This window comes from Oncorhynchus masou, chromosome 31 (assembly GCF_036934945.1).
Source record: "Oncorhynchus masou masou isolate Uvic2021 chromosome 31, UVic_Omas_1.1, whole genome shotgun sequence".
In the NCBI taxonomy this organism is placed as follows: Eukaryota; Metazoa; Chordata; class Actinopteri; order Salmoniformes; family Salmonidae; genus Oncorhynchus; species Oncorhynchus masou.
Window position 1 is genome coordinate 39,314,182 of NC_088242.1, and position 121,896 is coordinate 39,436,077.

General features: G+C 40.7%; 1 protein-coding gene across 2 annotated transcripts; it reads right to left on the reverse strand.

Moving 5' to 3' along the window:
* Window positions 1-6,874: 6,874 nt before the first annotated feature.
* On the reverse strand, window positions 6,875-112,114 carry ccdc186 (coiled-coil domain-containing protein 186). Of its 2 annotated transcripts, XM_064950949.1 has the most exons (16): window positions 111,781-112,112; window positions 99,795-100,704; window positions 98,956-99,082; window positions 96,435-96,563; window positions 79,637-79,849; window positions 79,106-79,225; window positions 68,528-68,632; window positions 65,533-65,631; window positions 64,640-64,726; window positions 63,628-63,770; window positions 62,626-62,881; window positions 57,523-57,712; window positions 46,668-46,748; window positions 18,962-19,181; window positions 16,740-16,959; window positions 6,875-9,677 (listed from the first exon to the last, which is right to left on the reverse strand). In XM_064950949.1, exons 2-16 carry the CDS (start codon window positions 100,682-100,684, stop codon window positions 9,621-9,623), a joined length of 2,937 nt encoding a protein of 978 aa, XP_064807021.1. In that variant the 5' UTR covers window positions 100,685-100,704; window positions 111,781-112,112; the 3' UTR covers window positions 6,875-9,620. The 2 variants fall into 2 exon arrangements, with proteins under 2 accessions (XP_064807021.1, XP_064807022.1); XM_064950950.1 differs by lacking the exons at window positions 6,875-9,677; window positions 16,740-16,959 and adding an exon at window positions 29,417-29,525 and having other exon boundaries at window positions 19,099-19,181; window positions 111,781-112,114.
* Window positions 112,115-121,896: the final 9,782 nt, after the last annotated feature.

Consider the following 121,896-nt stretch of genomic DNA (forward strand, 5'->3'; position numbering starts at 1 on the left):
AATTCGATCCATGACGGAGTTTATACAGTCATGCTCCCTCGCTTGTTCCTGAACGCGTTCCTCCAGCTCCATGGGCATAGTGTCCTCTCCTGCTGACTTCATATTATTGGTCTGAGATTCTGTCAGGCATAGGTGTATAGGTGGCAGGGAAGTCAGGCGCAGGAGAGTCAAACGGAGTGTAAAATGGAGTCTTTTAATAAAGTCCACGTAACATGCTCCATAACACTAAAAGGTACATACATAAACAAACATGGGTATGAGGACCCGACGCGCACCTATACAACATAAAACTACACTGACAATAAAACAATCTCTGACAAAGACATGAGGGGAAAACAGAGGGTTAAATACACAACATGTAATGAATGGGATTGAAAACAGGTGTGTGGGAAGACAAGACAAAACCAATAGAAAATGAAAAATGGATCAATGATGGCTAGAAGACCGGTGACGTCGAACGCCGAGCACACCTGTACTCTCTCGTTGGCTGGCCCTCGCTTCATACTCGTCGCCAAACCCAATGGCTCCAGTTCATCTACAAGTCTCTGCTAGGTAAAGCCCCGCCTTATCTCAGCTCACTGGTCACCATAGCAGCACCCACCTGTAGCACGCGCTCCAGCAGGTATATCTCTCCGGTCACCCCAAAAAACAATTCTTCCTTTGGCCGCCTCTCCTTCCAGTTCTCTGCTGCCAATAACTGGAACGAACGACAAAAATCTTTGAAACCGGCAACACTTATCTCCCTCACTAGCTTTAAGCACCAGCTGTCAGAGCAGCTCACAGATTACTGCACCTGTACATAGCCCATCTATAATTTATCCCAAACAACTACCTCTTTCCCTACTTTATTTATTTATTTTGCTCCATTGCACCCCATTTTTTCTATTTCTACCTTGCACATTCTTCCACTGCAAATCTACCATTCCAGTGTTTTACTTTCTATATTGTATTTATTTAGCTCCTTTGCACCCCATTATTTCTACTTTGCACATTCTTCCACTGCAAATCTACCATTCCAGTGTTTTACTTTCTATATTGTATTTATTTATTTATTTAGCTCCTTTGCACCCCATTATTTCTACTTTGCACATTCTTCCACTGCAAATCTACCATTCCAGTGTTTTACTTTCTATATTGTATTTATTTAGCTCCTTTGCACCCCATTATTTCTACTTTGCACATTCTTCCACTGCAAATATACCATTCCAGTGTTTTACTTTCTATATTGTATTTATATATTTATTTAGCTCCTTTGCACCCCATTATTTCTACTTTGCACATTCTTCCACTGCAAATCTACCATTCCAGTGTATTACTTTCTATATTGTATTGATTTATTTATTTAGCTCCTTTGTACCCCATTATTTCTACTTTGCACATTCTTCCACTGCAAATCTACCATTACAGTGTTTTACTTTCTATATTGTATTTATTTAGCTCCTTTGTACCCCATTATTTCTACTTTGCAAATTCTTCCACTGCAAATATACCACTCCAGTGTTTTACTTTCTATATTGTATTTATTTATGTAGCTCCTTTGCACCCCATTATTTCTACTTTGCACATTCTTCCACTGCAAATCTACCATTCCAGTGTTTTACTTTCTATATTGTATTTATTTATTTATTCAGCTCCTTTGTACCCCAGTATTTCTACTTTGCACATTCTTCCACTGCAAATCTACCATTACAGTGTTTTACTTTCTATATTGTATTTATTTAGCTCCTTTGCACCTCATTATTTCTACTTTGCACATTCTTCCACTGCAAATCTACCATTCCAGTGTTTTACTTTCTATATTGTATTTATTTAGCTCCTTTGCACCCCATTATTTCTACTTTGCACATTCTTCCACTGCAAATATACCATTCCAGTGTTTTACTTGCTATTTTGTATTTACTTTGCCACCATGGCCTTTTTTTGCCTTTACCTCCCTTATCTCACCTCATTTGCTCACATTGCATATAGACTTACTTTTCTACTGTTTTATTGACTGTATGTTTGTTTTACTCCATGTGTAACTGTGTTGTTGTACGTGTCGAAATGCTTGAAATTGGCCAGGTCGCAATTGTAAATGAGAACTTGTTCTCAACTTGCCTACCTGGTTAAATAAAGGTGAAATAAAATAAATCAATAAAAAATAGGTGGTAACACAGGATTTCTACCCATCCAAGCAGTCCTTATCGATTCACTTACTCAACACGAGAAGTGGTATTACAGGATTTCCATTTCTATTATTTGACCATGCAGATGGACGGTTGCCACTCCAAACTGGATCAAACAGAACAATCAACAGGGCAGACAGACAACCTGAATGAGACTGAACACACCCACCCCAGATGAGCATCTGAGCGAGCTGAATGAATTGAATGGCCCACTGACACGGACTGATTGAATAAGATGAATGGGTTGCGTTTTGTGCACAAACTCAGACAGGTCTAAACAAATAAGTCCAGCCAAACTGAATCAGACAACACAGTCACAACCCAAACAGACTGAACAAATAAGTCCAGCCAAACTGAATCAGACAACACAGTCACAACTCAAACAGACTGAACAAACTGGTCAGATGAACCGTCTGAACAAATGAGTGAATAACCCCACTAAACTGAGCCAGTCAAGACAGATGAAGCTCTCCCTCTGCAGTGGTCACACACCCATTACTATACATTATTCACATTTTCAACCCTCAAAGTTTCTTATTATACCCCCAATATTTTGCATGCATTTCATTTGAACTGAAAAGCTCCCAATATTTCTTTGGTTCGTCAATTTGGAGACCAACTTGGTGATCTACCGCTGAGACACGTTCCTGAAGCGAACCACTTAAACTCTATACTATAGGCAAGAACTTTACCTTTGTTTTCAAGTGGCTGTTTGTGCTGTTCGTCCAAGAGGCCCATTCACAGCTGTAGATTTTCACCGTCTCTGGTCCCTTTTTGCCACTCCTGGCAAGCTCGTCATTTATCTTGTGGAAATATTCAGTCAATAATATTTCTGAAATACCGGAGCCTGTGAGTTCAAATAGACTTTATTACAAAGTAATATAAGCCAAGCTGGTTCATGAAGTAACTCCCTTTCCAGCCTTGTCACACACTTTTTATACAGGTTTCATCCTTACGACACACACATAGTAACTCCTCTTTATGTTAATGATTCATCCCCTCTGGCATTTAGCCACCATTATCTTTTTGCCTTGCACTCATTTTAGCTTGGTTTCACATTTGGGCATAGAAACATTATGCCATAGCAATGGTACAAAAATAAACAGGCATGCCCACTCCCCAGACAGGTGCATGTCTAATGGTGTCTAATGACCCAGACACACATACAGAGTGCACTTATCCTGTTGACTCCTCTGAAATACTATCATTTACTATCAATACTATCATTTGTTTTCCAATAGGACAATGACCCAACACACCTCCAGGCTGGCCTCCACAATCACCAATTGACCAATCAACCAATTGAGATGGTTTGGGATGAGTTGGACCGCAGACTGAAGGAAAAGCAGCCAACAAGTGTTCAGCATATGTGGGAGCTCCTTCAACACAGTTGGAAAAGCATTCAAGATGAAGCTGGTTGAGAGAATGCCAAGAGTGTGCAAAGCTGTCATCTAGACAAAGGCTGGCTATTTGAAGAATCTGAAATATAAAATATTTGTATTTGTTTAACTTTTTTTTAGTTCCAATTGTCATTACGTTGCCCTCTTTGGGTACAGCAAGCCACATCCCCCTCTCTCTGCCTCCTTCAACTAGGCTAGAGAGAGAGAGAGAGAGAGAGAGAGGAAAAATATAAAGGGAACACTAAAATAACACATCCTATATCTGAATGAATGAACTATTCTTATTAAATATTTTTTTCTTTACATAGTTGAATGTGCTGACAACAAAATCACACAAAAATGATCAATGAAAATCAAATTTATCAACCCATGGAGGTCTGGATTTGGAGTCACACTCAAAATTAAAGTGGAAACCCCACTACTGGCTGATTCAACTTTGATGTAATGTCCATAAAACAAGTCAAAATGAAGCTCCGTAGTGTGTGTGGCCTCCACGTGCCTGTATGACCTCCCTACAATGCCTGGGCATGCTCCTTATGAAGTGGCGGATGGTCTCCTGAGGGATCTCCTCCCAGACCTGGACTAAAGCATCCGCCAACTCCTGGACAGTCTGTGGTGGATGGAGCGAGACATGATGTCCCAGATGTGCTCAATTGGATTCAGGTCTGGGGAACGGGCAGGCCAGTCCATAGCATCAATGCCTTACTCTTGCAGGAACTGCTGACACACTCCAGCCACATGAGGTCTAGCATTGTCTTGCATTAGGAGGAACCCAGGGCCAACCGCACCAGCATATGGTCTCACAAGGCTGAGGATCTCATCTCGGTACCTAATGGCAGTCAGGCTACCTCTGGCGAGCACATGGAGGGCTGTGCGGCCCCCCAAAGAAATGCCACCCCACACCATGACTGACCCACCGCCAAACCGGTCATGGGGATGTTGCAGGCAGCAGAACGTTCTCCACGGCGTCTCCAGACTCTGTCACATGTGCTCAGTGTGAACCTGCTTTCATCTGTGAAGAGCACAGGGCACCAGTGGCGAATTTGCCAATCTTGGTGTTCTCTGGCAAATGCCAAACGTCCTTGCACGGTGTTGGGCTGTAAGCACAACCCCTACCTGTGGACGTCGGGCCCTCATACCACCCTCCTGGAGTCTGTTTCTGACCATTTGAGCAGACACATGCACTTTTGTGGCCTGCTGGAGGTCATTTTGCAGGGCTCTGGCAGTGCTGCTCCTGCTCCTCTTTGCACAAAGGCCTGATACGGCAACTGCTCCGCCCTCAACCGTAAGGCTCTCCAGAGGGTAGTGAGGTCTGCACAACGCATCACCGGGGGCAAACTACCTGCCCTCCAGGACACCTACACCACCCGATGTTACAGGAAGGCCATAAAGTTCATCAAGGACATCAACCACCCGAGCCACTGCCTGTTCACCCCGCTATCATCCAGAAGGCGAGGTCAGTACAGGTGCATCAAATTGATGGGAAATGATGTAAATATATCACTAGCCACTTTAAACAATGCTACCTTATATAATGTTACTTACCCTACATTATTCATCTCATATGCATACGTATATACTGTACTCTATATCATCGACTGCATCCTTATGTAATACATGTATCACTAGCCACTTTAACTATGCCACTTTGTTTACATACTCATCTCATATGTATATACTGTACTCGATACCATCTACTGTATCTTGCCTATGCTGCTCTGTACCATCACTCATTCATATATCCTTATGTACATATTCTTTATCCCCTTACACTGTGTATAAGACAGTAGTTTAGGAATTGTTAGTTAGATTACTTGTAGGTTATTACTGCATTGTCGGAACTAGAAGCACAAGCATTTCGCTACACTCGCATTAACATCTGCTAACCATGTGTATGTGACAAATAAAATTTGATTTGAGGTAGCGGTCCTGCTGCTGGGTTGTTGCCCTCCTACGGCCTCCTCCACATCTCCTGATGTACTGACCTGTCTCCTGGTAGCGCCTCCATGCTCTGGACACTACGCTGACAGAAACAGCAAACCTTCTTGCCACAGCTCGCATTGATGTGCCATCCTGGATGAGGTGCACTACCTGAGCCACTTGTGTGGGTTGTAGACTCCGTCTCATGCTACCACTAGAGTGAAAGCACCGCCAGCATTCAAAAGTGACCAAAACATCAGCCAGAAAGCATAGGAACTGGTCTGTGGTCACCACCTGAAGAACCACTCCTTTATTGGGGGTGTCTTGCTAAGTGCCTATAATTTCCACCGGTTGTCTATTCCATTTGCACAACAGCATGCGAAATTTATTGTCAATCAGTGTTGCTTCCTAAGTGGACAGTTTGATTTCACAGAAGTGTGATTGACTTGGAGTTACATTGTGTTGTTTAAGTGTTCCCTTTATTTTTTTGAGCAGTGTATATTGATTGCAATTGTTCCCGAATGAGTGAGCGTTCATGTGCAAAGGATTAGCATTTCAATTGTTATAATTATCAACTTTGTAGTGTCTCATCTCAGTTGACCCCCACTTCCCCTTTTGTCCACCAAGCAGTGATTCCGGTTTATCCCACTAGGGAAACTCCATTATCATTTCCTTTTAACTATCTGTTTATGCATTTCTGTGAATTACTTAGTAAATAAATGATTTAAGACAATTGATGTATGGATGCCTTATAGTGAAGACTGAGTTCGTGCAGATAACCAACAATTTACGACGTTTGAAATGAGACTAACGTGAGGTAAATTAAATAATTAATTAATTCGAAGACTAATTGATCAGATATAAAATTTCTGAAAGGTTATATTAGGAAATTATAACTTTGTAATCTGAATATTTTCCTTGGTGCCCTGACTTCCTAGTTAATTACAGTTACATGATTAATCAGTTTGATCGCGTAATACTAATTACAGAGAATTTTTCATAAAAATGAAGTCTTCAATTTAATGATAGTAAAGACACAACACGTGTGTTATTTCATAGTTTATGTCTCCACTATTTTTCTACAATGTAGAAAATAGTCAAATAAAGAAAAACCCTGAAAAGTTGAAACTCATTGAACTACATTACCCTAGCAGTAGGCAAGCTGCTTATGCTGAAAAGCCTTGTTAGTGCATAGGGTAAATTAGCTTTTGGATTTCCTGTTTTTTGGGGGGGATTCTGACGAAAGCTAATATTTCACTTAACTTTCTTTGTATTAATATGTTGTTACAGGTTTCTAGTGATGCTTACAAAGACAATTTCCTCTGGGCTGTACATTAATTCACTTTCTTTTTGCTTTCTGTGTAAGGGACAATACAAACAAGACAATAATGAAGAGAAACAGAGATTCATCTCTTTTATTCCCTGTAAACACCATATATACATATTGGATCTGGAATATTAAAAACATTTGACCATTTTACAGAAGATCATATCTACAAATGTATAATAATCACAGTTTGAATATTCAATCAAACAGAGCACATTGAACAACACCAAGACAATCAACAGAAAATACCAACATCTCGCTATAGTCAGTCATAATTTTACACTCACAACATCTGTCCATATTGCTAATTTCACTGTTACGGGAGACAAATTTGCCACTCTCTCTCTTTGTGGACTGGTCTCCCAGGCAAATAACATATTCATTTAACATTGCTCCAATGTTTTCATGTTGTGAGAATGTAGGCCTAGGTTGGACCACACATGGGAGTGCTTGACCCTTTTCACAATTCAAATGGTACTTTTAAAGTTAAGGTTCCAGCAACTATGGTGGATGCGGAACCAGGCCAGTGCATGGCTTAGTAGTGTGAAACGGGTACTAGAGTTATGCTTCCAATGGTTTTGTTGTCATGGAGGACACATTTCTTTAACCATAAGAGTACCACATTATCCACAGTCACTACATTTGTCTTACCAAGATATATAGTATGTTGTTCATTTGACAATCAAATTAAACAGTAATGAAACGATTCAGGCAAATTATTTCGTGTCAAATGAACAATAATTGTTGCCTTTGTAACATAAGTTACAAAAATCATTGATTGGTGAAAGTCTTCATTGGTTGAAGATACTCTACAACGTTAATCTTTAAGCCATATCAACAGTTTGCTGATCAATGATAAACTGTAGTGTACCCATAGTGTATATAGCTCTGCTTCTGGGGTATTTGGGTAACTCAGTGCATAATAACGAGATGTCCGCCAGCCATTTCATTATGTTAATGTATTTATTCAGATGAATTCCTTCTTGAATATTCTCTCAAGCTGCTCCTGAAAAATCGATTGACTAATTTGCCCACGCTGCATGTTCTCTACGCACTGTTGCGGAGTAGAGAGCCAGGCTGGGAATCCTGTGTTTTAGGTTTGCCAAGTTGAAAGGGTGCAAAAAGAACAGTAGTGTTTCCCCTAGATTTTTATCCCCTAGGCGGGAAGCCCTCAAACCAGCAAGCCGTAAACATCACATTACACAAATCGATCCTGTGATTGTTCAATAGCGGGGGGCCAAGTAGACTTGTTTGGGGGAGAAGGCATCCCACCTAAACAATGGTGGGAGAAACACTAAAATCCCAGAGGAGTCAAGAGGGGCCTCCTTTACACTATAGTCGAAATAGTTACACATAGGTGACAAAAAAACAAATGGGGGAAAATAACTACAACCAAAGACTGCAGCTTAGGAGCTAGTCTACATCAGAATTCTCCATTACTTCTGTGTGTGTGTGGTGTGTTGGTTGTAGCATAGGCAGCCGTGGCTGAGGAAAAGTCACTCTTTATCATGTCCTTGCCAGAAGACAGTGTGTTGCAGGTGCATGTCAGCTCCTCTGCGAGTGGTCGGGCTACCTTTAAAATGTAAGTGTTGTTTACAACCATCCCTGGGACCATACACCTCTAGCTCGGCCAGGTGACCCTCACTATGACAGCTGAAGAACATACTGGTGAAGAAGCAAATGGGGGGGCGGGGGCTACAATGCTTTGTCCTACAAATTAATGACAGTAAAAACAAGGGAGTGTGTGAGAAAGGATGGAAACAAACAATTGAATATAAAATAATATAATAAAAGATTTCCTTCAGTGAATGGACAAAATGAAGAACAAAAAGGAGAGAGCAATGGACTTGATTTTAAACTTAAGAAAAGTAAAGAAAACATTAAATGCCAATCAAAACCGACAGAAATAAATAAATCACATTAAATTAACAACTAAAGACCAGCCCTAGATTATCCAGCTGAACTCATTATTATTTATACAACTTCATAGTAGGACATTTGGGGTCAAGCCAGGAGTTCTTCTTTGATATTGGTGTTTGCAGAATGTAGGCCAACTAGCGAATCGTGACTCCAGATACTTTGTCATAAATCGAACATTTGATGTCAATGGGAGATATTCATACAAATACAAGTTATGAATGATCATCTCAAGTATCATTTTTGCCTTAAGTGCTTTGTTGGGCTACGGTGAGAAAGGAAAGTGGAGCCTGGTGGACAAATGTCTGAAGGGTTGTGGGTTGAGTGCATTAGTAGTCTTTAGTTACTGGTTCACAGTGAGAGTACTATTGTATGCGTTAGGGGTCACAGCGGCAATTCAAAAATATATTCAGCAAATTGGCACAAACACTTTTTTGGGAGAGTAATAAGGATTGGCATGCACACAGACCTGCATTAGCAACTGGCTTCAGAAAATGCTAACCAACATAATCCTTTCAATTCATTCATAAATAAAGCTATCCTTGGCATCCCTGGAAAGAGTATTAGATTATGCGGGCGGGGGGGGAATAGTAGGGCAATCCATTGGTCAGAGGATCTGAGTATCCCATTGGAGAGAAGAGTTGAGAACATGGGGGTTATCAAAAAGAACAGGTGACTGGTGTTCAACATTCAAATTTCTCCTTTACACTGCGTGTGTGCATGTGTGTGCGTGTGTGTGTTCGCATGTGTGTGTCTCAGTTAAATTCTTGATGTGGCACAAGATAGTTAGTTGGTGGGGTCTTCAACATTCCCTCTTCACTTGGTCCTCTATAATTTCCTTCAGATACTGTCGTCTAGCATGCGAAACTTCCTCTGAGCAATGTCCTCCAGCTATCGTTGCTGTTTGATAAGTCGCTCAATCTCCGCCCCTAACGTCTGAAGATTTTCCTACAGATGGAGATAGAGAGACACAGAGAGATATATTGCATATTGAGTTTAACCATAATATTTGTTGTCAGGCAACCCATTCAACAGTGAAATATTCTGAGCTGGACTACATCGTTTCCCATTTGGAGTCCTTCGCCTTGCACATTTCTAGGTCATCAAAGTTAGAAGACTGGAGAAATGGAAGATGAGAATGAGGACAGAGAGAGATAGTACAAGACAGAGAGAGGGAACAAGATGGTGAAAAAGATGCACAGAAGAAAGAACTAGAGAGGAGAGAGAAAAACAGTGAAAAAGAGTAAGATGCTTGCAGCAGGGATGGATGTGTATCGTCTTGGTGCTTTCCTCAGAGACTGATTGCCTGATCACCCCAGTAGACTAATCCTTCTACCATGGGCAATGCTCTGCTGGTCAAATAATTGGGAATTTGTTCTGGGAGCTAACATGGGATTTTGGGTTTCAGTCAAGTTAACTCATAATGCGATTTTAGTTCACCAAACCAGCGCTGTTACACAGTTACTGTTTCTTACTTGTATTTATTTATTTAACTAGGCAAGTCAGTTTAAGAACACATTCTTATTTACAATGACGGCTTACCCCGGCAAAACCCTCCCCTAATCCGGAAGACGCTGGGCCAATTGTACGCCGCCCTATGGGACTCCAGATCACGGCCGGTTGTGATATCTGTGAAGCCAGCTGCCATAATTAGTGGCTTTCCATAGCAATATCCCAGTGAGCAATGACCAACGCAGGACATTCATGGACGTTAATAGTGGTTGAAATTTGGTTTGTCTGCTCTGGCCTTGAATTCAACGTCGACAGACGTAGATTTTTGGTCAGGTCCGAACTGGCCTTGATTTAACCCAAACATAGACATCAATACTGTTTTACTGTGCTCTACTGAACTCTACTGTACATTTTGTGAAACAGATGTCTATGATTGGTTCAGATTTGGTCCGGTTTATTTAATTGTCAGCCATTGTTGCCATTAATGCTAATTATTGCTAGTTTGACCACCATAGGGCATCTTTAAGAAGCATTTGATAGTCTTCAATATTGGCTGTACTAGAGAATTTAAAACCCTTTTTTATAAGAACATAGTATATGGGATTGATTTGAAGAAATGTGGCCTAATTAATTGATTAACATTATAGTGTTTTTATTCCAAGAAAAACGAAAAGCGAAACCCTTGGTTTCCATTAGGAAAATATGGTCCTGTACAACGTGACGGTCAGGAGTAGGTTACATACTAAGAGCATAACATTTCCACACCCTAATTATAGTCAAACCAAATCCCAAACAGAGATTAAGTGAAAATAAATATCTCATTGATTTACTAAAACCAGTCCCCCCATGCTTGTCTCAGAGCAGTGCAAAACAATGCTGAAACAGTTGACCACACGCAGGTAGGCTATTGCTTCAAATCCTATTGCTTCTAACTTCAATATGCTTTTAAAATAAATAAGACATACACCACTTTTAACAGCACATTACTCAACACTAGAGAGACTCATGTTGCCTACGGTAGGCCTACAGCATATCTACAATTATTTTTTTCCATGACGTGACTCTCTGCCAATAATTACATTTAGAGGATTGGAGGATTCTAAATTAATATCTAAAGGGGCATTTTTCGTTAGGGCAAATCTGATGTGTGAGAATATCTAAGGGACTTTTATATAATTCTAAATGAAATAATAATAATTGCTTTGTTTAAAAAATAGCTATATTTTGGAGATTATTTCATTTTCAAATAACCAAAAGTGAGCATTTGTAATCTGCATAAAGGCCAAAATTATATTTCTCTCTATTTTTAGAGGGAGAGAAACCAAAAGCCCGCCATGTCTATAAGGACATCCCGGCCGGCCAAACCCTCCCCTAACCCAAATGATGCTGGGCCAATTGTGTGCAGCCCTATGGGACTCCCTATCGTTGTCGGATGTGATACAGCCTGGATTCGAACCAGGGACTGGTGATGCTAGTGATGCCTCATGCACTGAGATGCAGTGCCTTAGACCACTGCACACAATATAACCAATATATATTTTCCTACTAATAGCCCTTCCTAGAAACGTTGTTTGCAGAATTCCCTGCCTGCTATGCTTGTTAAAAACAAGGTTAATAATACTTTCTCACTTGTTAAAGGTTTCAATTGATTAAAAAAAGTAAACAATTTGCATATTGAGTTTAACCATAATATTTGTTGTATTATTTGTTCTGTCTATTCTGGTGGATTAAACTGAAATTGCAACCAACTTTCTATGGTTTATTTAAAAAAATAATGATATTTTTGGTTTCAAATAACCGAAAGTGAGCGAAAAAAAGGCGATTCTTGAACACGAGGTGAGACAAATTTGTAAATAAAGCCAGTTTGTTATTTAGAATGGGACTTGACTTTAAGAAAGCTGAATTAATTTGAATAATATTATGGAGTTTCCATTCCATGAAAAACAAAACCCTCAGAGTTTCCGTTAGGAAAATATGGCGCTGTACAACGTGACCTTTATTTAACTAGGCAAGTCAGTTAAGAACAAATTCTTATTTACAATGGCGGCCTACATCGGTCAAACCTGGACGGCGCTGGGCCTATTGTGATACAGCAAACCTAACTAAAGAATACATTTGACGATAGAATTCTCCCCCTACCCTCCTCCTTTGCAAGAGTCTATTGTCCTGCTCACATCCCATAATGGCACTGTACAACATGACCGGTAGGGAGTAGGCTACAGTACTACACTAAGAGAAAAATAACCCAAACATTTCCACACCCTAATTGTAGTCTAACCAATACCCAAACGGAGATTCAGTGAAAATAAAAATCTAATTGATTTATCAAGACCAGTCCCCATGCTTGTTTTAGAGCAGCGATGTCTTGACCTCTGAATGCTGTCTTTTCCCCCTTCCACTTGCCTCTTCCATAAATTTTGAAAGAGTATTTTCCAGTAAGCAACAATTTGTTCCCCTTCATTAGCCTATTTTGTTCCAATATTTCTGTCATTCAGTTATATTTATTCCCATATTCATTCCTTATGGATCACGAGAGATGGTGGAAATATGTTTCCTTTTACAGACTATAATACATGGTGTCCAGGTCAGGATAACCAACACATTTATTTATTAAAGAATATCAGAAAGAATGTTGGTACTTATTTATTTTGACCAAAAGCCATGAATGAGTGAGTCACTCAGCTTTATGTAGGTGCCGAGGCTATATGACTGCACCATCAGCTTTTTAGCAGACATCACTTGCTTATATTCTCTTAGACTAAAAACCTTAGTGTAACAACCCTTTTAGTAAGCAATACTGACATGTAGTAACAAAAAAAAATGTATTATTCCGGGTGCGCGTGCAGGACAGAGGAATAGCAATTCTTACACTATTGTTCAGGAGGAACGGAAAATTGCATGTCAATTCATAAACCATGTGCCATCGAACATCAAAATTCTCTTCCCAACTATTTTGCAATCTATATGGCTCGCAACCAACAAATACATTTAGAGGAATTGGAGGATTCTAAATTGTTTGTTTAAAAAAATAAAATGATATTTTGGAGAAGATTTCGTTTTCAAAGACCTCCCCTAAACCGGATGACACTGGGCCAAATGTACGTCGCCACATTGGTCTCCCGGTTTTAGTTTTTAATGCTAATCAATTGCCTTGCACAAAGTATCAAAATACAGAGAGGTGTTGGTAAGAGTCTATTGTCCTGCTAATAGCCCATAATGGCGCTGTACAACGAGACTGGTCGGAAGGTCAATATAATTAAAAAGTTTATTTCTCTTAGAATAAAAACCTTACTGTAACAACAGTTTTAGTAAGTAATACTGGCGAGTAATAACACAAAAATAGGTGTATTTTTCTGGGTGTGCGTGCTGTACAGGGGAATAGCAATTCTTACACAATTGTTCTAAATTCAATCACCTTCTTTATCCTCATCATTCAGGTCATTGAAATTCAATTTTGAAGTTGTGCACAATTATTAGTTTCTATTTGGTTTATGTTGCCCATTCATTGTCAGTTAGTGACACATTAGCGCCTTGGGACCCAAAAGCATAATTAGTGCTCTAACTACCCCCTGCACTGGCCTGGAGCAATGAAGCAGTGACACAGGGTACTGTACTAAAATACAAATTCCATATTAAATTAATTATTAAGTCTCAACACTTTTAGTTGAGCAACCACTGTAAAAAATGTTTCTGTAACCCTTACTGAGAATGTCATTGTAGTTGAAAGGTTCTGTTGGTTTGTGTTAGGAAACTTTGAATATGGTCACTGCCAGTTTCAAAGCTCTTGGTTAACACAATGGGAGTAATAATACATATTCCATACTGTAATCTTCATTTTGATCCATTATCCTTTATTCTATGTAACAACTTTTAATTGTGACAATATTTGTTGACATATAGATAGAAAAGTGAAATGATGTACGGTTGAAATTTGCCAATAGAAACAATGACCCTAAAAAAACATTCTCAACAATCGTGAAAGACCTATTTTCAATGTCCGTAAAATACGCATGTTCAACATCCGTGAAATACGCATGTTCAACATCCGTAAAATACGCATGTTCAACATCCGTAAAATACGCATGTTCAACATCCGTAAAATACGCATGTTCAACATCCGTAAAATACGCATGTTCAACATCCGTAAAATACGCATGTTCAACATCCGTAAAATACGCATGTTCAACATCCTTAAAATACGCATGTTCAACATCCGTAAAATACGCATGTTCAACATCCGTAAAATACGCATGTTCAACATCCGTAAAATACGCATGTTCAACATCCGTAAAATACGCATGTTCAACATCCGTAAAATACGCATGTTCAACATCCGTAAAATACGCATGTTCAACATCCGTGAAAGACCTATTTTCAATGTCCGTAAAATAAGTATTTTCCACATCCGTAAAATATGTATTTTCAACATCCGTAAAACACTTATTTTAATCTTCCACTTAGAACCAAAAGTGAATGTGACATCAATGTCCATAAAATATGTATTTTCAACGTAATTTTGCTCACAAGAATGTCATTGTCCTCACTCTGTACCTTGGCCAATGCCATACTAAACAATGAGTCCCCAGTCCGTCATTGAAAACCATATAATAAAAAAAGATTTAAGAGGAAGAAGTAAATCATTGAAAACTTTCTAATGGCTATCTTGGCCTTATTCGCCAGATCCTTGGAAATGTCAAGATCATATTGCTAGATTCAACATATCAGAGCAGTCTCCTAAAAACCATTGCTACATTACAGCCTGTGTTTCCACTTGAATTCCCCATTTTTGCATTACAGCTATGATAAAAAGGTTTTCAGTGTAAACTTAAACATCTAAAACCAGACAAAGTATGTAGAAAGGAGCAATATATTTTTTAATAAGTAATCTTTGAGTACTATCACCAAAATAAAAATTCCAAACGTCATTGATTTTGTTATAATGTTCATGACAGCCATGACAAAATGTGTACTATTGCAGGAAATTTGCTAAAAACTGCACCGTTGGTCATGCCAACTAACTAGAATAATCCCAGTGAGCAAAACATTACATTGAAATATTTTATTTTCCAGACGTTGAAGTTCATTTCAATTTAGGCTCTGAATGAAAGTTGAAAAGACGTATTTTCCAGACATTGAAAATATTTTTTTTTCCAGACGTTGACCAAAAACCGGACATGTAAACCAACGCCGATCTGGACTGCACCAAAAAAAAAGACGTCCAAAAGATGTCAGCGTCGGCCTGTGCTGACAGAGGTATAGCCTACAGTGTGGCCTGAAGTTACATTTTAGGAATGCCCATTTATGAGTTAGGCCTACCGTTTGTAAAAAAAAAAAAATTTTTTTAAAAGACAGCTGGTCTGGACAGGACCAGAAAAAGACATCCAAAAGGCGTTGGCGTTGGTCCATGCTTACTGGGGTATTGCCTACCATGTCGGCCCGCTATGACATTTTATGAACGCCCATATGTGTGGTAGGCCCACTGTTTGTAAAACAGTCGGGTTGCATTGGCTTTATTAGTCCTGATTCCTATGACTACTCAATTTGGGTATTTAAGATCTGAATATCAGCTACACAACTTTATCAGGAGGAGTTATCATGAGCCTATTTGCAATGCGTTTACATAGCGGGAAATGCAGAAATATTATATTTTATTCACTATGATCAGCACCTAAAAAATTGACGGATACAAACTTGAAACAATTTAGTCCACAGGATGACATTTCTGGACAGCAGTTGTGAGCAGCCTGATTGTCCATTCCATATTGTCCATTTTACCTTGACATGTCCTGTTTTTAGGATACAGTGTTTGTTAACATGTAAGCAAATTTTTTATTTAGATTAGGCTATTTGATCGGAGAAACCTGCAAGATCTAAAAGGTTTCAGCCTCATTACATTGTCATACATTTTATCTCCAGCCTGGAGGCTACAGAAAAGGCCACATACTCTTTCTACCATCTGCTAAATAATTTTTGCGGACAAAATGTTGGAGCCCGCAGCGATGTGGCTCTCCAACAGCACCCTGGAGAGGCGCGCTGGGAACGTACAAAATAAATATTTTGCGTCCCTGCCTTTTACAAGGTGGTCACATGGCGACATCAGCGCTCAGCTAAAAAGCCAATATGCCAGTGGTTGAGAGAAATTGTAGGTTGTTTTTAGACATAATTATGTGAGGTTTTATGTGTTGGAGTTGCGTCTTGGTCAGTTAAGCTCAGAAAATGCCACCCTCGTCAATCTGCCACCATTGGTGGCCACCCAATCTGCTTAATGAGCGGGCCGGCCTTGTGTGTGCATAAAAGTGTTTCCACTGCAATTTGTTGCTTCATCTTTATTCCAGACAAAAAAAATGTAATGTACATTTTTCTAGTTTGCATCATGCCTGTTCTTTTATGTGTCAGTTAATTCATCTGCATAAAATGGTTGGATAGAAACATGGTTACTGACTGATAGTGCAGGGGTATGTAGTGTGAGCAGAAGTTAATTGTATAGCTTAATAAACTAAACTCTGGGGCTTTTATTCCCAGCAACACAAGGTGAGACAGTGTGTTTGGGGGACCCACCTTGAGTGTGATGTTCTTGAGCAGCGTGTCCTCCAGCACGGCCTGCAGCTTCCTGTTGATCTCCAGCGAGAGGTCAAGGGTCAGGCCGCTGTCAGCCGGGTGGGAGGTGTATAGGGAGGCCATAATGCCCCCCCGCCTGCCAAATTGGGCTTTGTTAAAGTCTGAGGCCTCTGAAGAGAGGGCGCCCGACTCCTCTCTCAGCACATAGCTCTGGATGATCCTGTAGGGGACAGAGAAACAATAGTCCAGTCAGTTGCGCACATTAGACTACCATTTCAGGTGACTGCCATCCACACTCAATACCCACAGGGCTGCCATTTTAAACTGTTGGGCACATTCAATCAGAGCCCTAATGGCAGTAGTTGTGCACATAAGAGTTAATTAAGCAGGTCACCACAGGAGAGAGGGTTGCCAAGACCCTATTAATCAAAATCACCCATCTAATCAGTATGTGTGTGTGTGCGTGCGTGCGTGTGTGCGTGTGTAGGCTATAATGCTTCAATGTTTCACTTCTTCATTTTCTTAGCATCAGCTCCAAAACACCTGTCTCCAGATTACATCTTCAAACTAAGGGCAACTATGGCATGGCATTCGTGACAGGGAGACGCGTCCATCATGCATATGAGGATGTATACGGTTAAGATAGACTAGCGTTAGCTAGCTACCTTTCAGATATTACACATTTCTAATTTTGACAGAAAATGGTTTCATTTCAAGCTAAAGTGTACTGTTAGCTAACTAGCTAACATTAGCTGGCTGGCTCCCTAGCTGACACTATTATTTATATCCCAGAGCTGTTTGCTTTGCTAGTTAGAGCTTAATGTTAGCTCCCAGCAGATTCATGCAGGGTAGGGGATGACATGATTTGGCACTATGTTCATTGTTGTTTAATTACCTAACGTTAGCTGGCCTGCTCATTAGCTAACGTTACGTGACATGTGTGATCTTACAAGTTGTTTACATAGCTAGGTTCATTGTTTCCCTAGCTAGCTAGCTACACATCTATCTAGCTAGCTACAAGTGTTACAACACCCGGTGAATATGGCCGGTGTCAGTAAACGTTGGCAAAAAAGCGCAATGAAATTGTTACCAGCAGAGCTGGTTAGGATGTTTTCATGTTATACAGAGGTAAACAAATCATTGGCCAGAGTGTGCGCTCTGAACGCTCCGAGAGCGAAACAAGATGGGCGGGGCTAAAGCTTAAGAAGGTGTAAATGATGCTGAATGGGTGTAGACAAATTAGAGCTCTTCACTAGATACTAAAACAGTTGGTCAACAGCAAAATTGACAGAAAATTGTGTCCCTAAAAAAATGATTGCATAACCCTAACTCTTTTCTCCAGCTATCACTCAATAGTCTGGCTGCTGATAAAGTGTTTAATGTGATTAAACATGGTAAGGAGTAGCGTGTCCCCCTAGCTTGTGATGTGTTCCATACTGTCTGTTTGGCTTTGGAGGTGGGCATGAATATGGATTTGCCATCGTTAGTGATCGACACTCACGCACCATGGACCGAGCAGCTATAAATATCCGATAGTCTTGTCTGTCAGAAGAGGGGATGGACAAGTGTATGTGTGTTTGTGAGAGAGAGAGAGAGAACGAGTGAAATGCTTACTGGCTGACAAAACATTGATAAAAGATGACGTGCCAATCCCCTGCCAAAAATCACTCAAATACAGCCTTCAAGAATCCACCAAGCACTCTAAAAAGGAAGTTTGTAAGAGCAGAGTGAGTTAGCAGAGGCTAAAGCCAGGTTAAGGCTAAATGAAAGTTATTAGCTCCCATGGTAGAGACTCTGCTCGTCATTAGCATACACTTTGGTTAGACCTCTGCTAACCCTTACATTAGCATTAGTTTGCTGAATTTTCGAACCATTAGCATCATGTTTTGCTATGTTTCTGCTTGCCATTAGCTTCCTATTTGACCAAGTCTTCATGTTTTTCTAGGCTGCTTTTATTACCTGTTATAGCCATACTTTCCCAAGCATCTAGTGTGGCAAAACACAAACCATACCAACAGCGCAAGTAGACTAAACAGTTTTGTAGAACAAAAAAACTCAAATCCAATGGCAAGCCAACACCTGCCAGTAAAACAAATCCTTATCCGTCTCCAACATCTCTTTTGCTGCAAGGAAAAAAAGTCTAAATAAGGGATTGAACCCACAACCATCGGAGTTGTACATGTGTGCTTTCTGCTGGGAGTTTTAACACTTCTCTCACTCACTTTGTCTTCTTGCGGATCTCCTCCACCAGCTGCTTGATGTGGTCCTCCATGAACTCGATCTTCTCCTGCTTGCGGGCGTGGGACTTCTGCAGACGCACAATACGCTCCACAAGCACGGCCTTGTCCACCTCGGGGTAGCTGTCCACCACCGTCGGGCCCGACTGGCTCTCCAGTGAGCGCTCCTCCATGCTGCTGCCGCCGTGCCGCGCATTCAGGGAGCCTGGAGAACATAACATACAACTTCATTGTCTATCGAAAGGTTTTCCTATCTTAAATTCCCAACCCATGCACACACACACACGAGACGCTGGAACAGCACAGGCTCAGCCACAGAGGAGCGTCCGTGCAGCAGGTTAGTTGTTAAGTGCCTCAAGGGCACAAACATAGACATCTAATTATTTTTCAGTAGGTGGCACCAGAGATTCTGATGCCAGCTACACTCTGGTTGCCGGCTCATTCCCCCAGATGTACCAAATTAGTCCTGGGATTTGAACGAGAAGGATGTGGGAGAGCATAGGACTTCTGTAGATTCCGTCTGCAGCAGTGTACCAACCCTGGTTTGTTCCAGCCTAGCACTAACACACCTGATTCAACTCATCCTGGTCTGCATTGAGTATTGTTTGAATCAAGTGTGTTAGTGAAGGGCTGGAACAAAAGCACATACTGCAGTTCTTCAGGTCTGGAGTTATTAGTACTAGCCCTACTCCTCACGTCCTCATCTCCTTCTTAAAACCCATTGGATGAGAAAGCCAGAGGTCCTTCCCCTCTGACCTTTCCCTCCAATGGGCTGTGAGAAAGCAATGAGGAAAGAGGACGTGAGGAGAATGCAATTGAGATCTTCCCTAGCACACGCTAGCTAGCTGTTCATTATAACAATGTTTTCTTATTTATACCTTATGTGCATTACACTATGATATTTATATGCAATACAAAATGTATTGGCTATATACAGTGAGGAATAAACAATGATACAACGACTATAAGGTTAAAGTGAAGACTGAGGGCATTTCCATCCATATCACATGAAGCGTTTAGAAATTACAGCACTTTTTGATTATTTACCAATGAATGGTAAATGTATTGTGTCATTACTAACAATTCATTCAGGATTATCTGTAGTCATAGAAACATATGATATTGCAATTTACAATAACAGTGACTCCAAAATGACAAAATGAAGCAATTAGGCACCTCAGGGATTTGTGGTATATGGCAAATATACCACGGCTAAGGGCTGTTCTTATACACGACGCAATGTGGAGTGCCTGGATACAGCCCCTAGCTGTGGTATATTGGCAATATAGGGGCGGCAGGTAGCCTAATGGTTAGAGCGTTGGGCGAGTAACCGAAAGATGGCTGGATCGAATCCAAAACGCTGACAAAGTAAAAAATCTGTTGTTCTGTCTCTGAACAAGGCACTGTTCCCTGGTAGGCTGTCATTGTAAATAAGAATTTGTTCTTAACTGACTTGCCTAGTTATATAAAAGTTAAATAAAATAAATATACCACAAACCCCCCGAGGTGCCTTATTAACTGGTTACCAACGTAATTAGAGCAGTAAAAATGCATGTTTTGCCATACCCATGGTATACAGTCTGATATACCACCGCTGTTTGCCAAATCATAATTCAGGCTTCGAACCACCCAGTTTATAATACATTATTTACTATAAATTTCGATTGGACACAAAATAATCTGAAACAACCAAAACAAACAGCAAATGCATCAAACAAGTTAGTTGCAAATGCAAGGAATATGGGACCAAAATAGAAAACTTCCTACTTTAATCCTACTTTAATACACATAAGTGAATTTTCCCAAATTCTTTTGGTGCCATAAATATGTACAAAAATTGCTCTGATTTCTAAACAGTTCACCCGATATGCATGAAAATACACGATAAAACTGACAGTCTGCAGTTAGATCTGTTATGGTGACCAAATTAAACGCCACACCGGTGGTCACGAGTCATGAAGGTCGTAAAAATTCCATGTGACCGTCTAGTCCCGGTAATTAGGCTTCTTCAAGCTCTGATGCGGCTGATAGCCTTCCAAACTTGCTAACTGCCTGGTACTCAGCACTCGATTGTCACTCTAATCACACTGACATCAATAAAAATGTAATCTAACATCTAATCTAACACTTCTACAGGCTATGGAATTGCGTGAGAAAACAGTGATGGCCTCTATTACAGTAAAAAGAGGAGGATCCCATCAGCTACAGTGGGGAGAACAAGTATTTGATACACTGCCGATTTTGCAGATTTTCCTACCCACAAAGCATGTAGAGGTCTGTAATTTTTATCATTGGTACACTTCAACTGTGAGAGACGTAATCTAAAACAAAAATCCAGAAAATCACATTGTATGACTATTAAGTAATTCATTTGCATTTATTGCATGACATAAGTATTTGATATATCAGAAAAGCAGAACTTAATATTTGGTACAGAAACCTTTGTTTGCAATTACAGAGATCATACGTTTCCTGTAGTTTGTGACCAGGTTTGCACACACTGCATTAGGGATTTGGCCAACTCCTCCATTCAGACCTTCTCCAGATCCTTCAGGTTTCGGGGCTGTCGCTGGGCAATACGGACTTTCAGCTCCCTCCAAAGATTTTCTATAGGGTTCAGGTCTGGAGACTGGCTAGGCCACTCCAGGACCTTGAGATGCTTCTTACGGAGCCACTCCTTAGTTGCCCTGGCTGTGTGTTTCGGGTCGTTGTCATGCTGGAAGACCCAGCCATGACTCATCTTCAAGGCGCTTACTGAGGGAAGGAGGTTGTTGATAAAGATCTTGCGCTACATGGCCCCATCCATCCTCCCCTCAATATGGTGCAGTCGTCCTGTCCCCTTTGCAGAAAAGCATCCCCAAAGAATGATGTTTCCATCTCCTGCTTCACGGTTGGGATGTTGTTCTTGGGGTGGTACTCATCCTTCTTCTTCCTCCAAACACAGCGAGTGGAGTTTAGACCGAAAAGCTCTATTTTTGTCTCATCAGACCCCATGACCTTCTCACATTCCTCCTCTGGATCATCCAGATGGTCATTGGAAAACTTCAGATGGGCCTGGACATGCGCTGGCTTGAGCAGGGGGACCTTGCGTGCGCTGCAGGATTTTAATCCATGACGGCGTAGTGTGTTACTAATGGTTTTATTTGAGACTGTGGTCCCAGCTCTCTTCAGGTCATTGACCAGGTCCTGCCGTGTAGTTCTGGGCTGATCCCTCACCTTCCTCACAATCATTCATGCCCCACGAGGTGAGATCTTGCATGGAGTCCCAGACCGAGGGTGATTGACCGTCATCTTGAACTTCTTCCATTTTCTAATAATTGCGCCAACAGTTGTTGCCTTCTCACCAAGCTGCTTGCCTATTGTCCTGTGGCCCATCCCAGCCTTGTGCAGGTCTACAATTTTCTCCCTGATGTCCTTAAACAGCTCCCTGATCTTGGCCATTGTGGAGAGGTTGGAGTCTGTTTGATTGAGTGTGTGGACAGGTTTCTTTTATACAGGTAACGAGTTCAAACAGGTGCAGTTAATACAGGTAATGAGTGGAGAACAGGAACTTCTTAAAGAAAAACTAACAGGTCTGTGAGAGCCAGAATTCTTACTGGTTGGTAGGTGATCAAATACTTATGTCATGCAATAAAACGCAAATTAATTACTTAAAAATCATACCATGTGATTTTCTGGATTTTTGTTTTAGATTCCGTCTCTCACAGTTGAAGTGGACCTATGATAAAAATTAGACCTCTACATGCTTTGTAAGTAGGAAAACCTGCAAAATCGGCAGTGTATCAAATACTTGTTCTCCCCCCTGTATCTATAGGCTAGGTCTACTTTATTGATCTCTCAACGTTCCTAATATTAAGCACATCGCTTATATTTACAACAGGAGTATATAGCCTACCTGACTGGCATGAAAATGACACGGGGAAAAGCGTCCTCCATTCGCTATTTAAGTGTATAGATGAAATGTATTTTTTCCCCCCGCTGCCTGTTTAGATACATGTGCATGATAATGGTCCATTCAAAATCAAAACAAATTTCACACATATTATTTAGTATATGTAAAGACAAGATTAAATCAAGAAAAGTTTGATGAGTGACAATATTAGTCCATCACTTATTAATTATATATTATCACTTGTGAATGATGCCCAGCACTCTTTCTAATCATAGTCGCACACATCATGTAGCCTAGCCCATAGTGGCCAAATAATTTATTAAAATTAAGCCTCATTAATCCGCATTACATGGGGTGTAGAGCCTAACTGGCATACATAAGCAGCGTGTGACATTCAGGTTTGGGGAAGATGATTGTCACCATAAAAATGCACATTTATAATAAACGCATTACATGCATAATCACATTTGTGGTCACTTTTGATAATGGTGTTTTCCGCTAATGGAACATTAAGATGCTAGTGCTTGAATTAATTTGGGATCTACCACATCCCACAACTGTCCCAAACTATATTTGGAATATTTATTTTAATTGTATTTATTCGCACAGAATAGGTAAACTTTTGTACTATGGGGGATAGTATATTGACATAGTGCTTTTGCTGTTTGTTAGGCTTAGTCATCTTGTTGGCTGCCGAAAAGTAAATGTGGACTTCTCCAAATATCTTCAATATGCACCTCGGAATTGGATAAGGACGTGCACAGTTGCGTCCTTGATGTATCTGTCTTGTGAGTAAGAGGTGCAGCACTCAGGAAGAAGGGAATTATAATTATTATATTTAGCCCAAGGGCACAAAGACCACTGACCCCAAAAGCCATGGATTTTTTTAGGGGCATTAGGGCCACACAAAGAGGATGCCAACAGAACATTTGAGGCATTATCAAATTATGAATGAGAGACTGATGAAGTGTTGTGTGGAAGCCAGGAGAGGATAAATGTGTTTATGCTCATTAATGGTCAATTACCGAGAGCTTGACAATCACCGGCTGACAACATTTAGTGACCGCCACAGCCCTATCTGCAGTTTAACTTCATAGTCATTGTATCATTAAAAATCTGCTGGAGTACAGAGCCAAGATACAAACAAATGTGTCACTGTCTAAATACTTTTGGACCTCACTGTACTGTAATTGGCATGTGCTGATGACTGAAAATGTTTATGCATGAAAATGCTTTTCGTCACACACTTGCAGAGCAAAAAAACTTAATACACCAGCTGCGCCAGAGAACCGCAAATCAAACCATACCTGAGATAACTGACGAGCTGGGTAACAAATGTATTGATGATTTAGAGGTCGATTCATGCTTTCGTAACTTTTACTCACAATTATACACTTCAGAATCTGCTGGTAATCCTACCTTACTCGACACCTTCTTTGAGAACTTAGTTATTCCTACAGTTGAACCTGAGATAGCTGCTGAATTAGAAAAACAGTTCTCTGTAGAATAGATTGTTTTAGCAATTAAATCTATGCAGTGTGGCAAATCCCCTGGACCCGATGGAATTCCAGAAAAAATATATCAAAAAAATTATCCGATCAACTGTCTCTTCTCTTGCTTTGCGTATTTGAGGAATCATTCTCCTCAAACTCTTTACTCAATGAGACAAGCATGTATTTCAATTATTCTGAAAAGGGAAAAAAACTTGAATGTGGTTCATATAGGCCAATTTCTTTACTGAATTGCGATGTAAGGATACTTTCTAAGATGATTGCCTGCTGTTTTGAGTCAGTCCTTCCCTCCATTATCTTAAATATCGTCATTCTATTTTTCAAAATTAGACGTCTTTACAATATACGTTATAATCCCTCTTCATCTGACAGAGATATTGTTTTCACTTGATGCAGAGAAGACATTTGACCGGGAGGAGTGGGATCATCTATTTTATACTCTCAAACTATTTGGATTTGGTCCCAATTTTATGTCCTGGTTCAAAGTCCTTCACTCTTCCCCTATGGCTGCAGTGCGCACAAATAATGACCTCCCTAGTTTCCAACATGGACCAAGACAGGGGTGTCTTCTATCCCCTCAGCTGTTTGCAATCGCAATTGAGCCTTTAGCCATAGCAATACGTAATAACATCACTATCAAAGGTATTCAAAGAGGGGGCATAGAGCATATAGTTTCACTCTATGTGGATGGTTCTACTAAAGACATTTGGTAAAATATCCAGGTATAAGGTTAATCTACAAAAAAATGAATTGATGCCTATTAATCCTTTTGCCATGCAAACTTCTTTTAGTCATGTGACGACACAGAAATGTAAATATTTGTGGATTTGGGTCACACACAATTTCAAAAGATCTCTACAAAGCCAATTTCCCTCCCTTGATACTCCGCCTGAAACAGGATCTTGAACGCTGGGATTTACTTTCTTTGGGTGGAAGAATTAGTACTGTTAAAATGAACATATTACATAAATTGTAATACTTATTTCAATGTATTCCTATCTCCATAGATAAACTGATATCTGCTTTTATCTGGAACAAGAAAAACCCTTGGATACGTACAGAGATCTCGTCCCCAGGGTGGTCAAGCACTTCCAAACTTCCAATATTATTACTGGGCAGCTAATATAAGAATAGTTTTATATTGGATGACAGAAATCCCTGATGTTACAGGCCCAAAATGGATGACGTTGGAGATCTCATCCTGTGGCCCCACCTCCTTAGCAGTCTTCCTCTGCTCAAAACTTACATTACTAGTTTCCAAATACACTAAAAACCCTATTGTTAAAAATTCTCTAAAAATATGGAAACAGTTCAGGCCATCGTTTGGTCCCAGTGAATTTTCAACTTCTGCCCCAGTATTAAAGAACCATACATTCTCTCCATCATTAATAGACCGGGTGTTTCATATCTGGTCTGAAAAAGGGATCTCCTCACTGAACGACGGTTCTCTAAAGATACTGGAGAGTTCTATAGAACCTTCTGCCTTTATTAAATTATTCGGAGTGTCACCACAGGAGGCCCCTCAACCATTCTATGGGCAACATGCTGGCATTTACTACTCTTCTAGCTAGACGTTTTCTACTATTTTAGTGGAAGGATTGTTTTCCTCCTACTTTTAACCATTGGATAAAAGGTAGCTATGCAACATCTCAAGCTAGAGAAAATTCACAACTCTATTAGGGGTTTACTATCCTTTGTAGAAAACATGGACCCAGGTAATTTCACAACTCCATAAACAACCCAAATTGGAATTGGTATAATTATTGTGGAAGGACCACCAGAGGGCAGGCTGGGCTCACGGATAGTAGCCCAACAAGGCATGGGAGACAAGGTAACCAGAGGCAATTAAGCACAGCTGATGGTACTAATGACATACTCTCCTTCCCCTATAAGAGAGAGAATGGAACCAGCAGAGAAGGGGGGAAACTATCTCTGGAAGATGGCCACCGAGAGAGAGGAGCTATCCAGGAAGAACCACTAAAACGGTGACAATCCCGTGACTTTTTGTTGTAGTTTAAAGATAATCCTATTGTGTTCCTGTTTCATCTGGAGAAGAAGATGTATGTTTTTCCTTGGAAGATTTTCATTGATTATGTTGGAGAGTGTTTGTGTTGACCAAATGCCCTCAATAGAGAACTGTGTTGAATCAAGAAAACCTACTCCTGACTCGTTTATTCCACCTTCCCGCTTTAGAGTGACGTCCAATTACTTGGTCCGCTCACATTATTTTGACTATTTTTAAATACTATTTTTTTGGATAAAGAGTTAGTTGGTGAGGTATTTTATGAATATTAAAGCAAATGTATATAGTTTTGTTTTGTATTAATTATGGATCCCCATTAGCTGCTGCTTTGGAAGCACGTTACAATACATTTCACTACACATTAAATGTGCGCCCTCAGGCCACTACTCTACCAACACATTTCTATAACACAAAATCCATGTGTAGATGTGTATAGTGTATATGTTAGCTGTATATACCGTACAGTTCAAGTCGGAAGTTTACATACACTTTGGTTGGAGTCAATAAAAAAGTCAACCACTCCACAAATGTCTTGTTAATGATGTATAGTTTTGGCAAGTTGGTTAGGACATCTACTTTGTGCATGACACAAGTAATTTTTCCAACAACTGTTTACAGACAGATTATTTCACTGATAATTCACTGTATCACAATTCCAGGGACTCAGAAGTTGACATACACTAAGTTGACTGTGCCTTTAAACAGCTTGGAAAATGCCAGAAAATGATGTCATGGCTTTAGAAGCTTCTGATAGGCTAATTGACATCATTTGAGTCAATTGGAGGTGTACCTGTGGATGAATTTCATGGCCTACCTTCAACCTCAGTGCCTCTTTGCTTGACATCATGGGAAAATCAAAAGAAATCAGCCAAGACCTCAGAAAAAAATTGCAGACCTCCACAAGTCTGGTTCATTCTTGGGAGCAATTTACAAACGCCTGAAGGTACCACGTTCATCTGTACAAACAATCGTACGCAAGTATAAACACCATGGAACCACACTGCCGTCATTCCGCTCAGGAAGGAGACGCGTTCTGTGTCCTAGAGATGAACGTACTTTGGTGCAAAAAGTGCAAATAAATCCCAGAACAGCAGCAAAGGACCTTGTGAAGATGCTGGAGGAAACAGGTACAAAAGTATCTAAATCCACAGTAAAACGAGTCCTATATCGACATGACCTGAAAGGCCACTCAGCAAGGAAGAAGCCACTGCTCCAAAACCGCCATAAAAAAAGCCAGAATACGGTTTGCAACTGCACATGGTGACAAAGATCATACTTTTTGGAGAAACGTCCTCTGATCTGATGAAACAAAAATAGAACTGCTTGGCCATAATGACCATTGTTATGTTTGGAGGAAAAAGGGGGAGGCTTGCAAGCTGAAGAACACCATTCCAACCGTGAAGCACGGGGGTGGCAGCATCATGTTGTGGGGGTGCTTTGCTGCAGGAGGGAATGGTGCACTTCACAAAATAGATGGCATCATGGGGTAGGAAAATCATGTGGATATATTGAAGAAACTACTCAAGACATCAGTCAGGAAGTTAAAGCTTGGTCGTAAATTGGTCTTCCAAATGGACAATGATCACAAGCATACTTCCAAAGTTGTGGCCAAATGGCTTAAGGACAACAAATTCAAAGTATTGGAGCTGCCATCACAAAGCCCTGACCTCAATCCTATAGAAAATGTGTGGGCAGAACTGAAAAAGTGTGTGTGAGCAAGGAGGCCTACAAACCTGTCTCAGTTACACCAGCTCTGTCAGGAGAAATGGGCCGAAATTCACCCAACTTATTGTGGGAAGCTTGTGGAAGGCTACCCAAAACATCTGACCCAAGTTAAACAATTTAAAGGCAATGATACCAAATACTAATTGAGTGCATGTAAACATCTGACCACTGGGAATGTAATAAATCACTCACTACTATTATTCTGACATTTCACATTCTTAAAATAAAGTGGTGATCCTAACTGACCTAGAACGGGGTATTTTTACTGGGATTAAATGTCAGGAATTTTGAAAAAACTGAGTTTAAAGGTATAGGTAAACTTCTGACTTCAACTGTAGATGGTAAAACAGAAGGGGGCCTAAGTTGGACCCTCGTGGGATGCTAATGTTTCAGTAAAGAGAGTCCAACTGAGTATCCCCCAGATGAACCCTTTGACTTCGGTTTGTCATCCAATTAGTGGCATCAGTGGACACATTAAGGGAGGATAGTTTGGATAGAAGGACCTCATGATTCACACCATCAAAGGCCTTTTTAAGATCCAAAAAGACTGTGCCCACTTCACCACCTATGTCCAGTTTAGATTTAATGCACTCCAGAAAATAGCAATTGGCTGTTTGTGTAGAATGGTTAGTTCTGGAGTTGCCCTGAATGAGGTGATCAGTCAGCCACCCATCTTTCAGCTACCTTTTGATAGCACTGGAAGAATGCTTATAGGTCGGTCATTTTCCACCAGTGTTGGGTCGCCAGATTTTAAAACGGGTATCACTGCAGCATACTTCCAAGCATTGGGGAAGAACCCATATTTGATGGACAGAGTAACTGTATGTACAATAGGGGCAATCAGATAATATTTGTATTTCTTTAGGAATACAGTGTCTAGACCAAATACATAGTTTGTTCTAGAGCTCCTGAAGAAGCTAATAATACTGTCCACTGCTGATGTTGAGATTTCAAGAATTCTGAATATTGGTTTATTATTATCTATGGGAGTGAGAACTGTGGTCTTGGTTGAAAATCTTTGAGCCAGTTCCCTGACAGAGTCAACAAAACATTGTTAAAGGTTGTGGATATGAAATTGGAGCCTTGAATTAGAATCCCATTCATCTTTAATTCAGGATGCTTTTTGGACTTTTCAGCTCCTCTCCCTGCTAGTTTGTTGAGATTTTCCCAAATCCCTTTGCCATTTCCTTTTGCTTCATTGATCAGGAAGAACTGAGGACTTAAAAAATATATATATATGCCACCGTAGTTCTCAGTGATGTTAAATATACATCTGTCATCATTCTTACCAGACTTCAGTGCCTTTTCAAGGAAAACTCCCGTTCTCCGATCTGCCTCCAGAGGTCCTTGTTGAGCCATGGTAGAGAGGTTTTCCGTCTTGGCTTACGTTGAAATTTCCTGGTAAAAGAGGTATCCACTTTGTCAATAGCTGACAGAAATGTTGTGTATCCAGACTCTGGGTCTTCATTGCGTACAGTCAATTTGACTCATAGCTTCATCACTTTTCGGGATTTTCAGATATGCCAGTTAGTAAGTTAATGGATGTAGTTATTTAATCAGGTCTGTTAGTGAACACCAGATCAATTATAGTCTGGGATGTCTGTGTTACTCTGGTTGATCCTTGTATTATTTGACTCAGGTTGAAATGCTCTGTAATTTAATTTTTTTCCTGCAAGTTTTGTTTTTCCAGTTTATATTGAAAATCGCCCATGAAGATGAGCTCCTTCTTATGATGACATTCTTTAAGCATGGCATTAACATGGTGAAAAAATTAGATATCAGATGTTGGTGGTCGATATAATCCAATAACAGTTTAAGACATTAGGGGAGAGGAAGACATTCAGCCCCATACATCCAAGGTCATTGGTATGTTTACATATTTTGCATTTAAAGTTATCGTTCATGTACATAACGAATCTAACCCCCTCTGCCCTCTCCCTCTGGAATATGGGATATCCAGGGACAGTAAAGGCAGAAATAGGAGAGGATTTATTCAGCCATGTTTCAAAGAAACAGAAAGAAATCAAGATTAGAAATAATTTGATGAATTATCAGATGACCTCCTAATATTTCTCTAGGTTTGGAACGAGGGTCCCAGAGTATGTTAGCCTGATTAACGGTTTGAAAAAGGTTCATAGTACAATGTTTTCTAATAGCTGGGTTAAGGGAACTGAGTTTCTGTCTCGAAGGCGGATTTTGTTTGGGACAAGTATCAAGAGTTTGCATTAAAATTAGATTATCTGCAGATTGCTCATTCTCTTGAAAAGCCATGTTAGTGACAGAGGTTATGCTCACATACACAGAATGTCCTTCTCTGAACCAGGTAAAATAGGCTACTCAAATATAGATTATTTCAAATCATGCATGTTCCACCATTCATCAATGATTTTGGGTCTGGATAGCTAATTAGGGGGACTTTGCCACTTCTCCCAGAATTACATCCTCCATATCAGCCATTTTTTCTGCAGGTGTCCTAACTCCAGAGAGCGTGTTACCCTGGGCTGCTTGGGTATTTGTTGATTCCAGATTGTTTGAATGAAGGCCAGCATTGATGTTTGGCTGCCTTCTATTGTATTCCCCAGAGAGTTGCACCGCCTTCGGGGTCCCTTATTATCCTCAGAGTTTTTGGGTTATGATTGTCACTGGTCTCAGTAGCTCCTTTCCCAACTTCATTTTAAACATCTTCCCTCTTCTTCTTCTTCTTTTTCTTGGAATGAGAGGTCATTGCTGTAGACTCTGGCTCACCAGATACCAACTCAAATAATTAATTTACTCCACCATTGTCCTCGGGAGTCGAGAAGTTCTGTTCTTCAACCTGTCTCACTTTCTGTCATTTCAGCTGGGATACGTCTGCCCTACTCATGGGGACTGGATTGTTGTCCTGCAGTGTGAAAAAGTTTCCTCTATGCACCTTATGTTGTCCAGTGTAGTAGGACTGTACTCTACCATCTCCTGTCCCCCTCTAGAGTGAGATTGTGTCTGCCAGTCCTGTCTACACGCAGGGCCTTGTCCATTATAAAATACTTTGATCCAGTGAGGGCCTACCTTTACAGACTGTGTCATGGGAGTGATGGGTGCTGCTTCAACATATACAAAACTATCTTCATAGGAGCAGTTTGTGAGTTGACCCTTGTATCTTATCATGTGCCTCAACAATCTCCCCACCACCTTACATCCAGCTTCAGCCAGAAACTCAGTCACAACACTATCATCTGCTGATTCAGGTAGTTCTTTAATTGTAACTTGAATTTTAACTTGAATTGAACACAACATGTTTTCCTCTGACTGTTATTCCTTTGATCAGAAGCTTTGCCCTTGCTTCCTTACTCAGAAGATATAAATGTCAGAGTGAACGTACTCTCTGTACTGACCTCAAGTGAGCTTGGGCTGCCATTTGAGAATCCATAGGTGAATGAGTAAACTCACACTACCATCAATTCTACTTGCTAACATGCAATCATTGGAAAATAAAATTGATGATCTATGATTACGATTATCCTACCAACGGGACATTAAAAACTGCAATATCTTATCTTTCACTGAGTGGTGGCTGAATGACGACACAGATAATATAGAGCTGTAGGGATTTTCAATGCACCGGCAGAACAGAGAAGCTACGCCTGGAAAGATGAGGGATGGGGTGTGTGTATTTTTGTCAGTAACAGCTGGTGTGCAATGTCTAATATTAAAGAAGTCTCGAGGTATTGCTCGCCTGGGGTAGAGTACCTAATGATAAGCTGTAGACCACACTATCTACTAAGAAAGTTCTCATCTTTATTATTCGTCGCCATCTATTTACCACTAAGACGTTGGTAGCCATGAAGTGCTTTGAAAGCCTGGTCATGCCTCACATCAACTGCCTCCTTCCAGATACCTGTGACCTACTCCAATTCACATACCGCCCCAACAGATCCACAAATGACACAATCACACTGCACTTTCCCACCTGGACAAAAGAAACACCTATGTGAGAATGCTGTTCATTGACTACAGCTCAGCATTCAACACTATAGTGCCCGAGAAGCTCATCACTAAGCTAAGGACCCTGGGACTAAACACCTCCCTCTGCAACTGGATCCTGGACTTCCTGACTGGCTGCCCCCAGGTGGTAAGGGTAGGCAACAACACGTCTGCCAAGCTGATCCTAAACACTGAGCCCCTCAGGGGTGTGTACTTAGTCCCCTCCTGTACTCTCTGTTCACCCACGACTGCGTGGCCAAACAACTCCAACACCATCATTAAGTTTGCTGACAACACAACAGTGGTAGGCCTGATCACCAACAATGATGAGACAGCCTATAGGGAGGAGGTCAGAGAACTGGCAGTGTGGTGCCAGGACAACAACCTCTCCCTCAATGTGAGCAAGACTAAGGAGCTGATCGTGGACTACAGGAAAAGGCGGGTCGAACAGGCCCCATTAACATCAACGGGTCTGCAGTGGAGCGGGTCGAGAGTTCCTTGGTGTCCACATCACCAAAAATCTATCATGGTCCAAACACAACAAGACAGTCATGAAGAGGGCACGACAAAACCTTTTCCCCCTCAGGAGACTGAAAAGATTTGTCATGGGTCCCCAGATCCTCAAAAGGTTCTACAGCTGCACCAATCGAGAGCATCCTGACATGCTGCATCACCGCCTGGTATGGCAACTGCTCAGCATCTGACTGTAAGGTGCAACTGAGGGTAGTGCATATGGCCAATTACACCACTGGGGCCAAACTCCCTGCAATCCAGGACCTACAGTTGAAGTCGGAAGTTTACATACACTGAGGTTGGAGTCATTAAAACTTGTTTTTCAACCACTCCACAAATGTCTTGTTGACTATAGTTTTGTTAACCTCTCTGCGCACCGAACCCGTTAGCGGGATTAACCTCTAGCGTCGAGCAATCCCGTATCCGGGAGCGTAATTATAGCCTCAAGCTCATTACCATAATGCAACGTTTCCTATTCATGAAACTCGCAAATGAAATGAACTAAATATATTGAAACACAAGCTTAACCTTTTGTTAACAACTGTCATCTCAGATTTTCAAAATATGCTTTAACCAAAGCTACACAAGCATTTGTGTAAGAGTCTTGATAGGCTAGCATAGCATTAAGCCTAGCATTCAGCAGGCAACATTTTCACAAAAACAAGAAAAGCATTCAAATAAAATAATTTACCTTTGAAGAACTTCGGATGTTTTCAATGACGAGACTCTCAGTTAGATCGCAAATGTTCATTTTTTCCAAAACGATTATTTGTGTAAGAGAAATAGCTCCGTTTTGTTCATCACGTTTGGCTAAGAAAAAAAAAACGAAAATGCAGTCACTTACAATGCCTAACTTTTTTCCAAATTAGCTCCATTAATATCGACAGAAACATGGCAAACGTTGTTTAGAATCAATCCTCAAGGTGTTTTTCACATATCTATTCGACGATCTATCAGTGGTGGCAGCTGGCTTTTCATCCGAAGAAAATGGGAAAATACTGCAGCTGGAGATTACGCAATAATTGCGACGGAGGACACCAAGCGACCACCTGGTAAATGTAGTCTCTTAGGGCCAATCTTCCAATGATATGCCTACAAATACGTCACAATGCTGCAGACACCTTGGGGAAAACGTGGAAAAGGTAAGCTGACTCCTAGCTCCTCCACAGCCATATAAGGAGTCATTGCCATGAGGCGGTTTCAAAAAATGCGGCACTTCCTGATTGTATTTTTATCTGGGTTTTTTTCTGTAACATCAGCTCCGTGGCACTCACAGATAATATCTTTGCAGTTTTGGAAACGTCAGAGTGTTTTCTTTCCAAAGCTGTTAATTATATGCATAGTCAAGCTTCTTTTCGTGACAAAATACCTTGTTTAAAATGGGAACGTTTTTCATCCAAAAATTAAAAGAGCGCCCCCTATATCGAAGAAGTTAAATTCAACAACATACGGTGATCGCTACAAAAATAGTCATATTAAATATTCATGAAAATACAAGTGGCTCACCTATCGAAAGCCTAGAATCTTGCTAATTCAACCGCGTTGTCAGATTTAAAAAAGGATTTACTGCGAAAGAATACGATGCGATTATCTGAGGACAGAGCCCCATAAAAAAAAACGTTCAACCAGCACAGGCGTAACAAAATCACAAATTGCAATAAAATAAATAATTTACCTTTGACGATCTTCCTCTGTTTGCAATCCCAATGCTCATTGTTACACAATGAATGGTCTTTTGTTTGATAAAATCCATTTTTATAGCCTAACACAAAACATTTTGTGAACCGCTTGTGTCGTGAACTCCGTCTCATTCAATTTTCGACGACATATTCGATGTAAATATACACACTAAACGTGACTTTATCTAGTCATATGTGGTTTCATTGCAATCAACTGATTGTTTGTAACACAACCAATTTGATGGGTCATTTCGCGGGACGTATTAACCGAAAGAAACCGATTTGAAGACAAGTAATGACATCATTGTGCACCAATGATATGACCGCTGTTTCGTTGATTGACTGTATTTTAACCCAATGACCACTGATCGTCTTGAAATCTAGCTTGGTTGATAGCCAATGAGCTGGGGTAAACGGCAATATATAATGGTTGTGTGTTGGAAGACCAACCCATGTAGTAAACTCCGGCGTAAAGAGGGTCTTTCGCCATTGAAGATTCATACTGGAGCCACGCATGTTACGCACAGCACTATTTTGGTAAAGCACATCTTCAGCTGTTTATATATCAATAAGTATGGCGACTAAGTCAGGGAAAGCTAAATCTGGGTTTAGATATACAGATGTACACACAATTTTAGAAGAAATTGATCGGGAAAGTGAGACAGAGATTGTTGGAGGACGATTCATTTAGCTAGCATAGCTTTGATTTCCAAATGGAAGAATACGTTTCGAACGGAGAGGACATCGTTTTGGACTGGTAAGTTCTTCTCATGCAAATGCCGTTGTTTGAAATTAATAATATAAAACATGGGATTTTTTAAATTTTAGTAGCAATATATAAAAATGTAATGAAATGTGTGAAGTACACGTTGGATATACATTGTGGGTGGGGGTATGTTTGTATATATGTGTATGACCCATAGCCTATGTTTGTATGTATGTGTATGACCCATAGCCTATGTTTGTGTGTGCATATATACATATTGTGGATTAGAGGGAGCGTGGCTGGGATAAGTGTGTCTGCCGCTCCACCCCACCCCACCCCCACATGAAATAGCCTATTTGAGGCTGTTGAGGAGAGGGCAGGCCCACAACAATGGCCAAAGTGAAATGGAGAGAGTAGATACAGCTGGTCTGTTGTAACATAATAAAGACAGTAGATCTAGATGGTCTGTCATAATATAATAGAGATAGTAGATCTAGCTTAAATGTCATAATATAAAATAGACAGTAGATCTAGCAGGTCTATAATAATATATTCAAACTTATGTTCCCTGTATATATATATATATATATTTATTATACCTGTTGATATGTCAAACTATTCTAACTGAACATTTTCTTTCACAGTGACACTGACTCCGAATGAGAGCCCCCAGTGCCAAGGTGTCCATCCCCCACTGAAGCTGGTTCATCCAGCCGGACACCTGTTGTCTCAGCGCTACTGGGGCATGGACCGCAAAAAATGTCCCCATTCCAACTGCACTAAAAGACCTTAAGAGCATGGGAGGTGTGGACCTGTCAGATGCGCTGATAGGCTATTACAATGTTCTCCATAAGATGATGAAATGGTACAAGACCTTCTTCCATCACTTCATCAACATTGCTGTGGTGAATGCATTCATCCTACACAAGGAAATGGCTAAGAGCTGTGAAAAGCCCCCCATCTCACAGCTAGCCTTCAGAGAGCTGCTCATCAAGGAGCTTGCTGGCTACAGCACCACGTTCTGCTCCTGCCACAAGTGGTGTTAATATGCCCACATTTATTTCTGTAGGCATGGATGTGCCTCAGGGCACAAGCATAGAGGCGTCGCTGTGTTATTTGCAAAATGAAGTCCCCATCACCTGCACATGCTTGGTGACCCTCTGCTTTACAGCAGAAAGAAACTGCTATGGCACCTGGCATCAGCAGCACAATATTGTGTAGGGGACTGAGGGTCTTCCAAATATTGAAAGTGTTATTTTATAAATCTATTTTTTTTCATGTTTCTTCTCCATTTTTTTTTTTGGGGGGGGGGCTGTTTTAGAATACCATTTTGGTATTTTGTATATAGTTATTCAATTCAAAATGTATAACTTCACCAATTTGGCCACTTGGGTACATTTGGGCTACTTGTGTGGGACACCTGGGTGACTTCACGATACATGTCATGTAGCACACTCATTTTTGAAGTTATCATTCTGAAACTTTGCACAAGTACTGTTGCCCTCTTATATTTTTCACTGAAATTGTCCCCATTACCCTATCTGAATGTTTGTTTTGTCTTGTTCATTTTAAAGACGATGATACAACAATAAAAATAAAAAACATGTTTTTTTCATTGTATTATCTAAACCAGATCTATTGTGTTATATTCTCCTATATTCAATTCACATTTACTAACTTCAGAGTGTTTTCTTTCAAATGGAACCAATAATTAGCATATCCTTGGTTCTGGGCCTGAGCTACAGGCAGTTAGATTTGGGTATGTCTTCAGACGGAAATTGAAAAAAGTAATGGGTAAGAGGTTAAGTCAGTTAGGTCATCTATGACAAGTAATTTTTTCAACAATAGTTTACAGACAGATTATTTCACTTATAATTCACTGTATCACAATTCCAGCAGGTCAAAAGTTTACATACAAAGTTGACTGTGTCTTTAAACAGCTTGGAAAATTCCAGAAAATGATGTAATGGCTTTAGAAGCTTCTGAAAGGCTAATTAACATAATTTCAGTCAATTAGAGGTGTCCCTGTGGATGTATTTCAAGGCGTACCTTCAAACTCTGTGCCTCTTTGCTTGACATCATGAGAAAAAAAAAAAAATCAGCCAAGACCTCAGAAAAAATATTGTAGACCTCCACAATTCTGGTTCATCCTTGGGAGCAATTTACAAACGCCTGAAGGCACCACATTCATCTGTACAAACAATAGTATGCAAGTATAAACACCATTGGACCACGCGGCTGTCATACCGCTCATGAAGGAGACGCATTCTGTATCCGAGAGATGAACGTACTTGGTGCAAAAAGTGCAAATCAATTCCAGAGCAACAGCAAATGACCTTGTGAAGATGCTGGAGGAAACAGGTACAAAAGTATCAATATCCACAGTAAAACGAGTCCTATATCGTCCTATAACCTGAAAGGCCACTCAGCAAGGAAGAAACCACTGATCCAAAACCGCTATAAAGATGCCAGACTACGGTTTGCATCTGCACATGGGGACAAAGATCATACTTTTTGGAAAAATGTCCTCTGGTCTGATGAAACAAAAATAGAACTGTTTGGCCATAATGACCATCATTATGTTTGGAGGAAAAGGGGGGATGCTTGCAACCCGAAGAACACCATCCCAACCGTGAAGCACGTGGGTGCAGCATCATGTTGTGGGGGTGCTTTGCTGCAGGAGGGACTGATGCACTTCACAAAATAGATGGCATCATGAGGCAGGAAATTATGTGGATAAATTGAAGCATCATCTCAAGACATCAGTCAGGAAGTTAAAGCTTGGTCGCAAATGGGTCTTCCAACTGGACAATGACCCCAAGCATACTTCCAAAGTTGTGGCAAAATGACTTAAGGACAACAAAGTCAATGTATTGGAGTGGCCATCACAAAGCCCTGACCTCAATCCCATAAAACAGTTGTGGGCAGTTGCGAGCAAGGAGGCCTACAAACCTGACTCCGTTACACCAGCTCTGTCAGGAGGAACGGGCCAAAATTCACCCAACTTATTGAGGGAAGCTTGTGGAAGGCTACCCAAAACGTTTGACCAAAGTTTAAATGGTTTAAGGCAATGCTACCAAATACTAATTGAGTGTATGTAAACTTCTGACCCACTAGATTTTGATGAAGGAAATAAAAGCTGAAAGAAATAATTCTCTCTACTATTATTCTGACATTTCACATTCTTAAAATAAAGTGGTAATTCTAACTGACCTAAAACAGTGAACTTTTACTCGGGTTAAATGTCAGGAATTGTGAAAAACTGAGTTTAAATGTATTTGGCTAAGGTGTATGTAAACTTCCGACTTCAACTATATATAATAGGCGGTGTCAGAGGAAAGCCCATAAAATTGTCAGACACTCCAGTCACCCAAGTCATAGACTGTTTTCTCTGCTACTGTATGGCAAGCGGTACCGGAGCACCAAGTCTTGGACCAAAAGGCTCCTTAACAGCTTCTACCCCTAAGCCATAAGACTGCTGAACAACTAATCAAATGGCCACCAGACTATTCCATTGACCCCCCCCCTCCATTTGTTTTGTACACTGCTGCTACTCACTTTTTATTATCTATGCAGAGTCACTTCATCCCTACCTACATGTACAAATTACCTCTAACCTGTACCGCCGCACACTGACTCCTGTATATACCCCCTGTATATAGCTCCGTTATTGTTATGGTGTTACTTTTTGGTTATTTTTTACTTTAGTTTATTTGGTAAATATTTTAAATATTTTCTTAAGCAACAGTGCAGTTAAAGAATAGTTAAGGGCTTGTAAGTATTTCACAATAAAGTCTACACTTGTTGTATTCGGCGCATGAACAAATAAAGTTAGATTCTATTTGAAATGGTTTGGATGAGTTTCATGTATGAGACTGTGGTAGAGATTATCCTCCTTAATGGGGTTGGCTATGGCCTCCTCTTTTGTCAGAATTTCACTCTCATGATAAAAAAAATAGGTAAAACAGTCTCATTTTGTCCCACAACCTTGCTCAAGGTCTCATTTTCCTTGACATTAGTTTTTGCATTGCTGGAAATAGCCACAAATACAGCAGCCATTTTAATTGTAGTGTTAATGTTTAAAGTAATTTGTTTAACATTGAAATGTATCAAAAATTCAGCATTATACAGTGAAGATACTTCCTACTCAATAATTGAATCCTACAGACAAAGAACCATATATGTGACATTTAAAAAAAAGAGATATACATGAAAAATCATTATTGGACACCATTTTTCTATAGTGAACCGGTTTCACAAGCTTTCCACGCGCTAATTAACAATAATTTTTAATTTAAAGATAGGCTCTTGTGGAATAACCGTTTATGTGCATCACTCACAATGAACGGACGAGCGCACAACCTTTCTGTTGCTGATGAAAATCGCAGAAATGTGGGAAAGAAACGTAAAACCAAACTAAAAGAATGGAAAGACAGGCAAAGGAAGATCTTACGGGATGCGGGAAAACCCTATACAAATCGTAAGAGTCAAAAAAAATGGGAAAAGCTGTCCAAAAGAGGTATGTGGAAGAACCGTATATCAAACAATCAAGCTAGCTAGCTATGGAGTACAGTAACTAACATGTATGTTCTGGGTTGTCTAATTTGTAACACTAGAGAAAACATATTAGCTAAAGTTTGTTGGCTACTAACTCATACATTATCGTTACAAATGTTATTGCTAGATTATAGAAGAAACATAGCTAGCTACTTTTTCTCCATCCACCGGATGATTCGACATGGGTACAGTAGCTAGCTAGTTACACTGTATCCTGCAGGGAAGAGCGTGTTCCACAACGTGCAGAAAGGATTGTGGAAAGTTGACTGATGAACGCAAGCTGCATCTGTTCAACAGTTTCTATACTGTCCCATACGAGAAACAACAAGCGTTGATTCTCTCCGGCTTAGAACAGGTTAGAAATAAGACAAAACGCCTATTATTATAATAGCTATATTGAACACTTGCATAGTTTAACTTTGACAGTAATGATACGTACTTTAACGTTAACTCTCAAAGTGCAGTGTTACACAATGGTGCAATACAAACTTATTCTGTGTATAGATTGGGAGTGTGTGAAAGATGGAGGTCCTGATTCAAGCAATATCCTGAATGTGCTACAGTATATTAAATTCTGAATTCATCATTGTCAATTTTTATTGCAGCATGAGGTGAAACGGAGACGTAAACCTGAGGATACAAAGGAGAACAAACGACGGAAACAAACCTTCAAATACCATGTACAGCAAGCAGGCCAGAGATTGAATGTGTGCAAGGTTACTTTCATGTCTGTGTTCCAGCTAACCAACAGCCGTCTTCAGGCAAGTGAAAATATGAATTAATGTCTATATGAATATCAATTACAAACATATTGTATTCTCTGTATTACTTTTTAATAACCTGCTCATTCCAATGTAATTGTTTTGGTCAGGTTATTCAGGAAAAGTTAGCTGAGGCAGGTGAGGTTGCAGGGTCTCCAGATCAGGCTACTGAGGCTAGGTCTCCTTTAGAAGATGGAAGCATAGCAATAGGTAATGCGCTATGGATTCCAGCCTGGATTATTTCACTATAGCAGTGCTCTAAACAATCTTCTAAACATTAACATAGAGTATCGAATGGATGAATAGCGAATTCTGAAACAAAAATATAAAAATGTTTATTACTTTTAAACAAAATGATGGTAACTAAGCAGTCCAACTACCACTTGAGCATTGAGGACTGAGTGCCAATTACCTTCCCTCTCCCACCGGACAGCACTGGCCTAATTCTCGCCGCCCTACAGGACCCCCCGGCCACAAATGGCAATGGCGTGACCGGGATTTGTACCCCGGTTATAGCGACACAGTTGCACTCTAAGGCAGGTCCCTAGACCATTGAGAGAATACAAGTTTAACAACACCTTGTTGTCTCCTTACAGGCCACATCGGATACATGATACAGTGAAAGAGGGCATCAAGGAGCACATTCTATCTTTCCCAAGAACCCAGAACCACTACTCTCGGATGAAGGGAGATGTACACAGAGAATACCTCAGCCCTGATCTGAATTTGTTGCGAATGTACCGACTCTACAAAGAGAAGAATACCACATCATCTGCAAAATTCTGGGTTCATAGGGACATTTTCAAACAGCAGAGTCTCAATTTCGGCCAACCCAGGAGTGACACCTGTGGCAAATGTGACGCATTCTTCACTAAGATGTCAGCAGCAACATCTGAAGAGGAGAAGAGGAAGATTGCAGTTGAAAGTGAGTTGCACCATCGAAAAGCCAAAAAAGCCTACACACAGCTTCAAAGTGACACTGAGTGGGCTAAAGCCAATGCTGACTGCCATGTCATTTCTGTGGATCTACAGGGGGTGATGTACACCCCTAATCTGACCCACTCCAATGTCTACTACCAGCGGCAGCTGTCAAATTCTAACTTTTGCATCCAGGAACTTGGAAAAGACGATCCTGCATACATGTGTGTTTGGCATGAGGGGATTGTACACCGAGGGTCCATTGAGGTGGCAAGCTACATAATGAAGTGGGTGAAGACAAAATTCACGCCACTCACCAAACCAGAGGTGCGCAAGTAGATCATATTCAGTGACAGATGCTGTGGGCAGAATAACAACTGGCGGATGCTCAATCTGATGTCGATGCTCGTCTCTATGGGTTACTTTACCCAAGTTGAGCAGAAGTTCATGGTCTCTGGTCATTCTTTTCTTCCTTGTGATCGATCTTTTGCCACCATCGAGAAGAGGCGCAAGGTGTCAGTCCTTCATACACCTGATGATGTTTCAAAGATGATACTTGAAGCACAACCAGCAAAACCATTCAAGGTAATGAGGATGCAATGTGAAGACTTCAGGCACCTCCCAGATTCTGTCCTCAAGCGGCCAGCTGGACTACAGATCACCTCAGTGAGGTGGTTAAAAGTCACAGGTATTGCACAGAGAATAGTTTACTAACATCCCATCAACATGCAACATGTTGTTCTAACAATAAAATATCCTAATGCTTGACTGTGAAAGTGGTTTATTGATGTCAGGGACTTAAAATGTTTCTGTTCTAATTTCATTTGAGGATCCTTGGAATCTGTACGCCAGACAGAGCCACAGTCTATTTGAGGGATGGAAATCGTGGCTGATCTCCAAAACAAAACAAGGAGCTACACCTCAACCTCCCTATTTTGCAAGCCACTACCCTAGAGCATATGAGAGTCCTCTGCCCATCAAAAAAAACAAGTACCAAGATCGGATGACCTGCTCAACTACTTGCCAGCTGCTGCACGCTCTTTTTATGAATCACTGCAGAGTGAATAATTTGTTGTTAAACCAAGCTACATAATTAACCGTTTTTTCTGTGAGTTTATGATCCCCTGAACCTGTATAGTATGTTGAATCTGAATACATTTCAGAAGACATGTCACCCATACTGTAGGAAATTAAATGTATAGTAGGTGTTTTCTATGTGAATCAATTTGTGTATGATTTGAACCAGCACAATATATTGAATTAATTTAATTTTAAGATGTTGTTCCTCTAGTAGAAAATGTTATGTACAATGTGTTCTGTTGAGAATTATTTTGTGTGTGATCATTTGAACCTTTTTTAATCTGAATGAATTAAAAACAAATAAGTCGTCACATACAGTATTGATCTTAATTCCCTTTTTTGATTCATTACAATATACAGTACGTCTCTGTCACCACATTTAGCATGAACTCTAAGCAGTTAATACTTATGTACTGCTGTCACCTCAGTACAGAAGGACATTTCTTGCCTTTAGCATGGGTTTAACGCAATTCAAAACTTAATTGCTGATCATAGTGTTAAACACAAAGAGAATGGTTTTCTGAACGTTTTGTAATATTGACCTTAGGGACCTGCATATTGGCACATCACATTGATCCATATTTGATATTTACAAGTTGTGCTTGTTTTGATTGAATTAATTGAATTGTATTCTATTTTTGTAGTTCTATGGTATGTTCACATTGAGGGCTTCATTTTAAATGAGACTAAGATTTCATGACTCAACTTTTAAGAATAGTCATCAGTGCTAAAGTTGATAGACCACCTTTAAATGAACCTCCATACAAATGAATTAACTGCATATTGCATTTAAGTTATTTACATGAAGGGCATCTGTACTTGAAAGTACTTAAAACATCATATCAGGTGTTAAAAAAGGACATCTTACAAGAGTCATGCAAAATGTCACATATACTGTTCTTCCACAAACTGAAATCATCACTGGAGATATACTGTTCTTCCACATTCTAAAAATTAAAACGGCAATAAAAAAAGTATTATTTGAAATAACAAAAAACATAAATTGTTGTTGGAAGATGTGGGTATGGTGAATTATTTGTCAACCATAAAACACCTAATGTGGTACACACAATTAATAATATAAAAATAACTGATTATCTTAAAATGGAAAAATTGTCACATATATGGTTCTTCGTCTGTAGGATTCAATTGATGGATGGTTGACAAACATTTTTAAGAATTTGAAGTTAGAATAGCCTGAATATGTGAATTTTTGGTTTGGTGCCTCGAGCTTAAACGGTTCAAGAGTTACTGTTGTTAAGTCATGTTAAGCTAATTTATGCAAATGTATATACTTATTAGTTGATAAGTGTTTAAGAAAATGTACTTATGAACATGAGCAAAGTAGTTTAGAATCTCCAACTTGAATACATATAATGTAGATAGTAGATGTATGTAGATGTCTCTATTTCTTGAACTGCATTGTTGGTTAACTTCTAATGGCTGGGGGCTGTATTGAGTAGCTTGGATGAATAAGGTGCCCAGAGTAAACTGCCTGCTACTCAGTCCCAGTTGCTAATATATGTATATTATTAGTATATTTGAATAGAAAACACTCTGGAGTTTCTATACCTGTTTGAATGATGTCTGTGAGTATAACAGAACTCAAATGGCAGGCAAAAACCTGAGAAAAAATCCAACCAGGAAATGCGAAATCTGAGGTTGGTCGTTTTTCAACCCATTCCCTATTGAAGATACAGTGGGATATTGGTCATGTTGCACTTCCTACGGCTTCCACTAGATGTCAACAGTCTTTAGAACCTTGTTTGATGCTTCTACTGTGAAGTGGGGACGAATGAGAGGGGAATGAGTCAGAGGTTTGCCAAAGAGCCACGAGCTGGTGATGCTTGTCCACGTGAGAGTGAGCTCTGTTCCATTGCATTTCTACAGACAAAGGAATTCTCTGGTTGGAACATTATTGAAGATTTATGTTAAAAACATCCTAAAGATTGATTCTATACTTCATTTGACATGTTTCTACAGACTGTAACGGAACTTTTTGACTTTTCGTCTGCTCATAGCGAACGCGCTTCGTGAGTTTGGATTTGTTTACCAAACGCGCTAACAAAAGGAGCTATTTGGACATAAATGATGGACATTATCAAATAAAACAAACATTTATTGTGGAACTGGGATATCTGGGAGTGCATTCTGATGAAGATCAAAGGTAAGTGAATATTTATGTTATTTCTGACTTCTGTTGACTGCACAATATGGCAGATATCTTTTTGGCTTGTTTGGGCTCTGAGTGCCGTACTCAGATTATTGCATGGTTAACTTTTTCTGTAAAGCTTTTTTGAAATCTGACAGCAGTTGCATTAAGGAGAAGTGTATCTAAAGTTCCATGTATAACACTTGTATTTTCATCAACATTTATTATGAGTATTTCTGTAAATTGATGTGGCTCTCTGCAAAATTACCGGATGTTTTTGGAACTACTGAACATAACGCGCCAATGTATACTGAGATTTTTTTATATAAATATGAACTTTATCGAACAAAACATACATGTATTGTGTAACATGAAGTCCTATGAGTGTCATCTGATGAAGATCATCAAAGGTTAGTGATTCATTTATATCTCTATTTCTGATTTTTGTGACTCCTCTCTTTCGCTGGAGAAATGGCTGTGTTTTTCTGTGACTTGGCTCTGACCTAACATAATCGTTTGTGGTGCTTTCGCCGTAAAGCCTATTTGAAATTGGACACTGTGGTGGGATTAACAAGAAGTGTATCTTTAAAATGGTGTGAAATACTTGTATGTTTGAGGAATTTTAATTATGGGATTTCTGTTGTTTTGAATTTGGCGCCCTGCACTTTCACTGGCTGTTGTCATATCGATCCCGTTAGCGGGATCTCAGCCATAAGAAGTTTTAAGGGCTTGTAAGTAAGCATTTCTCGGGAAAGTGTACACCTGTTGTATTAGGCGCAGCTTGGCTCCTGGACTCCGTCCATGCATTTCAAGGCTGAGTTGAAACAATGATTTATCAATGACCCAAGACCAGTTCAGTTAATCCCTACCATTGTGACAATGAGTCATCATAATGCTGCATCAAATGTACATTATACTTCGGCATTGGAAGACACAATGTAAGTAACGTAATTTATGTCCCTCTAATTTCCCTGAATACCTCTGTTGATCCTACAGCTATTGGATGCGTAATCATGAGCCTATGAACCAGAGTTATAAGGTTAGCACTGAGGCCATGTGCCCTAGTAGGAAGACCAGAATGGGTAGCAAGAGATACGTTTGTCCTAAATAATTCCAAAACTAAAAGCATTGTATTTGGGAGTAATCATTCACTAAACCCTAAACCTCAACTACATCTCGTAATGAATAATCTGGAAATTAAGGTGATTAAACTGCTTAGAGTAACCCTAGATTGTAAACTGTCATGGTCAAAACAAGTAGGAATCAGATTTTAAAAAACAGATAAATATACACCTTATGGAACAATGGGGGCTGTGAAGAGACACACACAAAAGGTACAGACCCATTCATACACACACATTGTGATATTGTTGTATGGTGGTATTAAACATTTTGTATTGTAGATATGTAGTGGTGTATTAATAGTATATGATGGACTATTATCTTTTGTTTTATATGTAAGTGCTTTAATGTGTTTGGACCCCAGGAAGAGTTGCAGCTGCCTTAGCAGCAGCTAATGGGGATAAATACAAGTACAAATGTGAGAAATAAAATTGTATTTTATATAGTTAAAAAGTATATATAGTTTCTAAAATCTTTTGACAAGTAATCTAAGTATGGTCAGTCTAAATATCTCAGCATTGTTTATTTTACCATTCTAGTCTATGGCACTTTTTTGGCATTGAAATGTACTGGTATCCATAGCAACGGCTCCATTTGGGCTGCTCAATGACATTATATGCTATTATTTCAGCTTTGAACAGCAGAGAAGTACAGGAAGATTTAATATGCCCCAACCTGTTGTCTAAGTTGATTGCAAAGTGGGGAGCTTTAGAATGCTGAAAAACCTCCCATTACAGTGAATGAAGATGGACAAAAGAAAGACAAAGTGTATTAGTTTAAAAGATATCGAAACGTTGTATGCAAGCAACCAAATCCACAGTCTACACGTTACAAAGTTTGAAAGGCATTTCCAGTTTAAATGATGTAAGAGTAGGGTGAAGAACAATAAGAAGAAGTATGACGAAGATCTAAAGTCCGGACTATTGCTGTGCAAGTCCCACCTAATAATAATAATATGAAAGAAATCTAGAGTTGTGCATTTGCTTTGCAGGCACATCAAAGAACACTGATTCAACATATTTCTGCCGAATGTGTATACTGAGGCCTTGTGGGTAATGTAGTCAGAGATGAACAGGTGCCAAGTGAACATACCTGAGGAGCTGGAGCGACTTCCCATGCTGCTGACATCCCGGTCACAGCCACCATTCTCCACCTGCTCCAGCCTCTTACGGGCTGCACACAATCAGAGAAACACACCGGTCAATTAAACTGATACACACAGAAAGGGACATGCACTAAAACACACAGCACATAAACATACAGTATAAAGATGCATTCTTGAATGCTCACGATCTCACACACACACACATACACATACACACACACACCAATTTGAATCAGTATATATAATTTCAGAGTGATGGCAAAGGCTTATGACCAATGATAGTACTTCGTCCCGTGAGAAAGTCTGCCCGAACTGCATGTCAAAATACCTTAAACTAAGAGCTTCTCCAGCTGAGGTAGGGAGCAGCTGACATTAAATAATTTCTATTAGCACCTATAGAGAAGGAGCAGTGTGGCTCTTTAAAAATATCCCCACCTTTGTCTTTCTCATAGTCCTAAGAGTGGGTCCCTGAGCGCTCCCTAGCTCCTGCTCTCTCTCTATTTCTCACTCCATCTCACAGCGTAACTGGAGCAAAATCCTTACCTTCCAACAGCTTAGCCCAATGCTAGTCTGCAACTTCATTGTTTTGTTAGAATGTGATACATTTCTGACCTAGCATTAAGTTCGTTCTTGAATAGCAGTGGTATTTGGGCATGGCATTTTGGAAAAAATGAAGTTTCTAGATTTTGTATTTATTTAAAATGTATTTGGGTACATCTTCTGACTCCAACTCAGGTAATATGCTTAATGACTAACATTTACCACCATGATAACATTGTGTCACCAGTAGGATTAATTAAGGTAAATGAGGATTTTCAATAAAGGAAGCCACAGAATCTAAGGACATTCATTTGTAAAAAAAAATGTATTTAGTGGCCTCTCGAGTGGCGCAGTGCTAGCTGTAGTTCGAGTCCAGGCTCTGTCGCAGCCGGCGGCGCCCGGGAGACCCATGGGCAGCCGTACAATTGGCCCAGCATCGTCCGGGTTAGGGGAGGGTTTGGCCGGCAGGGATGTTCCTGTCCCATCGCACACTAGCGAATCCTGTGGCGGGCGCACGCTGAGTACAGTGTTTCCTCCAACATATTGGTGCGACTGGCTTCCGAGTTAAGCGGGCATTGTGTTAAGAAGCAGTGCGGGGCTTGGCTGGGTTGTGTTTCCGAGGATGCACAGCTCTAGACCTTCGCCTCATACGAGTCTAGGGAAGTCAGGAGACTCATTATATTAAAAAAAATAGAAAAGGTATTTTAATAACCTTTGTTTTTATTGTTCTATACTATATATTACATATTTAGTTTACTTTCTAGCATTCAAAATAATAGATATCTCTAAATCCCCAAAATATGTACAACTTTAATCATCACCACTGGGACAAGCCAATTTGCTTGCCCTGACTACATTAAACAATGCACAAAAAACGCCCTCGTGCGGGTCATTCGCTGAAGCCTTATTCCATCATGCCCAATAAACCAATCAGGGCTTTGCGGGTGTGAGCCCCACCATCAATAACAAATAATAAAAGAATACGCACATAAAGTAGATGGATCAGTAGAATAGAATAAATGTTTTAGCATAAGTTTACTACAGGAAGGCATAATTTACAGTCCATTTTAACACATGTTTTGGGGAAGGGGAAATTGGAAGGCAAGTGTTTAAATTGTGCAGTACTTAGCAATCATAATGAGTCTGAAAGCTGTAGTTGTGATGTGTGGGTAGTATTCAAACCCCTTGACCTTTTCAAATTTTGTTACGTTACAGCCTTATCCTAAAATGGAATGAACTGTTTTTTCCTCATATACCTAAAAACAATACCCCATAATGACAATGCAAAAACATTTATTTTTATTTTTATGTTTGCATGTTTATGACGCTACAAGCTTGGCACACCTGTATTTGGGGAGTTTCTCCCATTCTTCTCTGCAGATCCTCTCAGGCTCTGTCAGGTGGGATGGGGAGCATTGCCGCACAGCTATTTTCAGCTACTCCTGCGTTGTCTTGGCTGTGTGCTTAGGGGTCGTTGACCTGTTGTTAGGTGAACCTTCACCCCAGACTGAGGTCCTGAGTGTTCTGGAGCAGGTTTTCATCAAGGATATCTTTGTACTTTGCTCCATTCATCTTTCCCTCGATCCTGACTAGTCTCCCAGTCCCTTCCGCTGAAAAACAACATGATGCTGTCTTCACCATGCTTCACCGTAGGGATGGCGGAGGTTTCTTCCAGACGTGACACTTGGCATTCAGGCCAAAGAGTTCAATCTTGGTTTCATCAGACCAGATAATCTTGTTTCTCATGGTCTGAGAGTCTTTAGGTGCATTTTGGCCAACTCCAAGAAGACTATCCTGTTCTTTTTACTGAGGAGTGTCTTCCATCTGGCCTCTCTAGCATAAAGACCTGATTGGTGGAGTGCTGTAGAGACAGTTGTCCTTCTGGAAGTTTCTCCCATCTCCATAGAGGAACTCTTGAGCTCTATCAGAGTGACCATCGGGTTCTTGGTCACCTCCCTGACCAAGGCCCTTCTCCCCCGATTGTTCAGTTTGGCCGGTGGGCCAGCTTTAGGAAGAGTCTTGGTTGTTCCAAACATCTTCCATTTAAGAATGATGGAGGCCACTGTGTTCTTGGGGACACAAGAAATGCAGACATTTTTTGGTACCCTTCCCTCCCAAGAGCTATGCCTCGACACAATCCTGACTCGGAGCTCTACGGACAATTCCTTTGACCTTATGGCTTGGTTTTTTGACTCCAATCAAGTTGTAGAAACATCTCAAGGATGATCAATGGAAACCGGATTCACCTGAGCTCAATTTCGAGTCTCATAGCAAAGGGTCTGAATACTTGTGTAAATAAGGTATATCAGTTATTTATTTTTAATACTTTTGCAAAAGTTTCTAAAACCCTGTATTTGCTTTGCCATTATGGGGTATTGTGTGTAGATTGATGAGAAAAAAAGATAGAATCAATTTTAGAATGAGGCTGTAAAGTTTATCTTTTCTTTTTTAAGTCAATACTTTCCAAAGGCACTGTATATGTGTGTATGTCTGTGTGGGTGTGTGTGTGCATGAGTGATTGCATGTGTGCTAAGGTGCAGAAAATCAGAGCAGGTGGTCAGTCCAGTTCAACTGTTCAGCAGTCTGAGCAAGTTGAGATGATTTGTAGATAAAAACTGTCTCTGAGCTCCGATACCGTCTGCCTGACAGTAAGGGAGTGAACAGCTCGTGGCTGGGTGTGTGAGGTCCTTGATGCTGTGGGCCTTCCTTAGGCAACATTTCGAGAAGATGTCCTGGATGTGCTAGGCCATTTTCACCACACGCTGGAGGGCCTTGTCGTCCTGGACGAGCAATTCAGACACTTTAGGAAGTAGCGACACTGTTGCACTCTCTTAACAAGAGCGGTGGTGTTGTTGGTACATGTTAAGTCCTCGATGATGTGGACGCAGAGGAACTTAAAGCTGCTGATTCTCTACTGCAGTCCCATTGATGTGGATCGGAGCATGTTCCCTCCTCTGCTTCCTGAAGTCAACAATCAAAACATTTGTTATGCTGATGTTAAAGGAGAGGTTGTAGTCCTGGAACAACAGTGCCAATTCACCTACCTCCTCCCTATAGGCTGACTCGTCGTTGTTGGTCATCAGGCCTACAACGGTGGTGTCGTCAGCAAACTTGATGTTGTGCAAAGCCACACAGTCGTGGGTGAACAGTGAGTACAGCAGAGGGCTGAGGAAACACTCCTGGGGTGCCCCCGTATTAAGAGTCAGTGTGGAGGAGGTGTTGCCAATCCTCACCGCCTGTTGTCTGCCCATCAGGCAGTCCTGGATCAAGTTGCAGAGGGTGGTGTCCAGACCCAGGGCTCTCAGCTTGGTGTCAAGCTTGGAGGGAACAATAGTGTTCACGAGTCTGAGTTGTCGAACATCAATTCAAGTTTGGGTTTGTGTTGTCTTTTTGCATTCCTAATGGATTTGTGGAGCTTGCACCTGCTTGCCTTGTACGTGTAGTGCGCCACGGAGTCGTCGGGGTTCGTTCTGCTAACATTGAATGCTGCAGTACAGGCTCTCAGCATTGTATGGATACCTTCGATCATCGAGGGGTTTTTGGTTGGGGTATGTCCAGATTTTTATTGTGGGTACAACATCACCAGGCCGGGCAGTTCCCTGTCCCTTCCCGGAACATGTTGCTCACATGCACAAGGGAGCCGTACGTCAAATCAAATCAAAAGCTGTGTTTGAAAACCCATACTAACATACTGTATACTACATACTTAACGAGTATATACACTAGATACTATATATTATTAGTTAATTTTAGTATACTGTAAACGAACACAATCCTTTCAGATGAGCGTGCGAGCGCTTTGCCCGTCTACCGGAAGTTCATGCTGTTGCTATCCAACATGTCACTAGCTTGTTAGGATAACAAATTACTAGCTAGACATTTTACAACTTCGGGCGTGTTCTTAAATTCAATCTGGAGTGCCAGAGTGCGCTCTGGGCGTTTGTAAATTCAGGGCGTTTCACTCTCGGAGCGCACTCTGGACGCTCTAGCCAAGGAGTAAGGTTGATCACAGCATTCTGACCTAACATCAGTCAAGCACCTAAGCTAACTGGCTCATGTTGGCTAGCTTGCACTCTGACCATTTTACTCGCCCAAGCAGAGCTGGATAAGCAGGTTTCATATTATCCAGAGCGTTGGTGACAAACTGTACTGCTGGCAACGCTTAAATTACACATTTTTGCAGACGTTTACTGACACCGGCCATATTCATCAGGTGTTGAGCGTTAGTAAATTCATCAGTTGTTCTGCGCTCTAATCTTGTACACTGAAATCGGAGTAGATAACCAGAGCCAATTCATGAAAGCCCCCGAATGTCCATCGAAAACTACAACGACTATCCCACTGAGCTAAACTTAGAATGACGTGAATAATCAAGTCAATAAACATTGGGTAGTTAGTTATACCTACCATATAGTTAATATACTGGCAAGTTTGATATATTCGTAGGCAACTAATCAAATCAAAAGTTATCACGAGTACGCAGTTCAGCAGGTGCTATAGAGGGTGCAGTGAAATACTTATGTTACAGTATGCAATAAAATGTCAAACAATTAAAATAAGGAAAAAAACATTTCTATAATATATATAAGAAATCAAGAACACCGGGACAAATCCAATCATCCACCCAAATAGCACTGTAACAGTACTCAAACGCAGTCTATACGTATGTACACCTGAAGTGACCAGTGGTTCAATGTCTCTATATCATGAGACCGTAAGATTGGCTGTGTGTGCGCACGAGTGTGAGTGTGTATGTAAGTGTGTGTGCATGGGTTTGACGTGTGTGTGTGATAGCTTGTGTGTGTGTTTTATGTGAGTGAGTGTGCATCACAGGGCATGGTACTGGGCAAAGGCCGGCTAGTGGTGACTGTTAAACTGTCTGTCCTGGTAATAGAAGATGTTTTTTTTATATCTCCATCTTAGTTCTGATGCACCTGTACCGTCTCCTGTCAGACGGTAGCCGAGTGAACAGGCCGTGTCTTGAGTGGTTGAGGTCCTTAATAATGATATTTTTGGCCTTTCTTTGACATCGGGTGCTGTAGATGACCTGGAGGGTAAGCAGAGTAAGCAGGGTGCTGTAGATGACCTGGAGGGTAAGCAGAGTGCCCCCGGTGATGGGTTGGGGTCCTTAATAATGATCTTTTTGGCCTTTCTTTGACATCGGGTGCTGTAGATAACCTGGAGGGTAAGCAGAGTAAGCAGGTGCTGTAGATGACCTGGAGGGTAAGCAGAGTGCCCCCGGTGAGGAGTTGGGCTGCTTACACCACCCTCTAGAGAGCCATGCAGTTGAGAGCGGAGCTGTTAACCATTCCAGGTGGTGATGAGTTGGGCTGCTTACACCACCCTCTGGAGAGCCATGCGGTTGAGAGCGAGCTGTAAACCATTCCAGGCGGTGATGCAGCCTGTAGAATACTCTCAATGGTGCATCTGTAGAAGTTTGTGACGGTCTAGGGCCATGCCAAATTTCTTCAGCTGCCTGAGGTTGTAGAGGTGCTGTTTCACCTGCTTCACAAAGATGTTGGTGTGGCGAGACCATTTCAGGACCTCAGTATTGTGCACGCTAAGAAACTTGAAGGTTTTGACCCTATCCATTGAGGCCTGTCCACTGCGGCCAAAACATGCCTTTACAAGGTGTCAAAAGCGTTCCACAGGGATGCTGGCCCATGTTGATGCCATTGCTTCCCACAGCTGTGTCAAGTTGGCTAGATGTCCTTTGGATGGTGGACCATTCTTGATACACACGGGAAACTGTTGAGCGTGAAAAACCCAGCAGCGTTCCCGTTCTTGACACAAACCGGTGTGCCTGGCACTTACTACCATACCCCGTTCAAAGGAACTTAAATATTTGGTCTTGCCCATTCACATGTCTAAATTGTCTCAAGGCTTACAAATCCTTTAACTTGTCCCTTCCCTTTCATCTACAATGATTGAAGTGGATTTAACAAGTGACATCAATAAGGGTTCATAGCTTTCACCTGAATTCACCTGGTCAGTCTGTCATGTAAAGAACAGTTTGTTTTGTATACTCAGTGTATGTTGATAACTGGTTGAAATAAATATAATTTCTATTCTACATGAAATTTCTTGCAAAAATAAAACACCATATTAAATAAACAAAAACACCATCAATTTTCCTTATGCAAACCATATCGGAGACTCAGAGCAGACAAAATAATGGTACAATTACATCTAAACGGTTTTAAATGTAATTTGATACATATCAGGGTAATTTGCTAATCGATGGCCATAATATTGGGTTAAATGACATTCATTAGACCTATGATTCATTATTTGCCAGCAGCATACCACCCTGCAGCCCACTGCTGGCTTGCTTCTGAAGCTAAGCAGAGTTGGTCCTGGTCAGTCCCTGAATGGGAGACCAGATGCTGCTGGAAGTGGTGTTGGATGGCCAGTAGAAGGCACTCTTTCCTCTGGTCTAAAAAATATCCCAATGCCCCAGGGCAGTGATTGGGGACATTGCCCTGTGTAGGGTGTCGTCTTTCTGACGGGACACTAAATGGGTGTCATGACTCTCTGAGGTCATTAAAGATCCCATGGCACTTATCGTAAGAGTAGGGATGTTAACCCCGATGTCCTGGCTAAATTCCCAAGATGTCCCTCATACCATCAAGGTCACCTAATCATCCCCAGCTTACAATTGGCTCATTCATCCCCCTGCAACTATTCTCCAGGTCGTTGCTGTAAATGAGAATGTGGGGAGTTTCTCCCATTCTTCTCTGCAGCCCAGACAAATGCAGTAGTGTAAATATATTGCTGTCAAGTTATGAGTGCATTTCCCATGACTTTGGGTTGTGTAATTATATTATAATTCTCACATGAATGTGATGCTGAATGTACATTCATGACTTCAACCAGCTTTCCATCCAAATGTTTTATGCGAGTGAAGTACATGTCAGATAAAACATTTTATGGCAGGCCTGATGGAAACAGAACATTATTCTGTAGACTTTCCAAAATTCCACAAAACAAAATAATCTAGACTAGATGGGATCTTTAGTGTCATTAAAATGAATTATGCGAGAAATATAGGTGGAAACTCTTATGTATAAATATTGATATAAGAACCAACATATCGAAGTAAACTTAGAATCACGCGATGACACTATAACTCGCCAGGAAAGCATGCAGTTCATTAGGATACAGATGAAATAAATTATGAAAGCTTAATGCTGCTTTCCAATAAATATCGAGGGTCTTATTCTGGTGACATGATCATTGACGCCTGGCTGCCGTTCAAAAAATAAAAATTATTTTGCTCTTTTGTCCATAATAATCTCATCATGTAGGCTTAAAGGTGCGCTCTAGCCAACAGCGCGCACACTCACTATATAACACAATATATTTTGTGAGGAAAAACATCAGTAGAGTTGAAAATGCGATGGAAACCCATGGAAACCTAGCTATTGTCACACAAAAACGATTATAATTTAGTAGAATAACAACATGTTACAATGCCTATGTGTAAAACTGATTTCTATGTCGTTTAGAAACTAAATTGTCCGTGCACTGCACTGCGTTGTTCACCTTTTACTTATTTGTTTCTGTGGGCTGGCCCTCATCAGCTCTGTAATCAATGTAATCCCATAGTTCGCTTCTGCAGCCAGTTTTGTCAAACTACAGACATAAAGGTATGATGTTTTCATTAGAAGAAGCCATGCTGTTTGCAATTTCTCTCTCCTCTCTCTTGCTTCAGCTGCATGCGCAAGCGCAAGTAGTATGGCTCGCTACTGCTCCCATGAGAACGTTCAGACAAATTACTAGACAGACTCGATGTACTCAATTCGTACATGACGTGACAGCAGTACCGAAAGTTACAACAATTCTAGTACCGAACCGTTTTTCAAATTGTATCGGTAAACTGTGCAACACTCACTATTCCATATGTTAGCCTAGTAGACCCCCCCATCACTTTGAACCCCCAGAAACTGTGGATTTTAAAGACTCACTCCAGTCTCCTTTTCACTTAATTTATCAACCAATTTACTTAACTTCTTTGATATAGGGGGCGCTCTTTTAATTTTTGGATAAAAAAAACGTTCCCGTTTTAAACAAGATATTTTGTCATGAAAAGATGCTCGACTATGCATATAATTGACAGCTTTGGAAAGAAAACACTCTGATGTTTCCAGAACTGCAAAGATATTATCTGTGAGTGCCACAGAACTGATGCTACAGGCAAAACCAAGATGAAATTTCATACAGGAAATGCCCCAGATTTTGGAGGCGCTGTGTTCCAATGTCTCCTTATATGGCTGTGAATGCGCAAGGAATGAGCCTACACTTTCTGTCGTTTCCCCAAGGTGTCTGCGGCATTGTGATGTATTTGTAGGCATATCATTGGAAGATAGACCATAAGAGACTACATTTACCAGGTGCCCGCTTGGTGTCTTCCGTCAAAATTTTTGCGTAATCTCCAGCTGCGTGCATTTTTCCATTTTCTTCAGAGGAGAAACAACTGCCATGAATGATTTATCATCGAATAGATATGTGAAAAACACCTTGAGGATTGATTCTAAACAACGTTTGCCGTGTTTCTGTCGATATTATGGAGTTAATTTGGAAAAAAGTTTGGCGTTGTAATGACTGAATTTCCAGGTGTTTTTCTTAGCCAAACGTGATGAACAAAACGGAGCGATTTCTACTACACAAATAATATTTTTGGAAAAACTGAACATTTGCTATCTGAGAGTCTCCTCATTGAAAACGTCCGAAGTTCTTCAAAGGTAAATGATTTTATTTGAATGCTTTTCTTGTTTTTGTGAAAATGTTGCCTGCTGAATGCTAGGCTAATGCTATGCTAGCTATCAATACTCTTACACAAATATAATTACGCTCCCGGATACGGGATTGCTCGACGCAAGAAGTTAACAAAAGATACATCTCAATAGTTGGTTCAGGTATGTCATGACATGGCTCAAGTGGGCTGCAAATTCGATCCGGGACCTGGGAAATAACATTTTGGCAGGGAAGAACACATTTTGCTGTTTTAAACCTAATTTCCTCCAATTCTACACATTTTGTCATGGAGCTGAGAGAATTGTGGTTTTAAAAGCTACACTGAACAAAAACATAAATGTAACATGTAAAGTGTTGACCTGTTTCATGAGCTGAAATTAAAGATCCAAGAAAATGTCCATGCGCTTATTTCTAATCAAATTTTGTGCAAAAATGTGTTTACATGCCTGTTCGTGAGCATTTCTCCTTTGCCAAGATAATCCATCCACCTGACAGGTGTGACATATCATGAAGCCGATTAAAATGTGTAGTTATGTCACAACACAATGCCAAAGTTGAGGAAGAGTGCAATTGTCATGCTGACTGCAGGAAGGTCCACCAGAGCTGTTGCCTGAAAATTGAATGTTAATTTCTCTACCATAAGCCACAAGAATTTGGCGGTACATCCAACAGATCAGATCTAAAACTCACATTTCTCAGATCACCCAAAAAAGTCACATACTGCAGCTTTAACTTTTCTAAATACCTTCTATCTGGTTTAACTGTTTGTTTACATATAAACCTTTTAAACATTTTTAATTAATTGTTTTACACCTAGACTGTCTGCCCAAGACTTTTCTAGGCAGAAAAAAACCCACCAAGTTGTCTAAAAAAACACTATTTAGCTGAAAAAAATGTTTTTACCCTTAAGTATGTGTACATTACTGTATTTATACTTGGGATATTGTTTGACCAATTGCTTGAATGCTTGCCAACCATGCCCGGGGTAGGGCTTCATCCTTTTGGTTACCAGCCCAACGCTCTTAACCACTAAGCTACCTGCTGGTTCCCCCGAAAGGGATGAGGGAGACTTCTCACCAGATTGACCTTCTTGCACGAGGGATGAGGGAACCATGGCTTGGGGCGTGTTATACAGTATAGGCAGGCAAGGCTTACACCCGCAAATCTCTTATTTGCCTGTTAGGCGAGATTGAATAGGTCTTCAGCGAATGACCCACACAAGGCCATTTCCCATAGTGAAATGTCTCCCTCAACTCCTTCAGAGAACCGGGGTTACATACCATAACTAGGGCTGTGACGGTCATGGAATTTTGGATGATGGTAATTGGCAATATTTCCATTTTAAATACTTTCAAATAGAAATAGCTGACTTGGCAACAATATTAGAAAATAATTGTTTAAATAGTAAATATTTCACGTCACATGTAATTGAACCCAGGTCTGAAACGTGGAAGGTTTCTAACCTTGTGATAACATCTTGATTTGAGTGTGGTTGATTTCTGACGCACCATCAACTATGTAGTTAGACTGTGGACAGTTTCTGACCTAGAATTAGCTGCTTGGTCAGGTCCTTGATGTTGGCCGCCTGTTTCCTCTTCTGGGTATGCAACTCGTCCCTCTGCTCCTCCACACGGGTCTTCAGCTGGGCCGTCTCCATCTGCAGCGTGGCCCTCTCCGCCTGCAGAGCCTGGACCTCATCCTGCCGCAGGGCCTCCTCCTTCCGGAGACGCTCGGTCTGCAAAATACATTGAATATGCAAGTCAGATAATACAAGATAAACACACAAACAGAAACACATTTTTTAAGGGCAGGGGTGCTCAGCTCCAATTCTGAAGGTCTGCGATCTTTGGGCCCCGTTTCCTAAATCATTAAAACGCTCATAGGAGCATTGTTATATATGAGCTGTTTCTCAAAACCATTGTTACTAAAGTTGTACCTAACCCAAACTCTTGTAATTAAAGACTTTGGATACTCGTAGAACAGATAAGTGCATTGTTAAATTATGTTTTGCCCTCCCACTAGAGGTTGATATTACCTTGGGAGTCCCGCGGGTCTTAAGGGTCCTACAGCAATGGGCGTGAAATTCTAAAGTAAATTTCGGGACAGGACGGGAAAGGAATGACAATCCACAGGAACGGGCAGTACAGGAATAATTTTCACCTTTTTAAAAATATATATTAGTCAAAAGTTTGGATAGCTACTTATTCAAGGTTTTTCCTTTATTTTTTCAATTTCGTACATTGTAGAATTATAGTGAAGACAAAAAAAACTATGACATAACACATATGGAATCATGTAGTAACCAAAAAAGTGATAAACAAATCAAAATATATTTTATATTTGAGATTCTTCAAAGTAGCCACCCTATTACAGGTACTCAAGAAGGTGGTCTGATTTCATAACTACTAAAACAGGACCCAGGTGGTAAGTATAAAGATCCAGTCCATTTAAAAAACTGGAGGCCTCATACACTTCAATGTTGTGATGCGAAAATCCTGGCGAAATGCATAGCACATAAAAAAGGTTTTACCAGATATTGTTCATCCTGATCAGACAGGTTTTCCACATGGACGATATATTGGAGATAAGTGGCGCAACGGTCTAAGACACTGCATAGCAGTGCAAGCTGTGTTGCTACAGATGCTGGTTCAATACCCGTGCCGCCCGCCACACTGGCAACACTTTAAGGGGCATCGCACTAATAATGGCGCTGACTAGGGAAACGTTCCCGCTGTTCTTAGTGCCAGTCTACACATTCAAACTAAAATAATGTAACTAATAATGACATCTTTATGCTTTCGTTAATAAAATAATTATAAAAATACTCTTTAAAAATGACAATGTTTATTTAGTTATGGATCCATAACGAATTACTATTGGGAATAAAAATTACTGAATTACAGAAATATCCTCTAATCCTCTATATGTAATTATTGGTGGAGAATCACGTCATATTTTTCGATAGACCATAGGCGACGAGAGTCTCACTGGTATTGAGTAATGTGCTGTTAAAAGTGGTGTAGGTCTTATTTATTTAAAGAGCATATTGAAGTTAGAAGCAATAGGATTTGAAGCAATAGCCTGCAATTATTTTAGCACCATTTCGCGCTGCTCTTAGACAAGCATGGGGACGGATCTTGATAATGAGATTTTTATTTTCACTTAATCTCCGTTTGGGTCTTGGTTTAGACTAGAATTAGAAAATTAGTCTGTAGAAATGTTATGCTCTTAGTGTAACCTTTATTTAACTAGGCAAGTCAGTTGAGAACAAATTCTTATTTACAAGGACAGCCTACTCCTTCCTCCCCATCGGGGAATTGAACCCCAGTCTCCTGTTTCAAATGATCACTTTAACTCTAATGGGAGTAATATTCTTTGTATTTTTATTCAATTATATTTTTCTTACTATAAAAATAATATAATATCTTGTCAGCTAAATGAACAAGCCTTACAACCTGTCATGGAGCATAGCCAGATAACATACAGTAGGCTACCTCATACTGTTTTTCATTAAAAGTTTCTTCAGATCTGACCAAAATAAATAATGGATTTATTGTGATGGTGTATATTAAAGTGATTTATTCTACTTTTTAAAAAAGTTTTCAGATTCAGAATCAAAAACAATAATAGAAATATACACATAACAACTGTGGCAGTGATTAATAAATACATGTCCATTGGGGTAGAGGCAGAGTAAAGACTGTTGAGGCGGTGGTGAGAATGACCATAGGGAGAGCAACATGACCCTTGAAGGGGTGTGGGGACCAAGTGAAATAAAAACAATAAAATACATCCATAGGGGGAGTAGCAAGGGGACCAGGCGTTCCACGGCGGTGGAGTTGTCATACCAGGCTATGATGCTGCCCGACAGTATGCTCTCAATAATGCTACTGTAGGACACTGTGATGGTCCTTGGGGACAGGCCGAAATTTCTTCAGGATCTTGAGGTTGAAGAGTCGCTGTAGTGCCTTCTTCACAATGGTGTCCGTGTGATTAGAGCATTTTAGCTTCTCTGAGATGTGTATGCCGAGGAATTTGAAGTTATTGACCGTCTCCACGGCTGCTCTGTTGATGAGGATGAGGGCGTGTCCAGCCTGGTTCCTACTGAAGTCCACAATCAGCTCCTTTGTTTTGCTAACGTTGAGAGAGAGGTTGTTTACCTGGTACCATGCAATCAGAGTGCCTACCTCCTCCCTGTAGCCTGTCTCGTCATTGATGGTGATCTACTACTGTCGTGTCATCAGCGAACTCGATGATAGAGTTGGAACTGTGTGAGGCCATGCGGTCGTAGGTATACAGGGAATACAGGAGAGGACTGAGGACGCACCCTTGTGGGTCCACGTGATGATAATCAGTGTCGCGGAGGTAATGTTGCCTACCTTCACCACCTGGGGGCAGCCTGTCAGGAAGTGAGCTTTGTAATGAGCATATAGGGAGGGCACTATGATATTGAAGACCGAGCTGTAGTCGATGAACAGCACCCTTACATATGCATTCATTTTGTACAGGTGGCTAAGGGCAGTGTGCAGAGCAATGGTAATTGCATCGTTCGTGGATCTGTCAGCGCGGTAGCCGAATTGGAGAGGGTCGAGTGTGTTTGGGAGGCGATATGATCTTTGACTAATCTCTTGAAGCACTTCATCATAACTGAAGTGAGTGCTACTGGTCGGTAGTCATTTAGTTCAGTTACTTTCCCTTTTTGGGCACGGGATGATAGTGGACATCTTGAAGCAGGTAGTTATAGCGGCCTGAGCTAGGGAGAGATTGAACATGTCCGTGATGTGGCTGGCTTTCTTTTTTTATACCATGATCGTTAGGAGCCCCTACCACATAGGCCTTGTGTCCAACCCGCTGAATCGCTCCTCCACTTTGTCCCTATGCTTGTATTTCTCCTTCTTGATTGATCTGCGTAAGTCATATTTTTACTGTTTAACCAAACTATTGTCCCCGGTCCCCTTGCCCTGTTTATAAGCAGAATCTCTTTCAGTTTTCCTTCAAGTAGATGTTCCAAAGGTGCACATCAGCTGCTTGTATGCATAGAGGTCTGGAGATGCTAAACTGGTGTATGTTAATTAACGGTCAATTACCGTGAGACCGGCAGTCTGTTGCATAACAATAACCGGCAGACAAAATGTCATGACCGCCACAGGCAATCTTACAAGAGCATTATCATCATGTGAACTATTTCACAGTACTATTCCAACCTCAGTATGGAAATATACAGTACCAGTCAAGAGGTCGTGATTGCTGCTGGTGAGTCTCTGATCCACCTCTACGCAGACGACACCATTCTGTATACTTCTGGCCCTTCTTTGGACACTGTGTTAACAACCCTCCAGGCAAGCTTCAATGCCATACAACTCTCCTTCCGTGGCCTCCAATTGCTCTTAAATACAAGTAAAACTAAATGCATGCTCTTCAAGCGATCGCTACCTACACCTGCCCGCCTGTCCAACATCACTACTCTGGACGGCTCTGACTTAGAATACGTGGACAACTACAAATACTTGTGTCTGGTTAAGACTGTAAACTCTCCTTCCAGACCCATATCAAACATATCCAATCCAAAGTTAAATCTAGAATTGGCTTCCTATTTCGCAACAAAGCATCCTTCACTCATGCTGCCAAACATACCCTTGTAAAACTGACCATCCTACCAATCCTTGACTTTGGCGATGTCATTTACAAAATAGCCTCCAAAACCCTACTCAACAAATTGGATGCAGTCTATCACAGTGCAATCCGTTTTGTCACCAAAGCCCCATATACGACCTACCATTGTGACCTGTACGCTCTCGTTGGCTAGCCCTCGCTTCATACTCGTCGCCAAACCCACTGGCTCCATGTCATCTACAAGACCCTGCTAGGTAAAGTCCCCCCTTATCTCAGCTCGTTGGTCACCATAGCATCTCCCACCTATAGCACACGCTCCAGCAGGTATATCTCTCTGGTCACCCCCAAACCAATTCTTTCTTTGGCCGCCTCTCCTTACAGTTCTCTGCTGCCAATGACTGGAACGAACTACAAAAATCTCTGAAACTGGAAACACTTATCTCCCTCACTAGCTTTAAGCACCAACTGTCAGAGCAGCTCACAGATTACTGCACCTGTACATAGCCCACCTATAATTTAGCCCAAACAACTACCTCTTTCCCTACTGTATTTTATTTATTTATTTATTTATTATGCTCCTTTGCACCCCATTATTTTTATTTCTACTTTGCACATTCTTCCATTGCAAATCTACCATTTCAGTGTTTTACTTGCTATTTTGTATTTACTTTGCCACCATGGCCTTTTTTTGCCTTCACCTCCCTTATCTCACCTCATTTGCTCACATCGTATGTTTCTACTTGTTTCTACTGTATTATTGACTGTATGTTTGTTTTACTCCATGTGTAACTCTGTGTCGTTGTATGTGTCGAACTGCTTTACTTTATCTTGGCAAGGTCGCAGTTGTAAATGAGAACTTGTTCTCAACTAGCCTACCTGGTTAAATAAAGGGGAAATAAATAAAAGAGAGTTTGGACGCATTGATCATTGTTTCCTTTCCCCTGGGAAAAAATGTACTACCTGAAATTACCTTGAAAACCTCAATCAAAAATGACAAAAACATTGAAAACAACAGTTTGTGTTGTGTCAACTCACCTGGTCGGCCAGTGCTGTCTGCGTCTCGTCCAGGCGGCCCTGCAACTCCATGGAGTTGGTGCCCAGTCGGTCCAACTGGGCCTGTAGGCCATTGCTCTCCGACTGCAGCAGGGCGTTCTTGCTGCTTAGCTTCTCCGTGAAGCCTAGGAGCTCAGCCTCCCGCTCCCGGCTGCCTTGCACATCCAGCTGGAGGTCGCAGATCTGGACGTTCACGCTCTCCACCTCCTCGCGTAGACTGCCCATCTCATGCTCATCCCTGAGGAAGACACATTGCACATCACATTTTGTTTTCTAATTATCTAGCAGACAATTATTTGTAGCGATTTACAGTCACAGCGCATTCAACTAAGGTAGGTGAGAAAACCACATTTCATACAAAATCACAGTCATTTCAAGTAAAGCTATCCTCAAAGCAGCTATCAGCAAAATCAGTGCTAGTAAGACACACACACACCATAAGTCAGTGTGCCCTTAGAAGTGTACGTGTGGATTAGTGCACAGGGATGTCAATACGGACAGTGACAGCCATTTCTCTTAAGTTGCTCCCTTTCCTATGGCCCATTTATTTGTCCTCAGAATGCTTTGACAGATGAAAAAAATGGGATGGGAACCTCTACTGTGTTGCGTTTCCCTTTACAGTGCTGTCGAATCAATGAGGATTGGGAGAGATAGGACAGGATGCCACTTCAGAGAATCGGCATTCATTCACAAGGTCACACACTAGAATCAGCCAAATGGTGCAGAGGCAAGCAATACAAGATCAACCGACTAGTCTGTGTGTGTGTGTGTGTGTGTGTGTGTGTGTGTGTGTGTGTGTGTGTGTGTGTGTGTGTGTGTGTGTGTGTGTGTGTGTGTGTGTGTGTGTGTGTGTGTGTGTGTGTGTGTGTGTGTGTGTGTGTGTGTGCGTGCGTGCGTGCGTGGAGGGTATGTTATAGTGTGTGAGAGGGAAAACGAGTGTGACTGTCTTTGTTTGTCTGTGTGTGTGCACAAGTGTTGGCTCACCGTTGGTGCTGTTCCTCCAGTGCGTGTATCTCTCCCAGCTTGTCTCTCTGCCTCGCGATCTCAGCCTTCTGCCTGTTGATGATCTCTCTGTACTTGGAGAGCTCATCCTCCCAGCGAGGCCTCTCATCCTCCAGACACTTCACCTAGGATCCAGCACCGTGCATGCACAAGCGAGTGCACACACACACACACACACACAAGAGAGAATCCCAATTTATACCTGGTGCTAACATGTGTCCTTTGTCCTGATCTTGTCCACATTCTGTTTGTGCCCACATTTTTTGACAGGTGTCAGTGTTTTCCATATATGCATTTAGCAGGGGCGCACCTCCACTGCTAAATCGCAGCCGCCACTGCAATTTAAAAAAATAATAATACAAATGATTTAATTTCAATCATTTTTGGGGGGTAAAACATTTTCAGTGTAAACTTAAATGAGTAAAACCAGATATAAAGCATGTAGAATAGATAATGGAGCTATATATTTTGTAATGACATCATCTTTGAGAACTAACAAATCATCCCCCCAAAAAAATAGACAGTCAGGGAGATAAAAAAATTCCAGACATGTCATGGCATGGGGCCCCCCCATTTATTTTGTGATAATGTTTGAGTCACTCAGATAGCATAAGAACAAGGCATAAGCCATGGCAAAATGTGTATAATTGCAGGAAATGTGCTTTGAAACTACAATTTTCTCTCATACCCATGACTAAATGTGTAGAATTACAGGAAAATAGCTTTAAAACTGTCAAATGTTCTCTCTGACCAATGGCAAAATGTGTAGAATTGTAGGAAATTATATTTAAAACAGCAACATTTTGTCAGCAAAATGTTGTCTCCGGACGTAGTAAGGCAGACACATTTCAATACCATGTGTAAACGTGACAGAACTTAATTAGATAGTGAATGGATTATCTTGATTGGATAATGAAAGCCACATTAGTGCAAGGTGTAAATGAGGCTAGAGAGACAGACACACACACGCAGAGGCCAAGACACATACACACACCTTTGCCCGCAGAGTGGTCAGTTCATCCATTCCCTCATTGAATGTCCTCTTTAGGTCTTCTAGCTCCTTGGCCTTGGAACGGTGCATCTGTCAATTAAAGCAGAGGATTCGCTCGGTTAGCTAACAGTCTGAAAAGCTAGTGTTTCAGATCCAATTGCCACCTATTCGCGATGATGTTACAAAATGCTTTCTAGAATATGTACAGTAGTAAGAAGAATAGCTCAATTAGCATAATTTTGATAATATTTTTTATATTGTATTATTACTTATTGTTATTGCATTGTCGAGAAGGAACGTACAAGTAAGCATTTAATTTGACGGTGTATACCATGTGACTAATGAAACTACTGATGCTTTCCTACAACATTTTGGAATGTTCATTCAGATCATCCATCTTTCACTGTTCTAAATTATTTAGCCAATGAGATATGGTTTTGCTTCCATTTCAGAATATCTGCTTTTGTTTTGGACACCGTTAAAGTTTGTTCATGTTAAAGCTTTCCTATTTCTCAGTAGCATGAAGTGACTTTGGGATATTACTCAAGCAATACGTGAAAGGTTTGAATCTGGAGAGCATAGGTGAGGTGAATGCAAACCAGCAATATCACTTCCAGTAAAGCAACATTAATCAAATCGAAGCTAAAACATCCTCATAAAAAAACATCCTCATAAAAACAAACTTCCCAAGTTTGCCCTTGAATTAAGTTGATATCCATGGCAACGGGGCATTGCATAAATGAGAAACAGCAGTTCTGAAGTGTTTTGAGTTGTGACCGATTGCTGAAACATTGATAATTTCTCTGAAGTGTTCATCTTAACAGAGGGCAGTGGATATGGGGCAGTGTGTACGTGTATGTCGGTGTGTGTGTGTCTGTGTGTGTGTTGTGTTGGACCTCTAGCTGGTCTGTCTGTTCCTGTTTGTGTTTCTCCAGTTCGCCTTTGGTCTCGCGCAGCTTGGCGTCCAATTCGTTCGACTTGATCTCCTCTGACTCCTGAGAAAGCCGGGGGGGGGTTAGAGAAAGCACAGAGAGGAACAGGGGGGAAGGAGCAACAGATGGAGTGAGAGAGGATGGGGATAGAGAATTGAAAAATAAACAAGGATGTGGTAAGAGAAAGAGGAGTAAAGAAGAATGGAGAGAAATCATAAGAGAGGAAGGAAAGAAACAAGAAGTAAAGAGAAAAGAGATCGATTTAAGGGTAAGATCGTGTCAGAATAACCAGTGATTTCCACAAGAACATAGATTAGCCAGCCAAATAGAAAAAATAGCCAGCCTAGCGATGCCAGGCCAGGGGGGGTCTGGCCCAAGTAGCTCTATTTTGGTGGCTTCTAGTACACTCTAATGCCTTGATTACATCTGAAATACACAGCGAAATAATGTAATACTTTATAGTTCATCTCCCAGATTGGAAAAATGTGTTGTGGTATTGTGTAGAAAGACATGACTGTACAATTGAAATGAAAATGTATGAATTCAGTGAATTGTTAGTTGTTTTGGATATTGTCTTGGTCTAGGCCTACATGATCAGGAATAGTTTCCAAGTAGAACATGAAACCTTTTTTAACATTTAACCTGTCTTCTCTTGAGATTAAAGTCTATTTACAGTTTAACTGCCAAATATTTATTGCAACAATGAGTTTAGTTTTTCAAATAATATATTTTCTTAAAACAAAAAAAATGAAGTAAATAGCCCACATTATCTTTAAAAATAAAAGATTTTGTTTTTCCAGGTAGAGTATGCAAAACAAATTTTCACTGGATTCATGAAAATAATCATGATGTCATTCTGCCAGTTAATCATAGGCTACTTCGTAGTTAACATTTAATTGAAAAGGTTTTTGGGAAAGCTTTTCCATCAACCAGTAGACTGTTTTCATTAGCATCATCGCTAACGGCTACACAGTGGTATACGTGCACACACACACACACACACACACACACACACACACACACACACACACACACAGGCTTGCGGAAGAATTCACCCACTTGGCATTTTTCCAATTTTGTTGCCTTACAACCTGGAATTAAAATACATTTAAAGGGTTTGTATCATTTGATTTACACAATTTGTGTGTGAAATAAACAAGAATAAGACAAAAAAACAGAAAACGTGAGCGTGCGTAACTATTCACCCCCCAAAGTCAATACTTTGTAGAGCCACCTTTTATAGCAATTACAGCTGCAAGTCTCTTGCGGTATGTCTCTAAAAGCTTAGCTCATCTAGCCACTGGGAATTTTGCCCATTCGTCAAGGCAAAAAAGCTCCAGGGCCTTCAAGTTGGATGGGTTCCGCTGGTGTACAGCAATCTTTAAGTCATACCACAGATTCTCAATTGGATTGAAGTCTAAGCTTTGACTAGGCCATTCCAAGACATTTAAATATTTCCCCTTAAACCACTCGAGTGTTGCTTTAGCAGTATGCTTAGGGTCATTGTCCTGCAGGAAGGGGAACCTCTGTACCAGTCTCAAATCTCTGGACGACTGAAACAGGTTTCCCTCAAGGATTTCCCTGTATGTAGCGCCATCCATCATTCCTTCAATTATGACCATTTTCCCAGTCCCTGCCGATGAAAAACATCCCCACAGCATGATGCTGCCACCACCATGCTTCACTGTGGGGATGGTGTTCTCGGGGTGATAAGAGGTGTTGGGTTTGCACCAGACATCGGGTTTTCCTTGATGGCCAAAAAGCTCAATTTTAGTCTCATCTGACCAGAGTACCTTCTTCCATATGTTTGGAGAGTCTCCCACATGCCTTCTGGCGAACCCCAAGTGTGTTCACTTATTTTTTCTTTTAGCAATAGCTTTATCTGGCCACTATTCAGTAAATGCCCAGCTCTGTGGAGTGTATGGCTTAAAGTGGTCCTATAGACAGATACTTCAAACTCCGCTGTGGAGCTTTGCAGCTCCTTCAGGGTTATCTTTGGTCTCTTTGTTGACGCTCTGATTAATGCCAAGTGGGTGAATTCTTCCGCAAGCCTGTGTGTGTGTGTGTGTGTGTGTATGTGTGTGTGTGTGTGTGTGTGTGTGTGTGTGTGTGTGTGTGTGTGTGTGTGTGTGTGCATTTTTCAAATGCTAGTTAAAGGTCATCACATTTCACATTGGATTTCTTAACAAAAAGGTAAGACTGCAGTGGCGTTCTGCACATACAAGCTTGTTAGCAATCTAGCTAAATGTTTGCTCTGGTCCAACGTTAAACCAACTCTGAAGTTCAAAGACATTAAACTTTCCTCCATAGAAGCCGTTCATCTGTAGGTATAATTCTGTGGGCCTAATTCAGCTTCAAAGCAAGCTTCCTCCATCCTCTCTCTCGGTCTCCTCACCCTCAAAATTTCAGTTGCATCTCGCACCCTACACTGACAGGCAGCAGTGTGTTTGTCTTTCATTATGCTTAAATCATGCTGTTAGGGCAAAATAAAATTTGCTCTTAATGAATTTCCTATACAGATTAAATTGCTTACCCGCTCCACAGCAAGCTACTTTATCTGCACTTAATTTAATGTTTGCTTAAATCATAATAATACAAAAAAGTATATTTCAGAGGTTTAAAAAGGAACAGAAAGGAATGATGTAAACTGGTACTTTTTGGGGGTTCGAACCAGTTCAGAACTTTGCTGGTCGGAGCAGTGGAATAGAACAAAAAAAAGTAGCATTCCGTTCAGAACAAAACGGACTGGCAAATTGAAACGTTTAATTTAAAGTAGCCTAGTTAATATGAGGTGGAAAATGTAGCCGTCTGTAACTGGCCGATTTGCCCACAGCCGGCACTAATGTAAAACATTGAATAAACATAATCAATTCCAAAGCAAAGATCTGAGGCCATATGTATTCAGTGTCTCAGAGTAGGATTTGCTGATCTAGGATCTTGAAAACACACAGACGCACACCTGATATGTGCGGATCATGTCCTGGCAGTTCTTGCGGATCTGCTCCGTCTCCTCCTTGGCCTGGGTGAGTTTGGCCGTGGTCTCTCGTAGTTTAACTTTAGTCTCCTGTGACGAGAAGAAACCAGTGAATGTTACAGTTTTTCGCAATCACAGACAAGCATTTTGTGAACAATGTCATACATTTTCAAAACCCTGTACACACGACAAAGAACTGTGGACTTTTGCAAAACAGTAAATGTGTTTTCAAAATGTAGTTGCCATCAATAATAAATGGTACCATAAAAATTGCAAATACATTACACAAAAGAACACGACTGCCTACAAAAAGATGATCAAACATACATACCACTTGAGTCAAGTTGACAAAACAAAGTTAGCTTGTCTAAATAAATAAACATTTAAATCAATATTTCTTTACAGTCAATCAAAAATGCAGTCACACAAATACAACCATCAAAATGTGCGGAATTATGGGTAATTTGGCTACTCTCATTTTATCCTTATTTCACCAAACAATTTAATACGCATCAAATCAAAGATTGGTTTGTGATTATACCAATGGAACAATTACAATTACATTGCAGGGGTTGTCATTAACGGTTGCCTGATGGCCCGGAGATAAGGCGACCTGAACAGTCAGGCAGGTGGAATTTGGTCCCGAAGACAACCGTTACTTTGCAATGACAATAGTGTTTCCATTTGTTATTGTGCATCACACAACAACAAAGAAACAAGGCAATATATAACAATTCTTCTCCCTACATTGTGTTCATAAAAGAAAATAGATTATTTTCATCAGAATAATTTACTTTCTTTCATTTTTAACAAAAGCCTGACCACCTAGGTTAAGCTCAAAAAGTAAACACAGGGGGGGAAAAAGTATGCCTGCCAAATGCGGGTAACTTGGTTAAGTTCTTGGTGACAGGGGGGCAGTATTGAGTAGCTTGGATGAATAAGGGGCCCAGAGTAAACTGCCTGCTACTCTGTCACAGATGATAATATATGCATATTAGTAGTAGTATTGGATAGAAAACACTCTGTAGTTTCTAAAACTGTTTGAATGATGTCTGTGAGTATAACTCATACGGCAGACAAAAACTGGAGAGAAAAATCCAACCAGGAAGTGGGAAATCTGAGGTTTGTAGTTTTTCAACTCTGCCTATCCAAGATACAGTGTAAATTTGGTCCGATTGCACTCCCACTAGATATCAAGTCTTTAGAACCTTGTTTGAGGCTTCTACTGTGAAGGGGGAGAGAATGAGAGCTGTTTCAACCAGAGGTCTGGCAGAGTGCCCTGAGCTCAGTCTCGCCCACGCCCGTGAGATTTAGCTGCGTTCCATTGCATGTCTAAAGACAAAGGAATTCTCCGGTTGAAACATTATTGAACATTTATGTTAAAAATATCCTAAAGATTGATTCTATACTTCGTTTTACATGTTTCTACAAACTGTAACGGAACCTTTTGACTGGATCTAGTGCTCACGCCTCGTGAATTTAAATTTGTGAACTAAATGCGCGAACAAAAAGGAAGTATTTGGACATAAATTATGGACTTTATAAACAACACAAACATTTGTGGAACTGGGATTCCTGGGAGTGCATTCTGATGAAGATCATCAACGGTAAGTGAATATTTATAATGCTATTTCTGACTTCTGTTGACGTTACATGGCGGGTATCTGTATCACTGGATGTTTTGGAAGCAAAACATTACTAACAATAACACACCAATGTAAACTGAGATTTTTGGATATAAATATGAACTTCATCAAACAAAACATACATGTATTGTGTAACATGAAGTCCTATGAGTGTCATCTGATGAAGATCATCAAAGTTTAGTGATTAATTTTATCTCAATTTCTGCTTTTTGTGACTCGTCTCTTTGGCTGGAAAAATGGCTGCTTTTTTCTGTGACTAGGTGCTGACCTAACCATCGTTTGGTGTGCTTTCGTCGTAAAGCCTTTTTGAAATCGGACACTGTGGTGGGATTAACAACAAGTTTTTCTTTAAAATGGTGTAAAATACTTGTATGTTTGAGGAATTTTAATTATGAAATTTCTGTTTGAATTTGGCGCCCTGCACTTTCACTGGCTGTTGTCATATCGATCCCATTAGCGGGATCTCAGCCATAAGAAGTTAAAGGCACAGTCAACTTAGTCTACGTAAACTTCTGACCCACTGGAGGTTTGATACAGTGAATTGTAAGTGAAATAATCTGTCTGTAAACAATTGTTGGAAAAATTACTTGTGTCATGCACAAAGTAGATGTCCTAACCAACTTGCCAAAACTATAGTTTGTTTACAAGTCATTTGTGGAGTGGTTGAAAATGTTGTTTTAATGACTCCAACCTAAGTGTATTTAAATTTCCACATTTAACTGTATACGGGTAAGAGTTTAGCTACAGTTTCAGATATACGTTTGTATTGTTTGTTTGTAAGTTTGTATTGCTAGTGCTCTATGGATTAGGATTATGGTTCATTGTTTAGCTAGCATGTCTAAACAAAAGACTCCACTTCGCCAGATAATTACATGACCCATCAAAACAGCCAGGTGTGTCTGACGGTGATTACGGTTATTTATTGTATAATAACGCAAAAATATTTATATCTGGAATTAGTCTTTCAGCATCAGTAAAATGCCTGACTCTCCTCCACCAGTCTTACAAGAAGAATGCTCTAATGCCTCCCATCAAAAAGAGAGCTGGCCCAAGCAAGCACAGGTTGCACCTGAAGCATGAGGACTTGCAGCGAATTGTGAACTTCAACAACTACGCAGAGGATAATGCAATAGTGTTATCAAGACACCACCCAGGACACCAACATTTGATGGAAAACTGATGCCATCCCATGTGACAAAAGCAGCAGTGTGGCATCTCTACAAGGAATAAATTACTACACTTGGTATGTAAAGCATAAAGAACACGTTTTGATTATTTAATTGACCTCCAACATGATTGGCACTACATTTATTTATCTGACATTATTTCTGTATTTTCCAGAGGTACGTGTAGTCGGGCTGTGTGTTATCATTTTAGGTGTGTTATCACTTTCAGTTTCCAAGATGTTTCAAATCTAATCAAATTGTATTGGTCACATGCATATATGTTCAGCATATGTTATTGCGGGTGTAGCGAAATGATTCTAGCTCCAACAGTGCAGTAATAAATATCTAACAAGTAATATCTAACAATTTCACAACATATACCCAATAAACACAAGTCTAAGTAAAGGATTGCAATTAAGAGTATATAAATATATGGACGAGAAATGTTAGAGTGGCATAGACTACATTACAGTAGAATAGTATAGAATACAGCAGATACATATGAGAAGAGTAATGCAAGATATGTAAACATTATTAAAGTGACTAGTGTTCCATTTATTAAAGTGGCCAGTGATTTCAAGTCTATGTATATAGGCAGCAGCCTTACTGTGCTAGTGATGGCTATTTAACAGTCTGCTCAATGCAACGGTGATGCATTGGGCAGACCACACCACCCTCTGTAGAGCCCTGTGGTTGCGGGCTGTGCAGTTGCTGTACCAAGCGATGATACAACCCGACAGGATGCTCTCGTGCATCCAAACGTTTGAGGGTTTTACGTGCCAAGCCAAATATCTTCAGCCTCCTGAGGTTGAAGAGGTGCTGTTGCACCTTCTTCACCACACTGTGTGTGGGTGGGTGGACCATTTCAGTTTCTGTATGCAGTATTGTATTTGTATTTATTATGGATCCTGCTCTGCACATTTGGAGGTAAGTGAACCTTACCTGATAATGATGCATAAAAAAATTATTACGTTTTACATTACATTTTCCTTTTTAATGTTATTTTGTTGTTTGCAGGTGCACTATCCTTCTGATCCTATGCAGCCAGGTTCCATCAACTTTTTAACCCATCGCAAGTGTGGCTTGTTTGGTGTCTGCTGTGAAGGAATACCACAAGTCAACTACTTGACTGATGAAGGCATGTCATCCAGCAAAGGCAGTAGCGCAGTCATCAACTACATGCACCATTTCTTCACCAACTACAGAGTTGGGGAAACATGTGTGGACCTGAATTGTGATAACTGCAGTGGTCAAAACAAGTTTGTACCTGGCGGACCATGCACCAGCTCCACCACAGTCTGGACCTTCACTTCCTGATCACAGGCCACATCAGGTTTGCGCCGACGGGTGCTTCAGCCTCATCAAGCAGCGCTTTAGAAAGACCATTGTGACCATTTGTCTGAGATTGCTGGTGTTGTGAAGGACAGCACTGTGACAGAGGTCAACATCCCACAGCTGGTTGGACTGGAGGATGGTACGGTGCTGGTAGAAAGCTACAGTGCCTTGTGAAAGTATTCGGCCCCCTTGAACTTTGCGACCTTTTGCCACATTTCAGGCTTCAAACATAAAGATATAAAACTGTATTTTTTTGTGAAGAATCAACAACAAGTGGGACACAATCATGAAGTGGAACGACATTTATTGGATATTTCAAACTTTTTTAACAAATCAAAAACTGAAATATTGGGCGTGCAAAATTATTCAGCCCCCTTAAGTTAATACTTTGTAGCGCCACCTTTTGCTGCGATTACAGCTGTAAGTCGCTTGGGGTATGTCTCTATCAGTTTTGCACATCGAGAGACTGACATTTTTTCCCATTCCTCCTTGCAAAACAGCTCGAGCTCAGTGAGGTTGGATGGAGAGCATTTGTGAACAGCAGTTTTCAGTTCTTTCCACAGATTCTCGATTGGATTCAGGTCTGGACTTTGACTTGGCCATTCTAACACCTGGATATGTTTATTTTTGAACCATTACATTGTAGATTTTGCTTTATGTTTTGGATCATTGTCTTGTTGGAAGACACATCTCCGTCCCAGTCTCAGGTCTTTTGCAGACTCCATCAGGTTTTCTTCCAGAATGGTCCTGTATTTGGCTCCATCCATCTTCCCATCAATTTTAACCATCTTCCCTGTCCCTGCTGAAGAAAAGCAGGCCCAAACCATGATGCTGCCACCACCATGTTTGACAGTGGGGATGGTGTGCGATCACTCTAGTCAAAACAGGGTCTGCGAACGTTCGATTACATTCATTTTCTATGGGCTCACGCTCGTGTTCCAGTTTAGCCAACTTTCTTAAGCCGTTTTTCAGCCTTGGGTGAATTTTGACTTGTTCTATTGTCCAGCCTATAGATAGCCAGAGCGAACTTAACACCCAAATGTCCATTGAGAAAGCACAACGACTATAACATTTAGCTAAGCTAAGAATAACTTGCAGTAACAGAAGAAATGGCTGAGAATTAAGTGACGTGCCACAGAATGCAAGGTGTGCTGCAGCATGAAGCAACTTTTAAAGGAGGAACCACTGTAGGGCACTGCACGGTTGGGTGACCAGGGCCATCTGAGACTGCCTCCTGGGGGAATTTCAGCGTGTGAAGGCTAACTGTGTCCTGCATAACTTGGACACGGGGACCAGGAGGACCAGGAGAGGATCTGCACCTCGCTGCCGTGTGCCAGAGGAAAGGTCTGCTGCTCTGCAGGATGTTTCAAGGATGGAGTCGAACAACGCAGTAAGAGAGGCAATCCTTGTGCAGGAGATCTTCATCTCCTACTTCTTCGAAGAGGGTGCTGTTCCCTGGCAATCCCATAGACTATACTATGCACAACCAAAGGCTCTTTCAAGAGCCTTCCACATAGCAATAAGAGTAATCTTCCATTTACCTAGCGATGTCAACTGTAGTTATTAAATTCCCAGTTTTTCTCCCTTTGATTTCTACTTCTCAAGGGAGGGTGCTGTTTAGGTAGGGGTGATGTCTGTACAAAACCAAAACATGCTCTTAAAATGTGTAAAAGGTAAATATTTCCCCCCAATTTTTTTTTTGAATTTCCCGCGCTGTCTTTTCAGCGGAATGTTGGGGGGGGGGGGTTCCTCTAGCGGATCCTGTGTCAGGTTAAGATAGCGTCTGCCCCCAGTTGGCCAGAAGGTCGGTTAGTACACACCGCAAGAGACATTATTATGTAATTGTGATGAACTGAGAGAATAGTATGTTTAGTTGCACTGTTACTCATAAAGCATTTGCAGTCTTCCCTGCTCCTCTGTTCTTACCGCTTTCCTTTTACAGTCTCTCATACCTCTCTCCCCACCTTCTCCCTCTGTTTTTATCATGCACACCAGATGTGCATTGAAGTACAGATTTAACTTGTATTCATTAAATTACAATTCTAATATTTATAATGCATGTATGTATTTAGAACACTTGGATAATTAACTTATTTCAATAAAGTGTTTCACATTCCCTACTGGTTGAAATTCTCTCATTTGATGAAATACTACACCTATCCTGTGCTTATCAGATCAATGCAGACGAAGGAAATTAACCGGTTTTAGAGTATTTACATGACACATAGGAAGTGTACTGTTTTTAAAATTCTATTTCTGTATATATGAATTACAAATCAGCCTTAAGCTAGTTAATTCATGTTTCTAGTCTATTGCATAGTTACAACGTGTAACCATTGATCTCCCAGGACCAGGACTTGTAAACACTGTTGAAGTGTATAATTATAATACATTAATACAGACACAGCATCACTCAAAGACTGGAGTTTGATACTCCTGGTATTGGATATGACTGAAAAATACATTAATTCCTGAACTGCACCTTTATTTGCCAAGGTGGAGTCCATGAATGTGTGCCAAGGTAGAGTCAGTGAGCATATTCAATGTACAGGCTCCAATGTGGAGATCTAATGCTTGGTAATAACTAAATGTATATACACGACTTGCATCCGTGGCACAATAAAGTTAAATTACAGTGCCTTCGGAAAGTACTCAGACCACTTGGTTTTTTCTACATTTTGTTACGTTACAGTCTTATTCTAAAATTGATTTTATTTTTTTATGTAAAACGTAGCAATCTACACACAATATCCCACAATAACAAACCAAAAAAGTATTTTACAAATTTTTGCAAAGGTATACATTTTTTAAAACTGAAATACCTTATTTACATAAGTATTCAGACACTTTGCTATGAGACTCGATATTGAACTCAGGTGCATCCTTTTTCCATGGAGATGTTTCCTTGAGATGTTAGTACAACTTGGAGTCCACCTGTGGTAAATTCAATTGATTGGACATGTTTTGGAAAGGCACACACCTGTCTATATAAGGTCCCACAGTTGACAGTGCATGTCAGTGTAAAAACCAAGCTATGAGGTCCACGGAATTGTCCAGTTTCCAGACAGGATTGTGTCGAGGCAAAGATCTGGGGAAGGGAACAAAAACATTTCTGCAGCATTGAAGGTCCCCAAGAACGCAGTGGCCTCCATCATTCTTAAATGGAAGAAGTTTAGAACCACCAAGACTCTTCCTAGAGCTGGCCGCCCGGCCAAACTGAGCAATCGGGGAAGAAGGGCCTTGGTCAGGGAGGTGACCAAGAACAGGATGGTCACTCTGACAGAGCTCTAGATTTCCTCTGTGGAGATGGGCCAAAGGGCACTTAAATGACTCTCAGACCATGAAAACCAGATTCTCTGGTCTGATGAAACGATGATTGAACTATTTGGCCTGAATGCCAAGCGTCACATCTGGAGGAAACCTGGCACCATTCCTACGGTGAAGCATGGTGGTGGCAGCATCATGCTGTAGGGATGTTTTTTAGCGGCAGGGACTGGAAGACTAGTTAGGATCGAAGAAAAGATGAACGGAGCAAAGTACAGAGAGATCTTTGATAAAAACCTGCTCCAGAGTGCTCCGGACCTCAGACTGGGGAGAAAGTTCACCTTCCAACAGAACAATGACCTTAAGCACACAGCCAAGACAATGCAGGAGTGGCTTCTGGACAAGTCTCTGAATGTCCTTGAGTGGCCCAGCCAGAGCTTGAACCTGATCGAACATCTCTGGAGAGACCTAAAAAAAAATAGCTGTGCAACAATGCTCCCCATCCAACTTGACAGAGCTTGAGAGGATCTCCAGAGAGGAACAGGAGAAACTCTCCAAATACAGGTGTGCCAAGCATGTAGTGTCATACCCTAGAAGACTTGTTTCTGTAATTGCTGCTAAAGGGGCTTCAACAAAGTACAGAGTAAAGGGTCTAAATACTTATATAAATGTTATAGTGTGTAGATTAATGAGGGGGAAAAAACAATTGAATCAATTTTAGAATGAGGCTGTAAAGTAGCAAAATGTGGCAAAGGTGAAGGGGTCTGAATACTTTCCGAAGGCACTGTATATTCTACTCAATCCATGGGCTTCATTAATACTATTCAGACTGTTTTGAAGCTGATACAACCGGCTATGATAGCTGAGGTTCATAACAAGGTTTGATACTAATATGTATACCAAACGTTTTAGGGTCCATACACAGATCGGCTACATAGCTAGCTACACATCCATAGGCATACAGGAATTGTTATCCTACACTGCACAATAAGCAAGAACATAGTTAGCTAGCTACGTTACATCTGGTGCATAGCATGAACATATCAGCAAGGCAAGCTTTTTTTTTCTTCAATTTGCACTAACCGCTTTAACTAGCTAGATTCTTTACATCCACTATTTCACAAGACGACAGCCTTGTCTGTTAGTATTCTCAGGAGTCACGGAAACAACACAAATTACAATTGCATACTCATGTCACAACGCCCATAAAGCTAGCTAGCTGTACATTTTTTTATGATTTGTTGTGACGTTATAGTTACTTACATTTGCTTCCATCCTAGTATTTTTGTCAGACATCTTTGCTGAAGAAAGTCTCCAGTGTTGGGTCGCATAGCTTCAAATTCATCATGGAAACCACTCGATATGACTGGTCATCGCCCAGCGGTCGCCGCTAGTGATTGACATAAAGTTGTAAAATGTACTTTTTCCACCTCCTCCCACACCACGTTCGTGCCGCCCAACGGTCCCCTGCCCACACCGCTTCTTACCACTTTCCTTCCATTGAAATTAAATGGGAAGTGGCGTTTCACCACGCGCTAGTGTACACGAAGGGTCACGGAGTGATGAAACTTGGAGACTCCAACAGGGTGAGTCAACACGTCCGTGAGGCAGAAACATAATTTGTTTGTTTTGTGCATGAAGAAATATGGAAAGTAAATCGTTTTGAAGAACTGTGAGGATGAAGTAGATTATCTGGTCAGGACAGCTTCCTGATTATATGATGAACAGGATGAAATTCATTGTGGCAGAATCGTAGATTATCTGGTCAGGACAGCTTCCTGATTATGAGGAACAGGATGAAATTCATTGTGGCAGAATTGTAAGTAGGCCTACCTCATAGTTGTGACAGTATTTGGAAATATTAACAAATTGGCAATTTAGTTTATTTGAAAATGGCAACGTCCAAGGCATTCTATTTTCTGTGTTGATAGCCCAACGGTAAAGTCGCTGTCTATTATTTGCTATGTTGATACGATACGGGAGTAGCCTAGTCTACAATATCTTTATTGGATGTGCTGTTATTATTTACTGAAAACCTCTTAAATGTAAACTCCCCATAATTGGGGACCCGATTAGATGTATTTTATTCAATTCAGTCTGGTTTGAGAACGGTAGCCCCTATCTGCAAAAGCAGGATGTCTGCAGGAAGCTGAGTATCTTGGCTATTGACCGGAGACACTTACTACCCTATATGGGCATACGAATGTATAAGGGAAGGCGAAGCCGATGAACCTAATTTCAAGATGGCTGCTACCTACATTCCGGTTAGCGTTGTGAAGCTTAAACTAAATAAACACGGAATACATTGATTCATACCGAAAGACGGGTCTCCACAGATCATGAGGATGTCTTATTTGTCTGCCTGTGACCTACCGTTACTGACCACCAGCCCAGAGAGTTTTGTTTTTTTACACCAAACAGAAAACATTTTACAAGGTAAGTTTTGATTTGGTCTGTGTTTGAGCTATAGCTACATGGGGATATGAAATTAATCCAAATGTTTGGTAGGAACAAATTTAGGCTATTGCCAAAGTTATATGAGTTAATGGCAACATCGAATGTCCACCGAGTGACTATATCTTTGCGCATTAAAAATATGATGAAAACACTTGGATATCCCCTGTATGTCCCCCTACACCACCACAATGTTTGACAGAGGTTGGTGTTGTATACATTTTGTTTTTATAACAAAAAGCATTTAGGAATTGCAAATATGTAATAGCACTGGAATGATCTAATAAGACATAAGCCACTTTGGAGAGGTTTAGGGACACTTGGAAAAGTCCTGTGACCACACCTGACACCACTTACTACAACATCTGCCCATGTGTTAGGTCTATCAATCACATTTTTTTCTGATATTGTTCACATGTTGTGGAAGCCATCTGATGTGTTTCCAGCTCTGGGCGTCAATAATTCACTTATGGCTTGCAAACAAAATGATGACTCTGAAAATAAAATATATTTTGTGTGTGCTTAATCTTGTGTATTCTGAACTATGTAACTCCTACCGATCTTCTGATAATTTCCTCATAAACTTTCCAAATATACCAAGTTATATTCATGTCAGAATCATGTAATTACACATGAATAGCAGTTACTTTTGGGTCTATTTACTATTCAACAGTGTAAAAAAATGCAGTTGGTCTTACCTTATGGGCCTCGGTCTCACTACTCAGCTTGTTCTGGGCCCATTTGACCTTGATGAGGTGTGAGTTGATCCCCTCCTTGACGTTCTCCAACTCCCGATTCAGCCTGCTCACCTCTCCCTCCTGAAGACAACAAGAGATATATTCCATTAGGATGTAACAGGCGCGGTATGCCATTTCATTTGTAATTAATGTTAAAGGATCACTTTACTAAAAAACATATTTCAGTATGTTGTTCGTTAGTCCACTGTTATGGTCAGCAGTAAAGTTTCAGTAAAAAGCACAGGTTGTGATAATGCAAAAAGCAGCAGGTACAAAGAAAAACATTCCACCACTATCATGTTCATCATCATCAAAAGCCTTCGAGCAGACTCCTTCCAATTACCTACAATAAATATGAAAGACTCAAGGCGAAATAGATTTTCCAGTGCAAATAAAGCAGCGGTGTCAGAACGTCCATCTAATAATGCACCAGCGCCACCTTAGCAGCTGAACATGTGGAACTTTGTTGCTTAAACATTAACCCTGCGTTACCTTGGCGTCATGGAGCTGCTGCAGCCGGCCTTTCTCCTGGGCCAAACTGTTTCCCCTGAGGGCCTGGCGGTCCACCTCCTTGGTGGCCTCCCTCAGCCTCCTTTCCAGTCCCTCCTTGTCCCTGCGCAGGTCCAGAGCCTCCTTCTCCCCGCGAACATACTTCATCACCATGGCCTCCTTCTCCTGACGCGACTCCTCACACTTCTTCCCAGCCTGGGAGGGACACATGAATTAGTAGCTGTTACATTGATTATATCATTATGTATTACATTGATTATATCATCAGTATAGGCTGGTGAGAGGAGGACGGCTCATAGTAATGGTGGATGGAATGGAATCGATTGAATGGTATCAATCAAATGTTCCATTAACTTCCAGCCATTAGTCCTACTATGAGCCTGTCCTCTGATGTAAAGTGCCACCAGCCACCACAGGTTAGTATGCAGTTATGTGGACAGGTAGACACAGACATGGACAAACATGCAGACACACATTCACTGATCTACACAGAAACACAGGCGCATGCATTATGCAGGTTTACACACAGACATGCAGAAAAATAGACAGGAATTATGCATGCTCAAGTGCACACTCATTCATGCTTAATTAAAACTCTTGTATTATATCTGGGGGTGTAGTGACGGTCTCCCTGATTGCATGTTGTAAGTGGATAGTGCTGCAATTGAACGTGGCAGTTTGGTTGAGGTTTCAATACAAAAATCCACAATGAGTATGTGTGAGATCTAAACTAGAGCCATACAAATGATAGAGCAGTGCATTGATAGGTCAGCTTGTAATATGCCAATTAGGAAAATCCTCAGTCATTGGTCAGGGTAAAAAATGCCAGCTGGCCTAAGGACAGTTGGGTGTTCTCACACAGGTGTGTTAATTTCTCAAGAGAACGCTTTCCCCTCGATCTGTCAGACAATATTGGCAATACGTTACCATGCTCATCCTCAATTAATATCTCCATTAACACAAACACAGGGGACTATATGCGAGGGAAGGTGAGAAAGAGTGAAGGAGAAATAGAAATAGATAGAGAGAGACAGACCGAGAGAGAGGTGGTATATTGCAGTAGTGTTCATGTCTGTATGGCAGAAATTGTTTGAGACTTTTAGAGATTTAGTGAGGGTAGAATGTAGGCGTCATCTTGAGATATGGAGTAATATTTAGATGGTGTGAAAAAGCTAATAAACTTCCCCAAAACAATCTTATATTGTTCAGCGAACAGTGAAATGGAATGTGTTATCATTCCAGAGCTACCAGACCGTCACAGGCCATTTTATCCGAAAAACTTGGCTGCAAGTGGATCTTCTAGCATGTCAATAACCAAAAGCACACGTAAAAAATGATGCAATATTTTAGTAAACTGAGGTTTCAATAGAAGGTTTAATGATTGAGCCTTGAGGTTGTAAAATATATTTGCTGCGGTTGACCTCGAGCAGGCTGTAAGACCATTCATGTGTGGGGTTGCTTCTTAGCCAAAGGAGTGTGCTCACTCACAACTTCATGTAATTGTCAATAAAAGCCTTTGACACATGAAATGCTTGTAATTATACTTCATTACTCCATGGTAACATCTGACACTGAAGCAGCGCAACTTTTGGCCACAACTGTTCAGTGTTCCCTTAAGTGGAATCAACACCTAAAATAAACAAACCCATAACCCCTTTCCGGTAATCTAATCATTGCAACCTGTTGCATTAATTTAGTAAAAATATAAACCTGTTGAACAAATCTGGAACCTTCAAAAGTTGATGCTGTCTCATCAGCGTAATAGTCAAAACTAAGTCACTTTAATAACTGGACACTGTTCCACGTAACGGAAACTGATTATAATTTTAGAATATATTACCTTCCTGATTAAATTCACTGGTGTTACCTAAACTATAAAACCCAGGAACATTAATCAGAGACTAGTTGAATTGGAAACATTATTTGATAATCTAAATCTGAGTTTGGTATATTTTCAAACAATTCCCTTTTGAAATCCCATTGATATATGAATGAAGATTCATTTCCTAGGGCTTCCACTAGATGTCAACCGTCTATAGAAATTTGAATGAGGCTTCTACTGTGTTGTGGTACTGAATAAGAGCAGAATGAGCCATGTGTCTGGCAGTCAGCCATTTCCTGGTCAAGCGCATTCCACATGATATCCACTTGCGTTCCGTTCCTCCTCAAGACACAAAGGAATTCTCCGGTTGGAACTTTGTTGAAAATGTATAATAAAAACATCCTAATGACTGATTCTATACTTAGTTTGAACTGTTTCTTCGACCTGTAATATAACTTTTTGAAGATTTTGTCCGAAAAAATGGTCGACCAGCACCAGCGTTTGGATAGGTTTTCCAAACGCGCTAACAAAAGTAGCTAATTGGACATAAATAAACGGAAATTTTCAAACAAATCAAGCATTTATTGTGGACCTGGGATTCCTGGGAGTGCATTCTGATGAAGATCAAAGGTAAGGGAATATTTAGCATGTCATTTATGGTTTATGTTGACTACAACATGGCGGCTAATTTGACTATTATTCTGAGCACCGTCTCAGATTATTGCATGGTTTGCTTTGTCCGTAAAGTTGTTTTGAAATCTGACACAGCGGTTGCATTAAGGACAGGTATATCTATAATTCCATGTGTATAACTTGTATTATCATCTCCATTTATGATGAGTATTTCTGTTGAATCGATGTGGCTATGCAAAATCACAATGTTTTTGGAACAAGTGAATGTAACGCGCCAATGTATACTGAGATTTTTAAGTAAAAATATAAACTTTATCAAAAAACATACATGTATTGTGTAACATGAAGTCCTATGAGTGTCATCTGATGAAGATCATCAAAGGTTAGTGATTAATTTGTATCTCTATTTGTGCTTTTTGTGACTCCTCTCTTTCGCTGAGAAAATGGCTGTTTTTATTGTGGTTTGGTGGTCACCTAACAATCGTTTGTGGTGCTTTCGCTGGAAAGCATATTTGAAATCGGACACTGTGGTGGGATTAACAACAAGACTACCTTTAAAACGGTATAAGACGGTATATGCTTGAGGAATTTTAATTATGAGATTTCTGTTGTTTTGAATTTGGCGCCCTGTACTATCACTGGTTGTTGTTATATCATCCCATTAACGGGATTGCAGCGGGAGACTTTTTAATAGATGCCTGGGATCAAATATCACGGATTCCTTATGCTCAGAAATGGACTACATTTTAGACAGAAAAAAGGTAATACATTTAGGGGAGGTAACAGAAACAATCTAAGGCAAAACAGCTATTACATACAGTGGGGCAAAAAAGTATTTAGTCAGCCACCAATTGTGTAAATTCTCCCACTTAAAAAGATGAGGCCTATAATTTTCATCATAGGTACACTTCAACTATGACAGACAAAATGAGAAGAAAAAAAATCCAGAAAATCACATTGTAGGATTTATGAATTTATTTGCAAATTATGGTGGAAAATAAGTATTTGGTCAATAACAAAAGTTTATCTCAATACTTTGTTATATACCCTTTGTTGGCAATGACAGAGTTCAAACATTTTACACACCTCAAGTGATATGTAAGAGTGTATTGAGTGATATTTGAAGGAGTATATTGTTGTGTTGCTTGTTCTGTTCTGTTTCGATACAAATCTCCCAGATTGAGTCTGCTGGAATGTTGGGATTTCTCCTGGTGGGTTAGAGGTCTAACATCCTGATCCTGTGGCTCTGCAATGAGGGGAGTATAAGCAAACTTGAAAAAAAACTGTTCCAATAGAATGTGTTGTTATTCTCTTTCACATAGGTTTAGAGATTTGTAGTAGGAATAATTGGTAAAAGTAATAATTTGTCATATAGTCAATGTTTGTCTGGATTTCCAGAATCAGAAATTAACTGAACTAAACTGTTGTTCTGATCTGTCCTCTCTCGAGGTTATCATGAAAGGTGACGTCAAATGGTGTCTTGATGTATAGCAGGGATAATTTGGCCGGGAACAGTGTGAACCTCAAAACCCCCTCTAACTGGCTGAAGAAGAGTTCAATAAGGCCCTGTCCGCACCACTTCTACCGAGAGACCTGAGTCTGAGCCAACAACCAGTGTACAGCCTCCAATCGAGACTGTCAACTGTTTTTTCTCTCATGCTTTTTATCTCAGGAGTGTGACAGGAGTCCACGTGGAGTGAGCATTGAGAGAAATCCGTTCCAAAACTACGCTCATGTTGCTTGTATATTGGTTGGGAAATGGACAAGACATAATTGGTGATAGAGGTGGTGGCGGCCCAGAAGGGATATTGAAATTGGGACATTATCATGGGCCATCCACTTTGAACTGTAAAGCTATCTGAAAAAGATAATGAAGAAGACACCAGAAGAATCAGTGAAGGACGGGGGGGTACGGGATTCAATGTGTGTTAAATTGAGGATTCTCACAATGACTGATATGACCAAATGTGAATCACTGCCAAAGATATAAAACTGTATTTTTTTGTGAAGAATCAACAACAAGTGGGACAAATCATGAAGTGGAACGACATTTATTGGATATTTCAAACTTTTTTAACAAATCAAAAACTGAATGTCACTAAATAATTTTAATTAGGTTTTGATTATGATTTGGAAAATGGAAGATTTGTTTGAAACAGAGTTCAGAAAAAGGTTTAAAATTTTTCAGTTTTTGTTTTGTTAAAAAAGTTTGAAATATCCAATAAATGTTGTTCCACTTCATGATTGTGTCCCACTTGTTGTTGATTCTTCACAAAAAAATACAGTTTTATATCTTTATGTTTGAAGCCTGAAATGTGGCAAAAGGTCGCAAAGTTCAAGGGGGCCGAATACTTTCGCAAGGCACTGTATATATATATAAATATTTGTTAAATATTGTGCATTTTGCTATTTGCCTCATGACTCCTGCATGCTTTGTTGACTATGAACTGTCTTGTTTACCAAACCATGGGTCAGATTGTGTTTGTTCCCATACTCAGGACTCTGACTGTCTATTGGTTACATAGCCCATCTACTGTTGCTAGCCCCAATTCTGACTTGTGCTCTGATATCTGCTTCACTGATTTCTGCTCTCATAAAAGCCTGGGTTTTCTGCACGTTCTGCACTAGAAGCTTATTACCTAAAATGGATCAATTGAAAGTGTGGGTTCACAGCTCCAATCCAGATGTGTTGGTCATTACTGAGACGTGGTTAAGGAAGCGTGTTTTGAATACTGACAACCTTCCAGGTTATAACCTCTTTAGGCAAGACAGATCTTCCAAAGGTGAGGGTGTGGTAATCTTTACCAAGGATCACCTTCAGTGCACCTTCAAGCTCGCTCCTGGCCCCTTACATTAAGTCTGCATTTGTCCTGCTAGGTGACCTACACTGGGACATGCTTAAACCATCTGACCAAGTCCTAAAGCAATGTGACTCCCTAAATCTTTCTCAGATTATTACTAATCCCACAATTTATGACTCCAAAACACCCAGAATTTTTTTGTTTTGGGTTACCAGGTGCCTATTTTCAATCACCAGGTGCACAGAGGTATATCCTAATCAGTTTCTCAAAACATATCTTAAACCTTCCATAAATCACTCAGGCCGGCCCCCATTGATAGAGGGCCGTAGTAGGGTACTCCCATGAATATTGGCATGGCATGAATATTAGGAAGCCAGGTAAATGCCAGGCTCTTCTCCTCAATGTTATCCTCACAAATAATCCTGATAGGTATCAGTCTGGTGTTTTCTGTAATGACCTTAGTGGTGTTTAAAGCACAACTGTTTTACAGCCTGTGTTCGTAATAGCTTCTCAGTAAAGTGACCGGTGTTGATTAGTTACAAATGCGTACTAAAAAACTTTAATGAGCAAGCCTTCCTCCATTAACTGGCATCTGTAAAACTGTATAGAATCAGCTTGATCACCTCTGTAGAAGACGCTTGGACCTTCTTTTTAACAAACACGCCCCCCATAAAGAAAATTATAATTAAAAATAGGTTCAGCCCTTGGTTCGACCATGATCTTGCAGAGTTACTCCAACTCAAGAATTGCATTTGGCGAATCGCTCGGCACAGGCATACTCAGGCCGACTGGCTCTCATTCAGGCAAATGAGAAATAAGTGCACTCAGGTTATTCAAAAGGCCAACGTTAAGTTACTTTAAAGGAACAGTTCTGTCTCTCTAGGTCTAATCCCAAGAAATTCTGGAAAACGGTTAAATACCTCAAGAATAAACCCTCCTCCTCACAGCTGCCCATGTCCCTTAATGTTGATGTGGTTATTACTGACAAGAAGCACATGGTTGAGCTCTTTAATCACCACTTCATTAAATCAGGATTCCTTATTGACTCAGCCATGCCTCCTTGCCCGTCCAACATTTCCTCATCTCCCACCCCATCCAATGTCACTAGCCTCAATACTCCTCCCACTTTTTCCCCTGCCCCGCTACAAAGTTTCTCCCTGCAGGGGGTCACCGAGTCCAAGGTGCTAAAGGAGCTCCTTAAACTTGACCCCAAAAAAATCATCATCTGGGTCAAGGTTGCTTCCCCTACCATTGCAAAGTCTATCTCTGACCTTTTTAACCTGTCTCTCCTCTCTGGGGAGGTTCCCATTGCTTGGAAGGCAGCCACAGTTCGTTGTTTATTTAAAGGGGGAGACCAAGCTGATCCTAACTGTTAAAGGCCTATTTCTATTTTGCCCTGTTTATCAAGTGCTGGAAAAACTTGTCAATACTCAACTGACTGCCTTTCTTGATGTTTATCATATTCTCTCTTTTATGCAATCTGGTTTCCGTTCAGTTCATGGATGTGTCACTGCAACCTTAAAGGTCCTCAATGATGTCACCATTGCCCTTGATTCTAAGCAATGGTGTGCTGCCAAAGATTTTGATACGGTAGACCATTGTGGGGCGGCTAAGGAGTATTGGTGTCTCTGAGGGGTCTTTGGCCTTGTTTGCTAACTTCCGCTCTCAAAGAGTGCAGTGTATAAAGTCAGAACATCTGCTGTCTCAGCCACTGCCTGTCACCAAGGGAGTACCCCAAGGCTCGATCCTTGGTCCCACGCTGTTCTCAATTTACATCAACAACATATACATATATATACACACACACACACACACATATACACACATATATGGTAAAGGCAAAGTCCAAGAAGGCATTATCACTTTCCTTTCCTTAAACGTATCCATAATGGAAAGACAATTGCCTTTATTGATGTGTATGCTCCATTCATATGATCCTAAGTTTTCTGAATCTTTTCTGATTCTCTGAACATTATACGTGTTACAATTAACTTAATTCCAACTGGTTATTGAGAGACAGACATGAATGCCATTCTGGACATGCGGGACAAATCTAATAAGACCAACTACAATCCAAAAGCTCTTCAACGTATGCAACCTATTCCAGGAAGATAGGTATATGGAGCACGTCACTACTTCACAGCAGAGAAATTTGAGAATTTATTTAGGACAGAAATGCCATCTGGAACACGCATACTTTCATGTGCCTTAATAACAAACTTGTATGCCATCTGTAAATATGAATCAAATTGTTAGATTATTAGCCTAGTTGGTTTAGCCACAGAAAAAGACAGGAACTCTCCCGTTAGCCATGATTTGCTAAGATAATGGGTGGGCTGGACATGCCGAGAGAGGAGTTCGGATTGGTCTGCCATGGAGCAAACTTTCATTTTATTTGATATAGTGTGTGTTTACCAGAGATAGTCATTCAAATTTTGCTACATAGGACCGAATGAAGGTGGTGGGTCACATATACTCTCGGATTGATGCCTGGCGACCTCATAACCCTAAAAAATATATATATCTCTATATATAAAAAACAATTTTTTTAAAGAGTACACTTTCTATTCAAACAGGCACTCCCGAATCGATTTCGTACGATTATCTACTACTCATTTTTCATTCATCAAGAAAATAAATTTGACATATGATCATATCTGATCATCATGCTTATTAGGTTAAGATGGGGCAAGGTTTTAAAGATTGCACAAACAAATATGGCCACTATGTTTCTAGCTCCTTTACAAGCATTTCTCTACACCAGCAATAACATCTGCTAAACATGTGTATGTGACCAACAAAATATGATTTGATTATTACTGCCATATACAAATGTCTGAATCTTGTAAAAGAGCCACAAGCTAGCATGAGGGACAAGAAGTAGCTAGCGACATTGAGGTTTGTTTAGAGAAAAGTCAGCTAACCTTGTACGCTAACTAGGTATAATTAGATAGCTAATAAAAAGTTCAATTTCTCTTAAGATTTAAAAGCCAACAATATTTTGTATAAAACAGCATATTATTGACCTAAAAGTTTAGCTGTGTTAGCCCTGTCACTAGCTTATCCAGGATCAGTCATACATAGAACAACCATGTACTGTCCATCTATGGGAACAACTGCAACCTTTTTGCAAGCAACATTGCTAAAATGAATAAAATAAAATATGTAATGCTCATTTTCTGTAGTATAATTGTCATCTCCATACTGTACCTAAATTACAAGGTATGCACTAAACAATTTTATGTCAGCACTTAAAGGGCATGTACAGAATCTGGTATATGGTTTGCCTATATATTGTCTATTGGTATAATTTTCAATTGAGAACATATAGTTCAACATGTACACAACGTGCAAGTTTAGCTATTCTCTGCTTCAGATGGCAAATGACCAGTAATGCCCTCATACTGTAGGCCTATGCATGCCATATGATAAGATGCTAAATGGATTCACATAGTTGAGTGAGTGAGTGAGTGAGTGAGTGAGTGAGTGAGTGAGTGAGTGAGTGTATACAACACACACACACACACACACACACACACACACACACACACACACACACACACACACACACACACACACACACACACACACACATTGGACAGAACACCTTTCCCTCTTTATTGCAGGATTAAGTGATTCATCAACATTGACACTAGTTCATTATTAATAACAGTTCTCTTAAGTTTAAACACTTCACTTAAAATAATCAACACTTCAAAATGTACAAATAAGCTAACTTATATGTAAAGATTAGACATCTTAGTCTAAAGAACAATAGATAAATGAGTAGTAAGAAGTAGGCTATTATTACTAAAGCATAATTGCAGGCAGGGTACCAAAAAATGTCTGCACCATTGAAGGTCCTCAAGCACACAGTGGCCTCCATCATTCTTAAAATGAAAGAAGTTTGGAACTACCAAGAATCTTCCAAGAGCTGGCCGCCTGGCCAAACTGAGCAATCGGTGGAGAAGGGCCTTGGTCAGGGGGGGTGACCAAGAACAGATGATCACTTTGACAGAGTTCTAGATTTCCTCTGTGGAGATGGTAGAACCTTCCAGAAGGACAACAATCTGTGCAACACTCCACCAATTATGCCTTTATGGTAGAGTGGCCAGATGAAAGCCACTCCTCAGTAAAAAGGCACATAACAGCTCACTTGGAGTTTGCCAAAATGCACCAAAAGACTCTCAGACCATTAAGAATAAGATTCTCTGGTCTGATGAAAACCAAGATTGAACACTTTGGCCTGAATGCCAAGCATCATGTCTGGAGGAAACCTGGTCCTATCCCTACGGTGAAGCATGGTCGTGGCAGCATCATGCTGTGGGGATATTTTTCAGCGGCAGGGACTGGGAGACGAGTCAAGATCGAGGGAAAGATGGCTTCGTTCAAGTACAGAGAGATCCTTGATGAAAATCTGCTCCAGAGTGCTCAGGGCCTCAGACTGGAGTGAAGGTTCATCTTCCAACAGGATAATGACCCTAAGCACACAGCAAAGACAAGGCAGGAGTGTCTTCAGGACAAGTATCTGAATGTCCTTGAGTGGCCCAACCAGAGCAGGGACTTCAACCCGATCGAACATCTCTGGAGAGACCTGAAAATAGCCAGGGTAATGGTGAAACGTAACAAAATGTGGAAAAAGTCAAGGAGGCTGAATACTTTCTGAATGCACTGTAACTAGGAATAAAGTGACAGATAGTAAACGGTAGCAGCAACGTATGTGATAGTCAAAAAAGTGTAAAAAGGTTCAATGCAGATCGTTAAATAGTTAACCAAATAGCTACCCGGACAAACTACTGTATTTAGCAGTCTTATGCCTTGGTCCTAGAACCTGCTCGGGAGCCTTTTGGTCCCAGACTTGGTGCTCCTGTACTGCTTGCAATGCGGTAGCAGAGAGAACAGTATGAGTTGGGTGGCTGGAGTCTGAAAATTCTTAGGGCCTTCCTCTGACACCTCCTGGTATAGAGGTCCTGGATGACAGGAAGCTCGGCCCCAGTGATGTACTGGGCCGTACAAACTGCCCTCTAGCACCTTACGGTTGTTTCGCCAAACAGTTGCCACACAAAGCAGTGATGCAGCCAGTCAAGATGATCTCAATGGTGTAGCTGTAGAACTTTTTGAGGATCTGAGAGCCAAATCGTTTCAGCCCTGAGGGGGAAGGGGCATTGTCGTGCCCTCTTCATGACGGTGTTGGTGTGTTTGGAACATGATAGATCCTTAGTGATGTGGACACAGAGGAACATGAAACTCTTGACCTGCTCCACTACAGCTGTGAATGGGGGCGTGCTAGGCCCTCTGTTCCCTGTAGTCCACAATCAGCACCTTTGTCTTGCTAACATTGAGGGAGAGGTTGTCCTGGCACCACACTGATAGGTCTCTGAACTCCTCCCTATAGGCTGTCTCATTGTCGTCGGTTGTCAAACCTATTACCATTGTGTCATTGGAAAACTAAATGGTGGTGTTGGAGTCGTGCGCGGCCACACAGTTGTGGGTGAACAGCTAAAATAATTTAGACAGGTTACCTTGGTGTTCTAGGGCACAGGGACTATGGAGGTCTGCTTGAAACATGTAGGTATTAGAGACTCAGTCAGGGAGAAGTTGAAAATGTCATTGAAGACACTTGCTAGCTGGTCAGTAAGCGTCCTGGTAATCTGACTGAATGTTAACCTGTTTAAAAGGTCTTCCTCACATTGGTTACGGGGAGGGTGACAAAATCACGCACAGAAAAAAAAAATATATTAAAAATATATTAAATATATAAATAACAGTCCATTGCATAATGGAAACATGTGTTTTTGCTGACCCAGTACCAACTCCATGACACACCAAACACAGAACAGGCTTGGAGCAGTACAGTATTGCCCTTGTAGCAGTTTAGGGAAAAAGTGCTTTAATCAAAGACACAGAGGCAGTAGGAGATGGCACTTGAAAAGTTGATGTAGGTGTGTAGTAAACTTGTCTGAGACCTGGACATTTGTGTAAACTTCCTGAGCTAATGTCTACACTTAAGCTTAGCAGGGTAACCGTCTTGTGGCCTGCAGGAGACATAGGTTAGAAACCAGTCTGTACCATTGGTGCCATGACCGGGATCTGTGAGGAGGTCAAATGGGTGGTGGAGTGTAACGAATGTAGTTCTGTAAACCATGCTTGCACGTTGAGTAACCTTTTTTGATAACTAAAAGAGGTTAGAGTGGCAGGCCAGTAAATGGAAAGTTGAAAGTTTAAATTCCAGGGCTGACAACAAATCTTGCGCGTTTGAGCCAGACAGTTGCTGTTGTTAAAACCTGGGTCTCTTGTTACCTTGCTGATCTATGGGGCAGCATGTAAGCCTACAGGTTAGACGAGAGGTAGACCAAGACGCTATTGTGCCCATGAGCAAGGCACAACCACAAAACCATTAAAATGTGAAATCGTCTTTATCTCAGGGGAACTAACTCAAGTCTTCAAGTCTCACACAAGGTTACTCAATGTATGAATATTCCTGTATGATGTGGATGAGTTTGTAACTGGCGGTGGGTAGTGGTATGTGCATCAAATTAAGGGAAGTAAATTCATTCGGCCCTAATCTATGGATTTCAACTGACAGAATACAGATATATTAAAACTAGCTTCTTTTTTTTAAGGTACTGGCGTGTATCAGAAAACTAGTCAGTATCTGGTGTGACCACCATTTGCATCATGCTACGCGACACATCTCCTTCGCATAGAGTTGATCAGGCTGTTGATTGTGGCCTGTGGAATGTTGTCCTCTTCGATGGCTGTGTGAACTCGCTGGATATTGGCGGGAAATGGAACATGCGGTCATACACATCGATCCAGAGCATCGCTAACATGCTCAATGGGTGACATGTCTTGTGACTATGCAGGCTATGGAAGAACAGGAACATTTTCAACTTCCAGGAATTGGGTACATGTCCTTGTGACATGGGCCGTGCATTATCATGTGAGACATGAAAATGCAAGGCAATGAGCCTCAGGATCTCGCCATAGTGCGAAGCTGAACATTGTATGCTGGAAAAACTTGGTTTGTTATTTCTGATTAAAACCAAACTGCTATTCATTAAAAATGAATACAGAACTTGTTTTTAAGTGGATTCCGGGATACGGTTAGCTTTTAACAGCTAGGACCGTGATTTCTTCTCCCAGAATCCCGCCTAAAAGACAGGTTAAAGCATGTTTGACAGAGACGATAAGCTGCAGGCCATCAAGAGAACAAAGTTGGTACCAGATGAGTTTTGCAGTGGAGCCCACTTTGTCTGGAGAAATAAATTAACGGAGCCATCGCTGTATCTACCATGCTTTATTTCGGGACAAATTGGATCACCCATAGTTTCAATTCGGCAACTGTTTGCTTGCAGAGGATTATAGGAGGCTGGATGCCGCTAGACGGCATTGGTGATTGTTGGATGCATCTCCACCTTGATGTTTGTCTTCATCCGACTGGCCGGTGTTGCCCGGAGCTCCCACATCTGATAGCGGAGTTGAAGGAGCACAGCAAGGGGAGCAAGGCAATCAACAATGGTCGCATGTCACGAGCTGTGGAATCCGAAGACAACAGCCTGCTGCAAAGCAATCTACACTCCCAGCAAGAGGCCCGGAGCGGATCGTCTTGCCGTCGAGCCTGATCATCCTGCAACTTTGAGGGTGCCTCTGTCTGCGGCCACAGTACCTACTAATACGACTTCGAAGTAGCCTTCCGTCCCTGCTCTGGATTGAGGGAGGCTTCTCCATCTGTCGGATACCTGCACCAGGAGCAACAGGGTCAAGTAATCCTGCCTCTCGCCAGGTCCATAAAGGGTTCTCCGAATCCTGTGAAGCGTGGAAGGATTTCCTCGTCCTTCTCACAAGCTGTTTTTTTGGGAAGCTCCACGGTAAGAAATGTGACTTTTCCTGGTGCAAAAACAATGTCCTATCCCGGAGATCGCGTAAATTACATTACTAAGCTGCTCCCTGAAGGGCAGATCCGAACAGCTGAAACTGGACTTTATTAAAGAGCTGATTGACTCTGCTAAATATTAACAGAAGGCCCATCATATCTAGCCCTGTGACCTCTCTGAATCGTAGCATTGAACGCTTTAGCAGGATTCTCTCTCTTCAAAACTAGCTACGTGATTATTGCAGCTTATTATTGCAGCTCAATGTGTCTAACTTTTGTTGACAATTTCAATACCTTTTGGAAACAAAACTTGATTTATAAGGAGAATAGGATCCACCAAAATCATTAGGGTCCTAGATTATAGGAATTATTTCCCTCTATACCATTTGTATTTCATTAACCTTTGACTATTGGATGTTCTTATAGGCACTTTGCTATTGCCAGTGTAACAGTATAGCTTGGTCCCTCTAGTTAGCGTGCGCTAAGTTCAATGCTAGCTAGCAACTTACCTTGGCTTACTGCATTCGCGTAACAGGCAGTCTCCTTGTGGAGTGCAACGAGAGAGAGGCAGGTTGTTATTGCGTTGGACTAGTTAACTGTAAGGTTGCAAAATAGAATCCCCCGAGCTGACAAGGTGAAAATCTGTCGTTCTGCTCCTGAAATAGGCAGTTAACCCACCGTTCCTAGGCAGTCATTGAAAATAAGAATGTGTTCTTAACTGACTTGCATAGTTAAATAAAAGGTATAAAAAAAATCTAATTTAAAAAATGAATAAAATGTTGTTTTTTAAAATATATATATATAAAATAAAAAAAATAAAATCGTCAAATCGGCGCCCAAAATTACCGATTTCCGATTGTTACGAAAACTTGAAATCGGCCCTAATTAAAATCGTCCATTCCGATTAATCGGTCGACCTCTAGTCTCTTCACAGTCCCCAAGTCCAGAACAGACTATGGGAGGTGCACAGTACTACATAGAACCATGACTACATGGAACTCTATTCCACATCAAGTAACTGACGCAAGCTGTAAAATTATATTTTTAAAAACAACAAAAAACACACCTTATAGAACAGTGGGGATTGTGAAACACCACAAACATAGGCACAGACAAATGCATACACACGATAACATACGAACTATACACACACGTACACATGGATATGTGGAAGTGGTAGAGTAGGGCACACAGTGTGTTCTGAAATCTGTGAATGTGCTGTAATGTGTTAAAAAAAGTATAAACTTCTTTAATTTTGCTGGACCCCAGGAAGAGGATCGATACATACAAATACAGTATCTCTATGCATTAAAATTGCCATCTATGAAATGCAATTGTGTTCATTCTCCATAGCTTATGCCTGCCCATACCATAACCCCACAGTAACCATGGGGCACTCTGTTCACAACGTTGACATCAGCAAACCGCTCGCCACACACGTGACGTGCCATTGTGAGGCCAGTAGGACGTACTGCCAAATGATTTAAAACTATATTGGAGGCGGCTTATGGTAGAGAAATTAACATTAAATTATCAGGCAACAGCTCTGGTGTACATTCCTGCAGTCAGTTTGCCAATATTTTTGTTCAGTGTATGTTGCTTCAATTTAAATTCACTTACCACTCAACTCGCACGGCTCAATTAATTTCTCCCAATCTCTGTACTTGAAGCCTACGCACTGGGCATATGTGACCGACTGGCTCAAATCGGTCTTATGTAGCAACATTTCTAAGTGTGTTTTTTACAATGGATAAAAGTAGAGACTCAGAGATACAAAATTGTATATCATAAACTACAGCTGAACAATGGGAAAGTAAATTTGCTTTGAAAGTTGATAAACTTGTAAACTCACTTTTGAGAAAATGGCATTTTAATATTTTGGCACTACTATTGGAGACCCCTTCTTTGTCTACACCAATTCAGCATCGTTCACACCCTCTTTAGTTTTAGTCCCACCCATATCTTTAAGGGTTGATCCAAATGTACTAAGAGCAGTCAAGCACCCAAGCTAACTTGCGAACAGCTCACTGAACATTACTCACCCTAGCAGAGAAGACTTATGTTATCCAGGGGCAACTGTGCTGTCAGATTGTCCGTTCGTAAATTCAGAGCGTTTCGCGTTCAGAGCGCACACCGGACGCTCAGGTCGATGAGTAGGGTTGATCCGAACGGTCAGACCTCACAACAACAGTCAAGAACCAAAGCTAACTGGCTAACATTGGCTAGCTACTTCCAGACAAATAATGAGAGAACACCCCACTCTGACCATTTTACTCACCCAAGCAGAGCTGGTTAGGCTGTTTTCATGTTATCCAGAGCTTTTTGGACTGTAACTGCTGGCAACATTTTAATTTGCTTTTTTGCCAACGTTTACTGACACCAGCCATATTCAACGTGTATTGAGCGTTCCTAAATTAATCTGCACTCTCTGGCACACTCAGACGAGAGTGCTCTGAAATCGGGGTAGACGGCCAGACTGAATTTACGAACGCACTCAAAATGGTTACTTGCATAGTCTTTTGTAAAGACATGTAGCTATCTAGGTAAACAATGAACCATAATCCCAACTCATGATGTTACTACCCTGCAGGTAGCTAACCAACCAGATTCAATGTTAGCTAGCTAACATTAGGCTATAGCTAGCTAAGCAAATAGCTCTGAGATACAAATAAGGTTATACATGTAACGTTATTTAGCGAGCCAACCAGCCAACGTTAGCTAGCTCGCGAGGTAAACAATGAACCATAATCACAACTCACTACATTACTACCCCACATTAATTAGGTAGCTAACCAACCAACCAGGTTCAATGTTAGCTAGCTAACATTAGGCTACAGCTAGCCAAGCAAATGGCTCTTCCTGTCAAAATTAGAAACATGTAATATCTGATAATGTAGCTAGCTAGACATTCTTACCCCTATACATCATCCATGGGTGGATGCGTCTCCTGTTGGATGCCATGGTTGCCCTTAGTTTGAAGATGTAATCCTGAGACAGGTGTTTTCTCCATCTCATTAGCTATCATACTCAAATTCCACTGATTTCAAAACTCAGTCCTCCAGAAAGTGGAGTTTTAATACACGATACATAAAAAAACAGTGTTAGACAGGATTACCTAGACATACTGACCAGCTCAAAAGACACAAGTGTGCTATATGGCAAACCAATCCGAACTCATCTCTCAGCATGACCAGCCCACTCACTATCTGAGCCAATCATGGCTAGCGGGAAGGTTGCCTTTTTTTCTGTGGCTAAACCAACTAGGCTTGTCATTTATCAATTTTTGTGTTTATAACAAACTTGTATGCCATCTGTAAAGGCACATGAAAGTTCACAGGAGAGCCGTTTGAACGTAGACTTTACATTGTTATCAAAATGTTTTTTGAGGCAGAAATGCCTTCACGAACATGTGAAGTAGTGAACCGCGACATATGCCTGGTTTCCTAAAACATATTTTCATAGTGATAGGTGTAATGGAATGGCAGAGATAGGGAGTTGACCGTGTGAAACTCACTGCATGCTGAAAACACATTGAGCTAATTTAAATCTGTTATGCTGCTTGTCCGACAATTTTTTTCTACCTGTCTCGAACTGTCGTGCACTGCTATGCAAGGGTCTTCTTGACATCCTCTTTCTCCGGGAGCTTACCTGCTCCAGCCGGTAGGCAGTCTCTCTGTGCAACTGCTGCAGGGCGTTCTTCGCGGCGCCATCCTGGTAAACCAGTTTGTCCCTGGACTCCTTCAGCTCCCTCAGCAGCTCCTCCACCCGGCCCTCCAACTGGGAGAGACACAAAAGACATTGTAGTGTGAAGTTGCCCCTAGACACTTATCTTTGTGCATTTCCCCCCCTAATGGTTAGGATAGGGGATGGAAAAGATGATCCAAGCGCTGTATCTAGGAGAAACATCACCCAGGAGCAACAAAGAGTAGAGGACAGGTCCGTCATGTTAGACAGGGACAGACTTGGCTTAACCTGCCTGACTGACAAGCATGCCAACATACATAACAGTGCTTCAGAAACTATTCAAAACCCTTCACTGTATCCACATTTTTCTGTATTATAGCCTGAAAAAATGTATTAAATGTAGATTTTTTTTGTCACTGGCCTACACACAATACCCCATAATGTCAAAGTGTAATCACATTTTTTCAAAATGTAAACAAATTATTTTAAAATTAAAAACTGAAATATTTGTAGTCAATGAGTATTCAATCTCCTTATTTACGCTTGCAATAATAAATTCTGGAGCAGAAATCACTCTGTGACGACCTCATCTCTGTACCCCACACATACATTTGTCTGTAAGGTCCCTCAGTCGAGCAGTGAATTTCTAACACAGATTCAACCACAAAGACCAGGGAGGTTTTCCAATGCCTCTCCAAGAAGGGCACATATTAGTAGATGGGAGAAGAAAAAAGCAGACATTGAATATCCCTTTGAGCATGGTGAAGTTATAAATTACACTTTGGATGGTATATTAATACAACCAAGCACTACAAAGATACAGGCGTTGCCAAAGAGGAAGGAAACTGCTCAGGAAATTCACCCAGCGGCCAACGGCGACTTTAAAACAGTTACAGAGTTTAATGGCTTTGATAGGAGAAAACTGAGGATGGATCAACAACATTGTAGTTACTCCACAATACTAACTTAATTGAGAGTGAAAGAGTGAAAATTAAGAAGCCTGTGTAGAATAAAAATATTCCAAAACATGCATCCGGTTTGTAACAAGGCACTAAAGTAATACTGCAAAAAATGTGGCAAAGCAATTAACACTTTGTATTCCGGACAAAAACTTGTTTGAGGGCCTCCCGGATGGCGCAGTGGTTAAAGGGCGCTGTACTGCAGCGCCAGCTGTGCCACCAGAGACTCTGGGTTCGCGCCCAGACTCTGTCGCAACCGGGAGATCCGTGGGGTGACGCACAATTGGCCCAGCGTTGTCTGGGTTAGGGAGGGCTTTGCCGGTAGGGATATCCGTGACTCATCGCACACTCCTGTGGTCGGGCCGGGTGCAATGCACGCTAACCAAGGTTGCCAGGTGCACGGTGTTTCCTCCGACACATTGGTGCGGCTGGCTTCCGGGTTGGATAATTGCTGTGTTAAGAAGCAGTGCGGCTTGGTTGGGTTGTGTATCGGAAGACGCATGACTTTCAACCTTCGTCTCTCCCGAGCCCGTACGGGAGTTGTAGCGATGAGACAAAACAATTGGATACCACGAGATTGGGGAGAAAAAGGGGTAAAAATTTAAATTTTTCTTTTAAACTTATGTCTGGGGCTAATCCATTACAACACATTACAGAGTACCACTCTCCATATTTACAAGCATAGTGGATCATGTTATGGGTACGCTTGTAATCATTAAGGACTGTGTAGTTTTTCCAAAGGCCAAATTGTCATTGGAGATGCTTACCAAGAAAACAGTGATTGTTCCCGAGTGGCCGAGTTACAGTTAACTCTACTGGAACATTTATGGCAAGATATTCAAAAAAATATTTCTGCTAAATGAACAAGTGTAGCCCACATTGCCAGGTCAAGGCCAAACATAAGGACAACTCAGAATATGCTATTCTGTTCATCTGAAATAGGCTACATTTCCCTCATATCATGTTTCTTTAGACCTACCTAAAATAAATAGATTTACTGTGATGGTGTAGGCTATATTAAATAGATTTATTAGACATTTTAAAATGTAGATGTTCCAAAAGGTCTGCATCAGTGGCTTTTAGGCTGTGCATGGAAGCCCGGAGATGCTAAAAGTGTTTATCAACAGTTGATTACCATCAGATCGGCAGTTATTTGCATTACCGACACAGCCCTAGCCAGACAAAGAGGATGGGCTCCACCTCAAGAGTAAGATTTCTCAACAGTCAGTTTTCTCTTGCCATCATGGCTTGATCTTTTGAAGGTTCAACCTGGGTTTTCATTAGTACTGTAGGTTGAGATGCATTTGTGGGGGGGGGACAGTATTATTGCGGCATCAGTATCATTCACAACTGAGTGAATTTGTAGCATCTCCGTAAACTACCGATATTAGATCATTCAAAAGGGAAACTCAGGTGAGAAGATGTCTAAATGGAAACCGTTGAAGTAAGAAGTAAGCCAGCCTTGTCCGAGCCAGCCATGAGGCAGCTTAATGGACGTGACACCAGTCTGGAGTTGGAGTGCTTACCTTCTTCACGGTGCCCATGTGCTTTTTCTCAGTCTCCAGCCTCCTCTTCAGTTCTTCCCTCATGGTGTCCTTCTCTGAGCAGATACCCAGGACCAGCTCCTGATGCTTGTTGTTTTCATCCAGTAGCCTATAAAAGGTCAACAATCCAAGCGTAAGGGTACAGCCACACAGACGCATGAACAGGGATGGAAATTGTATATGAAGTAGGTTTTTGTCCTTCAAAAGTACAATATCTCTATTAAAAAGCAGAGCTTAGCAAAACTTTTCAAATAGACAAGAGGTCATTTTCTACAGAACAAGTTTGGGATATTACAGCTTGTCATCTATCCACAAAAAAGGCAGGGATATACAGTGTGAATGTTTACTTGGCACACAATATACCAAATTTTTGCGACATACAACTTGTAAGAATATTTTGAAGATAAATACACCACGCGTACTAAAGGTCAAGAGGGAATTAACGATCAATGGAAAGTGTTTTTTTCTGTAAAGGGGAATTAATTATCTATGGGTCAGAGACATGGGAGGGATTTGTCTAGGCATTGAGCCTGAAACAAGATACTTGTTATCTGGCCATTGGTCAAATTTTATTGCAAGGAATTCTAATTGGTCAACCACAGGCTAGGGTTGAGTTATAAAACTACATCCTGTCCCTTTGTTCTGTAGAGAGAATCACTGAGGACAGGGGAGAATGAACATCTAACTCTCAGCATAACATTTATGATTTGTCCCCTTTGAATAAACCACATTTCGTCCCCGATTAGCTTTGGGGTTATTGAAGAGTAACATCAACTGCTAACAAACGTCACTTTGTTACACATCACCATGGAATGGATTACCTTTTAATTGCCTTTTCCTGCTGCACATACTTATACTGGATGCACTTCTCGAAAACCATTGGGGAGCCGTCCTGGTCAGCCTGCAGGCCATTTACATGGGGTCCACCCTTGCGCCCCCCTCCCCCTCTCTCAGGCAGCTGGCAGGAGAACAGCTCCTGCTCCAGCTCATCCAATAGGGACTCCTGGGAGACCGACCGCTGGATCTGAGTCATGAGCTTACGGCTGCAGTCCGTGTCGTAGGGGCTGGGCAAAGAGTTGGTGTTCGTGGGGGCCATCGTTCGTGGACTGGAAATTCCAGGGTCAGCAAAGGCAGAGCTGGGTGTGGAGGGTGTGGCTAGGCTATTGGTGACGTTTTCCTTTGTGGGGGAGGGTTCCACTGAGCATTTGAAGGGGCCATCGACACCAGCTGGTTGAGATTCTGCATATCTGTTCGGAATAGAGGTTGAGCCGTCACCCACTCCAACTAGAATAGCGGGTGGAGATTCCACTGCCTTGTCCAGAAGCAACGACAAGCTTTCTATCGTCACCTCCAAAACCGAGTTGGTGCTTTCCATTACCTCATCCAAGACCGAGAGAGGACGTTCAGTGTTCTCATCTACAAGAGTTCTTGCGTCTTCGATTGAGGCTGTCCCAATATCACAGCTAATGTCCACATTGACAGACTCCTCTCCACCCTCTTGCTGGCACGTTTTCTTCTTCTCGTGTTGTATTCCATCTCCCTCCAGACTCTCCTGTTTGATGTCATTATCCCTTTCTGCACAGACCTCATTTTCCTCCATCGTTGTGTCACTCCTGTTGCTCTTGTTGACCACTGATGACACCTTTGGCAGGGAGTTGACCTCTGATTCCTGGGCCAGGTCTGAGGCAGAGGCTGGGTCAGACTGCTCCATGGTTTTCCTCAGCTTCACACCTGACACACAGAGACAGATAGGGATGTGGGGGTAGAGAGAGATGAATGGGATTGAGTAATATGAAAAACTTTGAGCATAAATTGCACATATAGCCTAGGCCTAGAGGATACCCTTTGGAATTTGACAGGACAGGAGTTTTAATGGGACTTTTGCTTTAAATGGGACTAACACCACTTCCTTTTGCAGTAACAGACAGCGATGATGGCACTAATTTCCTTTTCCTTCTTAGCATTAACCCAGCGGGGCAAATCAGGGGTTCTATACTAACTTTTCCCACCGCATATAATTTGGTCACACCATTTAAAAAATAAATACAAATATAATTGATAATGACCTAGCCTGTGTCCCATAATGTGCCTGCATTCCATACATAGCTAGCTAGCTAGCTAACGTCAACAGGTTAATGTCAACACACCATGGTCATGGATCCACAAAAATCAATCGAATGGTACTCTACTCATGACAAAAAAATCTGATTTGACATTATAGTGGCTATCGCTGTTTTGGTTGTTTGTTTTTTGCTTATTGACATTGCGAATATAATTTTGCCACAGTGCTGGGAGCTAACCAATCATGTTCAATGTTAGCAAGCTAACATTAGGCTCTAACTAGAACAGCAAACGGCTCTGGGAAACAAATAATAACAGCTATCAGCTAGCTAGCTAACAGTACACTTTATGAAACCACTTTGTCAAAATTAGACATCTTTAAAAAAAATTAGACATCTTAATCATGCATGATGGACGCGTCTCCCTATCACGGATGCCATGTTACGGTCGCCCTTAGTTTGAATATGTAACCCGGAGACAGGTGTTTTCTCCATCTCTTTTGCCATCATACCCCTGATTTCAAAACTTGATTCTCCAGAAAGTGGAAAGCAACACTTATGCAGCTCCACTACACAATACATTTTTTTAAAGCCGCGTTCGACAGGATTACCGACACAGACTGACGAGCTCAAATAGTCAGAAGCCATCTACGGCAGACCAATACGAACTCCTCATGTTCCAGAAGGATTTCTGCAAAAAACTGCATTTTGATTAAAAAATATATATGTTTTACATTCAAACGGCTCTGCATGGAAGACGAGACTTGCGACATATGCCTAGTTTCCTGAATCGGGTCACATATAGGCCCTACACGCACCGCACACAGCAGGGATTGACATTCGAGTAAATTTGCCAGTGGCACACCGGGCCAGTGCCAACAGAAAGCTACTGTAACAAATGACAGAAAAAAATACTGACACAGGTCAAGATCTGACAGGAAAGCCAATAATGCATTCATCATTTCAACAGCAGGTGATTTTGACTTTCATTTGAGGGCTGAGAAAGTAGCCTATACAGGGTTCATATAGACATTTGCAAGTCAAATTAACACACTTATAATATATTTTTTAAAGCACTTGACCCTACAACCGCTGGGTGTCAAACTAATGACCATTCATTCTGTCTGCAACATTATAAACAGTGTAATTAATATATTTCAAATATGCTACAGCAAAAACAATAATTTGGTTGCGTTTATGAAGGCCTTGAGTAACAGTATAAGATTTGTATGTTATTTCCAATACCACACCAGCATTTATTAGTTTGTTACAGTAGGCTTTATAAGAAGAAAAAAAATTAAGTGTTTAATCAATGTTATTATTCATGGAGTGCCTTTGTTACAACTATGAAACAGAAAGCATGTGTTGGAAGATGGTAACAACTTATTTTTAATAATGACAAAATAAAATAAAAATACCCCAACCACAGTCAAAATCCAGGCAGTCAACTGATGAAAACATCAGCAGCTTAAACATCATTATAAGCGCTAAGTGGCCTTGATCACTATGAAATAACACGTGACCCGATTCAGGAAACTTCAGGATTCAGGAAACTAGGCTTATGTTGCGGGTCACTACTTCACAGGACAGCCGTTTGAACCTAAATTACATTTTTAACAAAATGTTTACTTTGTCAGAAATACCTTCTCGAACATGTGAACTTTCATGTCTTAATAACAAACTTGTATGCAATCTGAAAATAGAATTACAATTGTTAAATTACGAGCCTAGTTGGTTAAGCCACAGAAAAAGACAGCAATCTTCCCGCTAGCCATGATTGGCTCAGATAATGAGTGGGCTGACATGCCGAGGGATGAGTTTGGATTGGTCTGCCATTTAGCACGCTTCTGTCTATTTGAGCTGTTCAGTATAATTAATCCGATTTAACACTGCTTTTTAAAAATAAAATAAAATGTATTGCGTAGTAAAAAAAATAACAAAAAGACTCCACTATACAAGTATCCATTTCAATAGAATGTCACTGCAAAAACTGTTTCAGAGCACTCTCGTCTGAGTATACCAGCGTACAGAATAACTGATGAATTTAGGAAAACTCAACACCAGTTGAATATTGTCTGTGTAAGTAAACGTCGGCAAAAAAGCATACTTAAATTGTTGCCAGGAATGTTAGCTAGCTAACATTGAACCTATTTGGTTAACTTTAGCTAGCTATGACAATCGGTTTGTATTGCTAGTACTCTATGGATTAGGATTATGGTTCATTGTTCAGATAGCATGTCTAAACAAGACTCCACTTCACCAGATGATTACAATGACCCATCAAGTTAGCCAGGTGTGTCTGACGGTGATTACAGCTATCTGGAATGTCTTTCAGCATCCATAGAACACACCTGAATGTTCTAATGCCTCCCATCTGAAAGACCTGTAGAACACACCTGACTCTCCTTCACCAGTCAAACAAGGAGAATGTTCTAATGCCTCCCATCAAACAACTAAACTCAGCATAAAAATAAAATGTACCTTTTTTAGGCCCCGGTCTTTCAAAAATTATTTGTAAAAGTCAAAATAACTTCACAGATCATTGTAAAGGGTTTAAACACTGTTTCCCATGCTTGTTCAATGAACCATAAACAATTAATGAACATGCTCCTGTGGAACGGTCATTAAGACACTAACAGCTTACAGACGGTAGGAGAGGCCTTTCTACTGACCCTGAAAAACACCAAAATAAATATGCCCAGGGTCCCTGCTCATCTGCATGAATTTGCCTTAGGCAGGTTGCAAGGAGGCATGAATGCTGTAGATGTGGGCAGGGCAATAAATTGCGATGTCTGTACTGTGAGACGCCTAAGACAGCGCTACAGGAAGTTAGGACAGACAGCTGATCGTCCTCGCAGTGGCAGACCTACTGGAACAAACACCTGCACAGGATCGGTACATCCAAAATTCACACCTGCGGGAGAGGAACAGGATGGCAACAACTGCCCGAGTTACACCAGGAATGGTCGGATTCGCGTTTATCGTCGAAGGAATGAGCGTTACACCGAGGCCTGCACTCTGGAGCGGGATCGACTTGGAGGTGGAGGGTCCGTTATGGTCTGGGGCGGTGTGTCACAGCATCATCGGACTGAGCTTGTCTTTGCAGGCAATCTCAATGCTGTGCATTACAGGGAAGACATCCTCCTCCCTCATGTGGTACCCTTCCTGCAGGCTCATCCTGACATGACCCTCCAGCATGACAATGCCACCAGCCATACTACTCGTTCTGTGCGTGATTTCCTGCAAGACAGGAATATCAGTGTTCAGCCATGGCCAGCGAAGAGGCCAGATCCCACATCTGGGACCTGTTGGATCGGGGGGAGGCTAGGGCCACTCCCCCCCCAGAAATGTCTGGGAGCTTGCAGGTGCCTTGGTGGAAGAGTGGGATAACTGGCAAATCTGGTGCAGTCCATGAGGTGGCAAAAACTGGCAAATCTGGTGCAGTCCATGAGGAGGACATGCACGGCAGTTCTTGATGCAGCTGGTGGCCACACTAGATACTGACTTTCTTTTGATTTTGACCCCCCCCCCCCCTTTTTTGTTCAGTGACACATTATTCAAATTTCTGTTAGTCACATGTCTGGGGAAATTGTTCACTTTTTGTCTCAGTTGTTGAATCTTGTTATGTTCATACAAATATTTACATGTTAAGTTTGCTGACAGTAAATGCAGTTGACAGTAAGAGGAGGATTCTTGTTTTGCTGAGTTTATATGGAAGATAATGCAATAATGTTACCAGGATGCCACTCAGGACACTTGGGTGGAAAGCTGCTGCCATCCCATGTGACAAAAGCAGGAAAGCAGGAGTATGGCAAGTTGGGTTGCAAAGGGTCAGAAACTTTCCGGTAAATTTTCTGAATAGTTCTATTATTCTATACTATTCTAGTTAAGCCGGGAATTTTACTTAAATTCAGCAAAAAAAGTTAGCTTACAACATTTAACTTTTTTTGTGGACACAAGGCAAATCTAGGTCTTGTGGCATATTTTGGTTAAACTATCCCCAAATCAATGGAATTGCAACCCTCTGCATGCACAGTGCATTCTTCCATCACATGTGCAGTGCACTCTTCCATCACATGTGCAGCTGATTCTCAATATCACACACTAATGAGATGCTATTGAGCCCACACTATTACAGTCACGGCCAAAAGTTTGGAGAATGACACAAATATTAATTACCACAAAGTTTGCTGCTTCAGTGTCTTTAGATATTTTTGTCAGATGTTACTATGGAATACTGAAGTACAATTACAAGCATTTCAAGTGTCAAAGGCTTTTATTGACAATTACATGAAGTTGATGCAAAGAGTCAATATTTGCAGTGTTGACCCTTCTTTTTTAAAGACATCTGCAATCCACCCTGGCATGCCGTCAATTAACTTCTGGGCCACATCCTAACTGATGGCAGCCCATTCTTGCATAATCAATGCTTGGTAGAATTTGTGGGTTGTTGTTTGTCCACCCGCCTCTTGAGGATTGACCACAAGTTCTCAATGGGATTAAGGTCTGGGGAGTTCCCTGGCCATGGACCAAAATATTGATGTTTTGTTTTGCCATTTAATTGGAAGTTTTGTTATCCTCCCACAATGTATGGAAGAAATGTCAAGTTATGTACAGTATCACTAGATTTGTTTTAAGATTAAAGTTACACTGTGCAACCTTTACAAGGTCTGGATGCCTTATGTGGAATACAATACAGCTGCATTAAACAGATATCTTTTCACACAAGCACTGATATTTAACCCTTTCTCCTTGGCTGTCTCCTCCTACACATCTGTACAAACACTGTACAATATCAGTATCTTTATTGCTAGGCAGGACACTAAGTGATACGGGCCATAAACTTTTATTTCACCCTTAACGTGACCTGACCTGATCTCGACCCCCCCCCCCCTCTGCCCCCCATCACTAATCCAGGGCTCTCTCCTCTAATCAACGCCTGCCAAGCTTAATTAACCATATACTTTCCTCCTACAGATAACCATTAACCTCTGGTGTAGCCCCTCGGCTATGGCACCCCTCATTTCTCTATTACAGCTGATGATTAATAAGGATGTAAACTCCATATATCATCACTTTCCAACCTTGTTGAGGATGACTCGTTGTCAGGCCCAAAAAGCCTCAAATTTGCCTGGATGGCCACCAATTTGTCAAGCCTTGTATTGGTCAACCTGTTACGTAGTGACAGGGGTCTCAGGGTCAGGCAGCCAGGAAAGACCAGTATGTGACAGAGGTGAGGTGAATTTTTGCAGGTACAACATTTTATTCTCTCCGTTCAGCAAACACTGGACAATCCAGATGAAAAGAAGGAGGGCGCCCAACAAACATGAGTCAAAGTGCAATCAAAAAGTTTCATCATAATTGAAAAGGAAAAAGGCACAACACGCACATAGGTTAAGCTACTATGGTGGGCGAGAGTTGCGCCTTTTCAGTTTTCAATAAGTATGGATTACCCATTTATTTGTCTCTGCCAGCAAATAGTCCCCCTAAAAAGATAGGCTATGTCCTATGCAAACATAGCAAGTGTCACTGTCATCATTCTTGCTGCCTCTATTGCTCTACTGCTATTAGATAGTAATAATAGCCACCTCATAACAGCCACCTCATATCGCTATTTGACAAGATAACTTGAGGCTAGAGCTGACCTTGCTGTAACGTAAACTCACCCCATTTCGTACAAATGTGCGCAACCTCGACTTTCAAAAGAGGCTACAAAGAAAACGAATGGGACTGTAGCGACTGTGTTGACTTCAAAATCTGGGGTGTGAACTAAGTTTCTATTCAAGCGTTGATTGACATGGTAATGGCTCTATAGTATTGGAGAAAAGTAGAAAAAAACGGCCCCTCTGTTACACCGTGATGTGTCATGCCGTAACGTACAGCACGCATAAAGCAACTATTTCTGTCTTACAAATCTCTCTCCACCAGGTGTAGCACTTCTAACATCCTTTAAAAACAAGAAATGTACAGTGACGGGGGTAAGGGGGATACCTAGTCCTTTTTTGCGTCATCATTGCATGCGATAATCATTCTCAAAGCCGTTGTTTACTTCTAAGATCACTTTAGCACCGCCCTAAAAACCCGATTCAAGCACATTGCCTTCTTGAATTATGCAGAAACGGGCAGCGTGGAGGTCGTCTCATTAATTTTGTTGGAAAGGGGAGAAAATGTGCTTTACAATGGTATTGACATTACAGTTGATCTGAAAGTATTACGTTTTTGGGGCGCTAAAATAAGGTCAATTGTACGGACCAAGGCGATGTACAAAAGTGAGTGAGTTTACGTTAGTAGCTACTCACTAGCTTAACGTAATCATTCACCTCAAGAGAGGGAATGAAACAATAGCTAACATTACATGTCAGTTAATATCCTAGCTCAGCACTGCGAATAACCCCTCGTTATAAAAAAATGTATGTTAAGTTAAACAGCAGTTACCTTGCCAGCTGTATCAGTCAACTAAAGAGTAGAAAATTAATGTTATTTTTAAACAACTTGGTGAAAGAGTGCAACGTGTACACTGAAATATGCTTAACTCTCCTGTGCTGGTCCAGCCAGCCTTCCAAAAGCTTTGCCTTCACACAGCCTGTCAGCCCACTCAGTGGTGTCCGTGTGGTCCTAAAGCACACTGTTGCACTGTTTTGTAGCATACTCCAATGATAAAACTGGGGGACACACAAATTGTAGAATGTGGTGGGGTCATGCCCCTGACTGTAATTGCATGCATGTATTTTCAAAAGTCAAAAAAGTAGTCTTAAAAAGTACAAAATAAATACTTTATGCTTAAGTAATTTCTCCAAGGTCTTTACAGGTTGTTACACACACATATACACACACACACACACACACACACACACACACACATACATACATACATACATAGAGAGAGAGAGAGAGATGTGTGGTTCGAAGGTATTTTAGATGTATTTCTACATTTAATGGGATCCCATGGGCAAATGGCGTAACATGATATGCCTATAAAGTATCTAAATATGTGGGATATTGACCGAAAACTTTCTTGGGATATCAAACAACAGTATAGGTAAGGGCTAAAACAGGTACACATGTCAAAATGTGGAAAATACTCCTTTAAGTGGAGGATGCTCTTTACTGAAAAAACTCCAGATTGATTCTTTAAGAAAATTAAACAGGGTTTATAAACTCATATTTCATTAAACCCTAACTTAATCAATCCAATTGTTTTCAAAAAATATATTATAATAATAAATCGATACAATAGTTGTAAGCATTGGTCCTAGTAAATAATTAAAGTTACCAGCAACTATACATTAGATTTAGCTTATTATAATTACCGAAGCTGACCTAAAAATGATGTGGAAATTAGAAATGTGTTTTTCAGTAATGAGAGGCCCTTAGCTCAATCTGCAAGTAATAGGAGACTGCCATTATGAACCAGCAAACAATTGACCACATGACTAAAGCCCATTCATTCCTCCATGTTGGTGAAGTAATTGTTATCAAGGTTTTTCCCAATTTTAGTTTTTTTGGAAAGGGAAGGTTAAGTGTTTTAAAGGGGGTGTTTGATAATAAGGTTCTCATTCTGAAGAAATATAAGTGAAGAAATTAAATGAACTTGTGCTCATCTAAGAACTTCTCCTCTAGATGATATATCATGGGTGAATAAATCTATTTTCAAAATGATTGGAGTTTCTACAGGAACTTGAAAGTGTTATGGTAATGAAAAACATATCCACAGACACCGTTTTTACATAATAAATATTATAGTTCCACCTAAACTTCAACTAGTATATAATTTATGTTATTTATGGACAAACTACAGCAACATAGAGTTAGGTTTTTCTCAAGTAAGAATTTAACCCAGAAGCATTTCAGTAAAGAGAAGGGTGAAAATATACAAAATTCAGGTGAAAATGTCAAATGTATTTAAAATGACACACTATGGCATAAACTAGCCATCTTGTCTTCAGAATGATAGTTGATTGCTGCAGATGCATCATGGTTTTCTTACTCAATTTGGTACTGCCATAGTTAAAACTGGTTTCATGAGAATCACACATGCAGTCGACATGTCGGAATTGTTTTTACCCATAATGCAACACTTTGAAAGGCTGGTCATCCACTTTGTCATATGTGATCCAATCGAACGCCCCACTGACTCCAGATGTTATGTCACAAAGCTAGGCTACCTGTTTCCCCAAGACAAAAGCTGTGTTCGAATACCCATACTGTATACTACATACTTAATGAGTATGTACTACATATGATATACTATTAGTTCCTTGTAGTATACTGTAAACAAATGGTATCCTTTCAGTTGCATGTACTAACACTTCACCTGTCTACCAGAAGTTGATGATGTTGCTATGCAACCTCAAGCATGATTGATCTGAGTGTTCTGACCTCACAACGGCAGTCAAGCACCTAAGCTAAACTGGCTAATGTTGGTTAGCTTGCTTGCTATTTCCAGACAAAAATGAGACAACACCTCACTCTGACCATTTTACTCACCCTAGTAGAGCTGGTTAGGTTGTCATGTTATCCAGAGCGTTGTTGACTTTAACTGTGCTGCTGGGAACAATTTAATTACGCTTTATTGACAATGTTTACTGACACCGGTCACATTCAATGGGTGTTGAACGTTCGTAAATTCATCAGTTATTCTGCGGTCTGGCATACTCAGACAAACGTGCACTGAAATCGGAGAAGATAACCAGAATTAACAATGTCCAGTGAGAACGCACAATGACTATACCACTTAGCTAAGAATGACGTGAGTAATAAAAACAAGAAACATTGAATAGTTAGTTAGATTATAGTTAATATACTGCCTGGCAAGTTAGATGTATTAGAAGCCAACTAACGTTAGGTAATTGGCTTACTTACATGCTGCTGTGATGCTATGTGGTTCGTAAGGATAGCATAGGTATCAAATTGTCAGCCAACATAACGTATAAGGTAACTTATTTGAAAAGTTGTTACTTTATTACATTGCTCAACATTTTCTTAACATTTGTCATAATTAGTTAAAGCAATGAATTTGTAGCTGTGTTCGAATGCCCATACTAACATACTGTATACTGCATACTTAATGAGTATATACTACATACTATTAGTTCATTTTAGTATACTCTAAACGAACAGTATGCTTTCAGTTGAGCGCACTCTCTCTTCGCCTGTTTATCGGAAGATGATTCTGTTGCTATGGAACCTCTTTGCTAGTTTAACAAATTACTAGTTAGAAATTGTACGACTTCGGGTGTGTTCTTAAATTAAATTGGGAGTGCCAAACTACGCTCGTAAATTCAGAGCGTTGTCAGATTGTAATTTCAGAGCGTTTCACTCTCGGAGCTATTCACTGGATGCTCTGGCCGAAGAGTAGGGTTGATCTGCAGTAACGCACCAAAGCTAACTGGCTAACTTGCTTGCTATTTCCAGACAAATGAGAGAACACCTCACTCTGACCATTTTACTGACACCGGTCACATTCAAAGGGTGTTGAGCACTCGTAAATTCATTAGTCTGCGCTCTGGTACACTCAGACGAGAGTGAGCTGAAATCGGAGTAGATAGCCAGAGCGAATTTACAAAAGCCCCCGAATGTCCAGCTAAGAATGACAGGAATAATTAAGTCAATAAACGTTGGGTAGTTAGTTATCCTATTGTTAATATACTGGCAAGTTTGATGTATAAGTAGCCAACTAACTTTAGCTAACAACATACCGGTACATACTGCTGAAATGATACGCTATGTTGTTCGTAAGGACAGCGTAGCTAACAAATTGTCAGCCAATATAATATAAGGTAACTTATTGTTAAAGTCATTCATTCATTTATTACATTGCTCAATATTTTCTTAACATTTCGTATAATAGGTTAAAGCAATGAATTTGTATCCTTCTTGTTGTACTTCCGCTGCATATTGTCCTTCGTTTCCTTGAAATCTGAAAACGTTGTGAAGCCCCACCCATTTCCTGAAGAACTGCATTATGGGCCCTAAAAGCACGGAAAGTGTCCACTGCTGATATACTTCGTATTTTGGCGAATTTAGTACGACATCCGGGAACTTTTGGTATACTACCTATACTATGACCAATAAGCATATTATATACTCAATTTACGTCACAAATAGTATGGTAGTGTGAGTATTCAAACACAACTAAAGTATTTTGTTAGAATACCCCACGACTGGAGGTCCTTTAGAAAAGGATGTGGGCAGTGGTAATTTAAGATGGCACGAGTGCCATATAACTAGGATTCTGGTAATGACTCTGCCTGTGTCAAAAGTCAATAACCTAACTTAGCTACATACCCTATGTAACAAGTACCACCTAAGTTTGTATTCAAGCAGGTGGCTAGACAGCTTTCGCCAGCTAGCTCATATGCCGCGTTTAGACCACCTGGGAACTCGGAACATACGAAGTCATGGCGTCGGAGCTCTAAAAACTGGCCCGAGTTGGGTTAACGTTCAAAACATTTTTCCTAGTCGGCTATTTTTTTTCCGAGTTCCCAGTTGTTTGTGGCAATATGATGCATAGCTGGTATTCTGGCTAGCGCAAGTCATATTGAATGCAATATATATTGATGTTGAAGTCATTTTCTATCTAGTAATAATACAACGACCAATAGAAATAGCTAGATAAACACATCTAGCAAGTTAGCTAGCTAGCTAACGATAGCTAGCTAACCAACGCGTTAGCTACCACTAAAATGTCTTCTGTTAACTAGACAGAAAATACGATAAATTGATAGTTTGCATTCCAAATACCCACCTTATATGACATATCCATTTTGTAAGGTTCCGATGTTTAAAAAAAATCGACACTTTCCTTGACAGCTGATCCAGCTCAGCTGGTTACCCCCAACAAGTCGCTGAGGTGACAGTAACACCAGAGACAGAAAAGAAAACGAGACACCCCTCTCACTTTTTTTCCCAGTTTTTTTTCTGGTTGAATGAAAGTCAATTAACTAAGTAGACCAACCCGGAACTGACAATCGTAAAAGTCCTGAGGGAGCTATTGACCACGTGAAGGTCCTATCTTCATTAATCCACCATCTTTGGTGACACATCAACAAACATGGCCACTGCAGGAAAGATCCTTGCTAGATTGGTGTGAACGGGAAGATGGCGGAAGTGGATGCTGAGTTCGAATTAAGCAGCGCGTCGAGTGAATTTGGTGAAGACGAATGTTGACTACAGAAGTATCTAAAACTGTAACTAAAAGGACATGGTCTAAGATTGGATTGGAGGATACGTGTATAAATGATAATGAATCGCTTCTTGTTGCGATGCGTTCGTTGAGTAAGGATGCATATGTGGGAAACCCGTTTGAGGTGTCAAATGGTGAAGTATGCGCTTGGAAAAGTGGAGTCTATCAGAGTGACCAGGAGTTGTCTTATTTTGATGAACTGTATTCATGAAGAACAGAGGAAGATGGCATTGGGCAAAATAATCCGGACAACAGAAGTTGTGCTTTGAACTTCGGAAGACAGTACCCGTCCTGTGGTGTAAAAATACTTAAAAGTACTACGTAGTTTTTTGGTGCATCTGTATTTTACTTTACTATTTATATTTTTGACAACTTTTACTCTACTACATTCCGTAAGAAAATGATGTACTTTCTACTCCATACATTTTCCCTGGCACCCAAAAGTACTAGTTACATTTTGAATGCTTAGCAGGACAGGAATTCATGTATTTACACAAAATCCCTGGTCATCCCTACTGTAGCTGATCTGGCAGACTAACTAAACACAAATGCTTTGTTTGTAAATTAAGTCTGGGTGTTGGAGTGTGCCCCCTGGATATTTGTAAATGTTTTTTTTTAAATAAAATAGATGTATGTTATCTGGTTTGCTTTAATACAAAGAATTTGAAATTATTTGTACTTTTGATACTTAAGTATTTTCAAAACCAATTACATTTTGACTTTTAATTTAGTGGGTGACTAACTTTTACTTGAGTCATTTTCTATTACGTTATCTTTACATTTCCTCAAGTTTGACAATTGGGTACTTTTTTTCCACAACTGCACATGTCAAAGGAGTCATCTCAGGGTTGAAGACATGTGTTCAGGTTGAATAACTGAAGATAATTCCTGGTGCGGGTGGTGCCCAGTGTCACCCGGTGGGTGAATGGAGAAACATAAGAAAGTCTGTCGGTCCTGTTTTTTTAATAAAGAGCAAATACCTACACGTGTGATGAACCCATCATCGCTGCAGTGATTATTGAGTATCAAACATCTAAAGAACAATAAATACCCAGGTATTGATGGAATTATGTCAGAATTTTGCAAGTCATTTCCTGAACAAGTTGCTCCCTTCCTACTTGTGGTATTTTTAGAGAGAATTAAAAACATTGTTCTCCCGTCTACAATGAATCAGGGATTAATAACACTGATCCCTAAGCCTAAAAAATAAATGCCTCTCATTGATAACTGCCGTCCAATTTGTCTTCTTAGTAATGACTATAAGATATTAACATTGCTACTTGCAAAGATAATAAAGAAGTCCTGGATTCAATCATTGATGAAACACAGTCATATCTCTAACAATCTCAGACTAGTACTGATGTAAACACTATGTAACAATATCTGTTGGTTTGTGGTGTGTAGTGAGGAGCAAACAGACACTGGACTTGACACATTTATGAAATTGCTTATTCCAGTTGCTAATAAGCATGCACCCATTAATAAATTGACTGTAAAAACTGGAATTGAAAAATTGTATGGTTGAGAGGGATGAGGCAAAATGAATGGCAAATAAGTCTGACTGCTCAACCGATTGGCAAACGTATTGCAAATTGAGAAATCATCTGACTAAGCTGAATAAAAATAATAAGAAGCTAGACTATGAAACAAAGATAAGTTAAATAAAGAATGCATGTAAAAGCTATGTGGCACCTTAAATTAAGTTCTGGGAAAAAAGGCAAACTCAGCTCCATCATTCATTGAATCAGATTGCTCATTCATCACAAAACCAACTGATTTTTTCAACTACTTTAATGATTTTTTCATTGGCAAGATTAGCAAACTTTAGAAATGACATGCCAGCAACAAATGCTGACACCACATCCAAGTATATCGGACCAAATTATGAAAGACAAGCATTGTAATTTTAAATTCCTAAAGTTAGTGGGAAAGAGGTGAACAAATTATTTTTGTCTATCAACAATGACAAGCCACCGGGGTCTGACAACTTAGATGGAATATTACTGAGGATAATAGCGGAAGATATTGCCACTCCTATTTGCCATATCTTTCATTTAAGCCTACTAGAATGTGTGTACCCTCAGGCCTGGAAGGAAGCAAAAAGTCATTCCGCTACCTAAGAATAGTTAAGCCCCCTTTACCGGCTCAAATGGCTGACCAATCAGCCTGTTACCAACCCTTAGTAAACTTCTGGAAAAAATTGTGTTTGACCAGATACAATGCTATTTCACAGTAAACAAATTGACAACAAACGTTCAGCGTTCTTATAGAGTAGGACATTCAACAAGCACAGCACTTACACAAATGACTGATGATTGGCTGAGAGAAATTGATGATAAAAAGATTGTGGGGAAAAAAGATTGTTAGACTTAAGTGTAGCTTTTGACATTATCGATCATAGTCTGCTGCTGGTGTCGTGGAAATATTCAGTCAATAATAATTCTCAAATAGCGGAGCATGTGCGTTCAAGTAGACTTTTATTACAATATAACAAAAGCCAAGCTGATTCATGAAGCAACTCCCTTTCCAATCATGGCACAGACTTCTTATACATTTTTCCTCCTTACGTCATACCCATAGTAACTCCTCTTAATGACTCATCCCCTCTGGCATTTAGCCACCATTGTCTTATTGCCTCACACTAATTTTAGTTTGGTTTCATATTAGGGCATGGAACCCGTAGAGCCACAGAGACTGTTCAAATAGACAGACATGTTTTCTACTAAGACAGGTGCATAAATATAGGACCCAAGCAACACTCTTAGGTACTTTACATAAATAACCAGACATGTCATCCTGCTAACTCCTCTGAAAGAAACACCCATGTTCTGACAAAAAACCAAGAGGTGTAACCATAGCAACAGTACATAGTAGGCCATAACACAGTTACAGGAATAACCAGTCATGTCCACACCCCAGACATGTGCATGTCTAATGGTTTCTAATGACCGAGCACATATAGAGCGCACCCATCTTACTAGCTCTTCTACATTTAACAATTAACACACATGGTCTGGACAATTCTCAATTTATCCCTCCTCTCGGGCTAAAAAGCCCCATACCTTATAATTTACCCCAGGACAAGTGAGAAAGGAAGCACCTCAGCCCCCCCCCCCCTTTCTCATTCGTACAAGAGGAGGTAGGACCAAACAAACCTCCTCCCATAGCTAGAAAGAAGTATAATATCCCTCCTCAAGCCAATTATCGTTTAACATACAGTGTAAAAGCAAATGCATGCATTTCTCAGCCTTGCCCGAGAGTTTTAGTTCTGTAAAATAAAATAAAAACAATAAATAATAATAATAATAATAAAAAATACTAAACCAAACCTCGTCAACCCTTATAATGTTGTTCTTTATATGACCTAAACATATGGCCCTCCCACACAGACAGCTCTCTAACAACTATTCGGGTCTGTAATGAAAATACCTGTTAAAAGGAATAAGGGTATGATCCATGGACTCTTGTAACCCGGAAACCCCTGTCACATGTCTAGGAGAACATATTAACAGAAGGTCTAACTTAATTTACTAACTTTATTTACTAAACATACTTTTTATCACAACACAATGGGCAATCACCCCTTTGATACAATGCACAAAGGTTCAATGTGATGATAATGTCCATCCCCTTCTGTTCAGTCTTTTGAGCACCACTTACATTGGTTAACACCTGTGATCAGAATCAGGATCCTCATTATCCTCGACAGAACTGGATATATGTCAGGAAGTTCAACATCTATTACATTCTATAACAATTGATGTCGTTCTTGATAGGTACAACAACCCCATCCTCCCCCTGGAGCTACACCCCATAGGCATTCAGGATTTCCAAATGGATAGTCCAACGGTCCACCTTTTTAGTATTGCATGGTTTTCCACTTTAGTCAGTGTATTGTCCAGGAGCTCCAAAAACAGGGTACACCTCCACAAATGGGTTTGTAATAACAGTTTGTACAGACATCTGTTTTACTGTGGTTTGGATGAGGAGAGATTTCAGTAAAGGTAAAACATAACAGAATACAACACCCATCACCACTAGTGCTATGCCTATCATGATTACCATTTTTGTAAATATTGCACCCCATTTTCCCAGGATTGAGTCCAACCAGTCCTAGGCATGGGAGTCATGTCCAGCATTGTCCTTTACTTCCTGTCGTAGTCCTTTCAGCTTGGTCATTGCTTTAGTAAATTAACCATCTGGTGCAGTGTTATTGGGGATGAAGGTTCAGCATTCATCTCCAAACATAACACAAACCCCACCTTTCTCTGCCAAGAGCCAATTTAAAGCTTGTCTGTTCGGTCATGTCATTTTGCTAGTGGCCTGTGCTTGTTCTCCCAAATAGTCTGTATAGTTAATTAATCATTGTTGGTTATAGTAAATGTCATTTATCCATTCTAGGTTTTTGTTTGGTGTTATCCAAAGAAATATTGATTCAAATCCTGACTTAACTCATCTCTTGCTTTATATTCCCTGGGGGCATCTAAATAGACCTTGGGGTCAGACTTATATTCTCTCCTTTCTCAATAACTAATGATAGTTATCTGTTGAATCAACCTAACCCTCCCTGGGGGCATCTAAATAGACCTTGGGGTCAGACTTATATTCTCTCCTTTCTCAATGGTTTGTACTTTGTGGCTTAGCATTACTGGGATTCCATTTAATGATAGTTATCTGTTGAATCAACCTAACCCTTGCACAAAGGCCTGTCCATCCTTTTGGTAATGTCGCCCTTATCCAGAATAAATCTGCCACTACCACTGTCTGTTCTTCATATGGTTCAATTAATGGGAGTGCTAGAGTTTGATTGAACTATCAGGAGTAATTACTGTTCCCACCCAACTCCCAGCTGCTTGATACACAGCCCTTTTTGGTGTGTCTGCATTCCAATTGGTGTTATTAGTTAAGTGCCATGTGGTCTCACATGTGCCTCTAAACTTCCCCATCTCATGCTGTCCTTTTGTGCTGTTAAAACATTCATATGGTTGTTCATAATCTATTCAATATTTATATGGTGAGTCCTGTGCCTGTCGCCTGTCCGGCGCCGCCAGAGTCTCCCGCCTGTCCGGAGCCGCCAGAGTCTCCCGTCTGTCCGGCGCCGCCAAAGTCTCCCGTCTGTCCGGGGCCTGATGTGAGGGTCCTCAGTCCAGGGTCGGCGGCGAGGGTCCCCGCTCCAGAGGCACAACCTAAGTGGGCCAAGGTGTAACAGGTGTAACAAAAGGCCCACCCGGACCCTCCCCTTTAGAGTCAGGTTTTGCGGCCGGAGTCCTCACCTTTGGGAGGGGGGGGGGGTACTGTCATGCCCTGGCCATAGAAAGGCTTTTATTCTCTATTTTGGTTAGGCCAGGGTGTGACTAGGGTGGGCATTCTATGTTCAATTTCAATGGTTTGTATTTCTTTGTTGTTTGGCCGGGTGTGGTTCTCAATCAGAAGCAGCTGTCTTCGTTGTCTCTGATTGAAAACCATACTTAGGTAGCTTTTTCCCACTGGGTTTTTGTGGGTAGTTGCTTTCTGTTTTTGTGTCTGCACCAGACAGAACTGTTTTGATTGTTCTCGTTGTTGTTTTGCTATTCAGTGTCCAGTTCCATTAATAAAGTATGAACACAAGTACGACGCTGCACCTTGGTCCTCACCTCCTTCCAACAGCCGTTACACGCTGTATATTGAGCCCATTCATACCATTCACCCCATGGATCTTCTCTTCTTTGGTTTCCTCCGGACTCCTGCCTGGAGTATCAACATACTCTCCTCCGTTCCTCCAGGCTCCTGCCTGGTGTATCAGCAACCTTTCCTTCCGTTCCCTCTGGACTCCTGTCTGGCGTATCAGCATCCTCTCCTTCCGTTCCCTCCGGGCTCCTGCCTGGGGTAGCAGCATCCTCTCCTTCCATTCCCTCCGGGCTCCTACCTGGTGTATCAGCATCCTCTCCTTCCATTCCCACCGGACTCCTGCCTGGAGTATCAGCATCCTCTCCATTCATTCCCCGCGGCCTCCTGCCTGGAGTATCAGCATCCTCTCCATCCATTCCCTAGGACCACCTTGTAGGGACCCTCTCACCTTGGCTTGTTCCACTTCCTCCGGAACACACGGATGTAGACCTGGTCCCCTGGGATCACCGGGCCTGGAACCTCTGGTCCTGGTTCAGGTTTTTGCCTTCTTTCTGTGAGGCTTTCAAACTCAGAGACTTATGGCCTCTGTTCGATGATCACACCATATACAATCTTATTTCCATCTCTCATCACATACAGTGCCTTGTGAAAGTATTCGGCCCCCTTGAACTTTGCGACCTTTTGCCACATTTCAGGCTTCAAACATAAAGATATAAAACTGTATTTTTTTGTGACGAATCAACACCAAGTGGGACACAATCATGAAGTTGAATGACATTTATTGGATATTTCAAACTTTTTTAACAAATCAAAAACTGAAAAATTAGGCGTGCAAAATTATTCAGCCCCTTTACTTTCAGTGCAGCAAACTCTCTCCAGAAGTTCAGTGAGGATCTCTGAATGATCCAATGTTGACCTAAATGACTAATGATGATAAATACAATCCACCTGTGTGTAATCAAGTCTCCGTATAAATGCACCTGCACTGTGAAAGTCTCAGAGGTCCGTTAAAAGCGCAGAGAGCATTATGAAGAACAAGGAACACACCAGGCAGGTCCGAGATACTGTTGTGAAGAAGTTTAAAGCCGGATTTGGATACAAAAAGATTTCCCAAGCTTTAAACATCCCAAGGAGCACTGTGCAAGCGATAATATTGAAATGGAAGGAGTATCAGACCACTGCAAATCTACCAAGACCTGGCCGTCCCTCTAAACTTTCAGCTCATACAAGGAGAAGACTGATCAGAGATGCAGCCAAGAGGCCCATGATCACTCTGGATGAACTGCAGAGATTTACAGCTGAGGTGGGAGACTCTGTCCATAGGACAGCAATCAGTCGTTTATTGCACAAATCTGGCCTTTATGGAAGAGTGGAATAAGAAAGCCATTTCTTAAAGATATCCATAAAAAGTGTCATTTAAAGTTTGCCACAAGCCACCTGGGAGACACACCAAACATGTGGAAGAAGGTGCACTGGTCAGATGAAACCAAAATTGAACTTTTTGGCAACAATGCAAAACGTTATGTTTGGCGTAAAAGCAACACAGCGCATCACCCTGACCACACCATCCCCACTGTCAAACATGGTGGTGGCAGCATCATGGTTTGGGCCTGCTTTTCTTCAGCAGGGACAGGGAAGATGGTTAAAATTGATGGGAAGATGGATGGAACCAAATACAGGACCATTCTGGAAGAAAAACTGATGGAGTCTGCAAAAGACCTGAGACTGGGACGGAGATTTGTCTTCCAACAAGACAATGATCCAAAACATAAATCAAAATCTACAATGGAATGGTTCAAAAATAAACATATCCAGGTGTTAGAATGGTGAAGTCAAAGTCCAGACCTGAATCTAATTGAGAATCCGTGGAAAGAACTGAAAACTGCTGTTCACAAATGCTCTCCATCCAACCTCACTGAGCACGAGCTGTTTTGCAAGGAGGAATGGGAAAAAATTTCAGTCTTTCGATGTGCAAAACTGATAGAGACATACCCCAAGCGACTTACAGCTGTAATCGCAGCAAAAGGTGGCGCTACAAAGTATTAACTTAAGGGGGCTGAATAATTTTGCATGCCCAATTTTTCAGTTTTTGATTTGTTAAAAAAGTTTGAAATATCCAATAAATGTCGTTCCACTTCATGATTGTGTCCCACTTGTTGTTGATTCTTCACAAAAAAATACAGTTTTATATCTTTATGTTTGAAGCCTGAAATGTGGCAAAAGGTCGCAAAGTTCAAGGGGGCCGAATACTTTCGCAAGGCACTGTAACAGAATGACATTCCAGCTGAAGCTGGTGACTTCCTTCACTTCAGCTGAGCTTCTTTTAGTTTCTCCACTTTCTCCTTCTGGTTCCTAAGAGAGTGATAGCATAAGACTTGGAAAGCAACGAAAAACACAAAACATAACAGTATTAGCAATGTGATAAGTTATGCATAAGTAGAAATGCATGAAAACCAAAGTCTGAGACCATGAAAATTCCCAACCTCTCTTCACCTGACTATATGCTTCCAGGATACTTTTTTGCTGGAAAGCCTCCGCATGCTTTCGCCCAGTCTTCCCCTTTCGGCCCCAGGTTCCGAGAGTTGTTCCCAAGTCATGTCATCTCCTCCATTTCACCTGATAGGGACATCACCTGATATGCAAGTGTGTATCCCTAATCAACGTTGCATCCTCTTGAGGTAACCCAGCACTGTATATGCTTTCACATCAATGCCTTCAAAATGTTTAGAGTACAATTACCCCAACATCTATCCTCTTTCATATGAATCATTAACCAATAAAGCAGCCAACCCAACTATGATGTTATCCTTTTTGGGATAGGGGCTAGCATTTTCACTTTTGGATGAATAGCATGCCCAGAGTGAACTGCCTCCTACTATGTCCCAGATGCTAATATATGCAAATTATTATTAGTATTGGATAGAAAACACTCTGAAGTTTCTAAAATTGTTTGAATGATGTCTGTGAGTATAACAGAACTCATATGGCAGATAAAAACCTGAGAAAACAATCCAACCAGGAAGTGGGAAATCTGAGGTTTGTAGTTTCTCAACTCAGCCCCCATTGAAGATACAGGGTGATATTAGTTATGTTTCACTTCCCAATGCTTCCACTAGATGTCAACAGTATTTAGAACCTGTTTTGATGATTATATTCTAAAGAAGGGGCTCATAAGGGCTCTTTGAGTGAGTGGTCTGGCAGAGTGCCACAGCCTCGGTCTGGCGCGCTCACGTGAAAGGTAGCTACGTTCCACTTCATTTGCACAGCCAAAGGAAATGTCCGGTTGGAACATTAATGAAGTGTTATGTTAAAAACATCCTAAAGATTGATTCCATACTTAGTTTAACATGTTTCTACGGGCTGTAACGGAACTTTTTAAAAACTTTTCATCTGACGTTCGTCGCGACCTGAACACGCTTATGGATTTGTTTACCAAACACCCTAACAAAAGAAGATATTTGGACATAACTGATGGACATTATCGAACAAATCAAACATTTATGGTGGAACTGGGATTCCTGGGAGTGCATTCTGATGAAGATCATCAAAGGTTAGTGAATATTTAAAATGTTATTTCTGAGTAATGTTGACTACCAAATATGGCGGGTATCTTTTTGGCTGCTTTGCTGTCTAAAGGCTGTACTCAGATTATTGCATGGTTTGCTTTCTCCGTAAAGTTTTTAAAAAATCTGACACAGCGGTTGCATTAAGGAGAAATTTATCTAAATTTTCATGTATAATAGTCGTATCTTTATCAATGTTTATTATGAGTATTTCTGTAAATTGATGTGGCTCTCTGCACAATCACCGCATGTTTTAGAACTACTGAACGTAACACACCAATGTAAACTGAGATTTTGTTATATAAATATGAACTTTATCAAACAAAACATACATGTATTGTGTAACATGAAGTCCTTTGAGTGTCATCTGATGAAGATCATCAAAGGTTAGTGATTGATTTTATCTCTATTTCTGCTTTTTGTGACTCCTCTCTTTGGCTGGAAAAATGGCAGTGTTTTTCTGTGGCTTGGTGGCGACCTAACATAATCGTTTGCTATGTTTTTGCTG

Coding starts and splice junctions, on each gene's coding strand:
- ccdc186 (XM_064950949.1), bottom strand. CDS start 100,684: ATGGAGCAGTCTGACCCAGCCTCTGCCTCAGACCTGGCCCAGGAATCA. Junction 79,226..79,636: donor AGCAGCTCCATGACGCCAAG/GTAACGCAGGGT, acceptor TGTTGTCTTCAG/GAGGGAGAGGTGAGCAGGCT. Junction 19,182..46,667: donor AAGTCGCTCCAGCTCCTCAG/GTATGTTCACTT, acceptor TATGTTCTCCAG/GCTCCCTGAATGCGCGGCAC.